General features: G+C 31.1%; 11 protein-coding genes and 1 long non-coding RNA gene across 26 annotated transcripts; all 12 read right to left on the reverse strand.

Moving 5' to 3' along the window:
* Positions 1–7,489: 7,489 nt before the first annotated feature.
* On the reverse strand, positions 7,490–11,963 carry ARF10A (auxin response factor 10A). 2 transcript variants are annotated; one of them, XM_010314885.4, is made up of 5 exons: positions 11,550–11,963; positions 9,714–10,859; positions 8,053–8,939; positions 7,852–7,914; positions 7,490–7,731 (listed from the first exon to the last, which is right to left on the reverse strand). In XM_010314885.4, the coding sequence occupies exons 2-5, from the start codon at positions 10,779–10,781 to the stop codon at positions 7,650–7,652; spliced, it is 2,100 nt and encodes a 699-aa protein (XP_010313187.2). In that variant the 5' UTR covers positions 10,782–10,859; positions 11,550–11,963; the 3' UTR covers positions 7,490–7,649.
* A 14,024-nt stretch (positions 11,964–25,987) lies between these two features.
* On the reverse strand, positions 25,988–31,097 carry LOC101260792 (GATA transcription factor 11). Of its 2 annotated transcripts, none has more exons than XM_004251093.5 (3): positions 30,805–31,097; positions 29,503–29,775; positions 25,988–26,999 (listed from the first exon to the last, which is right to left on the reverse strand). In XM_004251093.5, exons 2-3 carry the CDS (start codon positions 29,767–29,769, stop codon positions 26,256–26,258), a joined length of 1,011 nt encoding a protein of 336 aa, XP_004251141.2. In that variant the 5' UTR covers positions 29,770–29,775; positions 30,805–31,097; the 3' UTR covers positions 25,988–26,255. The 2 variants fall into 2 exon arrangements, with proteins under 2 accessions (XP_004251141.2, XP_069147707.1); XM_069291606.1 differs by having other exon boundaries at positions 29,503–29,772; positions 30,805–30,963.
* Positions 31,098–32,817: 1,720 nt separating this feature from the next.
* LOC101261094 (protein-tyrosine sulfotransferase) lies at positions 32,818–43,749 on the reverse strand. 2 transcript variants are annotated; one of them, XM_069291607.1, is made up of 14 exons: positions 43,714–43,749; positions 40,916–41,200; positions 39,721–39,808; positions 39,074–39,251; positions 38,877–38,948; positions 37,926–38,211; positions 36,861–37,001; positions 35,342–35,446; positions 35,088–35,235; positions 34,603–34,652; positions 34,420–34,488; positions 34,204–34,323; positions 33,933–34,067; positions 32,818–33,180 (listed from the first exon to the last, which is right to left on the reverse strand). In XM_069291607.1, the coding sequence occupies exons 3-14, from the start codon at positions 39,785–39,787 to the stop codon at positions 33,037–33,039; spliced, it is 1,515 nt and encodes a 504-aa protein (XP_069147708.1). In that variant the 5' UTR covers positions 39,788–39,808; positions 40,916–41,200; positions 43,714–43,749; the 3' UTR covers positions 32,818–33,036. The 2 variants fall into 2 exon arrangements, with proteins under 2 accessions (XP_069147708.1, XP_004251143.1); XM_004251095.5 differs by lacking the exon at positions 43,714–43,749 and having other exon boundaries at positions 40,916–41,279.
* On the reverse strand, positions 42,752–53,438 carry LOC101261581 (protein ENHANCED DISEASE RESISTANCE 2-like). Its single transcript, XM_004251096.5, has 21 exons — positions 52,953–53,438; positions 51,550–51,624; positions 51,369–51,422; positions 51,225–51,290; positions 51,097–51,155; positions 50,533–50,663; positions 50,102–50,148; positions 49,928–50,025; positions 47,661–47,756; positions 47,518–47,582; positions 47,365–47,436; positions 46,908–47,054; positions 46,494–46,792; positions 45,757–45,820; positions 45,490–45,665; positions 44,867–44,968; positions 44,733–44,783; positions 44,498–44,641; positions 43,539–43,634; positions 43,178–43,279; positions 42,752–43,043 (listed from the first exon to the last, which is right to left on the reverse strand). The coding sequence occupies exons 1-21, from the start codon at positions 53,106–53,108 to the stop codon at positions 42,951–42,953; spliced, it is 2,193 nt and encodes a 730-aa protein (XP_004251144.2). The 5' UTR covers positions 53,109–53,438; the 3' UTR covers positions 42,752–42,950.
* A 7,286-nt stretch (positions 53,439–60,724) lies between these two features.
* LOC101262177 (UDP-xylose transporter 1) lies at positions 60,725–65,711 on the reverse strand. Its single transcript, XM_004251098.5, has 8 exons — positions 65,623–65,711; positions 64,704–64,824; positions 63,232–63,416; positions 62,976–63,043; positions 62,738–62,870; positions 61,868–62,029; positions 61,028–61,300; positions 60,725–60,918 (listed from the first exon to the last, which is right to left on the reverse strand). The coding sequence occupies exons 2-8, from the start codon at positions 64,822–64,824 to the stop codon at positions 60,841–60,843; spliced, it is 1,020 nt and encodes a 339-aa protein (XP_004251146.1). The 5' UTR covers positions 65,623–65,711; the 3' UTR covers positions 60,725–60,840.
* Positions 65,712–68,559: 2,848 nt separating this feature from the next.
* LOC101261883 (uncharacterized) lies at positions 68,560–75,557 on the reverse strand. Its single transcript, XM_004251097.5, has 15 exons — positions 75,382–75,557; positions 74,283–74,393; positions 74,065–74,176; positions 73,857–73,979; positions 72,756–72,860; positions 72,172–72,255; positions 71,927–72,042; positions 71,406–71,507; positions 71,138–71,251; positions 70,928–70,984; positions 70,328–70,394; positions 70,180–70,233; positions 69,932–70,006; positions 68,990–69,025; positions 68,560–68,902 (listed from the first exon to the last, which is right to left on the reverse strand). Exons 2-15 carry the CDS (start codon positions 74,300–74,302, stop codon positions 68,804–68,806), a joined length of 1,164 nt encoding a protein of 387 aa, XP_004251145.2. The 5' UTR covers positions 74,303–74,393; positions 75,382–75,557; the 3' UTR covers positions 68,560–68,803.
* A 1,342-nt stretch (positions 75,558–76,899) lies between these two features.
* Positions 76,900–83,329, reverse strand: LOC101262484 (uncharacterized). 2 transcript variants are annotated; one of them, XM_026028335.2, is made up of 4 exons: positions 83,223–83,329; positions 79,229–80,339; positions 78,294–78,964; positions 76,900–78,083 (listed from the first exon to the last, which is right to left on the reverse strand). In XM_026028335.2, the coding sequence occupies exons 2-4, from the start codon at positions 80,314–80,316 to the stop codon at positions 77,065–77,067; spliced, it is 2,778 nt and encodes a 925-aa protein (XP_025884120.1). In that variant the 5' UTR covers positions 80,317–80,339; positions 83,223–83,329; the 3' UTR covers positions 76,900–77,064. The 2 variants fall into 2 exon arrangements, with proteins under 2 accessions (XP_025884120.1, XP_004251147.1); XM_004251099.4 differs by lacking the exon at positions 83,223–83,329 and adding an exon at positions 81,035–81,267.
* A 7,456-nt stretch (positions 83,330–90,785) lies between these two features.
* LOC101262778 (cytokinin riboside 5'-monophosphate phosphoribohydrolase LOG3) lies at positions 90,786–95,082 on the reverse strand. The gene is made up of 6 exons (XM_004251100.5): positions 94,572–95,082; positions 93,769–93,866; positions 93,571–93,601; positions 91,996–92,095; positions 91,285–91,499; positions 90,786–91,130 (listed from the first exon to the last, which is right to left on the reverse strand). Exons 1-6 carry the CDS (start codon positions 94,698–94,700, stop codon positions 90,999–91,001), a joined length of 705 nt encoding a protein of 234 aa, XP_004251148.1. The 5' UTR covers positions 94,701–95,082; the 3' UTR covers positions 90,786–90,998.
* An 8,054-nt stretch (positions 95,083–103,136) lies between these two features.
* LOC138339718 (uncharacterized) lies at positions 103,137–103,590 on the reverse strand. Its single transcript, XR_011212582.1, has 2 exons — positions 103,507–103,590; positions 103,137–103,407 (listed from the first exon to the last, which is right to left on the reverse strand). It is a non-coding gene; the product is annotated as an uncharacterized lncRNA (long non-coding RNA).
* A 5,626-nt stretch (positions 103,591–109,216) lies between these two features.
* Positions 109,217–114,818, reverse strand: LOC101249432 (protein CNGC15b). Of its 3 annotated transcripts, none has more exons than XM_026028089.2 (8): positions 114,659–114,818; positions 113,505–113,678; positions 112,546–113,098; positions 112,254–112,466; positions 111,525–111,817; positions 110,984–111,095; positions 110,592–110,828; positions 109,217–110,075 (listed from the first exon to the last, which is right to left on the reverse strand). In XM_026028089.2, exons 2-8 carry the CDS (start codon positions 113,531–113,533, stop codon positions 109,389–109,391), a joined length of 2,124 nt encoding a protein of 707 aa, XP_025883874.2. In that variant the 5' UTR covers positions 113,534–113,678; positions 114,659–114,818; the 3' UTR covers positions 109,217–109,388. The 3 variants fall into 3 exon arrangements, with proteins under 3 accessions (XP_025883874.2, XP_010313416.2, XP_069147230.1); XM_010315114.4 differs by having other exon boundaries at positions 114,552–114,755; XM_069291129.1 differs by lacking the exon at positions 114,659–114,818 and adding an exon at positions 114,241–114,532.
* Positions 114,819–121,469: 6,651 nt separating this feature from the next.
* On the reverse strand, positions 121,470–128,485 carry LOC101263279 (receptor-like serine/threonine-protein kinase NCRK). 8 transcript variants are annotated; one of them, XM_026028090.2, is made up of 12 exons: positions 128,212–128,438; positions 126,812–126,973; positions 125,291–125,333; positions 125,090–125,176; positions 124,884–124,994; positions 124,508–124,618; positions 123,999–124,268; positions 123,629–123,870; positions 123,222–123,518; positions 122,850–123,086; positions 122,443–122,670; positions 121,470–121,998 (listed from the first exon to the last, which is right to left on the reverse strand). In XM_026028090.2, the coding sequence occupies exons 4-12, from the start codon at positions 125,157–125,159 to the stop codon at positions 121,702–121,704; spliced, it is 1,863 nt and encodes a 620-aa protein (XP_025883875.2). In that variant the 5' UTR covers positions 125,160–125,176; positions 125,291–125,333; positions 126,812–126,973; positions 128,212–128,438; the 3' UTR covers positions 121,470–121,701. The 8 variants fall into 8 exon arrangements, with proteins under 8 accessions (XP_025883875.2, XP_010313419.2, XP_010313421.2 ...); XM_010315117.4 differs by lacking the exon at positions 126,812–126,973 and having other exon boundaries at positions 128,212–128,485; XM_010315119.4 differs by lacking the exons at positions 126,812–126,973; positions 128,212–128,438 and adding an exon at positions 125,878–126,788.
* A 2,738-nt stretch (positions 128,486–131,223) lies between these two features.
* LOC101263576 (E3 ubiquitin-protein ligase WAV3) lies at positions 131,224–137,155 on the reverse strand. 2 transcript variants are annotated; one of them, XM_004251103.5, is made up of 2 exons: positions 136,675–137,155; positions 131,224–133,675 (listed from the first exon to the last, which is right to left on the reverse strand). In XM_004251103.5, exons 1-2 carry the CDS (start codon positions 136,927–136,929, stop codon positions 131,735–131,737), a joined length of 2,196 nt encoding a protein of 731 aa, XP_004251151.2. In that variant the 5' UTR covers positions 136,930–137,155; the 3' UTR covers positions 131,224–131,734. The 2 variants fall into 2 exon arrangements, with proteins under 2 accessions (XP_004251151.2, XP_025883861.1); XM_026028076.2 differs by lacking the exon at positions 136,675–137,155 and adding an exon at positions 135,533–135,764.
* Between the last annotated feature and the right edge of the window lie 7,024 nt (positions 137,156–144,179).

Consider the following 144,179-nt stretch of genomic DNA (forward strand, 5'->3'; position numbering starts at 1 on the left):
ATCACGTCGAATGCCGGATCACCAAAAATCCTATGGACTATAGCACACGAATATTGGCACGATGGAAGTTTACCTACTCTAGGCTCGTTTGACTTTGAAAATGGGTTGTTTTTGTCGTGGTGACTAACTGACTCCATAGATAAAGTCTTATGGAACGTGCATGTAAATTTTCGACAAAAATCATATTGAAATTCTGGATCACCAAAATCAACAAGTACTATAGCACAAGAAAATTGGCAAAATGGGGTTTACCTGCTCTGGGCTCCTTTTACCTCTAAAATGGGTCGTTTTGACCATGGTGACCAACTGACTCCATAACTAAGGTCTTAATGGACGTTCATATAAGTTTTTGGCAAAAATGACGCTGAAATTTTGAATCACCAAAAAAGATAAACTATAGCACACGAAAATTGACAATATAGAGGGTTTACATGCTCTAGGTTCGTTTGACTTTGAAAATGGGTTATTTTTGTCGTGGTGACTAACTGACTCCTAGATAAGGTCTTAACAAACTTTCATGTAAATTTTCGACAAAAATCACGTCGAATGTCGGATCACCAAAAATCATATGGACTATATAGCACACGAAAATTGGCAAGATGGGGATTTACCTGCTTTGGATTTGTTTAATCTTGAAAATGAATTGTTTTTGCCGTGGTGACTAACTTACTCCATAGATAAAGTCTTAGCCAATGTGCATGTAAATTTTCGGCAAAAATCAAACTAGAATTCTGGATCACCAAAATTCTCATGTACTATAGCACAAGAAAATTGGCAAAATGGGGGTTTACTTGCTCTGGGCTCGTTTGACCTCTAAAATGAATCGTTTTGACCGTCTTGACCAACTGACTACGTAACTAAGGTCTTAATGGACGTTCATATAAATTTTTAGCAAAAATAACGTCGAAATTTTGAATCACCAAAAAAGATGTTGGACTATAGCACACTAAATTTGACAATAGAGAGTGTTTACATTCTCTGGGTTCGTTTGACCTTGAAAATTGATTGTTTTTACCGTGGTGACTAACTGACTCCATAGATAAGGTCATAACAAACTTCCATGTAAATTTTTGACAAAAATCACGTCGAATGTCGGATCACCGAAAATTCCTTGGACTATAGCACACAAAAATTGGCAAGATGGGGGTTTACCTGCTTTGGTCTCATTTTAACCTTGAAATGGATTGTTTTTGTCGTGGTGACTAACTGGCTCCATAGATAAAGTCTTAACCAACGTGTATGTAAATTTTCGGCAAAAATCATATTGGAATTCTGAATCACCAAAATTCTCATGTACTATAGCATACGAAAAATTGGCAAAATGGGGGTTTACCAACTCAGAGCTCGTTTGACCTCTAAAATGGATCATTTTGACCGTCGTGACCAACTGATTACATAACTAAGGTCTTAATGGACGTTCATATAAATTTTTAACTAAAATGACATCGAAATTTCGAATTACCAAAAAAGATGTTGGAATATAGCATACGAAATTTGACAATATAGAGCGTTTATATTTTCTGGACTCGTTTGACCTTGAAAATAGGTTAATTTTTGCCGTGATGTCTAAATGGATCCATAGATATGGTCATAACAAACTTGCATGTAAATTTTTGACAAAAATTACGTCGAATGTCGGATCACCAAAAATTCCATGGACTATAGCACACGAAAATTAGCAAGATGGGGGTTTACCTGCTCTAGGCTCCTTTGAACTTGAAAATGAATTGTTTTTGCCGTGGTGACTAACTAGCTCCATAGATAAAGTCTTAACGAACGTGCATGTAAATATTCGGCAAAAATCATATTGGAATTTTAGATCACTAAAATCAACATTTACTATATAGCACACGATGGAGCTTACCAACTCTATGCTAGTTTGACCTCTAAATTGGATCGTTTTGGCCGTGGTGACCAACTAACTCCATAACTAAGGTCTTAATGAACGTTCATATAAATTTTTGGCAAAAATGACTTTGAAATTTTGAATCACCAAAAAAGATGGTGAACTATAACACACGAAAATTGACAATATATAGGGTTTATATGCTTTAGGCTCGTTTGACCTTGAAAATAGGTTGTTTTTGCCTTGGTGACTAACTAGCTACACAGATAAGGTCTTAAAAACTTCCATGTTAATTTTCGACAAAATTACGTTGAATGCCGGATCAACAAAAATTCTATGTACTATAGCACATGAAAATTGCAAGATGGAGGTTTAACTACTCTGGGCTCGTTTGACCTTGAAAATGGATTGTTTTTGCCGTGGTGACTAACTGGCTTTATAAATAAAGTCTTAACCAACATGCGTGTAAATTTTTACGGCAAAAATCATATTGTAATTCTGAATCACCAAAATCGACATTTACTATGGCACACGAAAATCGGCAAAATGGGGACTTACCACCTTTGGGCTCGTTTGACCTCTAAATTGGGTCGTTTTGACCGTGGTGACCAATTGACTCCATAACTAAGGTCTTAATGAACGTTCATATAATTTTTTGGCAAAAATGACATTGAAATTTTGAATCACCAAAAAAGATGGTGGACTATAACACATGAAAATTGAGGTTTACATGCTCTGGGATCGTTTGACCTTGAAAATAGGTTAATTTTGCCGTGGTGACTAACTGTCTCCATAGATAAGGTCATAATAAACTTCCATATAAATTTTCGACAAAAATCACGTTGAATGCCGGATCACCAAAAATCCCATGGACTATAGCACATGAAAATTGGCAAGATATGGGTTTACCTGCTCTCGACTCGTTTGACCTTAAAAATGAATTTTTTTTGCCATGATGACTAACTGGATCCATAGATAAAGTCTTAATGAACGTGCATGTATATTTTCGGCAAAAATCATATTGGAATTCTGGATAACCAAAATTCTCATGTATAGCACACGATAATCAGAGAAATGGGGATTTACCTGCTCTAAGCTCGTTTGACCTTTAAATAGGTCGTTTTGGTAGTGTTGACCAACTAAATCCATAACTAAGATCGTAATGGACGTTCATATAAATTTTTAGCAAAAATGACATCAAAATTTGAGTCACCAAAAAAAATGGTAGACTATAGCATCCGAAAATTTACAAGATAGAGGGTTTACATACTCTGGATTCGTTTGACCTTGAAAATAAATTGTTTTTGCCGTGGTGACTAACTGACTCAATAGATAAGGTCTTAACAAACTTCCATGTAAATTTTTGATAAAAATCACGTCGAATGTCAGATCACCAAAAATCCCATGGACTATATAGTACACGAAAATTGACAAGATGGGAATTTACCTGCTCTAGGCTCGTTTGATCTTAAAAATGGATTGTTTTTGCCGTGGTGACTAACTGGCATCATAGATAAAGTCTTAAAGAACGTGCATGTAAATTTTTGGCAAAAATCATATTGAAATTCTGGATCACCAAAAACAATATTTACTATAGCACACGAAAATTGGCAAAATGTGGTTTACCAACTCTGGGCTCGTTTGACCTCTAAAATGGATCGTTTGGGCTGTGGTGACCAACTGACTCCATAACTAAGGTCTGAACGGATGTTCATCTAAATTTTTAACTAAAATAACGTCGAAATTTCGAATCACCAAAAAAATGGTAGACTATAGCATACGAAAATTGACAATATAGAGGGTTTACATGCTCTGGGCTCGTTTGACCTTGAAAATGGGTTGTTTTTGTCGTGGTGACTAACGAGCTCCATAGATAAGCTCTTAACAAACTTCCATGCAAATTTTTGACAAAAAATTACGTCGAATGTCGGATCACCAAAAATTCTATGGGCACACGAAAATTGGCAAAATGGGTATTTACTTGCTCTGGGCTCGTTTGAACTTGAAAATGGATTATTTTTGTCCATGTGACTAACTATCTCAATAGATAAAGTCTTAACGAATGTGTATGTAAATTTTCGGCAAAAATCATATTGGAACCGGATCACCAAAATCAACATTTACTATAGCACAAGAAAATTGGTAAAATGGAGGTTTATCTGCTCTGGGCTCGTTTAACCTCTAAAATGGATCATTTTGATCGTGGTGACCAACTGACTCCATAACTAAGGTCTTAATGGACGTTCATATAAATTTTTCGCAAAATGACGTTGAAATGTCGAATCACCAATAAAGATGGTGGACTATAGAATACGAAAATTGACAATATAGAGGGTTTACATGCTCTGGACTCGTTTGACCTTGAAAATGGGTTGTTTTTGTCGTGGTTACTAATTGGCCCCATAGATAAGGTCTTCACAAACTTCTATGTAAATTTTTGACAAAAATCACGTCGAATGTTGGATTACCAAAAATCCCATAGGCTATAGCACACGAAAATTGGTAAGATGAGGTTTACCTACTCTAGGCTCGTTTGACCTTGAAAATGGATTGTTTTTGTCGTGGTGATTAACTGACTGCATAGATAAAGTCTTAACGAAAGCGCATGTAAATTTTGGGCAAAAATCATATTGGAATTCTGGATCAGCAAAATTCTCATTTATTATAGTACACGAAAATCGGCAAAATGGGGGTTTACCTGCTCTAAGCTCGTTTGACCTCTAAAATGGATCGTTTTGGCTGTGGTGACCAACTAACTCCATAACTAAGGTCTTAATGGATGTTCATATAAATTTTTGGCAAAAATAACGTTGAAATTTCGAATCACCAAAAAAGACGGTGGACTATAGCACATGAAAATTGACAATATAGAGGATTTACATACTCCGGGCTCGTTTAACCTTGAAAATACGTTTTTGTCGTGGTGACTAACTGACTCCATAGATAAGGTCTTAAAAAACTTTCATGTAAATTTCGACAAAAATCCCGTCGAATGTCGGATCACCAAAAATTCCATGGACTATAGCGCACGAAAATTGGCAAGATGGGGGTTTACTTGCTCTGGGCTTGTTTTACCTTGAAAATGGATTATTTTTTGTAGTTGTGATTAACTGACTGCATAGATAAAGTCTTAACAAAAGTGCATGTAAATTTTGGGCAAAAATCATATTGGAATTTTGGATCACCAAAATTCTCATGTACTATAGTACACGAAAATTGGTAAAATAGGGATTTACCTGCTCTAAGCTCATTTGACCTCTAAAATGGATCATTTTGGTTGTGATGACCAACTAACTCCATATATAAGGTCTTAAGGGACGTCCATATAAATTTTCGACAAATTTTACGTCGAAATTCTGATTACCAAAATTCTCAAGTACAATAAACTCCAACACATGTAATCATGAGTATGTGCTTCATGATCTTGAAACTCCAAAAAAATGGAGGTCAAAATAGAAATTCCTCAAACATATTCGGAAAAAATTAACATATATATCTATAGAGACAACTATCAAAATTTTGAATTCATGACTCATAACCTCTAAATTTCAAAAAAAATTAACATACATTATAATTGTATATCGAAAATACTTATTAAGAAGAAATTATGATTCTTCTAATTATTTATCTATCATGATGAACTTTAAAATATTCAATACATCTAGTAAACATGAACAAATAATGTTATTTATTACTTGTAGTACTAGGCTAAAGTTGTTTGATTTCTTTTAGAATAAGTTATCTATGTATTTGTGCTAAAGCATTAATGACCCATTATATTCAATGTTCCACTTATTGGGATTAGTAATAAAATTGTTCAAAATTATTATAATTATAGTAGTATTAATTAACGTGATGCATTAATTTCATCACAAAGAATTATTTTAATCCACATTTCAATGGGATTAATGAATACTTTTACCAAAGTGTTTGTAGTCAAATAAAGCCATTAATGAAAGTTTAGACATAAATGAAACTCACCCATCAATACGGCGATGTCAATGGAAACCCCACGTGAAAACTTCAATGAATACTTTTACCAAAGTGCTTCTAGTCAAATGAATACTTTATTATTCTCTCGGTTTTAATTTATTCGTTTTATTTTAACTTGATATAATTTTAAGAAGAAAAAAAGTTTTCGAATATTTTGGATTGATAATAACATATTCCATGAAATTTCACTAGTTGTGGTCTTGAGAGAGTAGACTAAATGCGAACCTTATTACTATCTCGTGAAAGTAGAGAGATTATTTTTAAAAGACCTTAAACTCAAAAGTCTATTGATTTTAGTTGATAATATGTCGAATATATCAAGATACTATTTAATAGGGGGTCTTAAACATTTCAAATATAAGTTAAAATTAAAAATTGCTTTAAATAAATTGAAAATTAATATATTTCTTAATTATGATTAAGTGATAAATATACTTATGAAAGGCACAATAGCAAGTTAATTAAAACTCAACATATTGCTTATGTCGAATATAATATATGTATAAAATACGAATTATAAAAATAAAATAAAATCAATATTTTTTTTTAAATCAACTGTCGTAAAGTTCTAATACTGAATCTGTGTAGCAAAGACACATATGTTGCTTGATTATTATGATGTTAAAAGGGGTTTTATTCATGTCATCATCTCACTCTAAATTAGAAATCACATTTGATTTGATGAAAACCTAACCATAATTGGGTTGGCAAGCAATGCTTCAATTGTTGTTTTGTTGTTTGGTAAATTAGTTGATGAGGTTATTTGATAGATCTTATAAGAATAATATTGAATTAAGTTTTATGAGTAATACTGAAATTAATTACGTTAGATATTATTTCTTATGCATTATTTAATTTGGTTACAGATAGTTATATCTTAACCAATGCTTATCCATGTACTAATAGGACATCTATTACTAATACCATCATTTGTTAGTTACACATTTTATAGATATAAAGTGTAAATCTCACAAGTGAAATTTGAAGAAAATAGGATATTTATAAATATTATGTCTATTTTTATGAAATAAAAAAATTATTTTTGATAGTTCCTCGAAGTTAGATTAATTTGTTCCTTTTGATTTAAAAAAAAAAGTTAAAAAGGAACAAAGTTCACATTAATATAAGTATTTAAAGGAGACAAAAGTAGGTGAGAAATGAATGTCTTTACTCTATTTGCTTCTAGACCATTCATTTATTTCCACACATAGTTCCTGGTCATTTTTCCAATATGTGATTGATCATTAAAATAGAGAATTAAATATTGACATGCCAAGTACTATGGACAATAAGATATTAGAATGTTAATACTAAGATGCAAACATGTCACATATAAATGAAAACATATGACCAAAACATAGTTGCTCTTAGTTTCCTAATTGAAACATTTAACATTTTAAATGAAGTTACACCTTGCTAAATAAAAATCACAAAATATAACATAGTATGAATGTAAATGTAGTTGATTCATGAAAAAGAATCAAACTCAATCACAAGGATCGACTCTTATCTGATGAGAAGATCATACAATTCAACAATAAAGCATGCAACGATAGGGCATCGTGGTTGTGTGGGGGGGGGGGGGGGGGGGGAGGCTCACATATTCATGTCCTTTCAGAGTAAAAACACCAACAACAGCACCACAGACTGTTAAAGAAAGCACATTGAATGTTTTCAACACAAAGAGCAACTCAAAATATCCATACAGAAACAAACATAATATTTTCACTGATAGTGTTCCTTAGTACTAGCAGTGAAGCAGTCGTTACGAAAAACAAAAGAACGAGAAAAGTACTTATACACACAGAGGCTATGCAAAGATGCTAAGAGGTCCTGCCTGGTTTGATGAATCTAGACCACGTTCAGCAGTTGCGAGACCAGTTAACCATTTCCTGATATACAAGGTTAAAAGAAATCAAAAGGTGGCAAATACGGAACATTTATTTTGAAAATTATCATACTTTCCGGTTTTAAGGACTTAGCTATCAAGGAAGAGTATGGTTGACAATTACCTTTTAATATTGCTGCTTGAGTTCATCAGAATTGTCAATCTTTTTGCACTCTTAACAAAGTCACTGCAAAATTAAACAAGTCCGAGAGAAAGGTTCATTAAACTTTAAATAAACAATGTGTGCTTCACACACGCACGTATACACGACCATTTTCACTGGAAAAATAATCAAAAGCAGAAGGTACTGGAAAAAACAAGGCACCTGAATGGTTCATCTCCGGTGTGTTTAACAGCACCTGTTGCATCATGATAGAGCACACGGGTCAGCATATCTGGTCTTTCAAGTCCAAACATGTTTGCAAGTCTTTTGTACAGTTCTTCATATGATCCCATAACTGACAGATCAAGTGTACGGCCAACATCTTCTGACTCGAGGAATACTTTGCAGTGACCAGTATTGAGTACACCAAGTTCAGCTGCATGATAACCTCGATTCCAGAAAAATGTTGCACTTGATAGATTGTCTTGAATGCTGCCTTTCTGCTCAGAAGGATGTTTTTCGTTGATCGGTTGTATCCTGCCTAAGTCTTTCCCTGTTTGGACTACTTGTGGAGCACTGACAGAACATCCGTTAGAGATTTGTTGCTCAGTCAGAATTGGCTGACCGAAGAGTAAGAACCGAGGTGTATTCACACTATCATTTTTGTCCAATGTCTTACTTGAAGTACCCATTGTAAGCAAACAAGAGATGTTATCATTTCTGTCATTTTGGCACTTATTGATGACATTAGGAAGTTGTGAGTTGGCTGCAACGCGCTGGAAACTTGGTGGTAACAGTCCTGACGGTAATTTGTTGCTAAGGTGAAGATCCAATAAAGGTACTCCAAATTGAGCATGCCTGGCTCCCTGTATGCCTGCAGTGATGTTGTCAGATAAACAACAGAAAGGACTGCTGGACCTGAGGGGGTTGCCTGAAAAAGATGGTAACTGAAACTGGCTGTCAAGTGAGAAATCTGGTGGTAGACGCAGCTTTTTTCTTGGCGGTGAGAAGGGCGAGAGGTGAATGACTGGCATATTTGAGACCAATTCGACAAGCCATGGGCTGACATGTTTTACGTTTTGCAATAAATCAGGTTCATCCCATGCCACCTGCAGTACATGGAGAAAAGTTTTACCACCCTAAACTTAGACTAAAAGGTGAGCAGAGCCGCAACTGCATATTGCATTTTTATATCTTGAGGGCATCAAAGTAGTTGTATGAAAGAAAAAATGTAACATCTATTTTATGCCATAGTTTGCCAATGAAATACCGAGTCATTTCTTCTGAAGTTCCCAATATGACACAAGATGAAGAGTACATCTCTTGGACAGATCCCAAAAACTTATAACCCTTATTCCCAAGAAAACAATGATGGACAGAGAAAGAAAGTAAACCCTTGAAAATTATAGAGAAACAAGAAAAAGGTGGACTATTTATCGAATGACCTTGCAATAGAAGGAAATGTGTTTATCTACACTTCATAATCATGAAAAAGGAAACATCAGATTTTTCCTGTTAGTGGGCTGGTTACGAGTAATATGAGCATAACCGGAACATGACATAAATCCTAAACATACTCAGACATTGAAATGGTCAAACAATCAACCTACATACTGTGACTTGCTTTAAACCTTGGAAAAGCCCTTAGAAAGTTGAACAGTGTCCCTGCAGTTTAGCAATGCAACAATGAAATCTCACTACACCTTAGAAATATGGAAAGTAGGTCAAAATAATATTGGAGGACTATTAACTCGCTATAAGATATTCACCAATCAACTAAAGAGCTGATACAAAGAATATCAGAACAATGGCCAGGTAATTGACACATTAATAGACAACACAAACTTTGGCCCCAAATAAAAAGCTGAAAATAGCTGCATTACCTGAAGAAGCCTCCATGGCGAATTGGGCCAGCGGATGGGATCAGCAAGTTGAATGGAGGATATAGTTCCCATGAACCAACTGATTCGAGAAGAATCCTCGGTTTCAAAAGCCATTTTGAACCTCATTCCTGAGCACCATTGAATCCTCATTGCAGCATTCACTGAAGATGCCCTAACACAAAATTCTGGTGTGTTTGCACGGGGATAATAAACAACTTCAAAAGGCTGCCCACTAGAAGCAAGATATGCAGCTTCAACAACTGATTCAGGCCTCACCCTTCCCTTTCCCCTTAAGCTCCTAGTAGGAGAAGTCAAATTTCCATTTTTGCTCATCTCTTCCCTCAAAAACGCAGAAAATCCACCATAATTTCCAGCACCAGAGTTCCATCCAGATGGGGCTTCAGGCCCACCAATACCACCTCTTTTCGCCCTACGAATTCCAACACAAAGTTCACCATTTTCTGCCCTCAAAAACACAATGGAATCTCCAGCAACAAGTTTCTTCTGATTCACAAAACTACTCCAACCAGTCGTTAACAAATGCCTCCTGGGAGTACCTCTATAAATGTGCCTAAACTTCCAAGTTTCACCATGAACATCTTTGGCTGTCACGGTCTGCACAGGCGGGTCAGCCGTGTAATCCAACCTAGGAAATATTGTCTCTGCACAGTATCTAGGCACAGAGAATCCACCACCATTATTTGCATCTGATTGAGTCAATGTCTTGGCAAATGAATTGGGTTTTTCAGCTGTTCCTGACTCATTACTACCCAAAATGTCATCATCATCATCAAAGTCATTCCCCTTGTTCCCAACTGGGACAACCCTAATCTTAGCATAAACCTCATCTGTTTCAGGGTCCGCTAAGAACTTCACAGCAGCTACTCTGCATAGAATCAGAGCAGGACTTCTTGGTAGAGCTGAGAAATCCACATTCATAAGAGTATGCTCAGCATGCCCTTGTGGAAAATAGTAGACTTTGGAGTTAACCGGAGGGATTTGCACCATTCCTCCTGCACAGGCGTGCCATAGCTGTGAATCCACACACTTCTCCAAAACCTCCTTCATTTCGCTAATCCAATAGTTTTTCCCCTTCTCCTTAGTTGAAAACAATTACAGAACAGCAATTCCAGAAAAGCTTAAAAGCTGTGTACCACAAATGAAACAAATTTCAGTAATAAATTCAAAGTAAAAAGATCCAATAATGAGAAAACACGTACAGAAACCAATAAATTTAGACAAGACATACAAGTAGAAGGTACAAAAAAAATTAGAAAATAACTACAAAAAGTCAAAAACCAGTAAATTTCAACAACAATTACAAGCAGCAGAGCAAATCCATCTTGCTCAGACTCTCCGAAATCGTTGACCGATTCACCAAATATACACTATTTTTGAAGCTGAACAACAATGGAGAAAACTACGCTCAACAAGTTCAATCAAAAGGTCCAGAAATGAGGATAAAAAGCACAGAAACTAGAAATTTCAACCAAAAAAATCCTATTAATAGGTTCAGAGAACAGAAAAACTAATAGTGAAACACATTTACAGGCAAGCAAAATATGGATCTGATGAAGATTAGTACCGATTTTCAAAATGAAACTGAAAATTTCCGATTATGAAAACAGATATTAAACCTCAAAAATTGAAAAAAAAAACTAATCATCAATACTCTCCTCTTCAATCAAATCCTAAAACGGAAAGCAGTAGCTTCTGACTTCCTTCTTTCTACTTATATCAATCAATCAATATCCGCAAAAAGAAAAAAGTCGAAAGAAAAACTTCCGATTACAGGCTTTTCAGCTTCAAAAAACACATTTACAGAGCGAGTACTACCTATATATATTTAACATAAATGCATTAAAGTGAATGTCAATATCCGTACAGTTTCTTCTCCGATCGAAGCCAAAACGAGACGATTCACACAAAACAACACCGGAAACTTGGATCGTTGCAAGTTAATGACGTTAGCAACATCCTCTACAAGTACGAGATCAGTAAATGAATCGCCGGTCGGCCGGCGTTATTAGTTGACGGAATATACACTAGTTAGTTCTCACAATCCGGCAGTACAATCTCACTCCTTTAACTCATCAGTCACCGTTACCGTCGCCGTCTCCGTCGCCGGTGCCGTTTTGCTTGGCGACAAAATAAAAAAAATGTGAACTTCACTACTAGAAGACGTAGTACTTATTATACTGCCAAGTATAGCAAGTTAATTTTAAGATGAGACATCAGAAGAAACGACATGGTTTTCGGCATAACCAATTTTCGATACATATATATATTAATGTCGTTATCTTCGTGTGATATATAGATTATAAATTTGGATCGTAAAATTTAAAATAATCAGATTATAGTAAAACTTTTGTAAATTAATACTCGATAAATTAATAATCTTTTTAAAATAATATTTTTTTTCGATCCCAACTTTGATCAATGGAAAAAATCATCAATTTTGATAAGATAATAAGATAATATATTTTCAGAAGACCCTTATATAAATATATGGTCCTGCTAATATGATAAATTAATAATTCTTTAAAAGTACAAACTATATTTAAGACAATTTAGTGAAATGCGATTTTATAGTGTTCTGTTTTCTCTTAAAATTTAAATGTAGTTGAAGCTCATCTCTGACTGTTTTTATTGCATCCAAGAGCTGTAGTGTTGTCTTTTCGAATTGCACCATAAAACGTGAAGAGTTTTAAATGCGATAAGTGTTTCCTTATGCGTAATTGGTTCCCAAGATATAGTATCATCTCCAACTTCATCATTAATATTGATTTTTCCGATGATATTCGCAATTTCTTTTAAGCTCTGGACCTCTGAACATGTATCACTTTCACCCGGATAATTGACATCCATTTTATTTTAGTATTCGATATTATTCGTCAATAACCTCAAGTTCATGAATAACATTTTCACAAGTAAATCTCTCTCACCCTGGTTGGGCTCTGGCTTAGTGTGATTAAACTGTGAATCGAGTCAGGAAAAAGAAGTCCAGCTCCAGGCTTTAAAGAAGAGAAGAAAGACCTGGCTTCAAGGGAAATGCTTTAGGAAAGAAAGATCCCAAGCTTATGCTGAATTGAGAGATTCATTTAAATTCTTTGAGATTTCATCCCAAATGAATTATATAATATCGAAAATAACTTCCTATCGTCTTTAGATATATTTGTTATACAAACAGGGATTGCAAAATCAATAGCAACCAAACCAATAATCTTTCTAGGATTAGTTTCTCCCACTTCATAATCTTCTAATATCCTAAATAAAATATGTTCGATAATACATCTTGAAAGTTCTTATTATCCCAACATCACGAGGTTGGAGTTAGTAAGATACAATGATTTTGATGTATTCGTTGTACTTTATGTACACTTTTAAAAAAATGTGAAATCAATAAATATGATACATAAATTAATAAGATATAATGATTTTGATATATCTAAAACTAACCTTCACTAAATTTCAAATCATTTTTTAAATTAATAAATACTAAATTATCAATTAAATAATATCTCTATAAAATAATAAAATTTCATGATCCGACCTTTATTAATTTATAGAGATTTTATTGTATATCATACTTTTTTTTCCTAATACGGAATATTTGTTTAATTGAGAAAAAAATAATAAATTTTAAATTAGACGTGAATTAGTTTGAGTTTTTTCTTTAACTCTATAAATGAGGCATGTGTTGTATATGTAAATTGTAATGTCATTAATTTAATTGGTAAGATAAAAAGGACAATAATTTTGGAATAAAATTAGTTATTTCACCTTTGAATTTATACATATTATTTGTCATTTTTTGAGGAATGTACCAAGTTAACAGTAGATAATTATTATTGAATAAAGTGAATATATGAGATAATAATGTCACATTTTTAGTATAAATATTTGAATAAGTTAGTCTCAAAATTAATAATTAATCGCTTAAATCAAATATAAAAAAATATTTTGGAACAATTATTCCTATAACACGTACTAATAGTTGAATTAGATATTTCGATGATATAGTCTAGTTTATCCTATCTAGTTCATTTAACGATCTCTTAATACGATTTAATTTTAGTAGTATTTTTTCAATTTCATATTAATTGATCATTATTTTGCATGATGCTTAAGAGATCACAGATAAAGAGATAACATTATTAACTCATCCTTAAAAAACTTCTTTAGAAATTTCACAGAAAAATGTAAACACTTTTAAAAAAAATTGCGAAGTAATAAATAAAAAATCAATAAATTATTTTCTGACGATGTAGAAGTGATCACCTAATATAAAAAAAAAAATTATTTTTAATATAATAATCAACTAATATGACAAGTAAAAAATACTTCCTCCGTCTAATAATAGTTATCTATAAAATTAATAAGATAATTTTACACTTAGTTTTTAATTTATCCTATCATTAATTATAATTATTTTTCGATCACAATTTTTCGTGACGTTTTATTTATTATATAGAAAAGTGATAAAATAAAATTACTCTTCCTATTTACAATGTTAAAGAAATGTGTTTAATTACTCCTTCCATCTTGATTTTATATGATACATTTTCTTTTAAACTCAATTGCTAATAAAGAAATAAATTTTCTTGTTTAGCAAATATCTATGTAACTTTTAATAATAATTTTTAAATATTTAAAAAATAAATATATATTTTATAAAATCATGTCTGATTAAATTATATCACGTAAATTTAAATGGAAAAAATAATAATTTTGTTTGATTGATAAAATATCGTATAAAAACGCGAGAAACAAGGGACACAGTCTTTTTACTGAAAGTGTACTTCTCGTGAGAACAGTTATACTGACTTTTGGACAAAATTAACCCTGGTTAAAAAAAATGTAAAGTACAGTAAAAAGTTAATGACATAAAATTAACAGTTTTCACTTTGTCAGTATATTTATTCAGTACAAATTGCATCATGTTAGTGATTAAAAATCTTTTTACCCTCGTAAAAATCATATGATTTTTCGGCTTTAATTTACGTGACATGTTATAAAATTTAATATACAAAATTTTTTTTATCGTATTTCTTTTATACATATCTTAAATTATGAATTATTGTAATATATCAAGACTTCATGCTTAAATTCATGATTGAAATAAAAATTATTAATTCTTAAAATCTGCATTACGTTACATAAATTGAAACAAAAGAACTAAAACATATGCGTCTTTGATAGTTCACATAAAAGAAAAGAACCTTTAATAGAGATGTATTCAGAATATAAATATTATAATTTGAGGTTCAGATATATTCGTAATCCGTTCAATCTTTTGGATTTAAATTTAATATCTCTAAAAGAGGAATGAGTCGAGTTCAAAAACAGAGATCAACAAACTTATAATTTTAGAACTTTGTTAACTAGAGACGCGAATCTTTTGTAATCTATTCAATTTGTCTGATTCAAATATGATATCTCTCAAACTCGAGTAAAATAATTCGGACTCCAAAGTGAATATCGATGTATCGGTAGCCTCGGGATGAGACAAGTGCGATGCACACGCTCTAAAGACGCGTGATGCAATTGAGTATTTTTTGATAGGCTAAAACGTAATGCTTACATAAAAGTATTTGTCTCTTTATATGATCTGTCCTTTCAAATCAACAGTTAACATTTTATTTGTTTTCTTCATTAAAATTTAATATTTTTTTAATGTTTTTAACATGTAAGTTGAAAAAATAAATATTTTCTTTGTCTTATTATTTTATGTTGCATTTTTTAATTTAACAAGGTATTTAAAAGAAAAAAGGCAGACTTTTAAAATTCATTATTTAAATTAACTCTTAGATATCTATGTGTCTGAAAATTATTTTATCAAAGATATAAAGTGACATCTTATTTCGGACGAACTAAAAAGTAAAAGGATGTCACGTAAAATATGACAAAGAAAATAAAGTTTTTAAATATTATTATCTTAAATATAACACGTGAAAAGTTAATATTAAAAAATTATTAAATTAAAGAAAATAAGAATCTTTTAGAATAAAATTGAAAAAAGTAAGATAAATAAATTGAAACAGAAAATTAATTATATGACATTCACAAAGCACTATTCAATCAAACAAATAAAATACAAAGAGAGTAATATATATATATATATATATATATAAATTAATAATAAAATTATTTTCGATAAAATCTTGATTAATATCCAAAGCTCATAAACTTAGAAAGGAGATAAAGGAGAAGTCATTTGAATAAAGTCATGGAAAATAGAAAAAAGACATTGATTTTAGATTGCACATGAATACAAGTTACCCCACTTGTTGCAAAATGACACAAAACTCTTTGTTTGAGTTCATAAATTTTGTTAGAATTTAAAAGTTGTATTTTAGCACATATGCTTTTTTTTCTCTAAAAATAAAAAGTATTATAAAATTTTAATTGAAAATAATTTGAATAAAACTAAAAATTTAAACTTGAAATTCATCAATTTATTCTCTTGAAAATGATCAATTTATATAAATGTTACTCCTATTTGAAAGAGGAGAGTGTTTGCTTTGAGTAATGGATCCGTGAATATATATTTAATCAAATTTTAATATGATTTATCTAATATCAATGAAAAAGACGGAAGATTTATTTTTAAAAATGAAAAGGCTACAATGAAGTGCAATTATATTTTGTGAAGTAAAAAACTATAATTATTTTACTTTGTACAATAACAACTTTGAAAATGTTAAAAGGTACAAAATGAACACATTTATAAGAAAAGTGTATTTTTTGCAAGTGTAATTTACTATTCCCCTCGTCCGAAATTATTTATCATGATTTTTATTTTTAGAGTTACATTATAAAATTTTGACTAACATTTTAAGATGTATTTTTTCATCATATTAATATGCAAAAAAATATAATTTATAGTACTTTTTATGTAGTTTTAGAATATCTATTTTTTTTGTTTAAAATATCGAATTAATGTGATCTAATTTACCTTTAAAAATTAGTCAAATTGACGTTCGATAAGCACAATATGACAAACAATTCTGGATTAGTCAAACTAACTTTCGATAAATGCAACATGACAAACAATTCTGTATAAAAAGAGTATACAACAAATGAAAATGAATTTATTATTTTACACGCCTAAATAATAATGAAAAGATTTTAATTTATCTCTTCATGATAAGACTATTTAAGAAGTTAATTCTTAAGCTCATACACTTACTCATTCATCCCTTAATGGTAAAACACACCTTCTTCAAATTATTATTTTGTTTTTTATTCGATTCAGGACCTATATCAAACCTCCAAAAATTTAAACTTACATCACGTAAAACCTCATTATACAAGAAATACTTTTTATCATAAATTATTTTCACACTCAAACTCAGAAACGTTTAATAAATACATATATTCATCCCGATACAATTCTCGACGGTGACTTGTCAAAATATACAAAATGACAAGTGGTTGAGAGGGGAAGAAAGTAACATTGTAACAGACATACCACATCAAGCCAACAGCAAAAAGAACTTTAAGAAGCATTAAATGTGATCACCCCCCCATTAATCCTTTTTCACATTTCACTAATTTTAACAATTTTTTTCTAAGTACTTTTTATATTTCTCATTTGTTTTTATTATAATATATATATATATATATATCTTGTCACAAACAAAACCAACTAAAGTACTACTATTCAATATTATAGGGTTGAGCAATTATTCCAGCCATTTCTTTTAAAGTGGTCCTTCTCCATAAATAAATGACATTTTCATGGTGGAACATATATATATGTACTATAGTTTTATGACACAACACCAACCATGTTAATTATTGTTACGATCCAAATCGGGCCGCGACTGGCACCCACACTTACCCTCCTATGTGAGCGAACCAACCAATCTAAACCTTAACATTTCAATATAATATCAACAGAAAGTAATGCGGAAGACTTAAACTCATTAATAAAATCAATAACTATTATTATCCCCAAAATCTGGAAGTCATCACCACAAGAACATCTATGATCAAAGTACTAAACTAAGAGTATTCTAAAAAGCTAAAGATACATGAAAGCTAGTCCTTGCCGGAACTTCAAGGCATCAAGACATGAAGAGGAAGATCCAGTCCAAGCTAGAAGCATTAGCTCACCCTGAAGATCCGATGTAGTGAAGACTGGCTAGAGTTACTGTTGAGTCGAAGATGACGGCACGTTTGCTGCACTCCACAATTAAACAAGAAGAAAACATAAAAGTAGGGGTCAGTACAAAACACGGGTACTGAGTAGGTATCATCGGTCAACTCAAAATAGAAATCAATATATATCAAGTAATATCATAAATCAACTATAATACTCAACATGTAGCAACAGCAAGTACTATATCATTAACAATTACCGTCAAGTTCACACATGAGGACTCAAGCCTCAATGCCATACTCATTTGGGAATTATGTTCATTAGATTGAGTATATTAACATCTTTCAAGATTCATTATCTTTATTTCTCTTGTGTCGGTACGTGACACTCCGCTCCCTCATATTCATTAATCCTCTTGTGTCAGTACGTGACACTCCGATCCCCTAAATCTACGTGTCGGTTCGTGACACCCGATCCCCTAATACTACGTGTCGGTTCGTGACACCCGATCCCCTAATACTACGTGTCGGTTCGTGACACCCGATCCCCTAATTCTACGTGTCGGTTCGTGACACCCGATCCCCTAATGCTACGTGTCGGTTCGTGACACCCGATCCCCTAATTCTACGTGTCGGTTCGTGACACCCGATCCCTTAATTCTACGTGTCGGTTCGTGACACCTGATCCCCTAATTCTACGTGTCGGTTCGTGACACCCGATCCACTAATTCTCCTTCTATCAATTCATCAAGCCTTCTTTCTTACCAAGGCATCATCAATCCCATTATTTTAGTTCATCACGCCTTCTTTTATACCAAGGCCTCATTATTAACAAAGAGATTAGGATTTTGCAAGATTTGGGATTCAATAACTTCATCATGCTTATATAATCACAATTATATAATTACATTCATGCAAACATACAATTAAGCACATAGCAGGGTTTACAATATTATTAATACATATCATTCGCTATTAAGAGTTTACTACGAATATCGTAAGAGAAACCATAACCTACCTCCACCGAAGACTAGTGATCAAGCTAGCAAATTCCCAAAGCTTTGTTCTTCTTCTCTCCCTGTTCGTTCGTTTCCTCCCTCTCTTGTGCTTTCAAATTTTCTTATTCAAACCCTCTTTCTTTTACCCTAATTAGCATATAATTAAGAATAAAAGGTAACAATAATAACCCACTAATTAACTTAAGGTTACCTCTTTTAACCCCCAAGAAATTGAGTTATTAATATAAACCCACGAAATATATAATTATAGCAGGAATAGTCCAAAACGCCCCTTTAAAACTTAACCAGAAATCCGACTCCGACTGGGATTACGCAACCTGTGACGGCCCGTCGCGCCCGCGACGGTCCGTCATGCAGGTTCGTCAGATACTCGATTTCCTTAAGGAGTCTGTGACGGCCCGTCGTACCTACGACGGTCCGTCCTGCACTTCCGTCACGACGTTCAGAGAATCGTTCCCTGTACCAAATTCTCAAGAGTTGAAGTGTTTTGAAACGGTGGATCACGACGGTTAGTCGTGCCTGTGACGGTCCGTCCTGCAGGTCCGTCACAGAGTTCAGAGAGTCGATTTCAGCACCCAAATTTCAGAATTTCTAAGTGTTTTGGGACGAGACACCCTCGACGGTCCGTCGTGCCCATGACGTTCCGTCGTGGGTTCCGTCGTCTCAGCCTGTTTTTCCAGAAATAAAATCTGCTGCTCAAAACGACTAAACAGGTCGTTACAATTATTAGAGGTACATTCAAAAGTTTATATAAAAAGACATAAAATCTCATGGTCAATTATAAATCGGATAATAAAAAGAGATTTCAGTTTTTTTTAACGTGTTAATAAAGATTCCTTTATCATGTTTATAGTAATTCAATTGGTGAAGTCCGAAAAAAATAGGGCTATTGAAAATAAAATGATATCAAAGGTGTATATGGATAACATCTTGCTTTCAACGTACGAGTTACTGAGGGTTAAATTCAAGAAAAAGAGCTATGTCCAATAGTGAATGACTGCGGTAAAAGAGTGTGAATCTTAATTTTTAGCTCTATCTCGTAAAGATATAGAAGTTATTGTCGTTTTATGTATGTAACTCTAATTTCTTTTTAAGTTTAGGGGGAAAAAAAGGAAAAGTTCTAAATTTATCTTTGTAATTTATGAAAATGTATAATTTTGCCATTTATTTAGAAGTTTGGTTCATTTATATCGTTCTAGTTATAATTCCAATTCAAAATTACCCTTAATCACTATGTATAATTTTGGAGACCATGAGTTTGTTGTTTTTACAAGAGAACATTATATTTGGCGGATACACATATATTTAATTGAATATTTTGAGTTTAAATTCTTCTTAGTATAAAGTTACCTTTTACCTTTATTAGAATGTATTTAATTTTTAATTTAAAATTTTTCGATATAAATTTAAATATTCTACCAAATGTTTGACAGACACATTGATTTTTTTTTTCTTTTTAGTATTATGGTGACATAAAGTATAATTTAATATATAGATAAATTTCTTGTTGAGTGTTTGATTTGATGTTTCTTATCATTAATTTTCAATTCTTATTGTAGGTTGTTTCTTTAGCCTCAATTTTTTATTTATTTTTATTTGTTAGAGTTATTTTTTTAATATTCGCTGTCATTTTAAAATAAATAAGATTCGTACATATTCTATTTTTTTTATAAACTATTTTTAAATTACACTCAATTTATTATTATTTAATTTTATATATTAAAAAAATAATATATACATTATACTCTCTAAATAATGTATATTTTTAAATGTTGCCCTTAAAAATATATAAATTTATATATCTACTTTTAAATAGATGTATTGAATTTAAAATGCTAAATAAAAAAATATTAAAGATAATGCCTTTAAAAAATTAATTATATTATATATAAATTTAAATTTAATCAGAATTTAATATTAATATTCGATTATATTTGCATACATTATTGAATAGTAAAAGACAAAAAGAAGAAGAGAAAAAAAGATAAAGCCAACTGATAGTTTATAGAAAGTAAAGGATAAAGCTATGTAAAAGCATCATTGTCATCTTTCTGACAAAAGTTTTAGTATCTATCACTTTATTTTTGTTTTGATATTTAATTTAAAGCTCGATTAATCTATTTTTTAATAAGAATAAAGAAATAATTATCGCTTCGTATTTGTAACGCAACCTTTGTTGATATTGTGCTATTATCATCTAGGTCATTGTTTAATCCTCATTTCATTAGCCAACGTGCTACTTACCCCTTATTTTTTTTTAGGTACTTTTAACTGTTAATTTTGATTTGATATAAAATTTATAATTTATAATTTATGATTTTATATTATAATTATGTCTTTGATATGATGTTTTAAATAAACATGTGAAAAATTAGAATTAGGAGTTTTGCAAAAATGAAAGAAGATATTTTTCTAAATGAATTAATAAAAATAGTAAGATAAATAATATAAATTGAAAAAGAAAAAAAAAACTAAAGAATTTCTCCATTTTTTTTAAAAAAATAAGTTATTATTATTTTCTTCATCCTAAAATAAGTATCGATGTAGTAAAAAACATTTTCCCGAAACAAAACGTCAATTCGATAATTCAAAACAAAAATTAGTATATTTTCTAAAACTACACTCTTAAGATAAATGTTCTACCACCAAAAGATAGGGTGCAATGGACAATGCTCCTCCTCTCTTAACTAGACGTCTCAATTTCGAGTATTGAATATGAAAAAATCATTTGCAAGGAATACTTTTCCTATATGAAATTCTACACGCAGATATTTGAAACAGTCTTGATTGTAAAGCCAAAAAATATATAAAAATAACCATCTTTTTAACAATGGAAAAAGTACAAATACATCCTCAAATTATCGTAAATGGTATATAGATACCCTTCGTCATACTTTGAGACATTGTTGCCTCTGTCGTTCGAAAACTATAACATATATACCGTTTATACTAACGGGACATACACGTGGCATAATCTTATCCGTTGATCCGACGGATAAGATCACACCACGTATTCCTATTTAGTGTTTATAGTAAAGAGTATATATGCTCTAGTTTTGGACGGCATGAACACTAATGTTCCAAAAGTATGCTGGATGGTATCTGCATATCATTTACGATAGTTCAGAAGGTATATTTGTCTTCTATCCCTTTTAACAATGTTCAATTTTTTTAATAAACTATACATTGTATTTATTAATTTCTTAACATTTATTTTGAAACGGAGAAAATAGTTTAAAAATTTAAATTTGGATGTGTGTTTTTTGAACAGTAGGTATGACAGAAAGTTGAAACAAAAGATGTGAGTTATTAGAGTATGGACCAGGTGGTGTATTGGATTAGGCCCATTTGCAGAGGACTCAAAATGGTGCCAATAATTTTGTAGACTTTTCTGTGAAAAAAGATCACATGGCATTTACAGAGCAAATAGTAGTAGTAATAAACAAAAGGGGACCAAACAACATTTAATAAATGCACAACTAGCCAAAGTGTACCAATGCCCCTTGTTCTTCGAGTCAGCTTTCACGCACCTAAGCTGATTTTATGAGGCACGTATTGCCCTTTTTCGAATATCGAGTAGTTTTGATTACTAAGACTTTTTGACGAATGATAACATCGTTTCATATCCAAAATGTTAGGTTTGATGATAATTTGACGCCTTGTTCTTTATGTCTATAGTATCGTGTCTGCGATTTATGTTGTTGGTTTGTTTTTTTTTTATCATATGTACTTGTTATATCTCTTTTCATATTTTGATATGCGTTATCTGAATTGGAAGTAAACAACCTTTTATCTCCTTGAGATGAGATAAAACCGATATATATTTCGTCTTTCTGCAAATTCAAGATGTAAGGACGTAAAATTATTTAGTATTTTCGCTTTAATTAAAAAATTAGACATGATATCCTATTATTTACAATCCCCTTCATTGATCATTGAAGACACCATGCACATTATTAATGATTTATTTAGTCATTACAACATGGCTTAGTAGGTAATGGACACACCATGTGTCAAGTGTATTCAAATAATATTTATCAATTATTTAGATTAATTAATAACTAGTTGTATCAAAAAAATTCATCAACACGTTTGAATTTATATATTAAAATCAACAAGTACATAATTATTATTATTACTAAATCATGATCATCTATCAATATGTATTATTAATATTAAATTATCAGCTAACATAAAAACTTGGTTTGGTGGTCCAAAGAACATAATAATTGTATATAAGAGAAAGAAAAAATAATTATTAGTCCTAACATTTTAGGTCTTTTGCAATATTTTGGATTGGTCCCGGTCTTTAATTCGTGCCCCTCGTAACAAATATCTAATGTTTTCGTTGTACATAAATTTATATTTTAATATCATAATATTCTAAAAATTATATCTGAACACGACTCAACTTGTATGGAATTTACGTCCAATTAGAACATACTTGTTAAAAGAGCAAAAATTAAAGAATCGATTTATTGAAGGATAAAACGCGCGATTTTTATGTTGGGACTTCTCATTGTTGTTTTGGACTTCCCTAGTGGGCCTCAAAGGAGGAAAAGCCCATTAAAGGGTTCTTATTGGGCTGAAATCCTCCTATCTCTGATGGGCTGTTATAATTTGTGGTTGTGGCCCTTCCTTTGGCCCACTAACATTAAGATATGGGCCTAAAGAGAACACCTCCAAAAGTAATAAATTTTTGCGATTTCTATTTGGTTGTCACCATTTTTTCTTCTTATCCTCACGAGTTTTTAAAGAAAAACCTTTCGGGCGCCAAAATGAGCCAATATCCATGAGCTAATACGCATTAAAAATTAAGAAAGTCGTGAATTCCTAAAGTTGGCTTCTAAATGTGAAAACATGTCTTAAAAATGATTAGACAATACCTAATTCCCTCCCCCCACCCCACCCCAAAACTCATTACAGAGGTTTTCATGAAGTATTTTAGGAAAATCTTTCGGGCGCCAAAATGCGGCAATATTTATGGACTAATATAGATGAAAAATAAAGAAAGTCGCGTAATTCCTAAAAGTTACCTCCTAAGCGTGGAAATGTCTTGAAAATTGTAAGACTATATATAATGCTCCCCCAACTCACTACGAGGGTCCTCATAAAGTCTTTTAAAAAAACTTTACGAGCGCCAATACCTATGAGCTAATATATATAAAAAACAAGAAAGTCGTGTAATTCTTAAAAGCTGGTTTCTAAATGCAAAAACATGCTTAAAAATTGTGCAATTATATGTGTGGTCCCCCAACTCATTACGGAGGTCCTCATAAAGTTTATTCAGAAAAAGCTTTCAGGCACCAATATCTATGAGTTAATACATACAAAAATCAAGAAAATCGAATAATTCTAAAAGTTGCTCCTAAATGCAAAAATAGGCCTTAAAATTTTTGTGAGACTACGTAATGCTCCCACAAGTAATTACGGAGGTCCTTATCAAGTTATTACAAAAAAATTTTCAGGCGTCATAAGATCCAATATCCATGGGTTAATGCACATAGAAAATAAAAAAAAGTCTCGTAATTCTTAAAAGTTGGCTCCTACGTTCAGAAATATGCCTTAAAAAATGGCTAGACTATATATAATACTCCCCCAACTCATTACAAATGTTCTCATAAATTTTTTTAGAAAACCTTTCGAGCGCTAAAGGACGCTAACATTCATGGGCTAATACACACGAAAATCAAGAAAATCGCATAATTTCTAAAAGTTGGCCCCTAAATGAGAACATATGTTCTAAAAGATTGTGAGACAACGTAATGCTCTCTCAATTCATTACGGAAGTCCTCATAAAGTTTTTTTTTCTTCAGAAAAGCCTTCTGGGCACCATTATGCGTCAATATCCATGAGCTAATACGTATACAAAACCAAGAAAGTCGCCTATTTTCTAAATGTTGGCCCATAAATACAAAAATATGCCCTGAAAATTTGGTTATACTATACGTAATGCTCCCTCAACTTATTCCGGAGGTTCTCCTAAAGTTATTTCATAACACCTTCTCGGCACTAAAAGGCACCAATTTTTCATACACACGAAAAATAAAAAAAAAATGTGTAATTCCTAAAAGTTGGCCCCTAACTGCAAAAATACGTCTTAAAAAATGATGAAACTATATGTAATGCTCCTCCAATTCACTACAGAGGTCTTCATAAAGTTTATTTCAAAAAAATCTTTCAGGCGCCAAAAGGCGCAATATCCATGGATTAATGTACACGAAAGAATCAAGAAAGATATGTAATTTCTAAAAGTCTGCTCCTAAACGCAAAAATATGTCTTAAAAATAGTGAAAATATACGTAACGCGTCCCCAACTAATTATGAAGGCCTTCATAATGTTCTTTCCAGAAAAATCTTCTAGGCCCTAAAAAGTCAAAAAAGTCATACTAAAGTTAGCCTAAATGCAAAAAAATGCCTTAAAATTTTGACGAATCTATACGTAATGCTTCCCAAATTTATTAACGAGGCCCTCGTAAAGTTTTTTTGGGAAAACCCTCCTGACGCTATAAGGCTGCAATATACATGGGCTACCATCGATTTTTGCTTCAAATTGTGGCCTTTTAGGCTTCAAACTCGTTAAATCATGTGTTTGATTGCTTAAATTTGAAGAAATGTCATTGTTTACATATTTTTTTTTGAATTGTGGTGAATATTAGAAGTAAAGTAAATATAATAATATAATAACTAAGAGACATAATCTCATCTAAATTGGTATTGCCAGTATAAAAGGGAGTTTTCTCCATATCTTTTTACATCTATGTCGAACTACAATAAGCTTAAATGGAACGACATAAACAATAAAAATTCAATATAACGACCTCAACTTGTTATGGATAGGTACGAGTACTTAATAAAACTTGAACTTTCCAACATTTGAACCGTAGTAACGGAGAAATCCTTGATAGGTAGTTCTACCCCTAAACAGGTTCTATCTGACGCGACTCTAACATCAATCCTGAATGGGCTCTATCTGACGCGATTCTAACATCAGTCAAGTCAAGTTCCAATGTAAGTATCAGACACGGACGGAGAAACCCAAAAAGATAATGAGGAAGCATTGGGCTGCAAATTCATGAATCCAAAAGCTACAACTCCATTGACATCAAGACTCATAAAAATATATTGAAGGAGAAATAATCAAAGGGCTAAAATGAAACCTAACCATCTTACTATATCTAGTTCAGTTTTTACATCAGAGAAACTTTGCTTTTTCATCAAACATTTGACTCAAAGCTTTTTTCCTTCTAAACCTCCAATCAAATATCTAGTCTAGAGACACCCTAAAGATTCAACAATTTGTACAACCTCTTAAAGCAGGAGTAGCAACCATACACCACCATAACCATCTGTGCCCCCCGTCGAAAATTTAGCAATAAACTAGATTAACCTCCTAACTAAAAGTATAATCATCTCTTCAGTATACATCAAACAAATAACTACTCATAGGAACAAACTCTGGCGCGGGTGACATCGCAGGGTCAGCAGCAATGGTTGGTTCTGGCAAAGCTTCACTACTTCTTCCCATGATCACCTTGGGAGGTTCCTCAACTTCACCTGCTCCTCCATACAGAGTCTTTTTCCTCATCTCTACGACTTTCCTGTGAGAGTTCGAGTGCACAGATGGAACGAATGTAGGACTAGCAGCTGGTCGATACTCTGGAAAGAGACGCCCTGAACGATAGCGAACTCCACAAGCGTTGCATAGTGTCTTAGGCCCTAGTGGTCCTTCTCTCCACTGAGGTGTCTTTGTGACTTCACAATGTGTGCATTTTTTGAAAAAACTGGACTGTTGTGTGGAGGTTATCTTCTTCTTGGAAACATCTGATACCGGTGGCGCTGCATCACTGATCTGTTGAACGTAGTTTTTCATTGGCTCCTTGGCACCAGATAGCAGTGACAATCTCCTCCTCCTCTCTTTCGTCTTTCTGGCATCAGAAATCTTCTTGGATGCAACTCTAGTAGAAGATATCGGAGCCATCAAAACCCATGGATTAACAGCTGAAGGTCGCGCACGCTTGGAGCGAGGACGTACAGGAATGACAGGGTCATGTTTGATGGGTACACTCTTTCCACCAGAGCAGGAATTGCTGCCTTCAAGAACTGAAACTGGACTCTGTGTCTGGAATGTACCAGTACCTTGGACCTCGGTAAATTTGATCTGATAGAATAGCACTTAATTAGGAATTCATGAGATATAAGCGAAAATCAGTTTCTGCACTCTACCATTCTTTAAGAGTTACAACAACATAACCCTACCTCAGAGTACTCCCACAAACGGGGGTCTGAGGAGGGTAGAGTGTACTTGGAACTTACCCCCACCTCAAAGATAGAGAAAGTCTGTTTCCTATAGGCCTTCAGCCTCAAGAAAATACCGTTCAAAGCATTCCAGTAAAAGAAGTAACGGAAGTACAAGAAACAACAGATAGTAACAAAAAGAAACTACAAGAAGATAATACGATAATCGAGGTACAAGGAACAACAAATAGTACTCGGGTGAAATAATGAGTTAAGAAAAAATTCATAACCCTTTGGTTTTCATGAGTTCTTTTATTAGGTGGATTTTTTCCTGCGAATTGTTTGGCCATACTTACCAACACAACCATTAGTGTTTTTTTTTTACTTCACAGAAGCAGGACTGATGTGCTTAAGAATAATCCTCTTTTCTTAATCTTTATGGTCCGCGACTCAAGTGCCTTCACAAAGGTTCATGTCCTCTTATGTGAAACATACAATTTACTCTATCATTGAAATATACAATTTCAAGAGAGATGAAGCAAGCACTTCAACTTTACTGACTCAGTCCATCCCAATCTTTCCAGAAACTTATCAACAACAACATAATTCCACAAGTGGGGTCTAACGAGGGTAGAGAGTACGCAGATCTTACCGCTACCTCCTGGAGGTAGAGAGGCTGTTTCCAAACAGCCCTCGGTTCAAATACAGCATATGAAAGTAGTTATAAAAAGGAAATATGGGAGTGGACAGGTCAATGCAGAAAGCAATACAGGGATTCCAGAAAAGAAAAACAGTAACACCAATGGAACAAGTAACAACAACGAAATAATGCAGGAATTAGAACATAAAGGACAACAAATGGTAACAGATATAAAAGCAAGAAACTACATATATAAAGCTAATATTACAACAGACAAGATGCTTCCAGACTCCCACCAAGCATACTGCCTACGAAAAATGAGACAAAACTCAACTACCTATCAACCTTAAGGTTCATCAATCTTTAAGAACTTTAAAAAGGAATATAGATTATCGAGTTCTTAATAAGTCAGCTCCAATGCAGAGACTGTGACTTAACGTCACTAGTTGCAACCAATCATTGTAACTTATATAAGCCCCATTACACAAACTCCATACTTAAAAACAAGCAAAATACTCACTACACCTGGCCAATCCCTACAGTACATCATAGCACTACACGTCCAGCATATACTATAGCACATGAAGAACGATTGTGATTAGAGCAAGCTATTTCCAGCAACGAACTTTCATTGGCAGAACAGATGAAAAAGGAACAGCTACTGCACCCCAATCTTCTATTGTAGATTCTACATTGGAACAATTACACTTTTTTGATAAGTACACCGTATCGTTTTTCTTTAATGACGCCAATTGAAGCAAAAATTAAATATATATTTCATCCTTCCCTTTCAGTCCCGTAACATTATGCAAGCTGGTACGGTATTTGATTTATCTTTCAGGCAGACCTCCACGTAATAGGTCCTGGCCTTGACTCATAAAGCTCTTAGAAATGAGAAACTTGGAGGAATAGAAAAACACAAATAAAGACCAGGTGTAACAAGGAAACAAATAGAAAATTCTTTTTTCTGTTTGGGGAGTGCAAAGGACTACATTTGCAGAAAAAAGAAAAAGGCTAGATTAGAAAGGAAAAGAAAAGCAATGCCAACACAATCACCTTAAGACAGTTACATTTTTAATTAGCAATCAAGCATGGTCATACAATACGACTACATAGGCTGTTTTATGTTTCTCAAACCATCGATTCGCAAACAAGAATATCACAGCTTTCATATGTGAATGCATAACTAAAAACTGTAGAGGCTTAGCAGGAACAACAAGATAAATGGTATGTCCAAGTAAAGCCGAATACACTCCATGCTACTGCTTTTATACATGAATTCACTATTGAAAACTGTAAAGGCAACAAAGGAACATAAAGATAAAGGGTACATGCCAGTAGAGCCAAATTCACTCCATGCCATTTCTTTCATATATCAATTCATAATTGAAAATCATTGAGGCATGGCAGGAACATGAAGATACATGACATGTGCAAGTAAAGCCAAATTTGCTTTTCAGGAGGCAGGGACCATTAACAGAAAAAAACACAATTTTCAAGTTTTCACACTGACCCTGGTTTATAGACTTCCAAATCAAAAACAAAGATTACCCCAGACCCCAGTGTTTCGAGTCTCACTTTAAGGCTTATACGCGCTTTGACAACACTTGATTCATCCTTATTATCAACAACACTACTAAAATCCTGAAACCATATGTTTGAACCAACTACATTTATTTAAACACAAAAGACATCCAAACACACACATGGCTACACAGAACATTTATACATTCACAAACATCAACATTCATACATTCACAAACATAGAAAACTTAAAAGCACTAACCGGAGGATGTGAATTTGCCACTGCATTCACCCGACGATTGCCAATGTTGCTTTGAGGCAAGGGCGGAAAATCCATTAGAGCTTCGGTCGGGATTGGTCCAAAACCTTTGGACTCACTAACATCCCACTCAACACCACCTAGCACGTCTCCTTCCAAACTTTCCATTGGCATATCCAAGAAATTGAGTATGTCATCAAAGTCATCATCAACAATAGGACCAGTAGGAATTTCATCCATATAACCACCACCATGTTCAACCATAGTCATCTTCTTCTGATATACAAACAAAAAAGATTGCAACTTTATAACACCAAAAAGTTGTAACAAGACATTAACCACTAAAAACCATTCAAAAAAAAAATTATACATGTAACACACCATATAGATTATATTCTTTTCCAAAATTATCTGTCACTAATTTAAGCAAAGTTTTTACTAATATTTAAAAAACAATAAGAGTAACGCTTATCTATAATGTTGGGATTTACATTACCTATTCAAATTACACGTTTTTTTTTTACTTAAGCAAAAACTTAATAATTAAGAAAGAAATTTAATAGACATATTAGGTTAAATGTACTAAACATAATACCAAATAAAAAATATTCTAATAAAAATTCAAATATGAACTAAATCTATAATTATGCTAAATAACTTACTAATTAAACAATTAAAAAAAAACACCACATTACAATAATTAATTTAAAATATATATCAGAATAATTGCAAATATATGGAAAATCCTAATACATTAAATCAAGGGGATTGCTACTTAAAAAGAAATCTTTTTATCAAAATAGTAATAATTCTTAACAAAATTAGCAGAAAAAAAATAAATAATTTTGCTCCTAATTAAAAAAACGACAGCGTTTTATCAGTCACTTTCCTAAACAGTATCATCAATCCTCATCATTCCAGAAAAAAAAAAACTTTTTGCCCTAGAAAACATGTCGGCTAAACAAAAATTTGACAAAATTAATCCCAAATAAACAAAAAAAATTCAAGAAGTATACATTTTCAGTGACCCAATAGCCCCAATTAGCCATTTTCACCCAAAAAATTAGCTTAAAAACTCAATTTTTTTGTACCCATTTGCTCTAAAAAGCTGAAATAACATGGGTTTGGGGGTGAGGGTGGGGGTGGGGGTGGAGTTACTCAAAAAAGATGAATTTTTTGCTAAAATGGTGAAATGGGTATAAGAAAAAAGTACAAATTTTTAAGAAAAATGGTGAAATGGATATGAGGAAGAAGTACTAAAATTGTAATTTTTTTTGCATGTAGAGAAGAAAGGTATATACTTACATTTGCAACAAAAAAAAAAGCCCTTAAACCCTTGAAAATGCCATTGAAGTAAAAAGAAGTGGTTTTTGTAGAGAAGAGAGGAATAATAAAGATAGGGTAAGAAAGTGAGGATATAGATAGAGGAAAACAAACAAATAGATTTTTTTATTTTATTTTATTAAAAAATGGGGGAAAATAAAAAAAAATATATATTTTTTTTTGAAATTTGAATGGTGTTTATTTGGAGTTTTGGAATTTCAATTTTTGAGAATTTAGGTTTTTGTGCAACCAAAAAAAAGAGTTGCTTAGGGTGTGTTTGGTAGAGATATGGAAGAGTTTTTTCATGTTTGGTTAGACGGTGAGTCAATTAAAATATTAGAAAAATATAATTAATCGTTGACCGTAGATTTTATATTAGATTTTTAAAATTTATCTTAAATATTTATTTGACCACATTAAAATTAAGGATAATCGCTTTAATTATTTATACTCATTTCTTTTATATGATTTATTTGAATTGACAATCTATTTATTATTATTTTATTATGTAAAATTACATTAAATATATTATTATTATTATCGAAAGACAAATAAGTTTTTCAATTATTTTGATGGTATGGGACCTAAGATTGGTGTAAATGTTAGTATATGATAATTGATGAGCTGTTGAGTAGGGTCAAAAATTGGTGATGGTCCCTCTTATCAAAGGGTAGAACAGTAAATATTCCATTTCTTAAAAATGATTTTATTTTTTTTGATCTTATATAAAAAAAATTTTTGAATATAATAATTTTATCAATAATGCACATGGTTTAATGTTACTATGTGCTGATTGGACAGTTTTCTTTGTTGAAATGATCTTTATTATTTATTATTTTTTGTATTTTTGAACCATTATTTGAATAAATTTTGAAAAATAATTTTAATTGAATTTGTTTGCATTACACATTATGTTTGTCCATCTCTAAAAAAAATATTGTATAATATCGCGAAAGATTGCTGAAAATATTAGTAATTCATAACAAATATAAATGTAACAAAAAATATGTATTAAAAAAAGTCATCACAAATCATTTTATATATAATGAAGTCAAAAAAAACATGTTATTTGTGGCTGATATTGTTACAATTGATAGAAATTAAAGATATTGATTAAAAATAAATTGTAAATTTTATTATCTTGGCCAAACAAAAAAAGATTTTGATAAAAAAAATATTTTGAAAATTTAAAATATATTTTTATACCAAATATCTTGCCCTAGGTTTTACCAAAATTTAGAATAATGATTGGTTTAGTCAACTTTATTAAAAAGGAGAAGTAGAAACTAAGGGATGAGATAATTCCCTTTTCTTTTATTCCAAGACATATTATATAAATTTTCTTGTACTTTTAACCTTTTGATTTTTAACATACTTAATATTTTATTTCGAAAAAAAATATATAAAGAGAAAAAGAAAAGATTTTTAAAATCAAGTTAAGCTGCTCGATTAATTATACAAAATATCTTAACCTTGTGATTTTTAACATTCTTAATTGACTACTGAACCTAGGTGCTTAAATTGTACTATTACTATAAGCTGGCCTCTTTTATTTTATTTTTTTTCACTATTCTATTCTTTGTAAAAAAAATAAAGTATACGTAAATCTTATCCTACCTTTCGATTTTTTCAATTCGTTTTGTATTAAACTATTCTATACCCCGTAAAAGGACAAAAAGTATGTAAACCTTACCCTACTTTGGACAGGAAGGAGATTGTCTCCGATAAACCCTCAAGCGTTGGCGCTGCTAGCAAGTATAGTAGTTTGATTTTCAATTAAACATATCTGCAAAATATAAAATATTATTTGCTTCTCTTTGGGACTCTTCATTGAGCCTTTGCTTGGAACAAACCGCATATCCAATATAATTTTACAAATGGGGTATAGAAAGAGTAACCTTAACCTATACTTTTGAAGGTAGAGAGACGGTTTTTGATATACCATCGACTCGACTCGCTATTAAAAAAAGGATATATATACTACTAGGAACCAGCTGAACAAAAGAAGAGAACTGAAACTGATATAAAAAAAAAAAAAACATAAAATTTTACATTAAGCTTTTGCTTTTACCCACAAAATTGCATGTGAGTGTAGTTTACCTCCACTAATGAGGCTTGAGCAATCTTACATGCTACCTGAGTTAATTTTTTTCATTTTCAATCTTTCTATTCAATTTCTCTATCTTTTTATGGGTCATTTATGTTGGTGAGATATCATAACTTAAGTTTTGATGTTCTTCTTTTTGCAGTTACAAACAGGACAGCAAATAGAGCCACAAACACCACAGAAACAGCAATACAAATGGCTTCCCAAGAAAACGCACGATATGAATCGTCAAAGTCACTGTCCAACTGGTTCTGCAAAAGTAACAAAAACCAGTTGTCAAATAGAATGTTCTCATTGAAAACTATGTCTTAGGTATTATTACTTAGGATGAGATGTTAACAAGCACTAGGGCTATGTAGTGAACGTGTATGAATGCATATGTTTGAAATACATGAGAGCACAGAGGACCTTCATTGATGGATAAGCGTTCACAAAAAATTTCTCTATCAAGATTCATGATTAAGTCGAAATGATTATTGCCAATTGGAGGAATGAATAATTATTCTGTGAAACACCACAGCAACTGATAATGAGACACATTAATGAAGTCCTTGGACCATCTCTATCTCATCAGGATATTTGCAGCGTGAATAATAATTGTCAAAAAAAGAAGGGATGCACGGTGCTGCGTTCACTCTGGCCTGGGGAAGGGCCATACTCTGAGGGGGTGTGATGTAAGCAGCCTACGCAGACACAAGCAACCCTGGCTGATTCCACTGCTCACCCACCACTTATTGGTCACAAGGAGATAATTTTTCTGTTGCAACTGCCCTTCGTGAATTATACTTGTATTATAACAAGCTAATGCACATTATCAAAAAAAAAAAAAAACAAGCTAATGCAATGAAATCTGAGTAACATGCAAAACAGATTACTAATATAACAAGCACATGATATTAATTATAAGCAGAACTTCTAGGTCCTCCTTAGTTATTTATTTATTCCATTCAGAATCAAGGGCATGGACTATAGTAAAAACTAACTGGGTATCGTGGGCACTTACCTTGACAGCCTTATACAGTAACATGCGTTTGTGTTGATTTGCAAAGATCGTCTGGGCATATTTATAAAGCTCCACGTCGAGGTGGTTTAATGATGTGATCTCCTGAAGAAGGGCTTCAGACACCTGACGGCGTCCCTATCAAATTTGAAACTAAGATGATAAGTGGCCAAAAACAATATACTTGAATTCATTCTTAAAGTTCACCAATGCTTGTCCAGGAAAATGAAAATTGCAAGAGATCGAAAAACAGAACACAGTTTGGCTACATTACCTCCTTTGTAAAATTTGCTGGATCAATTTTCTTTAGAGAATTTACACGCCTTTCAGACTGGGTCTTCCTTAAGTTCGAAATGCAGCTCTCGTATACATCCATGAGTTTTCCTGCAGTCATCTGTTGTGGTGGTAGAAAAGTTAAAATCAGGAAGTTCTCATATGTTGCAGTTAGAACAGAAACACATCGTCTTGGACTTCATAGCAATGGTCTTACATTTTTCTTTGTTGCTTCACCTTGCTCAGCTGATGAGATTTGATTGGGCTTTTGGTATGAGCTATTGCTCTGAAGTTTGGGCAAAATGAAGGATTAAGATGACAGCTTAATTGATTTCCGAACAGGCGCTTAAAGCAAAAAGAGCAAGTAATGATCACATATCAAGAGAGACAGACAGCTTACATGGTGATAAGTTGTATCAAAATCAGATTCTAGCAGTGAAGAGCCCTGTTCTGTGCAAAACCAGATAATGTAACCGTCAAAACTACAACTATGTGTCCAAAACTCCAACTTGAACAACGCGAAATTCTAGCAGAAAATGTATCATTCGTGAAAAATCAATCATTGGAACATTTCTATGAACTCAGCTTTTGAAACATTCCTAAAACTCAACTTCTAGTTATGATTAATACTGGATTTTCGATGAAGAACAATTATTTTTTAAAAAGTGGGACCACCAAGATCGGCCTCTCGTAAGGTGGAAGCTTCAGTACCCCGCCACCTAAAGAAGAAACAAATATAGAAAAAAAGTGCATAGCAGAGTCACTGCTTGACTTGTTCAAATTGATACTCATCCATCGGCTTTTATATGCTGCCGTTAGAAGAGAAAGGGGTATATTTCTAGCCAAGGCATCAATTCAGTTAAATTACATAGCTTCTAAACTAACCAGAGCTGTTCTTAGCAGTATGATCTTCATGTGAGGTTGATCCAGTGAACTGTGAAATTGCCTGAGTACCGACTACATTTGCAAACATGGTGGCTGATTCTTTGTGGTTCTCTGTGAGTCCAACATACAACATATTGTCCAACCTCTTCTGCAAAAATTTATAGATATCTACCATAATTCCGACCATCATCAAGAAGTGGATATAGCAGAGTATATTACTCAGTCTCAAACTTAATTTAGAGTGGGTTAATTACCTTTGCAACCTTAAGCACATAATCTCCAAGAGACTGGTACTTCAGTACACAGTGACGGACGTCATGTGCCTCTGTCAGATAAGAGTTGTTCGTAAGTCCTGCGACCTATAAATTAGACACTATCAGCAAGATAAAACAACTTCAAGAGTATTTCCTTTGGTTAGGGAGAAGGGACCCCCAGTGTGGTGGGAGGGGTTGTTATTAGGGGTGTCAATGGTATGGTTTAGGTAGTTATTTCGTAAAATTTACACCATACCAGTTTCAGTTATTTTATTTTACATAACCAAGATTAGGCCTTTTGAAACCACCCCATCATCTCAGTTTATCTTCGACATTGGTACGGTTCGGTTAATTTTTGGTATTTGCTTATAAAAAATGTCATGTAAAAGTTATGCGGTAGAAGTTAGAACACGATACCATGCCTACTTCTATCTGACTTTGACAAAAACTCTTTAGATATTTTGGAGTTTAGAAGGAGGTGAATCAAGAAATCATGAAAGACGACAAGAATAAGAGATTTATCCCAAAATTTACAGTAATGGAAAATAAAGTTAAGCAAAGACAATATTTTGAGCACATGAGCAAGAAGAAATCAAACAAGATGTGATTCAAGAACTGAGTCTACAAAAATTAAGCATTCAGTAAGAGAAATTTAAATCATATGAGAGGCAATATATCTAATACCTTGTAGCCTACTAGTTACTACTCGAGATGCTAAAACTAATTTTAGCTTCAATATGAGTAGCATAACAGGTTTCAGAGTTGAACTTTGGATGTTAATTACCTGTTGGCTTGTTTCCGTTCCCATACCCAAGCTCAAGGCGAAATATATTTTTCATGTATAAATTTATTCATACAGACATACAATTAAAAATTTATATAAGAACCTATGAATTTAGTATAAGAAGCCTAATAATCGGTTTGGTTAGGTCGTTAAGTCATTCTCATAAAAAAAGATAGTTTTAACTCAATCTGATAGTAGATAGTTTTAACTCAATCTGATAGTGTGGGGTTGACCTTGAAGAAAGTTGACACATATGCCAGAGTAGCTGAAAAGCTTAAAATGTCGATGTCTAATGGTAGGCGATGCTATTTGAGTTGGAGGATGGATAAGAGGAGGCCAGAGGCTTCCTCCAAAATATTAAATTTTTACAGCAAGAGACTGTTTCATGATACAGCATCTAGCCCACAATGCAGTACCTGAGACTGGTCAAGATATTCAAAGTTGAAATCAATTTGCGATTTCATTTCAGTTTGCCAATGTCTTCTGAAAAAATGAAATGAAAAAGAATCCAACCACAGTTCCAGTAACCAGTTAACAACAATTAACCAATTAAGCAGAAGAACAACCAGAAATTTAGAGTAAAATACCAACATAAGCATGTCGTTCGGCGTTCACGACCTTCCCCATAAGTTCCGTGTTGGATCCCTAATTTAAGCTCTTGTACAACTCTAAAAAATATATGCAGAAGAAGGAGGATGAAAGGTTTCATATTGTAAATTTAAAACCAGGCAATACCTGAAATGTGGCTCCGTTGTGAATGATATCCCGAGCAATGGGATTGTTGATATACTCGTGTAGAGGCATCACCATCTCCTTCGTATCATATGGATTAGTGCTTATAACAACAGAATGACCATTTTTTTCTCTTGCTTCCCTCTACAGTTCAGAGGATATGCAACATATTAATGATTATGCAAGATAAATTCACAATGCTACAGAAATATGCATGACAAAAGTTCCCTCCACCTTGCTGCCCCTGCCTCCCCTCCTCCACATAAAAATGGGCAAACCCACTAAAAGATTAGTGATCATTTCTATTTGTATTTTGTAAATAAAAAAAAGGTTCTGCATCCTGATATTTCGTTGAGATATAGTTCCTATTGTGCTAATTGATTTTATTATAAATTCTCTAAAGCTAACACTCTTTTTGGTTATTTTAATACAAATTCTCTAAAGTTGATACCTTTGACAGTGCTAGCAGGATAACTGGATAAGAATACTTCCACTAATCATCTCAATTCCTCTACTGATTAGACACCATTATCAATCACAAATAGATAGACAAGGTTATGTGTTTTGGACCAGTTGGTGTACCCTAGGAAGAGGAATTATCTACAATTACTAGCACAAGCATATGGTACTTCATTTAGCAACAAATAAATGCAACTAAGAAGCATCTAAATAAACCGCCAAGGCGAAGTATGATAAAATGTCTGAGAAACAGGACATCCGCAAATATTACTGCCTCATGAATGGCTGATACAAAGTACAGACTACACTGTGGAACAAGCTTGAAAACAAAACAATGATAATTTATTCTTCCGATGGTAAAGAAGCAACGAAATGATCAGTAAAGGAACCTCCTCGACAATGTGGGCTAGCAAGGCACCATCTGATACGCATTGCCATTGACAGCATCTAAATACATTTGGAGGAAGAGGAAGCGAAACTAGATAAGACAATTATGCTTTTCAAATTGTTATATTTAGTTGAATAAGGTTTTTACTATAGAGGTAAACATAGATAGTAAAGCTCACAGGACAAGATGATGAATTGACAAATGCTTTTCAAGAGACATACTCGAGCGAATAGATCTTCTCTCATCCAAGGGACCAAATACTTCCACGGCCAGATATCTAGAGTGCTTATTGTATTTTTTGAACGCAGCCGTCCAGACATTTTGGTGGCAGATGTCAAGTTAGGGTGCACCAGGAACCTGGCTGCTACCTCCACGGAAAACTCGTAGGCACTAAAAACACGGTCAATTGGATTCCTAAGTATTGTCACCACAGAAGTTTCATCCTTGTGAAGTTTGTTCATCATGCTGTAGTCGTCATGAGTAACCAACAAGCGGCATTTTGGTTTTCTGCACCACCAAACAGTAGTAGAATTGATAACAACAATTAATAAAATTCCTGAAATAATAAAGGTAAAAGGATAAGAGGAAGCAGAGAAATAGATGGAATAAATTGTGCTAATCAGAATTGTTTCTCTGTTACAATATTTTACCATAGGAAAACTAGGTGAAGTAAAAGCAGAGCGATTTAGTGCTCCTGCACAATACAAAATGATTGATATAATAGCTTCTAGCTTGGATTTTTTTAAACAAAAAGACCTTATAAAATCTGTATTAAAATTTGGCATACCATTTATTTCCTCTCAGTAAAGCTAAGCACTTCGATTTTTCTAATCCACCCACCGACTCTATTTCCAAAATACACAAACAGGAGTACAACAATAATCAAATGGATAGAAGCGACCTTATCATCAGAGGAGTTTACTTTTTTTTTCTAAGATAGCAACATCAATATTCGTTATCAAAGGATCCACTGGAATACCAATGCATTTTCTCATTTCAGCATAAGCTATAAGTTTGCTTTGGTGATGCTCCATCACTATTAAACGTTCGTTTCCAGAAAGAGCCTACTTATAGCTTTTAAAAGAACATCTAACAACTTTGAAAATGGTAATGTCCAATATTTCCAAATTTCCAAAACAATTTAATGCATAAAGTATGAAGAAATATATTACCTTGGATCAATCCTTAACTTATCATACGAACGTGGACACTCCAAAGAACTGGCATAAAGCTTTTTCAGAAAACTGCACAAACACGACAATATAACCATTAGCTAATATACAAATTATATTACAATTTGATTCATAGAAACGGTTTTTCCTTAACTCAGTCAAAGGGAAAGGAATTTATAGAGGGAAACCATTTTTACCAATGAAAATATGTTCGCCCTCCAGTCCTGGGGACATGAAGAAAAAAGAGCAAGTTCTGCAAGACATGTTTGTCATTTTTGACTTCCAAATCGAGTGAAGAAGACGCCCACTGCTTGACAATGCGTTCACACCACTTGAAGCCATCTTTTCCCTCAGTAGCCTTTGTTATGGTAGAAACTGGACATCAAATAGCATTATCAATTTGCAGATAAATTTAAATTGGCATTCCCCTAAAATGAGATCCAAGACAAGCTTATGAGCAAATTTGTATGAACTTAATATGAATTGTATGCATAATGCTTCACTAGCAAAATTTCACAAACAAAAAACACAAGCAAAGATTTTTTTTTAATATCCTCATAGCGACAACATTTAAAACATCTACATCATGAAATATACAACTTTTTTATCAGAAGAAAAAAAAATTGGCATCACAGAAAGGCCTTAAGAACTTAACTTTACCCTACTCCAAGGTCAAAATAACATTTCTTCAGGACGTAAAAGGTACATGCTATACTACTAGAAATAAACATATAGGTATAATGTTAAACAAGTAGATAGTGAAAAAAACATACATTTCTTCATGACATAAAACCAAAATCATAAGGTTAAGCGCAAAAAGTAATCAATCAATTAAGAGACATACCTGAGAGCAGAAACACCAGGATCACAAAAACATCAAAAATATGAACTTTTTGCCTCATTCCCACCATCAATCTATCCCAGAAATCAAACTGAAACGGATAAGAAAAACTTTTACAATCAGAATCCTCCAATGAAGTGCACACACATAATATTCACAATAAAGTGAAAGGTTCAAACTTCAGCACTTTTAACCATGACAAATGGACATCAATCCAAATGTTAACCCCAAATACAAAAATCCACTAGCTAGTTGAATTCAAAGGGCATATACAGTTATACACAACATATATTACACACACACTCAGAATTTTTTTATTTTTATTTTTTGAAACTATACACACACTCAGAATTGTTCAAAAATCAAAGTAAAAGATTCAAACTTCATCACTTTGAACCATGATAAACACACATTACTCTAAATTTAACACCCACCAAGTACAAATTCCATGGCGTGCTCTTCCTTAACATTCAGCTAGCTGAATTCAAAGGGCATATGCATAACACACACTCATAATATTCAGGAACCAAAGTAAAAGATTCAAACTTCAGCACTTTTCACCATGATAAGTGAGCACTAGTCCAAATTTTAACACCACCCAAGTGCAAAATCAACAATAAAAGGAGGGTAGGCGAGTTCTTTAACATTCAGCTAGCTGAATTCAAAGGACATATACATAATATATATATATATACACACAAAAAAAAAAAAAAACTCAACAATCCAAGATTTAGCATTTCTAACCATAATATCATCAAAATTTGACACCCACTCAGCTATGTAAACACCAATCCAGAACTTACAAATTCAAAATTTTGTATTTGTTAACCATAAAATTATCAAAATTTAACACCCACCCAGCTATGGAAACATCAGTCCAAAACACAAAGTCAAACGTAGCATTTGTAACCTTGAAAAATCATCAAAATTTAGCACCCACCCAGCTATAAAAACATCAACCCAAAACTTAAAACTAGCATTTCTCACCAACCCAAAACTTTGAACATTCACAATTTAGCATTTCTAACTTAAAAATCATCAAAACTTAACACCCACTCACCCACCTATGAAAACACCAACCCAAAAACTTGAAAAAAAAATTTCGGATGTTAATTACTTTTAAAATCCAACAAGCTGAATCCACTCACACACAAAAAAATGCATGAAAGAAAACGAATTGAGGAAAATTGGTGCTAACCTGTTATGAGAATTTCGAGATCTCGTGCTCATAAATTTGCACAAAAAACTGTGTCGAGAATCGACAAAGACAAAACTTCCTCCACTTATCGGGCAAATGGTGGGGTCCACTTCACCACCGCCGGCAAACCTCTCCGATCGGAGAAGTATCCGGAATCCAATCACTCGAGAGATTTTTTTTGCCCGGAAAATTCGAAACACTGTTTCGCCGATAATCAGTGTGAAGCTATTCTTTATTTAAAAAGGAAAAAAATTAAAGTCTAAAAAGAAAACATTTATTATGTAACTGAAGTTTTATTTTTATTTTTTTCAAAAAAAAAAAGAAGTAATTTTAGTACAATTAGAAAATTCTTATACTATAACGTAAAAGCCCATTTATTTCCAATACGGCTTTAAAGAGAAATTCAATTAATGACACTTTTTTCCTTTTAAATCACGTATTGAAGTTTCTATTAAAATTAAATTTCGTATCATAGAGATTATTCGAAAATAAAATTCGTGCTTATGTTATTATTTGTCTTTAATATGGTAGTATAATTTTTTTTATTGTTATTGTTTTCTCTAATTATTTATTTTAATTGCATTTCTATGTCTTTCAGAAATAATTTCTTTAACTTAACAATAGATATAACGATCGCATACACATCATCTTTCCCAATTTATTCGTAACATTATACTTTATAATTTTTGTTTGTACTTTATCGTACATACGAGTTAAATTTTTCCATTATATAATAACCTACAAAACGCTCAACAAACTCAAACAAAGAAGGTATTGAGGAATCAATCAACTTCTCAAATTTATATACAGAAATTAACCATTTTTTTTAAGTTTAGTATTCAAATAATTAATGTAGTATTTTTTAAATTACATTTTCATCAATTACTCCTATTTTATTTTATTTTTTCAGTTCAATGAATAATGGGTTGGTCCACCGCTTGTGCTTTTAGAATTATTTATTATTTTCCATTAAATAAAGCTTACTAATATTTGAAAAAAAATCGAAAAGTAATACTACTACTTCACTTACAAGCTGGATGTATAAAAACTTTAATTTGTTCTTTTCTTTTTCTTTTCTCATTTATAAAACTTTAACTTTTACATATTCATTAACAAATACTATAAATTATAATTCTTTTTCATGTTAATATGATTAACGATATATTTGAAATTTTAAAAAGCAACAAATAATTGAAAGTAATTTAAATATCTACAAACTAGTCGGACAGTATAGTAATCTAAAAATAGTCAAGAATTTGAAATTTCACAAGTAAAACTATAGCACAAGTTTCACATGTGCATTGAAATTTCATGATACTCTTACCCCGTAATCCCACAGATGAGATCTGAAAATGATAGATGCACTAAATTCCGATAGAGATAGAGAAACTGTTTCCGACAAATCCTCGGTTATTAAAGGGCCAACATCCCCACATGAACAGTTTCCCTAGGGTCAGAGTCATCATCCTTTACCAATTTAATAGTTAACTGCTCTTGAACCTTTCTCCTTTGAGATCACATGCATGCATCTCATTTCCCCAACACCCCCATTTGTTTCCTTTCAAAAGAGAAAACATTGCATTTGAAAAAGAAAAGCATGATTCCACACAATAACTACAAACATCACACTTTTTTTTTACTATATCAAAAAGGAAGCTCGGAAGCTCGGTGCACTAAGCTCCAGGTATGCACGGGGTTCGAGGAAGGACCAGAGCACAAGTGTTTATTGTATGTAGTTTTACTGTGTATTCCTGCAAGAGGTCGAACCTGTGACCTTCAGGACGTACGCCAGCAACTTTCCAGTTACTCAAGGTATAGTTTTGTTGACTGTAAAGATAAACACTGAATGCAGCACTCTACTGGTGTTGGCTTTTGATTGAATCAAAGAATTGGACATTCACTAGTCACTTTACAAAAGTTTTTGCAGTTTAATGTTTCATGTTTCCTGTGCAAATAACCCTACATTCCTGTAAGCATATGGACTAACCTAAAATACACTAGAATGTTTAGAAAATAAACTGAGATTATACAAAGATCAAGGCTTCACTTGTACGGCTTTAGAAACGTCCAGGTGGTTAAGACGGCAGGTACCTAGAAGATATTCAGGGAGTTCTTCGGGTGTGTTGGCCTGTGGAGAAAGATAGTCACTGTGCTTTAGTAAAATTCATATTGACAAAATGATCATCACAAAGTTCATACATAGAATGCAGATTGCGAGTTAAACTGTCCATCTAGATGGAGAATAAGGATATGGAGTTTTACCTGGACAAGAAAGGCCATCTCAATGACTAGATTGTTTAGGTAACCAACAACAAGGCTGACAACACCCCTTGCCACAGTAGATGAGCCAATATCGATACCAAGCTGAAATTAGAGCATAACTCTTCAGGATCACATAGTGATTTATATCAATATTAGATTCAGGTTACACTTATACTTCTCAAGATAGTTAACAAGATATAAGATACTGTTTTCTACCAAGAGACAAACTATTCAACATTACCAAAGTGGTAATTTTCAGAAATCCTTAAAACTGTTGAATGTTTAACTGCAGTAAGCATCAGTTACTAAAATTAGAACAACGCTATGCATCGATTAGTGCCAAAATACTCATGTATTATACCTCTATGTAGTTCTTTCCACGAAAATAATTAATTTCTAGCGCTTGACCAATAAGACAAGCTTTCTTCCCAACACTCTGCTTGACTATCCATGATCCCTGAAAAGTGAATCTCAAGTAAATACAACCACTACACTTTAAATGATCTAATATTTCAAAGTATCCCAACAGCTGAGACAGAAATGGATGACATGTTCAAAGCACCAACAGAAATGCTAACAAAAGAACACCGTACAACCAAAATGTGAATAACTACCATAACACGTTACAATCTTCTGCATGTGGTATGGAAAGCAAGACCCAAAGATACATGGGTTTCTGAATAATAACCTAAGCATGCAGCATCCTTGTGTCTATCTAGACAACCTTTCTGCATTTCTCTAGGCTCGAAAAGGATTTCTTTGACCATAATCCTTTGTTATATAGATATACCCTTGAAATTAAAAGATTTACCATTGTTAATATTCTTTACTGTTGTTTCTAGGTATAGTTACATTCGCAGAAAACAAATTAATCAATTGGGGATCTAGTCGTAAATTTGCTCAATTTGAGCCCCTTGAGAAACTGAAAGTGTAGCTTTTTAGAGGAGTAGAGGGGCTTTTAAATTTGCTTGCTTAAAGAGTTCCCTCGATAAATAAGAACCCTTTAAACGGGTTTCTGTTTCTTTCAAAGTTGCCTATCATTTTCTTAAAACAAAGACTTAGTGGGTAACATAATGTTGGTTTATTTTTTAACGTCTTTCTGAAAACCTGTCTGCTAAGAAACCCAAAAAAAGACTTAAGCTTTTGCTAAAATATGAGAAGGAACAGAAGAGAAGTGCAATAATATGGACCAGTGCACATGCTACATGAATATTGATGTGTCATAACATTTTGCTAAATGGACTAATCAACTCACAGAAAAAATATGCTAAACCTTATATGGCAAGTAATTTTGTCCACTTCCAATTAGCAAAACCGAACCTTGGATATGTATGGTATGAGCTTGAACCTTGAGTTTCTATAAGCATCATCTCCTTTGACAAAACTCTCCAGCAAAGGTGAATCCTCTAAAGGGGTATCCATCATATAGTAGAGAGCGAGAGTATATGTTGTTAAACCTGGGACCTGAATACAAGTGACAAACCATCAAAATGAAGCATTTTGGTGGCAGCTTTACAGGAAATCAAAGTATATTAAGGAAACAGAGATTGCATACCTGAATGTTCACAATGAAGAAGAATTCCGGACCCCCCTTTGCTGCATATTTCTGCAGAGAAAAGATAGTGAGCAGCAGGCTCATAGGCATTAAACAATATGAGCACTGTATTTTCATTGAATAACAAAAGAAACCTGAACAATTCCCCCAGGTCGACCACCAAGATCATCTTCTCGTTTGTCAGACTTCAACCAATCCGCGCCCACCATTTGCATCAAGGTGCCTTTAGCCTTGATCTGCATAAGAGAGACATAATGATTAAATGGCATAATAACACAAGAAAGTATCAAAGATTCTGAAGTACAGAAGCATACTTAAAAATCTTTTGATTAATAAGACGAGAACATCAGTAATCCCACATGCTATCCAGAATAGCAGACAGACACCTAGCCAAGAAACATACAGGATTTTCAAGATCTCTACCTAGAGTTTCTCTACCGTTAATCCAATTTGCACGTGATTCAAGAGCAAGAAAATGATTACAAGTAATGATGTTTCCTTTAATGCAGATTGACTAACTTTTGGCTGTGACTTGTGGTATAGAATTGTTTTGCATGAAGTTACCATGTGATGATTAGAAAGTAAAACTCAGATCTTAATCTTTAATCAGCAGGAAAACCAAACAGTAGATGTCAATAGAAAAAGGGAACCATTCCAAAATTCCAAGATCAATCAATTATGTGACACCTCAAAAATTGAATTCGAACATGTTTATAATAAGCGAAGCATGAAAGCTGAACCAACGACGAGAGTTCACCTTCTTACGATCATCTAGGTAGGTCTCTCCACGAATAAGAAAAGTAGAAGGATCTGTTTCAGTCCAACTGCAAGGCAAATTACAAGTTGAATCTTTTGGTAGAGTGGATCCGTAGTGGCAAAATGATGCATCTTCCTTTACCATTTCATGCAGATCTACATAACCCTTCTTCTGAACTGCAGCATTAAGACAAATCTTATGTCCTTAGAACTTTAACATGCAGATTTTAGTCAAGTTCTCTAACATAGCAACAAACATCAAACATGCCTGCAAGATCATGCAGTCTCTTCACGATAACTGCAGCAGTTGACAATTTGGGATGACGTGCATCCTGTATAGTCAAAAACCAGCATACGCATAAGGAAATAGAAAGAAACATATCCATAAAGTAAGGATCTGCAACCAGACGATGGAAAGAAAAAAAATCAGAGGATTTAGGTTTTGATGAAAATATACTCCCTCTGTCCTATTTTATTTGACAAACTTCCCTTTTTAGTTTGTCCCAAAAAGAATGACATCTTTAGATATTTGGAAACAAGTTCAACTTTAAACTTCCAGACTCCAGTGACCCTTAATGACATGATTCTATAGCCACATAAATGTTCATATTTCTTTCTTAAACTCCATGTCTGGTCAAACAGACACAAACCACAGAGAGAGTACGGTAGAAAAATATAACTCTTTTGGGTAGGTGTTTAAAAAGTGAAGATGTATTAGCATCATTAGGAACTAAGATCTGGAACTTCCTGAGATATTTTATATATTCTAAGTTCAGTCTATATACTCCAGACCAGGTTAAAGACTCTTATTGTTAGAACACAGAAACAAACATGAAGCTCTAAGTTAGGTAGAGAATCACTAAAACTGTATTCATTCAATACTAGAAGGCAATCGACAAACATGACTTCAAAATGGAAGTCATGTCCCGTGCAGACTCCTGATTTTGTAGGATGCTGCCTGTTTATACAGCAATACCCTAAGCTTATGGTTTAGACAGGTAATACCTGAGAGTATGTCTCTAGTCCAAAATCAGAAGACCAGTCATTTTCTGTTTGGTCATAATCCAGTGGCTCAGAGACATCAAAGAACTCATCTGCCGCATCATTTAAACCCATCAAGCTTGAAGGTGTTTTAACTACTTCTTCCTCCAGATCCGCCACACTCTGTCCATTTTCCAACCGGGTTTGCACCTCAAGTTTAATTTCTTCTTCAACTTGACACAATCTTTTGCTTTTGATCAGCTCCCCTGAGACATCAGAGGGCAAGTAATTTCCTATTTTTGCACTGAAAAGCTCCCGCAAAGCTGCAAATGCAGTAGAAGATAGTCTAATTGTGTCCGATAAATGGTCATGAAATGCAAATTTAGGATGAATCAACTGATGAATTTGACAGAACAAGAAATCACACAGAAAGCACACCAGCAAGTCTCCCAAGCATGCGTATTGTTATAGATCTGGCTGCAGATGTTCGTACATATGATTTCCAGAATTTCCAGTCGATAGCAAGCATATGCTTGACTACTGACCCCTTCCCTTGATTAACTGGTGATATAACATATCCTCCACCTGCAAGGATTTAGGAAATGTCAATTTGTAATAGTTCCCAATTGAAAGGCAGGGAATATCCAAAATATGAAGAACTGTTACAGTAGTCTTGGGAATAAAATGGCAGTAGAAGCATATGGCTGGTTCAGTGTAACGACAAATCTATGTCAACAATTCGACATGCATAATATGCAAGGAAGTCTGGCATCTAAGCATATAGGTAATTTCTAATTTGTAGTTCATTCCTGATCCAAATAAACATTGGGTTCATAACAGTGATAACAAAAAAACCCTGTGCTTATAATAACTCTATTTTGTAGGCGTACATTACTTTTAAGGCAAGCACGAACGTAGCCCTTTTGAGGTGCACACTTCTGGTGAAACACTGAATGGTACAGAATAACTGCAAGAAAGAAACAATTGGTTATAGTTGATCAAGCTTCCTAAGAAGTAGCTATAGACCAATCCTCAAAAGAGTTGGTACCGTAAGTCCCGTCATCCTCCCTTCTCCAATAACGCTGCAAAAGAAGATCTCTTCTTGTCATACCCCTGCAAAGTCTTATGTCAGTTATAACTCTAGCGCAGGAACAACAAACTTTTCCAGAGTTGAAATATGACCATACATACCAAGGTAGCCAGTCCTGATTTAGAAGCTTATGAACTATATCAGTGTGACCATCAAGATGTTCAATCACACTGCCCTTGTAGAAACAGAAATCCCATCTGTGAACAAAGTACTTTATCTTTTACTCCTAATATAAGAGGAATCAACAAGATGAAAAGTACATCACTGCAGTTTAAAGAACTTGTAGATTATACATTTTTAAAAGGCTATTTCTAGTGAAGTTCTCTGTATAAAGGCCATCTAAACTGGCTATAAGATTTTCTTTTTGGGATAGTATACGTTGTGCAATCTACTTGACCTCTAAGCTTATATGATCCATATTAAGTAGAGAGCAGAATGGAAAGCTTTATAATTTAAGGTGCCCATGCAAAAAGTCACACAATGATTATATATTTCTCTGATCTTAATATTTAAAGAATATCTCCAGTCCACTAGTTCTACAAACGATAATACTACTAAAAGATCTCGTGGTTAACACCTTACTTTGCCTTGGAGGCCCTGATCTTACACAAGCCCATAATATAAGCATCAACACGCGATTGGATCTATGAAAAAGCAAAAAAATTAATTAAAGGCCATGAGTTCTTTTGCACCCAAGGCTTTAGCCTAGTAGCCAATGAAGTAGGCTGAGCACCATGAGGTCTCAGGTTCAAATCCAGCAAAGACAATGCCCTAGGTGATCCCTTCCTATTTGTTCTAGCCTTGGTGGACCTGGTGGGAGGTGGAATTAGTCGAGGTGCGCGTGAGTTGGCCCAAACACCACGGTTATCAAAAAAAAAAAAAGTTGAAGGTAAAAGAAAAAAGGGACTTTCGTGTTTACCTAGCTTATATGTGGCGGTTTCATAATCAAGTTCATAATTCCAAAACTAAATCCCTTTTCCTCATACTTCAATCTCTTAGCATAAAATGGAATCTCGAAATGAAATGAAAGCTCCATATGTGTGTGATATTGAATTAAGGAATTTTCAATAAACTTCTGAGAAGATTAACTGCAAACTATAGACATAATGTGGGGAGTAATTAGGATATAGAAAACAAACAAAGTGGAAAAGGGAGGGAGAAACTACAAGAAAAAGAAGTTCATATACCGAGTAGGCCGAAAATTAATTTGAAAAGAATAATTCATTTATTTGTTCTATGTGTAGAGTCGTTTAAGATGGATCTTTCAGGTACTTGAAATTATCTTATCTTCTACTATATTCCTTTATTCAATTACTCAAAAGTAAGACAGAGTCGCGATAAATAAATGGCTATAGAAAAAAATATTATATACTAAAATACACACAGATCTCTCGTGCATGATCTTTTACCTTTTATTTCTAACTTATCGTATAATTAGTTTTAATTGTTTACACTCCTACGGTTTAGCTATTCAACCATGTGGCTCACAGTTAAGAAAACTTAATGGATTACAACAAAATTGGCGGAAGTGGAGAGAAAATGTGAAAGGTTTGAAAAGAAACCCATGGTTTCAAAGCTACTAAAGGAACATCCAAGATTAAAAAAATAACATACAGCTTCTGCATTTTTACCAAAATAATCCAAACATTCTTGCATGGGACACATGTGTCCATAAACTAGCCACTGAAATATCAAAAAGGGAAGGGAAAGTACCTCCCGTTCCAGGAGAATAACGAGGTACACCATTAGATATTCTAAAGAAGTGTAGTTATATACAGAATAGGAGAGATGTTTCACTAGTATTGCTTATAAAGAAAGCATGTTCACTTCAAGGCTTATACCAGTTAAGGTGAAGCGGAAAACTTCTATTTCTTGATTCACTTTCTTGTTTACTTGGTGTTAAATTTATATTTGTATCAATACAAACAACAAATTTTAAATTTTGACAGTCAATAAATTGCTTCAGATAACTTGAATCATCCGAAGTTTGGTATTCATTCTTAAGAATTTTACCCGAGTGCACTTTATACTTTGGGCAAACATTATTGCCATGCTGCCATGCAATTCTTAATTTGTATGATCACAAAACTCAGATTACAGTTCTAAAGTTGGATCCTGGATGAACACACTATGGAAAACAATTCATTTTTCTACTCAAATTGAATCCTGACTTAACAGCCATGGGGAAGAACCATTCAAAGTGCAGAACGACATGGTAACTGGTTAAAAATGTGTCTATTTTCTTAAACACACGTTTTCTGAGATTGCTTTGGTCAAGTTTTAATTATATTTCTGCCAACAGATTAAAAAAACCTACTAGCAATGAAGTCTTCATTATAGAAAAACTGACATGGACTTTGTAACTTACTCTGATCTTGAAGAACCAAGTGACATGAGTGTCTGGAAAATGGCCTCAGAAGTTCCATCAACTACGCCAACAGCCATTATCGCAGGGTGATCATCCCACTGCAAAACATAGAACAAGTTCTGCAGCATTAGATGCATATATTTACTGCCATAGGAGCTGGAGAACATCACTTACCTTTCCAAGAGATTCCCTATCTTTAGCTTCCTTGAAGAGCCTAAGACCTGCATGCACAAGCGATTCAAGACAATTGGCACAAAGAATTATAGAAGGAGAGGAAATAGACCACTTGACTATCAAAGAAACAACATAATATAAAATACAAACAAACCATTCAAGGATGCCAATACAAAGACAATTATGTTTTTATTCGCCAAAAACTAAAATTGAATTAAGGCTAATAGAGCATGACTTGAACATATAGTTAAAAGAAACTATAAACTGAGACCCTCAAGAAGAAAACTAAATTGCAGAATATACCTCATCAATCCACAATCCACATTAAATAGTTCCAAAATTTCCTAAGCAGATGTGAATTGGTCTATGAAGTAGGAATTACAAATGTAATTGCAGCCGTCTCAAAACACAACTATAAAATCAAAACATACCATTCTCACAACCAAAGATTGTCCAAGGTGAGGGTGCAACAACATCAGATGTCATAGCATCTGTAACTGAGGATGAACAGACAGTCCAATCAATTGAATTCAGACGATTAGACTTGTTGGAACAATTTAACCTGTGTGCAAAACAAAATTGGAAAATTTAATAATGGTAATCAAGTCTTGTCATGGAGCTTAATTGGAAACATTTTTTAGAAAGGTAATAATTAATTGGAACCATTTGGCACAGTGAGAAAAGAAACTGACACTGTACTCGAAGTAACTCAATACTCGTATGTTCCATGATATTAAACTCTTCCCTTTTTTGTTTGTTCCAAGAAAAATGACACCTTTCTATTTATAGAAACTATTTAGCTTTAAAAATTCCAATGATTTATAGCCATAAATATGTCGTGTCATGTTTAAGGTACTTTTCTTATGTGCCGAAAGTCTTTCTTTCTTTCTTGAACTTCATGTTCGGTCAAACACCGCCACATAAAATGAAAAGCACCGAATTACTTATATGTTATATCCTGAGCAAAGAAAAAGGGTAATACCAACTAAATGTACCTCAAAGACTGCGAACCACTGCTTGAAAAATCAACTTCCTTTCCTCTGTTCACGTCTACCTAAATTTACTCATTATTGTGAGTTACCAACGAGGAACAACAAAACAGCTGATATTGACCAGTATGTACCTTTAAAGCTGCTTCCTGAACTGCCTGGATCCACCTTGCAGCTTCCTCGGGACTGCTTGCTCCTAACTGTCATTCATAGATTTCATTTATTCACCTGTTGCCCAGAAAAAACAAAAACTAAATGGAGGGGGATGATTTCCGTACCTTCAGCTGATCATTATGATTTGAGGTGTTATAAAGTGTGAAAATGAAAAAGACCTGGAAAATTATAGGAGCAAGTTTCAGCAGAAAGTCTCAGTAAAGAGACAAGTGCATTTAATCAGAATAATACAGCGAGAGCAAACATAGTCTCCGCCATGAAGTGAAACTGGGACTAAGATCATACTTTTCTTTGAATGCTCTCTCTGCCATTGTCTGTTACACGAATGCAGGAATCAACAACTGCACTTCTAATAGGATCCTAACAAAAGAGTCACACAACACATTGCAATTACTACAGGTAACATGGCAAATGTGTAATTCCAAGAAGTGAAAGGCAGAAGAACTTCATAAACAGACATATCTCCCACTTAAGGACCTCAAAACCCTTTAATATCCAATAAAATGCACATGAATCAGAACCTACCACTTATGATACAACTAGTTACAGAGACACAACAAATTACTGAATATTAGTTTAATACTCAACCAATTCACACAAACTTCCAGATATCTTCCAATCAATAACCAGTCAGGTGCTGATCAACTTGTGAAGTGCAAAACACTTGACTCCCCCAAGAGTACACTGATGACTAGTAAAGGGATACACTTCCTGATCAAGATCTATGTGCACAGTTGAGACTTGAGTCCTAAATATCTTTTTTTTGGATAAGTAGTGAGTCCGAGGTATCTTCAGCACATGGGTTAAGCAATCCAGGATTATTCTCTAGAGAATCAAACATAGTAACCAGACATTTGGGCTCCAAACATGAGAGATAAGTTGCTCGGACTCTTCACCTTCAGTGACGCATTTGTATCAACACGACGTGGGTGTGGGCATGGACAACAGATTTTGGGTACTTTGACCAAAATCGACAGAAAATTAGGGACAGATACAATGATATGATTTTTGTAATCAAAATAAAAACTAAGGTGAAATTGAAGATAATGAAATATCATGTATATTAAAATTTCTATATACATGTGGAATGAGGATATAGAGGCCAAAATCTCAAGTCACAAGAAATAGTGCAGAGGCAATGAGAACTTAGCATCAGGATGTTTTGAGTTAGTTTGCAAACATCCTTTACTATACAAACCTCATCCAACTTCTAGCAAATCCTTTGAGAATAAAAACAAATAAAGTAATAAACTATATCTTTTGGGTTCAGACAGCAAGGGAAGCCCGTGCACAAAGCATCCCGTTTTGGCATAGTCCAAGGTGTGATATAGACAGCCTATCCCAACACAAACATTAATGGCTGCTTCTACTGCTCAAACTTGTGACTAATAGATCACCATAGAGACGACTTCACCGTTTCTAAATAACTGAAATATAATCTCCAATTTTCCACAACATGCAACTCATATAAACTGCAAATCTCGTCAGTATAAGCTTAAGAAACAACACAATCAACTAAAAATGGAAAATCAAAGTGCAAATATGGATCAGAAGTTGTTCTTAATCAAATCATTCAACAAACAAATTACCATCAAACACTTAACAAAATAGTTTAACCAATTTCACTGATCCAACACCACCATTTAACAAAATACTCAAATATATGAACACCCATATAACAATTATACCTCATTTTCAGGAACTGGTACAGATTTATAGCTCTTAAGAAACTGATCCTGAAGAATAAAGTACCGCTTTCGTGAATACTGAAGTCCAAACCTATTTGAACGAATAAGATATAACCACCCTTCCATTCTACTATGATCAGCCTGTGAAACACCCATTTTCAGTCAAAAATACCGATGACCCACCTCTCCAAATCCCTTAAAAACCCAAGTTCCGCTATCACTTCCCAGTTGCCACACAACAAATTCCTGCAAATTTAAACACACCGTTTACAGAAACAGAACCAAAAAAGGTCCAAAAAAAGAAAAATAACTCTGACCCCCAAAGAAATTACTTCAATGGGGTATCAGAGATGAACTGTTACTTCGTTTCTGTGAGTAAAAAGAGGATTTTTTTTCTGGTTTTTTTCAATTTTGTCTGTGGAGAAGAAGAAGAAAAGGTGAAGAAAAAAATGGAAACCGTATTTTTTTGTGTATTATACGTGAGACAAAAGTTGGGCTGGCGAATGATGTATATATATGTTATTTGACGATTTTACCCTTTTGTGTTTTTTTTTCAAAAAAAAATGTGATTGGTAATTAAAAGAATCTACAAAGTTAACAAATTAAAGTATGAACATATATTGGAAATCGTGTATGACAATAATCGCAAAAGGGAAAAAAGTCTGATATATCGTTAATATATATTCTTTGTTATAGATGAAAGATATATGTGAGCTTTTTTTGTTACGATAAAGATATGTGTAGGTTATTTGTATAATTGTAAGGGTATAGGTAAGTTTCTTTTATAATAAGGGATATATTAACTCTAAATGATAAAGTTGAGGGGTATATATATCGCCTACTAGCTGCATGCGTTATATACCTACTGTTTCTATCGATGAAAAGACCGAATTAGACGATCAACTTTATTTATTGTTATTGCGTTATGACGAAGAGATACACGGATGATTCAGTGTGGAGGTGTAATAGGGAAAATTAGTGAAAGAAAGATTATTTAAAAGGATATTGTTTTAACTTATTGACGAAATGTTCTTTGATAAGAAATTGTGAAAGATATGAATTATTAAGATAGAATCTTGGTTAGTAGATAGAAATACATTGTTTTGTTGTTTGTCGAGACGAGTAGTCGTATTTGTTAAATTATTATATCCTTCTTTTGTAGTATTGTCTAGTTGTTATATGTTAATTTTATTATTATCTGTTATTTCGTATGTTGTGGACCATTGTTCCTTGAGTAGAGAACCCTTTGCGTATTTCATTTTATGAGATTATGTTGAATATGTTATTGATGTTGTTATATTATTTTTTTATTAATTTTTTCTTTATTTTACTCTTTTGGTATTGAAATTTATTGATCCGACTAATTTATATTTTTGTAACGTAAGAATCAAAATGAAATACCATAGTGTATTTAAAATAAAACCCGACGTAATAACGCTGAAGAGAAATTGTACACTATTATAAATACAAAGTAGTATACAAAAAACCCGAAACGTCGTTCTAGTTTCACAATTGTTTTATGAAATCGCAGCCCGCTTATCAACAAACCATATAAAGTTGATTTACGAAATACGAAACTTCATCAATAATAAATTCGAAATTTTCCAAACAAAATCTAAAGTTCTCACACCGAGCAAAACTAAAACATAATACATGAAATGCAAATTTAACATGTATTTTAATAAAATAACAGAAATAAATAAATTTCTCGACTTCTAATTCGAAATCTTAAATTTAAATCTTTGAAGATTAACAATTCAATCTAAAATAAGGTATGGTACTAAGTCACATTATGCTCTACACGTGGGGTTGAAATCCTATATTGATTTTTCAAAGAAGAGAAAAATAAAATTAATAAACTTTTAAGTTTAATATTCAAGGAATATATGTTGGATTAGTCAACTCAAAGTCCAAATTATTTAGACTAACTCAATAATATAGAATAACTAATATGCATTACTCAAGTCCAAATTATTTATTAAAAAAAATTGTTGTAAAACTAAAATAAAATATAGGCCAAAAGGAGAAGACTTTATTTGATAAATATCTTCTTTTTTTTAATTTTAATTTATCAATTTTAATTTAAGTGGTACGATCGTTTAATTAGACACAAAATTTAAAACAAAATATAATTTGAAAAAATCTGAAATATTTGTAGAGTTAAAGTTATGTCATTTAAATTAAAGTTAGATTCTAAAATCAAAATATAAAACATCCAAATTAATTAATTAAAGCTAGTGGTGCAAAGATGACCATGCAAAACTCACTATGTCAAGTCTCTAATTAAGAATTTATTGGAAAAAGTCATAAATTATATTTTTTTTTTAAAAAAAAAAAAAAGTTTACCTAATGCCACCATAAAAAGAAAGACATCAAAGGCCCCATTTAAATTCAAAGTTTTGGAGTTGTTATTTGAAATAAGTGTTTATTAAGTTGATTTCATTATATTAATGTTAAATTTACGATATACTATTTCAAATTTGATAAATAATGTTAACAAGTTTAAAAAAAGAATCGAGCTATTTATAAAATTTTAGCTTTATTTTCATATTTTAAGTCAAAAATTCAAATATCATTTATCAATTTGAATTTTGAGTTTTTCTTTTCAAATATCAATCATATTGTTCAAACACTTAGAGGAGCTTGGGATCGACTTGAAAGTTGGTCATTCTATTTTTAAGTCAGTTCTTCACTTTCAAAAGTATTTAACAAGTGTTAAAAATAACTTAAAATAAGTAAAAACTTGATATAAGTTAGGAAGTGTTTGTCAAAATAAAAAAAAATAACATAAAATAAATCAAAAACCAAGAATAAATATTCTCTCAATTTTTATCTTTTTGACTAAAAACTATTTAAGTTTAACTTTTTAATTTTAATTTTAACTTTTTTTAAGCTAATTCAAACGGACTCTATATTGTTACCCATTGTTTCATAATGTATTGTATTCTATGGTAGATACAATGTTTAGCTTGATTGTATTGTTTGTTGTTGTTTAATAATATTTTAATAAATTGGTTTGATTGTACCATACTGTATTGTAATTCATAAATTTATTAAAATATCCTTAATCATTTTAGGATAGGAGGTTTGACTAGAATTAGATTATATAAGGTAAAGGGTAAAATAGTATTTTGAAATATTATATAAAGATATAATTAAAAAAAATTAAGCAACAATGAGAACACACTTAATCGATCATTTCATAAAATAAAAGATTTCATTGTTATTTAACAATGAAATTTAACAATAAAATATAATACATTTTAAGTAACAATCAAAATAAATATTATAAATATAATAATAATACGATACAAATAATGAATAACAATGATCCATACAATATGTTAGTATTCTATCTTAATGGATTGGTTAAGTGGGTTATGCCAATATAAAATTTGGATTAAATATGTACTAGGTCAAGAATATTAGGTAAATCTAAAATAAAGTTGTATATAGTATAATTATGGAATCGTCTCTCATATAAAAGGTGGATTGAAAACTATTATTTCAGAATAATTTGGATTTTTTATATTTAAATCAAATTATTTATGTTGGATTCTTAAATCTTTAAATTAAATTAATAAAATTTTTTATTTCAGAGTTTTTCAGGTTTTTTTGGGGGTTTTAGGTTATTTTTCAGATTTTTTGGATAAAGTATTTATACAAATATATAATTAAGTTGTAGTATAAATATTTCTTTAGTTTTATCGAGATATAATTATCTAAGATGTTTCTTAAGAAAATAACACAAATTATGATATGAGTGATGACATAAAGTATTCAATCAAAATAATAATGAAATCACATAAAATAAATATCACAAATAAATAACTCAAAATGAAAATGATCATAATTTTAAAGTACTAAATCATGCCAAAAAAAGCCTAATAAGTATTAATTATATTACTAAATATTTTTGTAAAAAAAATTAAGTTATATATTTTAATCATCTAAACAAATATATAACTAAAAAAAAATCAACATTATTGTCATGCTTAATATTTGAGTTGATTTTTTTACTAGCAATAGTATTGAATTTGCAGTTGAGCTTTGTTAGAGCTACTAATATCTATGGAATATATTATCGAACTATTCAAAATTTTAAGTCAAAATTGAAATGATATGTCGAAAGACAAAAATTATGAAAAAGTGTAAGAGATATTTATAAATTATATCAAAATAAATACTTTTAAAAATTATATATATGATGTTGGATTGGTTTGGTCTCGAGTACACTTTTTAAAATTAAAATCAAATTAACCTAATACGATTGGATTTTTTCCTCAATATTAACCAAGTTAAACCAAATCACTAATTAATTTTTTTTTTCTTCAATTTGTGATCTGATGTAATTTTTGGTTCAATTTTGTTCATTCCTATTATTCACCATACCAGACATTAACACTTTGTTTGGATTATTATTACCATTGTTTTATAATTTATTGTATTGTATTATACTTTATTGCACTGTATTGTATGGTTAGATACAATGTTAGGATAGACTGTATTGTTTGTTGTTGTTGAATAACTTTTTAATTGTTTGGTTTGATCGTATCCTATTGTATTGCAATTTATAAATTTACTAAAATATCCTTAATTATTCTAGGATAGGAGGTTTGACTAGATTTAAATAATTAAGGTGAAGGGTAAAATAGTATTTTGAAATATTATGTAAAGATATAATTGGAAAAAGAAATTAAGTAACAATGGGAACACACCAAATTGGTTGTTCCATAAAAGAGGGGTTTTTCATTGTTTCGTAACAAAGAAATTTAACAATAAACATTGTAGGTATAATAACGATTCATTACAATACAATAGATAACAATGATCCAAACACAGTATAAAAAAGAAATATGTATCATAAATATAATAGAATCTTTCTATAATAATATTTTAGTAAAATAATCATTCTTTTGTGGAATTGTATTTTTATACTATGTTATATATTTTTATAACAATAAAAAGATATTTAGAAATAAACGATGTTGTTAAAAAAAAAAAAGATTGTTCACATTAAATAACTTTATTCAAGAACATTGATATGCCACTTTCAAATGTCAATATAATTATAAATTATCCTACTTGCTCAAAGTTGACAAATATAATTTGGAGTTTGCAAGTAAGCAAAAATTTGTATTTGTAACAATGGAGTACTTATTATAATACTCCGAGTCAGATAAAATTCAAATTTAATATCTTTATTTATTTTGATATTATATTGAAATGAATAATTATTTTATGTAAAAGCTTATATAAATATTTGATATTTATATTTTTTATTAAGATAAATTTTTACTTTGAATATTTAAATAAAATAATCAATAAATATAAAAATTATTTATTGAACAAAGTAGGTGGGACCATCACTTAAATTCAAAGTCTATAAAGCACTTTTTTCTTTTTGCAACTTTTCCTCTTTTGAGTGATGCTTTTTCTTCACTAATCATGCTATTAATTATTATTTCCTTTATTTTAAAATAAATAATATTTTTAGTTGAATGTAAAATTATTTATTAAAGAAAAATACGAGAAAGATAAGTTAAATGAAATAATTTTTATATTTTTTTGGCGGGGTTGTTGTGATAATAGTGGTGATGACAATAGTGGTTAAACAGGAGGAACCTAATGATAGCGATGTTAATGATGGTGGCGGGGATTTGAATTAAATTTATTGATTGATTTTTTTTTAATTATCATATAGTCAATCATCTAAATCAATTATCATTGTCAGAATTGACTTCATTCTCAAAATACTATTTGAAGATAACACCACTTCATTCCGACAATAATTATATATATATATATATATATATATATATATATATATATATATATATATCAAAAAAACTTACAAAAAATCATCTAACTCAAGAGTTGATTTTTGTCACACCGTCGTCTTTTATCACTCACGATATTATCTTTCATCAATAATTATAACCACATTGTGCAATAATAGCGTTCAACTAGGTTTATTTTCACCATTAAAATATTTATATTGAGAGCATGTAATCACTATACTATTTCAGAGATTTAATAATAGTTGTCCAATTTATAAAATTTATAAATAATTTATTATTTTATGTCTATTCTATCCTTATAATGAAATACTGTTTATTTCTTAATATTTAGATAACTTATAATTAATAAAAGTGGTAAAGAAATTATTCTTCCATTTATTATTTTTTGAAAGTATGTTAAATCAAATGAAAAACAAATATTATTAGATACTTTATGATTCATGTCGTAATCAACAAATGCTTATGCTTTGTCTACAATTTAAACAATAAATTAATCTAGATAACTATATTTTAATTTTGTCTATTAGTGGTTCAACTAACGTATACAAAAGTAGTTGAAAATTAAAGAAATTAAATGAACGCAATTTATAACTATTTATTTATTTGGGAGCACTATATTAATGGAATAAAGTGTTATTTTTTTTTATTATTATACGTGTTAAATGATCGCATTAAAATGAATAAATTAAGAATGTGTAATTATTGATTTAGTTTGATTTTATGTATTATTAATTTGATTTATTGGTTTTTAATTTTTAAATACGTTAAATGAATAATTAAATTAATAAGATAATTTTTTTTATCAATTTCTAATTTTTAAATACGCTAAATCAATAGAATATTTTTTTTACCAATTTAGATCCTTAATGATTTGATTTTCGGTTTAATTAATAAAAAAATATTTATAAAATAAATATATAACTTTTTAAATAAATTTGACATGACAAGACAATAGCGTAACTTTACAAATACTCATAAAATAAAAATAATAATAACAAACATGAAAAGAACTGCACAAGTGTAACACTACAAGAATCTAAGAGGAACATAGTTCTTATTTAAGGTTTTTACGTTTTGTATGACGTAAAGTTATAAAACTCCAAATTGATGTAAAGCGTAAATTGAAGGCGAAAGAACAAACATAGTAACTGATACGGTATTGTAATTGATATTTAGTATTTATGTACATGTAAAAACAGTAAATTACAACACTCTTCATAAGCCATCGATTTACCTAATAATTCAATATTAAAAATCATACTAAATCAACAATTCATTTATTTTCTTATAAAATCATTAAAAATCTATTATTTTGATAACAATAAACAAATATATATTTTTATAATTTTATCTATCGATCGATTCAATTTTTTACCACCGCTAATTTGGATGAGTCAGGAATCTACGTGCTGACAAATTTGTTGTATTCTTTATTAGACGTCAGCAGCCATTTAAATGCTTTGAAAATTGAAAAGTTAGACTCAACCGTTAATTTCGTAAAAAATATTTAAAATAATATTTATATCAAATTATATATAAATATAATTTTTTTATATATAACTTTTTAAATTTACTTAACGTAACTTGAATTAATCATTTCTTTGTTACGTTGGAACTTTGAATTGGCAACCAACATAAAAATAATATTATTGACTAAAGCTTTTAACAAGTCTTGCACGTTTGAGATTAATTGATTAAGATTTTGTGTACCTATATTCGATTTTGATATTGTCATTTAATTTCTTTGTATTTATTTTAAAAACATTTCCGTCATGTATACGTTTCAGTATAACTTTAGATATTAAAATTTGGAATTAGTCTTGATATAGTATGATTTGTGTATAAAGTTTCAAATGGTTGAAACTTATATATATATATATATATATATATATATATGCATGTGATTTTAGTTATTTTATGTTTAAACATTAACGAGCATGATTAAAGTTAAAATAAAAATGCTCAAAAAAATCGTACAAAATTAATTGAATCTCACTGATATATAACTGAAATTTAAACAAAAATAATCGAAATGAATGAACTGTACTTAGATCATCAAAAAAACATCTTTATTTTAACCCTAAAATTTAAACAAGGGAGTTATTTTCTTTAACTTGTCCATTTTTCCCAGCTAGAAGTGGTGCAGTAGTGTCTTTCTCTTTAACCTGACATGATAACAAAAACGTAACTTTAGCGATAAAAAAACACTACATGATATTGACTATAAAAAAGTGATCGATAAACGTTATTTCTGCGGAGAAAAAAAGAAGTTACTTGGGCCATGGAAGAGTGGTCTCCAACTTGTTTTCTTTTTGTTTCATGTACACAAAAATAGGAATATAATCCCATTCCAATAATTGCCACAAGAATTCCAATAATATTTCTTGAAGTGAAAGGATCATGCAATAATGTATAGCCAAATCCAAGAACCAAACATGTCTTAAGGTGACCTAACACTTGATAGGTAACTGGTGATGTCTTTCCAATAACTAAAAATGTGCTGAAATTTACTGATACAGCAATCAAACATGATAACACAATAAATCCCTACATTTGAGAACACAAAATAATGATTAGTGTACGAACGAGATATTCAGCAATAAGAAAACAAGAGAATTATTGAATATATAAACTCTCGAAGATGATCTCAGATTTGTCGAATTTTTAGAATTAGTAAGTCTAATAATAGTTGTTATTCAGTATTTTTGAACAATCCAAAAGTGTCCTATTTTTTAAAAAAACACTAATAAATTTAGCTAGTATAATCAATGAATAACCACAACTAATTATACAGTTATTTGTATTTGATATACACTTGTTATACATTAGGTATATACTTATGTCTGCTTCAAAAAGGTTTCGACTAATAGTTTTACTAGGCGCTTGGACATGAATTGAATGATATATGGAAAAAAAAGAGTAGTATTTCAAATTGAATATGAAAAATTTTGTTTAAAGATTGAAGCTGCGTTTAGACATGCATTTCGAATTTGAATTACTCATCTTCAACAAATAACCAAAAAAAAAAAAAAAACTCATTTTCTAATGTATGACCAAATAATGTATTTTAATAAAAAAAAAAGGATTAAGAAAATGTGAGTAGTGTTTTCTTACCACAACAATAGGAGAATATTTGTAGGCAAAAACACTTTGTTTGGTGAGAAATTGATCCACCACAGGCCCACTAACAAATAGTATAGCTGCTTGAAATGGGGCTGATTGATACAATAATTGTGTAGATGAAATATTGAGTCTCTTTTGAATTGTGTTTGTAAGCTAAATTGGAGAGTTAAGGTCAAATTATGAGAAAAAAAAGCTACTTTTATTTATAATAAGAAAATCTATACCATATGATATAATTTCATGAGATTTATATCCTGAAAATAAGATACATCGAAATAATATAACTTGCAGTAATATATACATACATAACAATTTTGTTACTTTTATATATAATGTAACTGAGGTTCAGGTGAATTCCTTTGCACTCTTAACTCCCTTTTAGCTACACTATAAGCTAGGATGGGTTCCACTAGAGCGAGGGTTTAGACAACTCGTCAACTAAGCTACACCCCGTTATATATATATACGTAGCTTTATTGTAATATGTGTAAATAATATCCTATTCGGAACTCAGTAAGCAAAAAAAGTTATGATTCAATCATTTTTCATGCTTTTTTGTTAAGTAACATGAGCACCTGGGGAGACGCTGTTGGCGGCGCAGAAGCCCTCTTAACTGGGGGAATACTTTCTATTCGGCCTTCGATTCGATGATACCTGTCTCGTTGTGGAAGAATAGTACTCCAATATACTAAAAGCTTTATTAATACGTAGAAATAATCTATTTAGAACTCAGTTAAGCAAAGAAGTCATGATTCAGGATTCATACACTAAAAATCCTGAATCCGCGACTGTCAGTATATATATATGTCAAATCGAAATAAATATTCGAGGCAAAGTAGAGATATATGATGAAAAGGATACAATTTGTCCAACACAAGTTGTAACAATGGCCAAAAGGGAGAGAATTGTTCCAACAAAATTGAGTTGAAGATCAGTAATAGAAGCAATGCCAACTCCAATAAGTAGAATGAATAATGCAAACTTAATATTTTGGCTGCAAATAAGTTTAAAAAAAATAATAAAACAATTATTAAATGAACCAAAAAAGAATAACTAATTTTTTATATTTTTAATAAATATTAAATAATAATAAATTTACCTAAATTGTTTTTTCAAGAAAAGGGTTTCTACTAATACTGTAAAAGGTATAATTGCTAGCTTTGTCATCTGCAACCACAACATAATAATCATACAAAGAAATGTTAGGAGCCTTAATTTTATTTTTTCTTTGCAAACTTAATCATCGATTATCGATTAATTTTTTTTTTTGAACAAACTGAAAAGATATTTGACTAATGTAACTATATATATATAGTCTGATCGATTATATTATATCATATTATATTATATTATACCTGGTAGAAGCCAATGGAATTAAATCCAAGGCTAAGATTGAGAAAGCCAATAGATACACCATTTAATATGCCAAAGAGCATCACAGTCTTCATATCAATGGGCTTATTCTCAAAAAAATTGAATTTGAGTGCCACATGAAGTGTGCAATAAGTAACCATTAGATGCCAACTTGTTAATGTTGTGGCTAAAATAATAACAAAAAAAAAAAAACATTACTAATCAATGAAAAATAAATAAATAAATAAATAAATAAATGATAATGAATATGTATATATATTAGCATTTTGAGTCCCACAAATATCAACAAAATATATTCTTAGGTTGTGAAAATTACCGGTATAATAAATCAAGCTATGTTGTTTGAACTTTTCAAAAATATTAACGTACACGTGTCAGATCGATAGGCAGCGCCATTGTCAGTTTTGAAAAGATCGAGCAACATAACATTTTAAGATTCTGTTAGTTGACGAGATCAAATGACTAATTTAAAAAAATTATTACGTTTTAAATCATTTAATTAAAATTTTATGAAGAGATCAAAACACATTTCGGTTGATCGAAGGTTAATCAGATATGTTTACTGAAATATTAGAAGGATCAAAATTAAAATTTATCGATAAATAAAAAAAAAGGTGTAATTATCCCATTTTAAATAACACAACTAACTTTTTTTAGGTATGCCAACTAATATTTCTTTTATAATATTTGCATGTTATATAATCTTATTGAAAATTTGGTGAGTACTATCATAAGATTATACCTATTTAATTTTTTATTGATAAAAAATTTCTACCAAATGCTTGAAGTGCAAGTGAGAGGAAAATGAAATATTACCAAAGGGAAAACTAAGATTAATCATCTAATAACAAATTATTAAAAGTCTAAATCAATCAATTATCGGTGTATTATATTAAATTTATATTGATAATTCATATTTAAAGATGATATAATTTTATAAAATATCATGTATTTCCTATATTTTTTTTATATATATTTCGATTGATTGAAGGTTAATTAACTATATGTATTTAACAATATTATTAGAATTAAAAGCAGAATTTATTAATAACCGCGAAACAAAAAGTGGAATTACCCCATATAAGAGAATCCAACTATATGAAACAACTAAGATATGTTTTTATATTATGCATGTTATTTATTAAAAGTTTGGTAAGTACTATGATAAAATTATACCTTTTTAATTAAATAAAATATTCATTAAATTTCATAATATAATGACCTTGTATACTAATCTTATTCTTATATGAAGGAGATAGTCATACTGTTCTCGATAAACTCTTTGATATAAGTAAAGCATTTTCGAAACGGAAAATGACTGAAAGTTTTACTTATATCAAGGAAAATAACAATTAAATAATGCGATAACAAAAGCATAAAAAAACAACTCATAATAATAAATATCGATAAATTATTTTAAAAAAATTTATTAAAAATGAAAATGAAATATTACCAAAAGGAAAACCAAGATTACTCATCAAGGCTTTATTGCAAATAACAATGGAAACTGATGATGCCACTGATAGAAACAATGCTCCCACCACACCCAACTGAAAACTTGTCATTTCTCCCATCTTCATCAACCATAAAATAAAAAATTAATAAAAAATTAGAAGAATATTTTTTTTTGGGGTAAGATATAATTTATCATAGTCTAAAACTATATATATATATATGATAATATAATCTAAGTAATAAAACGTCGACGGACATCGAAGGTCATGGTGGGATATATATGAGATCGCTCTATTCTAAGCCAGTGGTTTAGGGTTCTTGACGTTTTTAAAAATGAAAAAAATCTGTATAGGGAGGTTTTCCCTTTATAATCGTACATGACGTGAATCTGAATTAATCAAATGAGTTTCAAATACTCGATGATCAAATGTTTTTGTACTAACTATAAATATTCTTTTTGGGAAAAGGTGAATGAACCTAAATGATCTAATGGAGTCAACATAAAAACAAAGAACATGAACTTGTGAAATTTATATAAGCTAATAACTTAATGTCTGCAAAAATAAAACAAAAAAAATTAAAAAAATTGTATATCGATGTATACAATGACTAATTACTATAAGAACTCGATTTTCTTTTTCAATGAAATTTTTTATCTGACTTTACACATTTTCAATTTCCGTCTAAACAAATATAATCACTCAATAGAAAGACCATAGAAAAAAAGAACATCCATCGGACATTCATATTCTTTTAATATTGTATATTTCAACAATATCGAAGAACCAAACTCATTATCATAAAAAAAAGACATTTATAAATTTTCACTGTCTGTTTTAACTAACATAATTCATGTAAAACACGAATCGAAAGACAAACACAACATGGAATTGATTAAAAAAAATGTAATTCATTACCTCTTCAAAATTGTGATGATGTTTGATTATACAACAAAAAATTGAAGAAATAAAATGATATATTTTTTTTCTTTTGTTGGGTGTGGAATTGAATGAAAATATATAGGTGCTATATATATATATATATATATATATATATATATATATATATATATATATATATATATTCGTTAATTTTAGTTGTGTGTTTGGTTTTCAAAGGCCTAACGGTTTTTATAAGCAAAGCAATTATTATTTGTCTTACTTTAGGTTAACAAATTAATATTTTACTACTATGGTTGAAGGTATCTTAATATTTTTTATAACAATGATTTTCAGGTCAGTTTGTACGTATTTCAAGATTAATGTACATAAATAACCACTTTTATGGCTCATTATTTAGAAATTGACCATTTTTTAAAATTAGAACAGTCGTCACGTAGTTTGAAGTTTAAAATAAAAAGTTGATTAGATTTCAGATCATGTGTCTAGTTTTGAAAAAATTATTCAAACATAATATACGAAAAGTGATATATTAAATGGTATAAATACGTCTGTACTTTGATTATTTTATCATATATTTAGACATTAACAAAAAAATTCCTTTTATATTAATCCTAAGATATTGGACAAAATAATATTTTTTAAAAAATATTTTTATAATAAAGGTTGTGCATGTATTAGTACTTTTTTTTTCTTTTTCCAATTTTAAATTTTTTAAAAACTAATACATGTATTAGTCTTTACTTAACCTCTAAATAGATCTCCTAACAAGAAACTTTATACAATTAACATGTCAATGACATGGTTTTATTTTTAATACATTTAAACCTAACAATGAATTAGTTAAATATGAAGTTTAATTAGTCCAAAATTAAATAATTCTTAATTATTTTTCCTTTTTTTAAAAAAAAAAAATTACACTGAGTGAGTGAGTTATATTTTATTTTAAAAAAAATTGTTGGCTCACCTAATTAGGAAATAAATAATTATGTCTTAATACAGAAGCCAGAAAGGTGAAATGAACATTTCAATAATATTTGACAATGTACCTTCCAATACAATGTGTTTGGTGAGAATATAAAACTTTAATTTTACTCCAAATATGAGAAATAATTCAACCATGGGTGGTTCGGATATTTTATCTGTTTTTATTTAACTCGTTTTCGATCCACTTGAATTCAATCTGACTTGTTCGTTAATTATTTCTATCTAAAACTAACGCTCATAGCGAAAAAAGAAGAAGAAAAAGTTATTTTTACGCTACCTGTTAAGGCAAAAGGTCTGTCGTACGAATCATACTGCGTATATACTACTCTCCCGACTTATAAAATCCTACTTACAAAATTACACTCGATTTGTTGTTATTGTTATTACTCCCACTCATTAAATTATTGAAAAATACTACGACATGATAATAATAAAACAAGACAAAGTTATACATACATGTTTATGCAATATACATTGATTATACACTTATCAGTTATTATATATATTTTTATATATCGACGATAACTACATATGGTTACGAAAGGTGTGTGAATTATTATTTTTATTCCGTCCAACTAAAAATATTAAGATTTTAATATAAAAAAAGTACACCTTGTATACTTTATTGATGTGATTGATTTGCATCCATATATATATATAATTATTGTGTTAATAATTTTAATCATGCTTTCTAACTTCTAGAATTAGTATAGTAAGTTGTCAATTTCTTTAATTAATGAATATTTATTACTTAACCATTTCTTTAATTTTTCATAATTTTAGACTAATTATAACTTAAACATATTTTGTTCTGAGGTCCAACATAATGCAAAGATTAGTGTATGATTTAGTCATGTGTTAGGTATACATCCGTAAATTAGCTTTTGAGGTTGAGCTGTCGTAATTTTACCATAAAATTTACGAGATAATGCTGGTTGGGCCATACGTTGATTATTCTAATCGAAAAACGATTTCAAATTTTTATGGATTTTTTCTTTGTAACTAATGTCGATCCTTAAGCCATAATGTCTCAATACGAGAAGGCCATAAAGAAACATCTTTTAATTTCTTTATTTCAACTTTTGTGATGATTATGATGTGTCGATAATAGTGGCGAACTAGGAAATTAGAATATATTTGTCAATAAGGAGCCAACTTTCGTATACCTCAACTAATTCTATAAAATAATTTTTCATAATTTAGACTAATATAACTAGTGTATGATTTGGTCATGTGTTAGGTAGACATCCATAAGCACTATCTCGTTGAAAGGTTCTATACGTCTGCCCTTTCTCAACGCATTTCTTTAGACAAAGACTCCATTTTTTTGTGGGGGTGCTCCCGGGAACAGATCCAGTGGAGACAGGGTGGGGCCTGTAGCTCAGAGGATTATGAATTAGCTTCTGAGGTTGATCCGTCTCAATTTTACTATAGAATTTACGAGTGAATGTTGGTTGGACTACCTCGAATGATGTGTCCATATGTTGATTGTTTTAATCGAAAAACGAACTCATTTTTTCATGAATTCTTTCTTTGTAACTACTGTCGATCCCTAAGCCATAATGTCTCAAAATGAAAAGGCCACAAGGAACATCTTTTAATTTCTTTGTTTCCAACTTTGTTAAGAACCCTATTCTATCTCTCCCTCATTACGATATGTTGATAATAGTGACAAACTTGGAAATTACAAAATATTTGTTAACAAGGGGTCAATTTTCGTATACCTCAACTAATTCCACGAACTACCTGATATCTTCCACCAAGTGCTAACTAAACATAAAGAATTCTTTAACGATGGTGATTGATCAAAGTAGAAGCTAGAATTTAAAAGGGCCAATGAAATTGCCACAAAAGCCTCGTGTTTAAGTGGAAAAGGATAAATAAACGTGCTTATTATCCATCGAGTTTTAAACCGTGCCTCACTGGCCCTCGGAGAATTCTCGATTATACCAAAAAAACAAGAATAAATTGCAGAGAGAACATTGACTATAAATCTTGTGTATCATCTATATGCACTAGAAACCTACCAATATCTAATGATTTTAGCATTCACTGGCTACATAGAATTTCACTACACTAATATTGAAATGTAAAGGTCATAAAAAGAACAGATACTGAGAAAAAAAGAATAGGCAACACCACAACCTAAAACCCGAAAAAAGGAGAGAAAATAGGCGAAAAGAAGCAATGTACAAGACGTTTTGGAGGCGTGTTATACTCGAGTTTTTCCATGCTGGGCAAAATATGCTTTATCTGCATTCGATAAACGATCTTGGAACATTGCCCATTCGTTTCTACATCTCTCTCTTACCTATAGATAGAAAGCCACTCATAAACCGGAGGCAAATGACTTGTCATATTTAAAATAAAACTGGAGTGAAGGAATGGATATGCTTACCCCTTCCCAGGGAGCTTTACCGTTCACGGGCTGACCCTGTGATCCAAGAAGTCGAGAACAGTGTCAAAAAATGAAGCAGGTACAACAAATACAAATGACTATGTGCCAGTCGCATTACCAAAGAAACAAGAACTATATGTAATCATAACCAAAAAAAAAGAGCAAATATAAGTATGTAACTCGAAAAATAACCTAGCAGGAGCTTCAAGCTCTAGTTACACATAGGATTAAACTCCTACCAAAAGCAGCATTCTTTCTCTCAGTTAGCCACTAAGTCATCTTCCGCCAGAAAGACAAGAAGCAATATTTATCAAATTTAAAGCAGAAGTAAAGATGATATATCTTTTAACCTAAGTCTAGGACTAACAAGTAGTAAGGGATCAAAATGAAATGTTCTTCAAATTTTACTTGTCAAAAGGAAAAAGAAGTGGGATAAGGTTTTAGGCTTTATTCGTTTGAATTCTTAGGATGTTTATTCCTATTAGAGAGCGCGGCAGGTGATTGAAGCCTCAGTAATCAGAGAAGGGGACTGGTAAGAAAGATATATGCAGTCATACAGATATCATCCTTTGAAAGAGCCAGCGAAAATTTGAATTCACATAGGATGTTATTATTCAGTTCATAATCAACTTGGATAGGATGATACTAGTTGCTGCAATTATGGAAATGTAATTTTTTTTTGGGTTTCCCATCCGGTGTCCGGTACCCACATTGGAGCCCGACTAAATCCGGATTTGCGCCGGGAAGACCCACATTGGGGGGTAAAACGTCCTAACAAAGGCGATTCCGTACCAAGGGACTCGAACCCGAGACCTTTGGTTAAGGATGCCGCAGTACTTGCCACTGCACCACAACCTTTGTTGGTTATGAAAATGTAATTGACAAACTATTAATCTGTATTCTATTAACTGCATAGGTTCCTTGAAGTTTCAATTGACTAACCTGATTCCCAAGAGAAGGAATGACTTGATGCACAATCCACTGTGAATCTACCACACCGATTTTTTCATGAGCAGGCTGCACAAACCAAGAGATTAACATTAAGAATAAAGGGTTCACCACACTTTGGATCACTAAAAAACCCGTAAAAGAGTGAAGACTATTTATTTCCGTGTCTCCGGTGTTATCAATGTTCTCCAGGTGCAGCTCCCCCTCTTTTACAATTTTACCATGGGAGGAGAACTACTAACCTCTACACATCTTCTTAGTGCAAAATCCAATCCCCATCCATGCACCAAATCATTCTATAACCAAAGATCAAGTCAAAGTACAAGCATCAGTGTAACGTTATAGAAATGGACACTGTGAGGAGATGGAAGTGATAAGTGTAAGAACTACCTGAATCAAATGCCAAACACATCGCCAAGCTTCTCGAGAGAATACAGGAGCCATTATTTCAACAAAACTGTATATAAAAAGATAGACCAAGATAATAACTATAAGTTGCACAATAATGATAGAAGGCGTCGGAATACTCTGTTGCTGATGAGTCTTGTTTAATCAATTTTCAAAAAGGAAAACTTCTACATGCTTAGTAATACTAATGGTGTTCCACGAAACAAGTTACACTTCAATGATGTTGCTAAGAGAAGCTGGATTAGAAAGGAGCTCAGAAATACATGCTTAGTAATACTAATGGTGGAAGTGAAACTCATTAAAGCACATGTTTAGTCTTAAGTTACATACAATCTCAAAAGAAAGATAATATTGGTATATTACTTGAGTTCTGATTTAGATCAATATTGCTGAACAATAACCTATTTTAGTATGTGCATGTTTTCAGAGAAGAGCAAAACCAAGCTATAATGTTATGAGCTCACAGTAGAGGGGGGACAGGTGAAATTGTACCCAGCGGTTTGTATACATTATATATATATATATATATATAGAGAGAGAGAGAGAGAGAGAGAGAGAGAGAAAGAGGAAGGGAGGGAATACGCTGCACAAGGAGGCAGATGTGGATCACTGCACCAGCCTGGTTTCTCTTCTGTATCCCTGTTTACCACCAATACATGTTAACTTTCAGAGTCGTTCCATCCAAATTAGGGACGAATATTATTAAAGATGAAGAGAAGCTCCCGCTGTGTATGTAATGTATTTTTTGGTGGTGGTGATTGGGGGGGGAGGGGGTAAACACAATGAACTTACTTGTGAACTTCTCTATCACCCCTTCTCTTAGTCATCTGCCATGTCAATCCATTGTTGGGTTCAAGACCAGGCTGAGAGATGTCTAGACCATGTTTCTTAACTAGTTGCATATATCTGCCATATTCAGGTAACAATATTCACATGAGAGAAGATAACAAAGACACCAAATACTTCTTTTCTTGAGAATTCAAAGACACCAAATACTTCTTTTTTTCCTGATTTGAAAAGAATGAGAAATCATGTGACAGAACAATGGAAAGGCACCTACTTCTCTGCATTGAAGTGCTCAACTCCAAGATCTTCATCCCATATAAATATGTAATCATAGGCAGCTACAACATCTGGATGCAGAAACCTCTTTGCATACCACCTGTCATAGAGAGTAATAACAAATTATGGATGCAAAGGGATTGAATTTAATTTGTATACACTTCAAAAAAAATTTAAAACTTCTACACTGTCAATATATTTTAACCTGTTCTAACATGTAGCTTCTCTTACTTTGTAGTCCACTTTTTATGGACAATTACATGTATTTATTCATTGTGGCCTGATAGTGAAAATGGTTTCACACTATCAGTGTATATAAAGAATCAAGAGGATTAGTTATCGTATGCAAACAACAACATTCTCATCATTTTACATGTTCCTATACATGGAGTCAAACACGCTAATAAAAGGGACTTCCTGAATTGATAGGAATTCACTCTCGCACATTATTCTTGAAATCTTGAATAAAAACAGAAAGAGATGGAATTCAGAAGGTAATAACTAAACTCAAAGTCTTACCATTTTGTCTGCTTCTTAACACTGATGTGAACTGCGCGCTTGGACCATTCAAATTGATCCCACTCAGTTGTTCGACCGTCATAATGGAAAAGCAAAATTTGGAAATCCTCTGAAAACTAATCCATGTATATATAAAATATAAGACTCAGTATATGGAATACAACGTCAACTGTCAAGAGAAAAGAGAAATAAACACTAAGGCCTAAGATCTATAATAGCAATATAAATTGCTTTATTGCTGTCACCTTTTTAACTGCTGCGTCAATGTTGTACTTTTGATCCAAACCAACCGTAAATGTAACCAAGTACTTGGGCTTTTTTGTCAGATCCTGGAAATACCAAAATTTATCAACAAAACGATAGCCAGAAGAACCAACTAAAAACACAGTCCCTTTCTCACCCTACATTCTAGTTCAATCTGATCATTATTGGCCAGAAACTGACAGAAGTTCAACTAATGTATGTCAAAAAGTTCACACTAAGACACTTCAGGACAGGCCATAATGCATTAAGTTGAACACCAGTTCTAAAATGCACTTTATACTCCTCATGTTCAGTATCCAACTGCTCGTTTTTTAAGGAGCACAAATAAGAAACCAAAACTGACTAAGAAGCACCATTACAAACATTGAAGTATCTAACATAAAGTTTGTGCCACGAAGGGCAATGATATGATTACTAGAGCAGCTCATGAAGAGCAATACAGTTGAAGATTCTTTCTCTTAAGCAGACACATTCAAAGGTTTCATCATCTATTCAACTACCACATATTCTTTTCTTTTTTGTTACATCCGGTTAAACAATATCATAAGAGATATTGGATCCATACCTCACTTGGTTCACCCCACAATCTTCGCAAATAAAAATCTGATTCTGAGACCACAATCCCTGGTGGCAATGACTCCGCGCCACGAGGATTTGATGGGACATATATCTGCAAAAAGGAAAGCAACCCATCAATATTTCAGATCAAATGTCTAGGTGATCCTAAATCAACCTGGCAGTAACAATAAATATCCTACACCATCTCCCAATGCAAAATAATCATGTATTATGTATTTATGTCTCCAAACTTCTCTTTATTCTACAGGGAATTAGAAAAGCTTGTCACAAAGCAAACAAAAAAGTTTGGCGGTTTTAGATATGAACCACGCATACTACCATAACAATGCAGCATTGACCCAGTAATACACAGTGTTTCTAGCTAATTTTACGCTACTAACTCCTCAATTCAAATTTCCGTGACATAATTCAGTTTTAAAAACTAGGCTGACATATGATAAGACAAAATGTCACCTAATGAAAAGCATTTTCCTTTGAGAATGTTTTACAAAAGTACCACCTTAATTCATTCTGTTATAATGGTAGATATGACTGTATGTGGGGAGAGATTACTGGTATTTAGTTCTATTCAGTTCTGGCTCAGACTAGATCAGATCTCTTAAACCCAAAAGCAGTTCTTTGCTCAACTTTGTGTGGACCAAGAATATGTGTATTTCATCTTTGAATATTCAAAATGAACCTAGCAAATAACAGGACTGGAATGAAAAAAGCAGAAGAACACACTAGATTGTCTTTATATGAGAGATATATTACAAATACAGGAAACTACATGCAACAGGGACAAAGGGCCTTTAATTTCATAGTAACTGTTTCTCCAACATAATGCTACCAGTACACTAAAAAAATAATGAAATTGGTCAGGGCATTTGTTCTTATAACTTTTATTGGTCGGTAGCTAAAACAACTGTATATGCCACAACACAACTCAGAAATAGCTAAAATTACCCCCACCCCCACCCTCCAACCACAAATGGAGTTAAATGTTCTTTCCTCCCACATAGAGTCCCTAAAGCTATTTCACCATACAAAATATGTTCATTATAACTTATAAATGATATATTCCATCAATCAGCAATGAAATAAATACCTTTGGTGTTAAAGGAGTACTACCAGAACCAAGATTCTCCGGGAAAGTACGCTCTATAGCACGTCTATGTTCATCATTGAAAGCATAATCGAGAGTTGATATTAGGCTTGAAGGTAAATTAATCTGCAAATGACTCGAAGATTGTAATGAATGATAAAATTAAATTGGTTTATACCACAAGAACCACGCAGGCATTGAGCTAACATACCTTTGTTAGAGAAACAGATGGAAAAGAAATCCCAACAAAGTATCCAAACACCATTCCCATGATAGTGGTTATAACAAGTCTAGTACTATCATTCGATCTTTTGTAAGCCCCACTGTTACAATAAAAATAACAGAAAGAAGCTGATTTAAGCTATATGTGTCAAAGATAAGCTCAACTTTGAAATTCATTACAGAGACATGCAAATAATGCCTACGAACCTGCGGTAAGGGGTTCCCATTTTCACAAAAGTTGCTCAACTCAAAGGTCACGCACTAGGCAGAAACCAATTCCTTGAGCATCCTCCAGTTTCAGAAAGCAAATTCACATACCTGAAAGTTTAAATCCTATTAGTCATGGGGCAATAAGTCACACATCACAATCACTCAAAAGAAAAAAGTCACACCCAACACCTAAATGATGTCAACTAATCTTTTAACCTGACAGTGTGATCAATTGCTAGAAATATCTCGGCAAAAGTTCTATTCCAATGAACCATAACTATACAACAAAGCGAGGAAAAATAATTGAACAACCATTCTCCCAAAAACTCAATCTCTCAATTCAAATTACTAACTAAAGACTCCAACACAAAACCAGCTAACATTTCTTATACTCTGTCCAGATAATAATTTTACAATAAAGACATATTTCCTTTCATAAGCAAGTTAAGTTTCTCCTATAACTTCAACAACGTGAAAACAGAAACCTTTATGAATGTAGCTTTAAGGTTACAATTTTTACACAACAACAAGCCTAGTGTAATTATATGTGTACACGGCCTTACCCCTTGTGAAGGTACAAAGACTATTTCTGAAAGACCGTCAACTCAAGTAACAAACATAAAAATAAACAAGGTGTAAACCAACCACAAAGCTTCAATTTTTACAATTTCCTTAAAAGTGGGGTTAACAAATCTTGCTTACTGATCTCAACCATAAACCTCCAACATCAAAATTAGAACAAATTACAAATATTTTTTAAAAAACACAAAAACCCTTTACTCTCCTACACATATTACAATAAAATGAATCAAATTAAGACTAAACTATCAACAATGCTGCTAACATTCAATATAAAAACTGAAAAAAATCCATTCTTGACATATAAAAAAACTCAAAAAATGTAAATAAAATTCTTATTAAACCCTTTTCGTTACCAATAACACCTTAATTTCCATTTCTACGATCAGCCATTTGATTATTATTTTTTTTTTCAAAAAATCTTCAAATTTAACTGTTAAAACCCCAAAAAAATCAATAAATGGGCATTCAAAGAATCGTAAATGAGAAAAATAAAACTAGGGTTTGAGAGATTTACAGGTTCCGCCGATGGGTTTTCACGAAGAAGAAAGATAGATCTTCCTAAGAGATCGGGTTCAAGGTTTTTCGATTTATTGGAGAAGAAATGTTACAAAAATTTTGAAAAAAAATAATAATACAAAATATGCGTTTTGCTTTGAAATTATGAAACAGGAAGAAAAAAAATGTAAACATGTCTTTCTCTAATTTACTATATTATCCTTTTGTGAAATATTTTCTCCGTCTCAAAATAAATCATTCTTTTTAGCCTATTTTACGTTTATTAAAAAAAATATGTATAATAGTGCCTTCGTTTAAATGTGGATTTTGTGAAATATAATTAAATGTATGCTATTTAAAAAAATATATTTTTTAACATAAAGTTATATCAAATAAATACTATAGTTAGTCTTAAATTTATAAAACATTATTTATTTTAAGATAACACAACATTATTTATTTTAAGATAACACACATATATATATATATATATATTTGTTTGGATAGTTTAATAAAATTTGCTAGTGAATTGTTAATGAAATTATATAGTGCTTAATTGGTAAACATGGGAGAAACTATCAAAAATATTGATTAGTTTGCATGACAATATTAGTATATTATTCCCTTTAAAAAAATGTATACGTGAGATTAGGCGTTGAACTAATTATTTGACTTTTTCATATTATTTATGATGAACCCAATATTATATTTCATAAATAATAATTTTTTAATGAATACATATCGAATTTTCTATAATATATTTTTTAGAAATTTAATAATATAATAATACTTTTAAAATGTTCGAACAATATAGTTTTATGAACAAGAAAGAAATGTGTCATCATGCTTCTTTCATGTTTTATCTTCCATAACAAATAATGCATTTAATTAACTTAGGTTAGGTAAACCATCTAAAAAAATTTTTTGAAAGCAAAAGCTAAGTTTTTTTCTGAATTATCTTTTGAATAATAAAATAAAATTTTGTCCTTAACATTCTACTTTTCATGAGATGTTGAGACTTAAACCACCCAGTTTCCATGTTGGTGTTAGTTGGTAGGACTCTTTCACTCACTAGATCCCCGCGTATTAATTTAACTTTTATGTATTGACAGTATATGTTGTATTTCAATAGTCCTTCGTTCATTGAAAAGAAAAAAAAAACAAAGAGTGTATGTACCAAAAATAAAATAAAATAATCACCGAATACGAGTTACAATGTAGAATACGCACAACAAAACAATCACACGCCAAAACTTTGATATTTCTAACTCCCAGTTCAAAAAATGGTACTTGAGTCTGGATTCGAAATAATACTTTCTAATATTTTGCTCCGCCCAAAATAATTATAACGTAATCAGTCTCATTCACCGTATTAAGGCCATAGGCCCCTACGGATTCAGCTTGGTTCGCAACATTGATGAGTGAGCTCTTCCACCTAATAGACTAGTCGTTTTGGTTTTGGACGGTCAAGCATGTTTATTTTATATAGCAATTGGTATCAGAGTAAAGCAGGTTAATCGATACTCGTGTGGAGTGCTTTTGAGTGAATTTTTTGTTTCATTTCTTTGATTGATAACAAGATTTAGGCATAACAAAGAGAATACAGATTAGCCACTTTTGGCTGCAACATTAAAGCCTCATTTTTTTCTCTTAACACATAATAATGTAACATAAACACAAACAAAAAAATTGTAATTTGTAATCAGAATCTTGCACAATGTGATGGTAAACCTGTATCGTGGTGAACGGAGACTATCTCCGTTGGACTGCATTGAAGTACGTCTGTACCTAGTTTGGCTCCTGCTGTCTTCAAGCCTTTCAATGAAACAGGTTGATTGAAGAGGTTTAACGAAGGTAGCTTCGAAGCTTGAGGCATTTTCCCATAAGGCAATAGGTTCTTGAAGTCTTCTTTTAGTAGTGGTACCTCAAAATCCGCTTTGTTATGTTTAACTACATTGTTCTTAGCTGCAATGTGAGCTCCTGGTTCCATATGGTTTGTTGAAAAGCTCATTTGATTTGGGAAGTTCGGATAAAGGCTAACGTAACCTCTTAAGTACATCATGTCTATCAAGAACTTCTTCCAAGAAGCTTGCCATCCATTAGTTCTTGATTTTGGTATCTGTACTGGATTTTGCTTTGGATCTTCCGTGAATCTCATGTTCATGTAGACGTAGAATTCCTTCCATTGCTTAGGGAAAAACACCGCGCCCCAACTGCAAGGCAACTGATGGAGATATGGTGTGTTTGGATGTATGTGTTTGAAGAAGTCAGTTGCATTCCATTTAGGCCTTTCTTTAACAACTTCCACCAAACGTGGCGTGTAAAGAGAGATGGAGGAGAGCTCGGGGAGTGATATTAGAGGGTCATAGTGGTAGGCTAAGAGAGCATATTTGATCCATAGGTAATAGTAAGGGGAGACTTCGATGTCATCTTCGAGTAAGAGACCAAAATCATCATCCGATGAGGGGTACCAACTCTCACTAACAGCGCGAATTAGGCCTCCTTGAATGATCCTTCTTCGAAGAGTTTTGGTTCCGTGAGGCCAATTGAATGAGTTAACAAGCTTTATAGTTGCCTCATCTACCTTACTATCCATGTTGAAAGTTATAGGAACTTCATCACCTATATAGTACGCGTCACTCAGCGCCTTGAGAAGCCTTGCTAGTGAATTAGCTCTGTTCTGTGTGATGATGTTTATAGAAAGCGTCATACGGTTCCAATCTGCAAGTACAAATTGCATTGTTCAGACTATAGATCAAATATAACAACAGCAACATACCTAGTCTAGTCCCGGAACGTGAAGTTTGGAGAGGATAGAATGTACGCTGACCTTACTCCTACCTCAGAGGTAACGGAAGTACTAGAAACAACAGATAATAACAAAAAAACAGCAGTTACTAACAGATAATGTAAGGTTCATCGATATCTTACTTGGCAAAGCTGTGGAACGAAGATCAGCCATCCAAAGAACCTTAGTGACCGATGATCTAGGTAGAAGAACCAATTTTGAACTGTTTGTGTTAGCTTCGGTAGCCATCTTGAGTGCTTTCATCACATTAGAATCTGCATCAGCTACTGTGATCACGAGGCTCGGGTTATGAATCTTGATTAGTCCTTTCATGCTGGCATAGACTGCTTGAACGACGGGGACTTCTGAATTTGATATCCCGGATACAGCACCAACGCCTAAATCCATAATCTTGAACCTCCTTTCTGTGCATACTATTTTAGGCCATTTCAAAGCTGCAGCAGCATCTTCACAAGGGCAGAAACTGCCTCCTGAGACAACAATGTAGGCCTTTTTTCCAACTGTTGATCTGAACTTTTCAAGAAGAGGTGCGAGAGCTTTAACTTCATCGACAGAATGGGCATAGAAAAGTACATCAATCTTCTGAGGATTCATCGCTGCCCATTGCGTTATGTAACCAGTGGAGAGTGCTTTCCACCACTGATCATCTCGGACTTGAACCGTGTCCTTGAATATAACAGTGGTTTCGGATACATAAGCAAGTCTGTGCTCACTGTCACCCCATGTTTCTTTGTCATTTGAATCAACTGGTAGCACAAATGAACCAGCATTTCTATACTTCTGAAGCTGATAGCTGCATTTTTTTCCCCACGAAAGTAAAATTGTTAGAAACTTAAAATGCGTAACTGCTTATTTATAAGTCATAATACACAAACAAACAGTCGACAAGTAAACACTCCCAACTTTGAGTATGTACATCTATACGCCTCTAACTCGTCTTCACTGTATGTGTCACGTCAAAATGAGGACGAGTTGGAGTGTTATAGATTATATCACTCTGATCATACTATATCTATCTATAAGCAAATTATATTATAACTGAAGTAGAAAGCATTACCTTAAGTGTAAGTCTTCTCCTGTCATGAAAGTGAAGGGCGTCTCGATGAAGAGTGTCTTGACAAGTTCAGCAGAAAGAAACCAAGAACTCGATAGGAAATCCGCTTGAACAATTCTATCCACAGTGATATTATAAGCAGGATCAGGCAAATAAAGCCCTGCCTCCTTGGATCGAAACTTCCTATAGCTCGGAAAAATGAAATCTTTCTGTCTAAAAGGCAAAATCCTACCAATACTTCCCAAAACAGAATTCATATACTTTTCTGTCCCTGCAACATGTGCTAAAATCTGCAACATTTTCTTCCCTGGGATCATGTCATCGTCTACGATATACACAAGATCAGCTTCTGTTTGCAAAGCCATTTGAAACCTTCCATAGTACTTGAAATCATAAGACGAACTGATAAAACTTATACGCGAGTCATTGTAACTATCTACGATCCTCTTGAGTGATTCCTCATTAGGACTTCCAAACGCGACAACCCAAACATGATGAAACTGAAGTGTTTGTCCAAGTAAAGAATCAATCTGAGCACACAAAGTTTTCCTCTTGAAATGATTCAAGATCACAGTGATTTTCGGCTTGTTTGGACCTCGTAAATCCCATTTCGACTTCATCAACATCAACTCAGAAAGTGTCTCAGTACCACCAAGATTCTTGTTCTGAAAGTCCCTCAATTCTTGATACAACTCTGTCTTCAACTTGATCATAAGTGCATCATTAGACTTCTTTTGTTCAAAATCAATCTTCTCATGTTCACAAACATCAGAAGGACTAACAACTGACTTTTGCTGCACAACATGACTAACAACATGTGGAGGTATAATGAAGTGTTTCCACGACCGAGCTATTCGCGTAGCCCAAGTAAAATCTGGTTTAGAACTTAAATCTATTGATGGACTCATGTAATACAGAAGAAATGTTGCATAAACAGCAAAAGAAAACTGTAAACAAGTTAATATTGTCACAACTTTAGTTGAAGAACCTTTTTGTGATCTCATTTTTGCTGCTTTTCCTCCCATATAATCACTCAACATACCCTCTAAAGAATCACCACTTCTTATATTACCATTTCTAGCTAACCCCATCTCATATATGGACCCAAATCCACCTACAAAAATGTTTAAAAAAAACTATAAATACAACGACAAAACCAGAATTTTCACTAAAGGGGTTCAACGTCTGCTATATATATACATACATAAAAGATAACTTTAACTTATATCAGTATAATTTTCTGTCTAAGGGATACGTATAACAATCAAGTAAAGATCAAATCTTGAAAGAACACATTATTTTCAGCATATGTACTGTAAAAAGTACTATACATATAAGCTCTACACCAATATTTTTGACTGACTCAAAATCTTGAAACTCGTTAAAATTAAAATTCTGAAACTGTCTTTGTTGATACTTAACCAAAAACTATACAAATTTCAATCTATGATTCTAAGAACACATTATTTTTCAACATAAACTATAAATATTTACGTGAAAAACTTTGAAAAATAGTATTAATATAAGTTCTACACCAATATTTTCGTAAAAGAAAAAAAACAAAATCTCGAACTCGTTATATTAAAATTCTAGAACTCCTCTATTAATACTTAACCAAAACTTAACACACAATATATCAATAGCTCAAACAAAAGTTCTATGATTGAAAAAAAAAAATACATTATTTTCAATATAGACTATACGTGAAAAACTCTGAAAACAATTAGTTCTACATCAATATTTTCAAAGAACTCAGTTAAAATTCTGAAACTGTCTCGATCGATATTTAGACCAAAATTACAAACTTACCTCACAATATATGTCAATAGTTGATCAAACAAGGTTGAAAATGAACTTGTCCAAAACAACTAATAAAAAGTGTTATGACTTTTTTTTTCTTTTTTTTTTTGTGTATTGGAATTTGTAGAACAATGGATCTTGTGCAAAATATATATATAGGACATTTTAATTTAAAAGTATGTGTGAAAAGTAATTAATAAAGTTGGAATTGAAGGAAGCCATGAGAAATGAGGCAAGATCACATGGGGTTAACGGTTTAAAGTTAATATATAATTATACTATATGCTTTTCTTACACATACAATCACTTAATTCATTTCATTTCATTAATTAAAAAGTCCGGTTTTTTAGCCTTATAAAATGGCCTCCTACTGCCTTTTCAACACTCCAAATCTAAATCTTTCGAGTCTTATAATATCAGTTTTCTCGTGAGTTTTATATTTTAACTATATATCATCATTGTTAAAGTATATATCTCAAATATTGATTAGGTTAACTATTGATCGATGGTTATATTTTTCTAACTGAATTCTCACCATTTATGTATTATTAAAACATACTTCGAAGCCGATTAGTACTGTGATCGATCAACTATTTTCTAATTTTTCTACCTGAATTGTCACCATTTTATGTATCAAAATACACCTCAAGGCTGATTAGCCCTATGATCGATCAACTATTTTCTAATTCTTCTACCTGAATTGTCATCATTTATGTATCAAAATACACCTCAAGGCTGATTAGTCCTGTGATCGATCAACTATTTTCTAATTTTTCTATCTGAATTGTCATCATTTATGTATTAAAATACACCTCAAGGCTGATTAGTCCTATGATCGATCAACTATTTTCTAATTTTCTACCTAAATTGTCATCAATTATGTATTAAAATACACCTCAAGGGTGATTAGTCGAACTATTAGTTATTTTCCTAGTTTTTCTATCTAAACTATCACCATTTATGTATTTGAACATAATACGAAGTTCATTAGTCTAACTATCTGTTGTATACTTTTCCTACCTAGTTTGTCACCATCTAAGTATTAGTAATAAAATAACTAAAACACACCTCAAAACTTATTAGTCCAACTATTTGTTGTGTGATTATCTATTCAACTAGATCTGTTTAATTTAATACATAAATTTAATACATAGATGGTGATAATTTAGATAGAAAAAAAAATTGATAATTAAAATGTGAATAAACTCGCGAAAAAGTAAAAGTTAATGTTTTTTATCAATATTTTAAGTACTATAGTACTTGTAGTAATCTATTTTTATTTATCAATTACTTATTATTACAATCTTAAACGGATTCCTTTAGGAAGGAAAAATATTTAAATTTTATAAAAATTTAATTAGAACGGAAAAAAACGTTGAAATTAGGATATTACTCAAAGTTATTGATCCCATGAATCTTTTAAAGAGTAAATTATAGTATATCATTATCAGGTACATACATAATATATTTTCACTTGCAAATAACTCAAAGAATCATACAATTTTCAAAATGTTAAAACTCTCAAATTGTCAAACCCAACTTCCAAGAATTCAATAAAAAAAAAAAGAAGAGGATAAAAACGTGACAATTTGATGTATAGAACATTTTTATATTATATTATTCATGTAAGGTTGAAAAAAAGTTGTAATATAGTGTAATGTAGATAAGTAAAATACTCTAATACAAATATCAGTAACTTCTTCCATAGCCCGAACTCATCATGCCTTATATATATCACAAGAAAATAATTTTACTGTTATTCTAAAAATTCTTTACAAGAAAGATAACTTTACTGTTATTCTAAAAGTCCTTTAACTCAAAAATCACTATATAAATAAAAGAAAAAATATAAAGTGATGTATTATAGATTTTAATAAAAAAATTGATGCTAATCCTTTTTTGACAATGAGTTATCAAAGAATCATGTTAGATATTAATTATTCACCAACATGTTAACCTATTTGACTATGCAAGTTGTCTTTTTTTTTTAAAAAAAAAGAAACACATTGGAAATTTGTAATGTTAAATATAAGCATGCATGTCATTTTATTTTATTTCGATATTATAATATTTTTATCATTTTAATTCTGAAGCATTTTTTTTAATCAATCGATTTACTAAAAACTTAAAATGAGACGAAGAAAATAGTAAAAAACATTAAAAAATAGTAATAAATACTAAGATACGTGTATATTACCTTGGGAATGAAGAAAAATGAAATAATTAAGAACACAATATTTGAGAGCCTTTTCTTCTTGAGCAATTTAAGCTTAAACCAAAAAATATCAAAGAAAAATTGTGATTGGATAAAAATAGTTTGAGTATGAAGAATTTATAGTGAAATATAAAAAAGTTGGCCTAAGTTGACTTTTTTAAGAATTAGTATGAACAAACATATTATATGTATATAATATATAGTAGTACATTTTAATTTTTGAGTGGATGAAAATTGCAACAATACTTCATGTTATTGCTTTTTTGCCAAACTTTTGGAACAAGTTGAATACTAGATTGATTTGCTTACATTTGTGACATATTTCTATAAAGTTCATCTTCGAGGAAATTGTATGTATGCAGCCAATATAATGGTTCTAAAAATTTGTAATCTAGAAAAATCGATTTCTAAGCTTTGGATATCAATTTTTTCGAGTGTTTAAAATTATTAAAAATGAAAATTAACTTCTAAAGTTCAACGAAACATATTTGAAGATGACAGAGTGATGGTGTACGTGATGCCTAAAATATAGAGCCTTTGCTTGTCTATCTAAGTCACGATCAGCAGTCGATTTGTAGTTGTGCTTTAAGTTGAAGTCGAAGCCGAATTTGGAAAGAATTGTTGTTTTAACGAGTGAGTCCTTTGTATTAGTTTCAGATTGTTAATATAAAGGTTGGGTTTGTTCGTATGTTTATGTGTTAAGTGGGATTTGACTGCATCACATTGCGCTAACCTCACCTAGTTAAATTCTAACGTTAGTAAATTAGGATTTTCTTAGTAGTGATTGGTTTAATTAATTAATTAATTAATAACTTATACGTGACGATAATTTTACGTATAAAACGTTGCATGACAAAAAGACAAACGCATATTAAGTGAAACTTTAATCAAGGATTTGTTTTTGTCGTTAATTCATTTTAAAAGTTTAGGTGAACATTTACATGAAAATAAGGTTTATGTCTCTTTTTTTCTCTCGAAATTATTAGCATATACTAAAGCAAAAAAAATGAACTTTTAATTTAATTGCAATAATAAACAAAAGGAATAAAACAGTGAAAATTGTTTGTGAAATTATTAATTAATGCCTATATACAAGTCAACGTAAATTAGATCTATATACACATTTTTTAAAGTTAAATATTCTCTATTATTTGTCATGGTTTCTATTTTTAGAGTCAAATTATAAAAACATTGACTAACATTTTAAGACGTACTTTTTCATCATATTAATATTTTAAAAAATATAATTTATCGTATTTTTTTATATAGTTTTAGAATATCTAATTTTTTTTGTTTAAAATATCGAATTAATGTAATTTAAAAATTAATCAAATTGACTTTCGATAAGCGCAACATGACAACTGGATGAACTTTAAAATTGATTTTCAAACATATTATTAGTCATTTTTAATTTAATCTGCTAATTCAAACGAACTCTTTATATTTGAATCATTTCTTCAAAAAAGTTATTATTGACTTTCAAAAATATTTTATTTGGTGTTCATGATCTACTATAGTGCTTTATTTGGTATTTTTTGTTTGTATAGTATAGAAGTACATGATTGACTCTTGAGAATTTTTTTTAGGGTTTTGACCCTACATAAAATATAGAAAAAAAGAAATAAAAATATTATTTATTTTTTAGTGTAGAGATTTAGTTTTATTTAAAAAAGGATGTCATAATTCTCTAATCATAAATTAAGTGGGCGGTAGGTACATGTGAAGAGATCCATTCTCTACGTATAATTTCATGATCAATATATATATGTGAAACTCTAATTATTATCAAATGGATTTGACTTATATACTTGATAGATTAATAGTGTAAAAAAAAATTACTAATTAACATGTTATAATATGAAATTTTGTTTATTATTGGATTAATAAGAAATTATCTTATAAATAATCTAATAGTTATATGAGAAAATAACAAATATATCATCTTTATTCAAAGTGTTCCGTTAAATATTATACTAATAAAATACAAGTATTGTTAGTATTTATCGAATATTTAATAAACTTTAGTTATTAGATTTTATAAACACTGTGAAAATAAAAAGAGAAGAAGATTTAACATGAATTTATATTGAAATTGGATTGGATATTTCATTGGTTTTTCAGAAGGCTTTTAATGACGATCAAACTCTTCTTCTCTGAAAATCTAAATATATATCTATAACATATAATATATACAAATTTTACCTACATTTTCATGAAAAGTGAAAGAGATTATTTTCGATGTTTGAAAAGATTTAAAGTTTGAAAAAATTTATGGATAACTACACAAAAATCAAATTTATGTTAGGGTTTGTCTAGTTGCATAATGCATATGGCCTAACAATATATATATACACACCAATTAATAATGTGTTTGAAATCAAAGTCTAAACTTCGTCTTTTTTTTTTTTATCCTATGTCCAAAATTTCAGAGACACACTTATACTATACTAAGGTCCTATTACTAACCTGAACAGATTTTATTAATAATTTTCTATTCCTTTTCGGCCATGTGGCACTATCTTGTGTGTCTAACGCTGATTGACTTTTTTTTCAAGCTAGTGCTACGTCGATCGAAACGAAATAAAAAATTACTTATATAATAAGTTCAGAAGGATAACATGACCTTAATATAGCATAAGTGTGTCTCGAATATTTTCACTTTTTTCAATTTGAGATAGACATAAACCTATTGGTCAATATGAAGAACTTGGTCCTCAAGTGGATGTTAGATATAGATTCTTTTGATGATATATATAAGTGGAGTTATTCCTAATTTAAATGTATTATCTCGAGGCATTTCACATGCTATAAGGAAACTTCTATGTCCTTCTAATTTTCAAAGGAAATAATTTAATACTATATATTATAAGTCCTAAATAATATAGTAAATATATGTATAGGGTGATTTGAGCCTAATGTTCCCTATATTAAGGTCAAAAACACTTGTCTTTATTGGTATATAAATTAGTGTAAAAATCATATAATGTGGACTTTGCTTCTTTCTAATTTGTCTTTATACTTTTTTTAAAAGAATATTTTCAATAATAATAGATCCATATTGAAGAAAGGAGATGGGAAAATAGAGACATATAATTAGATTTGAGTTTACTATTATAATATTGAGCTAACTTTCTCCTCGAATTACTCCAGTACGATGAATTAATAGGAGGTATTAGATAAAATAGGATGTGATAGAAGAGTTCATTTTTCGTATAACAAATACTTAATACTTTATATCTACGGTCTATTTTCATTCTTTTCTCTATCAACAAGAGGGATCGAAGAAAGATACTTATTTGCCTTTTTCTTGAACGGAGGAGGACTATATTTATTAACCTTTTTATCAAAATATTTTCTTGGTCGAAGAGTCCCTTTTTAAGTGAAACGTGTTTAAATAAAACAATATAAATAATGAAAAATATCATAATCGATTTCATCTTATTTGAAACTGAACCGTATTTATTACAGTAAACAACAAAATTGTATTGTACTCCAATTATTGATAGCTAGGGGCACTTAGTCATGGTACTATATGAATTACATTGGGACTTGGGGAAAATAGTTATTATTTTGAAATAATAAGAAGATTAATATTAATACTATTATATAAAAAAGAAATTATATATATTAAATAAAGTTTGGGTATTAATTGGACTAGGACATTGCATTATCACGCTATCTATATGTTAAAATAATTAAATCAAGTTGAAGATTTGATAATTGTCTTATTATTTTTATTTATAATTATTAAGAAACTTTGTATTTTTTTTTAATTTTGTATAAATGGGAATTGAAATTATTGACTTTTCTATTTAACACACAAAAGTGACTCAAAATACCACTGTCTCATCAGTAGTGCGGTAGGTAGGTGAATTAACTATAATATAATAATAAATCTTTGATTATTTTTTTCAAATATATTTCGTACACTTCAAATACTTCTTAGTTATTTGTATGTTGATAATAATAATAATAAACTTATTGGCTCTATTAAAAATATTTTTTTATATTTTACAAAGTAGGAACAAGGTTATACGTATATATATATACCACATTTCTTAGATCCTACTTGTGAAATAAACGTATCTTATTGTTATTGTAATTTAAATTCCACGCACTACCTTTAAGTATGATTAGAGTTGTCAATATAGGTTAGCTCATCCCATTCGAGTTAACTCATATAGACTTTGACATTTTACGGGTCAGGTCGTGCTAACCCTTTTTTTGTGTGGGCCAAAAAATGGTCGGCCTAGCCCACAAATAAGTGGGCTACAGGCTTGCCGTGCCAGCCCACTTTTTTAAAAATTATATTTTTTATATAATTATTAATTTAAATTATAAATTATAATTTAAAAATATTATCATAAATATAGACAAAACAATATTACATGATGTTAATGTTACTACTCATAATCAGATTCACAAATAAAATTGTCTTTATAAAATATTTATTAAGTTAAGTTACCATTTTCAAAAAAAAAAAAAAATTATTAAGTTTTTTTAAAGTAAAAGTATAAATATTTAAATAGAAATATTAACCTAACATTTTTGAGTTTTGACTCTCTTTACTTTTAAATTTTAATATTATATTATATTTTTTAATTAAATTTTAGTGGCTCACGGGCCGGCCTTGCCGATATTTCTCAAGCCCCTCAAATCATCTGGCTTATTCAGGTCGGACTTAAAAGTTCTTTTCTTAAATGAGCTCCAAAAATCTTAGCCAAATCCTATTAAATCCCGGGTTAGGCTAGGCCGACCCAGCAGGCCTAGCCCATATTGACGGCTCTAAGAATGACAATTAGGTTTAGAGTAGGGGGGATAGAAAAATTAAGTAGATATTTGCACGTAATTCTAATTTTTTACAACGTTATTTTAAATTTATGAAATTGGAGTGAGTTGAAGATAGAGTATGTTTAATTATACTTTTTGCAAAAGAAAGAAGAGAATACATTATTTGGAAATTATGAAGATGGAGATAGAAAAATAAATTTCGTATCCAGTCCAACTCCAAATTAAATTTCAAAATTTTTATGATCAAACATTAATTTTGAAAAATGAAGATATATATATATATATATATATGGGCTTATTTTTGGGTGTAGCCCCAGTATGGGCTTGTTTTTCTGTAATGGCCATTGGGCCTTATGACCCTTACACTGTTAAAAATAATAATTTATTTTCATTTTTTACATGTTAAATGTTAAAAAAATCATGGAGTGTCCTATTTGGACACACTATTTATTATGTATTTAGTTTTTAAAAATGTTTGCACATCTACCTATTTCAAAATAACTTATATTTGGTGTCTAAATGTTACATACTGATTGAAGTTTCTATTTGGTGTCTCAAGTTAATATAAAATAGTTAAAATATAATGTTCATGTAATTAATTCTGTTGTTATCTTATTTCATCTTTTTCTTATAAATTCTTCGTGATTTGAGAGCTTAAACAATGTTTCTTGAATTTAAGATGATATGGAACTCCTTCTGATGTTTCTAAGAATTGAGCATTGATCACTTCGTTGAAAAAACTATATAGTTGATATTGAATCTTTCTGCATGTGGATATGTCATCAGTGACTTTAATATTCTTTCTCGAATAATGCTTTAAATGTTCAAAAAAAGTTACTTAGCCTCTCTGTTTATAGTCGTAGAAACTCTATCGTTCAAGTGTAAATGATTTCTCTTGCTTTATTCTGATTAATTAGTACTTCTGAGTCATCAAACCTATCACTAATATTATATGATAATTAGGTTGGTTGCGATTAGTTAAGTCATATCATTTATACACTCGACAACTTTTAATTGATTTTTGTTTAGATTAAATATTGCCACATCATTTGCACACATTTGCACACATGTCACTAAACACAATATTTATTTTACTTTTTTTTTTCACCTTATGATGTTTGTGGCTTTTAACTTATCATAAAGTTTAGGATTAGGTAATCATAATTCATAATCCTTTGACTAACATGCCAAATGATAATTGTAATTAATTAACACACTCATCATCATTAAGATAAATACTTTTGATTGAAAATGTTGTACTTGATCATATTTGTTTTTAGTTGAATATTCTTCACTTTTTACAAACCCCCCCCCCCCCCCTCCCACCCCATTATTTTTTTTCATAAATAAAATTTTAAAAGTTTTGCTAAGTTCAATCATTATAAATCATGCCTAGTGTCCAATTATTATTGTTCATTTTAACTCTTTTGCATACCAAAACTTAATGCAGAATTTTCAAGTATATATTTGAGTACCCCATGACCAATTTAGTCAAATTATCATTACAATACTATATATATATTTGATCGAGTTATATTTTCATGAGTTAAATTTAATTACTGCATAATAGCTAATATCTTTTTGATTAATTCCACCCCCCCGGCTCCCCCCCCCCCCACACCACATGAACAAACAATGCATATAGTTTTTCGTCCATTTTAATTTATGTAATAATTTTCGAATTTCGAGAGCTAAATAAATAATTTTTTGGGGTTTTTCAAAAATGTAGATTTTATTTTGAAATAATTAAAGTTTTTGTGTCCAAATTTTCTATCAAATTTTAAAAAAAATTGAAAGAATATACAAATATCCCTCATTTTATAAATAAATCTTATAATGTGCGACTTCAAATTTAATTGAATCCTAACACACGTACAAAATCTCAGACCATATAACCAATAAAAAATAAAAAAAGGGAATAGTGGACTATATGGTATACAAACAAATGGATCAAGATTAATACAAGTGGTATTATTGGTTTGAGTCAGAGTTCCATAAGGACCAAAAAAAAAAAAAAAAAAAAAAGGGAGCCTTTGTTTTCCATTATTTTTGAGGTTTGTGCAAATCTATCATGATTTCAATATTATTATATCATATAAATATTTACTTTATCTCACTATAAATTAATATAAATAGATGCAAATTATGACAATTAATTTTAATTATTAACAGAAAAAAAAGAAAGAAAAGAAAGCTTGAGTCTTATATAACTCACTCAAAGAGGTTTTCAAAATTTTGAATTTGTAATTTTAATCTTTAATGAAATTAAATGCCTTTGCATTATTTATTTATGTTATGTATCGAAAATATTAAAATTCAATCAAATTTATAGCACGAACAATAATCTCCGTTTCCTTTATTTTCTTGTCTTGCCAATTTGAAACATGAGTGCTTGCCTTTCTAGTCACTAGTCACTAATCTCGTATATTTTTGCTCTTTTGTTTTATTTATAGTATACTATTCGTCTCGAAAGCATTTTTTGAAGCAAAGATTTTGATAAATCAAACGAAATTTGTTAGGATATCTTATAAAAAAGTGTTTGTTAGGATATCTTGTCCCTTGAGTTATTCGTTATTCGTCTACATGATTTTTGTGAGTTTTATCGGTATATAGCAGTGGTTTTAAATTTATGAGTTCTGAATTCAGGAAAATGCAATTTTTTTGTAGGTACTTGATAAATACTTATACCGATTTAAAATAGAAACACAAAATTTGAGTCAAAACTATTGAATTCATCGACAAATAAGAGAAATGTAGAAGTACTAACACAATTTGCATATATATATAAATAAATAAAAGAGAATTGACACTATCCCTATTCCATGATACAATGTCAACTGAAAAATCCTCAAACATGAGAAATAATATTGTTTGAGCACTTGTTTTCTGCAGTCTAAATTATACTTATATATTATAAACTGCTAATTTTAATTTCTCCCCTAAAAAATTTAACCTTTTCTTCAAATTTTATGTTGGAGGATTATAGTTAGTTAAACTAGCTTGATGGTATCTTCCATTTGGTGTAGGGATATACTCTTCTAGCTCCTCTTTTTCCCAATTTAGTTTTGAAGCAACATTTTCTTGGCTTGGAGAGTACTCCTACAAAATAAAATACGAGCTCGTTTGAGTTACGTGTTTGGATAAAAGCTTTTAAACTGATACAGAGTAACGAGTATGTTGGGTGAAAATGTGTTGATAACCACTTAAAAAAAACATATAGATACGTTAAAAAAGTGCTTATAAGCTAGTTTACCTCGAGTTTATTCATGAGTTCGTTGGCTGTAGGGGCAGATACAAAGATTTGACGCGCGTTAGGACAGATGAAGCCTTCCTCTACTGCTTTGTCAATGAATGCTAAAAGGGAATTATAGTAACCATCAACGTTCAATAGCCCTACCGGTTTGTCATGAATTCCGAGTTGAGACCACGCTATAACTTCAAGAAGTTCTTCTAGAGTTCCATATCCACCTATAAACATTATCATACGTTCAATTGTGTGATCATCTAATCTAACAGTTTGCGTAACAAATAGGTATTTTGTTAACCTATTTTACCATAAGTTAGTCCTTGGAAATTAACAACATTTAGTTGATAGTATACTTCAAAGTGAAATTCCCACTAGTACTTTTGGTTCAACTTGTGTGTTCATGAATATAAAATTCATAAACCAAATCGGGAGTCTTGGAGCAATGGTAAAGTTAACTCTACCTAACTAATAGATTACATGTTCGAGCGTGTGGAACCAACCACAAATGTTTACATTAGGATAAGTACTTGTATACCGAACTTGAATGAACGTGAGACGATGCGACTATGCCCCCTAACCAATTAGTAAAACTCTAGTATTAGAGCATAACAACTACAACAACAACATATTCAGTGTAATCTGACAAGTGGGGTCCGTAAAAAAACAATGTGGTGAGAAATGGGGCAAGAATCTTGGAAAAGGATAATGAAAACAAACCAGGTAAAGCTATAAAAGCATCAGAATGTTTGGCCATCTCTGCTTTCCTCTGGTGCATATCTGCAACTGCTTTAACCTCTCCCACTGTTTCACCAGTTATCTGCAAATAGACACACCACATACCAAGTCAATCCAAAAGGATTGGTGAGGGTCTTTTTGTATAATTGTGGTGTCTAATCACCTAATCAAGCATATCACAACTAATTCTACGGGATATCTGTTAGTTCACGCTAAAAAAAAAAGGTATAGTCATACCATAACTGTATATCATGCTATTTTCAGACCCCATTTGTGGGATTACACTAGATATGTTGTACTGCATTTGAGCTAACTTGAGTGCATATCGACTAATTTCATGAGATATCTGTTACCTTCCACTAACAACAGATACTGATAGTTTTGTCCACTAAAACTTGAACAATATGAAAACAATCACCTAATAATTCTCAACTTTACTTATTGGATCCTTAGGTGCTTATAGGAAATTGTATATATATGACAAGAATAGTACTAAATTGGAAGAATATGAATGGGAAGTACATGACAAAGGAAAGGAGAACAAAAATGCTTTTAAGTACCAGTATTTCGTGTTCACGTAGGGTTTCAGAAAAGACGTGCACTCAAAAGGACATTGTTAGACAGTCTATCATAATGCAGACATCACTGGCTAAGCACACTATTCGAACATGTGACCTATATAAGAACACAGTAAAGACAGTCTAGTGCACAAAATATCTCGCATTCACAAAGGATCAATAGAAGTGACACACCTAATAAGGTGTGATATAGACAAACCTACCTCACAACTCGAACCTATACCCTATAGACCAGACGTAACAACGTTACGATTGCTCCAAGATTTTCTTTTCTTTTTTGATGTCTAAAGTAGCAATGAGGACCCATCTACTTACCATAAAGGGGACCAGGAGAAAGGAAAAAGAAGGGGACAAGGAAAAGGATGGATTTTAAAGAAGAAAAGATAGAAAGCAAATTTAAACACAAATAACCAAACTAAATACTAACAAAAATTCTGTTTTTTCACTTTAGGGTATGTCCCATACAGACAAGTGCAAGAACCATGTCCCAAGATAATAAAGATGAGGTTGAAATTCCACTAATAGACTACCACAAGATCAACAAAGAATAAGAACCAAAAAAAAAAAAAGAAGATGAATGCTAAATATCTTATGTTTCTCCTTCCTTTCCACTAACGTACGTTGTTCGGAATCTTCAAAAATATCGTCAAATACATACAGATTGGATCTTTCAAAAATAATACTCCTTTCGTTTTAATTAGTTTGTCTAGCTGTCTTAACATAAAGTTTAAGAGAAAAAAACAAACTTTTGAATCTTGTAATCTTAAACTAAAAAGATATGTAGAATGTAATAAATGTATTTTAGTCTTGTGATTTCAGATTTGCTACGTGGAAAGTTAAAACTAAAGAGTAAGAGGCATTCTTCTTAAAACAGACAAATAATTGACACGAAGAAAGTATATTTTTGAGAATTTCACGCGAATGCAACAATATTTTAAAGAATTCGAACGACACAAATGCAAGAAGAAAAAAAGCATACCTCTCTAGGCATGAGTGTCCTTGGAATGACTCTGAAATACAACAACATGATAAAATTTAAATCAGTGTGTGATCATAACAAATTTGTTGTAGCAAATAATTTATCTTATTTTTATACTACAAATTCGAATTTTTATAAAATATTACTATACGTTATGAATCTTGTAAGTGATCTGATAACGTAGACGTAGAAACTCACCCAAGGACATGTCGACCCCCACTGTAGACTGCTTGAGAAACCAATCCCATCAAGCCAATACTTCCTCCTCCATAAACTAAGTCTATATTTCTTGATACCTTGTATACAATCAAGAATAATAATGTCATAAAACTGAAGTAGACGATGATATAATAATAATATATTCAATATAATCTATCGATTTTTATCCTACCTCGTAAAGATAAATAAGTTGTTTATGCTATTCCATAAACTTAAACAAATAGTGGACAATCATAGTTCTTTAGAAACTTAATCAAGAAACTAGGGGTGGGGTGGGGCTAGGGTGAAAAAAATATTATAAAATTGACCCTTAATGTTTGAAAAACAACTTAAATGACACATTTGTTATAAAATATCAATTAGAAAAGTTTCAAGAATGTTCTTTCAAAGTATAGAGCCTTGACACATAAATTTATAAAAGAGTGAACCAATACTCAAATAACTTAACTATTTTTAATAATCACAGTGTTCGAATCAATTTGTTCATGTGATAGGATGAATCAAGACTCAAAACACTCTTTTTTTATTATTATTATTATTATGTTCAGATTCTTCAAAAATATCAATAGATGCGTGTTGAATTCTTCAAAGATAGTATATTTTTAGAGAATTCAACGTGAATACAATATCGAAAGTGAAGAGTTCATACAATCTACACATAATTTCACAGGGTACAACGTAACTCTATCTATCAAAACTTTGACAAATACAAAGAAACATGATATGTCCTAAGTTCTCCTAGTTATAATTATTGGAAACAAAATCATATAATTTTTACTCACAAGTTCTTCTCCAAGCTCAACTGCAGCCTCTTTATAGCTACTCTTCTTGCCAGGACTACTCCCACAAAACACACAAATTTTCTTGAACTTTGATTGCTTCATTTCCTTCTCCAAATTCTCAATCTCCATTTATCTAATATGTGTGTTGAGTAGTTGCTTTGTTTGTGTATATATTGATGTTATTGGATAGTGGCCTTTTTGTAGTAAACCTCCAACACTACACCCCACACACTTGGAGGTGGGGGTGGGTGGTGTAGGACCCAATGTTGTAGTATGCAAATATGGAAAAATATCCATTAAGACAACTAGTATCACACGCTCAGAACTGGACATCTGAAGTATGGACAATATACTACAGTGACTAAACAAGAACCGGAATGACTCGTGCTTTGATATCTTGAGATTGTTCGAGTCATATAACGAGATCATCTGCCGCCTCTTCAACTATTTTATTAAAGGATTCTTGATTTTTTTTTTATGGTCACGTGCTTCTACAAATTGCATTGTTGACAAAACCAAGCTTATTTCCACATCCACTCACATTGCTATCAGGTATCTTATTCCTCCTCTCTACCCTTTTCTTAAGTGCATTACCCAATTTGCCCCTTCGCTTTTTCTTTGAGCGGAGGATCTATCGGAAACAATTGTAACATCTACATACACTTTATTATCGATGATTATCAAACACTAAAAGCACTTGTTTGGTACGTGGGATGGGATAAGCATATTTGACACCAGGTTGCATGCACTTTGACTAATTTCACGGATACATGTCATTTCCCGCCAGCAACATGTACCGGGTAATTCTGAACATTAATATTAGAATAAATGGGAAGAAATCAGCTAGTGTTTTATCTAAGGTTAGACGTTTTGTATGAGATAGTAATTTCACCACTATAGTATAAATGGTGAGATAAAATGATCAACTACTAACTCAAACCAAACCAAACATGGATATGCAAAGTTAATCTCAAATTATATTTCGAGATTACTATCCTTTTATCACATGTTTCAAACGACTCTTACTTGTGAAATTACATCTAAAATAATGAAAAAAAGTTCGAGACGATTCAGAATATGAACTTCATGCTAAGATTGATGAATATAATTAGAAAGATCTCGTAAATAAGATATGAGACAGTAGAATGTACATAAATTTTAATATATTATAGCGAAATTTGAGAAGGATATCATATATTTGTTTACCACACAACCTTAAAGTATGATTGTTTTTTCCTTAAATTCTGCGTAAACGTGATATGTTTAATACTCAAATTCTTTTTTCTTAAAGTTCCAAATACCAAGTGGCCAAATTAAATCTTTACTTACCCATCTCATAAATAACCAAAAAGTATGATTGATAATACATTGGAGGAACATAAGTGATCACATGGGAAATTGAATATTATTAGGATATAATCAATTTATTTAAACACTAAAATGACCCTACAACTTAAGTTTATCCCCTTTAACAATTGAAACAAATGCATAAATGAGTCAACCTCCATTGAATCATATGCTCATACAAGTAAATGGTATAACAAATCATCTTGCAAAGTACGTAGCAAGTAACAATATTAGTGTCATCGATGCGGCTGTTTCGAGTTCTGAATATAAAAAAATCATTGATAAAAAGTGTTTCTTCCAAATGAGCCCCATGTAATAATAATCTGAACTAATTAAACTCCGATGCAGACAGCAGACATAAATTAATTAAATTAATAACACATGTAGTAATAAGTATGAATATTATAGAGAACTTAATGTTTAATTTATTCTATTTCCTATAGTTGAGGGCATTCTTTTAGCCCTTTTCTTTTTTCTATTAATATAATTTTGTGTTTATTTGACTATTAATATATGGACCTACTCTTTGTGAGGATCATGATTTGATATAGTGAATGGGGCATTGTCTTCTCATTATCAAACAAGTGAAGCACACTAATTAATAATGGCATCATCACTACTCTATATATCCCATGCTTTAAATTTTATCTACATTTTTTTTTTGTAATAATTGAAAGAGGATTAATTGATGACTATGGAAGTGGCAATCCTAACAAATTCCACTATAAAAAAAAAAAACTAGTAGTACAAATTAAGGCCGCCACTAATTTGGCTTCTTTCACTTACCAACAATGTTAGGTTGGGATCGAAATAACGAAGCGCGTTAAATAAAAGTTATAACTGGACTTAAACGTCTTTGAATTCTGCTAACAGATATTGAACGATGATTTATTAGATGATAAAAAGAAGTATTTTGAAAGAGGTACGACTTTTAATATTATTTAGTCAATTGACCTATAAATATGATAATAAAATAGTGAAGCGTTATACATAAGTTAATAAAACAAATATTGAATGATGATTTATTAGATCCATCACAAAAAGAAGTGTTCTAAAAGATGTATGGGTTTTAATATGATTTTGTCAATTGACTTATAAATATGATAGAATTTATATTAGAATAATATAAAACTACGAACAGACAGAATCATGATTTGAAGTTTATTATAACTTTATAAGTATTCAAGAGGAGTCGAACCCTCATTAAGGAGTGTAATCAAGTTTATACAGCAAATCTCATTTCTTCGTTGGATCAAGAGATTACTTTGTTATTGGATTTTAACTATTAATAGATTTTATAATATAAATATAAAATCTACGAAAAATCAAAGTTTCCAAAAATTCACACTCCATGCCTTAGATTTATCCTTGCGGACGGCTAAACAAACTTTTAGTGACTAATGAATACTATTATGTTATTATACGAAGGAAATATCTTCAATTTGCAAAATTTAATTTTTTTTTCTTTTTTAAAAAATAATTTTCTTTTAAAATTAAAACACAAATATAATAAAAACAAGCAAACTCTTATCGTTCTGATTAATTTAAATTTATGTCATATAAGTTATTTTATATCAGAGATTTTAAAACTCTAAAGATTAAAATATGAGACCTCTAATTAGCACTACAATAAAAATAACTTTTAGCGGCAATAAATAGACACATAAATAAAGAGTGTTAAAGTCTTTACCAACATTAATTAAGTGTCATTAGATTCAATGTCGCTAAAGTCTCTAAGGACATATACAAAGAATATTAGTTGCCGCTAAAAGTATATATTTAATGACAATTAATAATTAATACCGCTAAAGCTTATTTTTGACGTAGCATAAAGTGCTAAAAAGTATAATGAATTCATTTAAAAAAAGTGTATACATATACTGTGTATTAATCTACGTATGACAAGTGTGTATAAGATAAAAGATGACTACACCATGAAGAAGAGGTAGATATTGAGAGTAGCTTTTTAATTAAAAACAACACGTTTATATAGTTAAAAAAAATATTTTTATTATAGTGATTACAATTTTTGGTCATACCAAACTTTTAAATAAAGTACTTGAATTTTGAAAATAATTGTAAATATTATTTTAAGAGACTTATAAAAATAATTTTTTTAACGAAATTGCCACGGCTGATGCGTGTAGGCCTTGACAGATATTGCCTGCTGTTGGCCGATGTCGCCTGGCCGATCCATGCATGCCACGATCGATGTCAGCTGATCAGGTCATGACCGATGTCGCCTGACTGATGCGCGCAGACTACGACTGATATCGCTAAGCAGATGAGCACACACCAAGGCTGATGCGTGTAGGCCTTGACTGATGTTGCATGCCTTTGGCTCACGTCAAATCTGTAGTAATTACGATTTGTATTACTGATTATCAAAAGTTTGTACGAAGTGAATAAACTTCGACATCTTTCTCCACAACTTAAATATTCCTCTAGTTTATATAAAGAATTAGCCCTAACCCTAGTTCTCTTCCAAAAGCTTAGGATGTGTCTTCCAACGTCCATAATGGTGTTTATATATCATCGTTAGGGTTTAGAATTGGAGTAACTAATATTCCGTCGTAGACTTTTTGGAATTATCAAGAACTTAGAGTCAGAGACGGATCAAAAATTTAAAATTTATGAATAATTTTTTTAAAAAAAATATTAAAGTTTAAATTAATATATGTTAAATAGATTTTAAAATAAAACAGAGGGTGTAAAATAAAAATACTAAACCCTGTTGAATTCATACTAATATTATAAGTTTCAACTTCTTTTTATAGTCTAGTAATAAGTTTCTACTAATGTAAAAGAATTTCAAAAAATAAAGAAATTGATTTGGGAATTTACTTAAAAAAAAGGTTTATTGCTTGTTATACTTCGACACGTGTCCTTTACGATAAAGAAAATAATAATTTTTTAAAAAACACTAATAAGGTATAGAAAATATCATTATCAAAAATGCATTATATCACTTAAACATTTTATATTTATTTAAATGTAAGTGTATAGTTGAATTGGCCATTCAAGCAAATCATTCCTAAGTGTATCATAGAATATCATGATATTCTATTATCTTTTTTTTAGCCAATTTTAACCATACTTCTTTTTAATTTACTTTCATCGTTATTTAAGTATCGATTGAAATTTTAAGGGATAATGCCCAAGTACCCCTCAACCTATGCCCGAAATCTCAGAGACACACTTATACTATACTAAGGTCCTATTACCCCCTGAACTTATTTATTAATAATTTTTTACCCCTTTTTAGCTTACGTGGCACTATCTTGTGGGCCCAACGATGGTTGACTTTTTTTTCGAACTAGTGCCACGTAGGCTAAAAAGGGGTAGAAAATTACATATAAAATAAGTTCAGGGGGGTAATAGGACCTTAGTATAGTATAAGTGTGTCTCTGGGATTTCGGGCATAGGTTGAGGGGTACTTGGGTATTTTCCCAAATTTTAAATTGGTAATGTCATATTTATGCTTACTATTTTTTCAGTTTGAAAGACAATTTAGTGATGATGTGATTATATTGGAGTATTTTGATGATTAAGTGAATTTCAAGTTATTTAGAATTAAATCGAAATTAAACGAAGAAGGAAACCATAAAAAACGAGTTGGCGTCATGGCTACGCATCATTATGGGATCACATTCGACACTTAGCCATATAATTGAGAAGTTTGATCGAGTCGTGCCGCATTATTAAAATCTTGATTCGATATATATCGTGCTGAATCGGTCCACGATTAAATTATACATTAATACCCACACTTTACCCTTTATTGACAACATAAAGTTTTGAAGAAATAAGGAATCAATAGAGGTTGCTTCACAAGATTAACTTAGAATATTCGACTTGTTGATTGTTACTTTTTTTTTTAAAAAAAAAAAAAAAACTTTTTCTTTTAGACTTGATAAAGAAATAAGATAAAAAATTGTACCTTAGTTATTGATAGAGAAATAAGATATAAAGTTGAAATTGGAAAACCCCAATATATGTTTCTAAGAGTCTTTTTGTGTGGTTCACATTGAAATAAAAAAATCAGTTTAGAGACTTATGATATTTTTTACTGATACGTAGAAACGAAATGTTTGTGATAACCTAATTTGGCTTACTAACACAAATGATGAAACTCTAATTGGTCACGATTCAAACATTATAATAGACTCGTGATTCTTTTAACGACTCTTTATTATGATTGGACCAAACTTGATAATATTTTTCGACACTCATCTAATTAAAAAAAATAATGTCCATATTCAACCATTCATTTTTTAATGCCTAGGACCACTATGGAAAATTCTAACAAAGGTATTTTGTTTTAGCTTCTCTCTTTTTCATTGTTGCCTTCTTAAAATGGGAACTTTAATTTTCACTTGTGTTGTCTAATGGGGAAAGGAAAATATCACTTTCATTATACTTCTTTGTTTTTCTTCTTTAAGACTTCAAATTTATTTGTGGTGTGTAAACATTTTGGTACAAATTCAGGAAAAAAAAACGGATCGTTAAAGGTTGTGATAGAATAAATAAAAACTTTTTGTTTTTAATTATTATCTTGGATATGAGCTTTAAAAATAAAGTATAATAACCTTACGCATAAAGATGAAGTCAAGATTTGATTTTTATGAATTTCTATAACAACTTCAAGTTTATATACTATGATAAGTATCATTTCGAGTTAATGAATTTCTTAATAGAAATACTGAACTCGTACACTATAATCTGTTAATATATTATGAAAAATATATTACTAAACACCGAGTGAAAAATGGAGAAATATATGTAACATATGCCAATAATGTATATGTCATATATATGTCAACATTACAACAATTCAACCAGAGAATTTTGGAACCTACTAAGAAAAATCAACAATTAATATTTTAAAAAAGTCAATGTTCAATTTAAGACAATTCATTAGTACTTTTACATAGTGGGCTGCAAGATTAAATAGATTATGATATTTTATGTTGATTGTGAATTAATATTAATTTGTACTTTAGAATTTATTCCATAATACATGTATTATTATATCAAATCAAATAATGTAGCTATAATTTTATATTCCAAATTAATGTAGTAGATATGTGATAAAAAAAACAAAAATGACATAATTAGCACATGTCATAATCCAAATTAAATGCAAAAGCAATAGAAACCAAAAGGTATATAAAAATACTTCAAAGTAGAGAGAGAAAAAAAGTTACAAGCTAAAGTATCTTTGGTATAGTTCCTAATATTTAAATTTTAATTATGAAATATTGTGTAGATCATATTCAATTTTAGTATCTAAAATCAATTAAATTTATTTTTGAGAACCAAAGCATATGAAGGTCGAAGATTAAAATAGAAGATTAGTAGGTAATTGCGTGTTATCTTACCATTATTAGTAATACTATTATTTCTTTAGTCTCCTATTTTCTTAGATTTCGATTTTATCATTATCGATTGATTTTCTTTTTTTGTTATTTTCATGTGTCGTTACAGATATTTGTTACTGTAATTTTTTTATACTTGTTTAATATGTTTTTTTTTAAATCAAAAACAATCTGTTTATCCTTATAGGTTGAGGTAAGATTATACACTCTTTATCATCGTTAGACTTTACGCATAGAATTTTACTGAATATTTTGTTATTAAAATATGACAATTAATAAGAAATAAGGATTGGTCAACTTTTTGAAAATTATGTTATAGGTGTCATCCAATAATAAATGAACATAAGGACTATTTATTACTTATGATTAAAGTAAACAAACCGACTTTATTTTTGTCCATAGTGTGTGTGTTATGTTGTTTTCTTGATAAATTTAAAGTGGTTAATTTTATGGGGTTCAAAATTAATGTAAAAGATGATTTGTGTAGACAAAAAGTGAACAAATTAAAGTAAAAAAAAAAAAAATTAGATAAAAAAAGGAAAGGATAGATAACCACGTAAATGCAACAATTTTTGATATGTTATTTTCACCAAAAAAGATGATTTGACAATGTTGATGTATATATGTCTTTTTCAAAATTTATTAATAATTTAAAATGAATTATTAATTAAAAGAATATTATTAATCACTTTTTTCTAAAAAGAAATATGAGTATTACTTTTTCTAACAAAGACTTGGTAATTTTAAGTCAATTTAATCATAGTATAATGTATACATTTTATATAGAGGAAATTAAGCGAATAAGTATATATATATATATATATATATATATATATATATATATATATAAAATAGTTAATTAGTTAACAATTAGTTTGAATTAATCATCATTTGCCACTAATTTCTAGGGAAAATTACGCGGTCGAGTTTGAGTTGTATAAACGTGTAGTTTTAAGAATTTGTATAACTGTTTAAAGGTTAGATGTTTCTATTTGTATAAATTCATTATTTCGAGGTTTAGCATATTTGTGTAATTTGTATGACAGTTGTTACTACTCCGTTTATATGACAATGAAAGTAAAGAGTTCATTTATACAAACACTTATTCCACTGAAAACTACAATTATCAATCGATCCAATCAATAAAAAATAATTTATATAAATCAATTGACACTAACCAATTATAATTAAGCGGGTGAAAATTCTATTAGACGTCGAGCTAAAATCGTTAAGTTCTCTCTAAAATTGCCATAACTGGATTGAAAAACTTGAGCCCAATACTGCTATGCAGCCCAACACTGAAAATCAAAGAGTGATACTGGTGTTTCTGGCCCATAATTCATTTCTAACAAAACAAGATTTTCTAGAGAACTTACGTAAAGTCGTAAATCTCATTAGTTTAGATGTTAATTACTTAGATACTTTCATATCTTACTAGATTTTAGTGTGCTCAGATACGTCTATATGTATCTCGGATACATGAGGTCAAAAAATTAGGTGTAATTTGTTCTAGACACATTGTATCTCATGCATATATTCGGATACATGACAAATTTCACTTGCCTCACTCACTTCTCTCCCATATCACTCACCACTCTCCTATGTATCTAATATCTCAGATAAATGCGAATCTCACCACATACATGAAGATACATGTCTAGTGTGCATATATATCTGAGATACATAACGAATCTCGCTCGCTTCCCTTCCCGTCTCACTCGCCTCTCACCGTGCATTTCGTAAAAAAAATACATGTATCTAAATATATTTTCTTCAGTATATAGTCAAAAACTCTTAATTAGTGATAGAAAACGCTTATCAACAAAAACACTTAGCAATATTAAGGACCCAAAACAAAAATCTACAACTAGATATTATTTAAGTGATTAAAATAAAAATAAAAATAACCACTATATTATTACTCTCATGAATAATACAATGAAATAATTAAATTAATGAATATTCAATATAATTATTTTCCTTCAATTTTTTTTGTGTGTGGACACAAACACATACATGATTAAGACAAGCAGGCAACAACCCTGTACCACAAGTGTTGACACAATCTGAAGCTTGATTACATGATTTGCTTTTTGCTTGCACCATTAAATCTGAAATATTATAGAAAAAAATAATTAATTTTGTAATTTTACTGTTACGATCGATAAAACTTAGGTAGCGATGATATATATAAGAAAATAAAAGAATACCTGATGAAATAAGAAATAAAGCAAAAACAAAAAGCATCTTTGAGAATTGTCTCTCCATTTTTTTCTTTTTTGATATTTGATAATAGCTCTAATTAGTTTATAATATATATATATTTATATATATATACATAAAATTGGATGTTGATTGATAGAATCTATTATTTGTGAAGTGAACTATTATATTGATTTTGGTAAGTAAATAGAAGTAAAAGGAAATAAATTTATTTTTTTAATGTTTAATGGAATATTAACTATTGATTTGGTAAGAAAAAGGATATTAAAGGAAAAATATTAACTTTTGAATGATTTATGAACTATTGATTTGGTAAGTAAAAGGAAAAATATTAATATTGCAATGTTTTATGGAAAATGGATATAGATGGAAAAATTTTAATTTTCCAATGATTTATGGGATATGATTATATGAACTATTTATTTTGTAAGAAAATGAATGTAAAAGAAAATTTTTTTCAATGATTTATGAAATATGATAATATGAACTATTGATTTGGTAAGAAAATGGATATAAAAGGAAAAATATTGATTTTTTTTTAATGATTTATGGAATATGATTATGTGAACTACATTGATTTGGTAAGCAAATAGATGTAAAAGGAAAAAAAGATATATATTTTTTAGTGTTTTATGGAATATTGTTTTATTAGTTTTTATTAGGTAAACATGTTTGATTTTAAACAAATGTATTCATAGGTCAATTATTGGTTAAAATAAAAAATTAAATTAATTTTTAAATCATCAAAATCAAATCAAATTAAATTAATTTAATCAATTTTAAAATCATCAAAATCAAACCAAATTATATATACTATACATTTATCGATTTGGTTGTTATCAGTTTAATTTAATTATTGGATTAATCAATTATTAACGATACATAAAAATAAAAGAAATAATTTATTCAAAACAAGAAAAAAGTGACACCCAATCCATTCAAAAAGAAATTTAGTTAGAACAACTAACATTAGTAAACTTTTGATCTTTTAATTTACTATATATAAAACTTCAAAATTTAATATTTTTGTCTAAAATAAAGAGATAGTGACATTTTCAGTCCTACAAAAAATTGTCATAAACACTTTTATACCTGAAACCAATAATATAAATGTTCTCCACATTAAGCATTTTTGCATTCATAGGTAAATTATTAAATTTTGAAGAAAACATAAATAAGATTTTTAAAATTGTTTATAAAAATAATATTATATATAATAATAATATATTTGTCTTATTTATCAGTTCGATTTTGTCCGATTAATTCTTTGATTTTTTTGGAACAAAATCATAATCAAACCAAATTATTGGTTGATAGAAAATGATTAAACGACCCTAGCCTAGCCTATTACCGAATTGTCAACTACACGACTATACTCCATAAGAGTTTTATTACCCATAAACTACTTTAAAATGGAATAAAAAATCAAACTATTGCTAAATAGCCTAATTAAATTTATCATAGTGATTATTTACAAATTCTCTCTTATATCGATAATGGCTATACATAGTTATAATTAAGCATATGAAAATTCTTTTAGACGTCCGGTAAAAATCGTTAAGAAATACTGCTATAGCTAAAAGTGTAGCCCAACACTAAAGATCCAAGAGTGATAGTGATTTTCTCAAGCCCATAACCCAATTTTAACAAAATAAAACCTTTTTGTACGTCACTTTATGTTACGTATCAGTATATTCAATTTTTAGATGAGTTATATCGAGTCAACAAATGAATGGTCCATTAACTCATTCAAACTCGAGCGAATTGAGTGGGTTATTGTCACGACCCAAAACGGGTCGCGAGTGGCACCCACACTTATCCTACTATGTGAGCGAACCAACCAATCTGAATCCCAACATTTCAAACATAATAAATAGAAAGCAATGCGGAAGACTTAAAAACTCATTACGAAATCAATTGATAACTTCTAAAATTCAATACTTATCATCCCCAAAATCTGGAAGTCATTATCACAAGAACATCTATCCTCAAATTACTAAATCTAAGAATGTCTAGGAAACTAAAACAAATACAAGAGATAGTCCATGTCCGAACTTCAAGGACATCAAGAGATGAATGAGAGAGAATCCAGTCCGAGCTAGGAACAATAGCTCACCCTGAAATCTGACGCGATGAAGACTGGCTAGAGTTGCTGTTGAGTTGAAGACGACGGCACGTTTGCTGCACTCCACAAATAACAAGAGAAAAACATACAAGTAGGGGTCAGTACAAAACACAGGTACTGAGTAGATATCATCGGTCAACTCAAAATAGAAAACAGTATATATCAGATAATATCATAAAATCAACTACAATACTCAACATGCGGCATTTACAATTACCATAACCCCTTGGTCACAACACCAAGCACATCAATGAGGACTCACGCCTCTCCATCATACTCATTTGGGAATTAGGTTCATTAAATTTGAGTATATTAAGATAATTCAAGATTCATTCTCTTTATTCCTCTTGTGTCGGAACGTGACACTCCGATTCCCTAATACTACGTGTCGGTTCGTGACACCCGATCCCCTAATACTACGTGTCGGTTCGTGACACCCGATCCCCTAATACTACGTGTCGGTTCGTGACACCCGATCCATTAATACTACGTGTCGGTTCGTGACACCCGATCCCCTAACCTCATTCTTTTAGTTCATCAAGCCTTCTTTTATACCAAGACATCATCATTAACAAAGAGGTTTTTTTTTAAGATTCAAGATTCAACAGCCTCATCATGCTTACTTTATCACAATTATATAATCACATTCATGCAAGCATACAATTAAGCATATAGAAGGGTTTACAACACTACCCAATACATATCATTCGCTATTAAGAGTTTACTACGAATAGCATAAACCATAACCTACCTCCACCGAAGAATTGCGATCAAACAAGCTAATTCCCCAAAGCTCTGTTGTCCTCTTCGTTCCTCTCTCGAACGATCGATCGTTTCTCCCCTTTCTCTCTCTGTTCTTTCTATTTTTCTTATTCCAAACCCTTTTTCTTTTACCCTAATTACCATATAATTAAGTATAAAAGATGACCAAAGTAACCCACTAATTAATTCAAGGTTATCTCCTTTAACCCCTAAGTAATTGAATTATCAACATTCACCCACTAACTTTATAATTATAAGCAGGAATAGTCCAAAACGCCCCTTAAAATATTTAACAGAAATCCGACCCAGTCAGGGTTACGCAGTCTGTGACGGGCAGTCGTGCCTGCGACGGTCCGTCCTGCTGAGTCGTCACAGAGTTCAGAGACTGAATTTTACTAAAGGGCCTGTAACGGTCCGTCGTGCCCACGACGGTACGTCCTGTCATGTCGTCGCGAAGTTTAGAGAGTTGTTCTCAGTACCCAATTTTTCAGAATTCTAAGTGTTTTGGAATGAGACACCCTTGACGGTCCGTCGTGGGATTCGTCGACCCAGACAGTGATTTTCAGAATTTAACTCTGCTGCTCCAAACGACTAACAGGTCGTTACAGTTATATTTTCATCGACTAATTTTATTGCCCCTCCACACATAATAGGAAACTTATCAAGAAATCAAAACACATGCAATATTAAGGACCCAAACAAAATGCTACAAATTGATATTATTATAATAAAAATCAAAATAACCACTATATTATTACTCTACGAGCAGAACACCAAAGATACACATCACGTGGGCCTTGTCTAACAAACGACGACTTTCGATTCTTAATCGACATAGGTTTTTCTTTTTGTGTAATTGAATTGGATGGGCTTGCAACCCTTAGGCCTGCCTCTGTCACTAATGTTTTCATAAGGAAGCCATCGAAGGCTTTCCACAAATTGAGATTTGGTCGTAGAAGGATCGAATTGTATCCGAAGAACAGGGGGATACAAAAAAGTAATAAGAGAGACGCACAGACCAATTAATCGTATCGGTCGTAAATAATAATACAATGAAATAATTACATTCATGATTATTTTTTATTCATCATAGTTCTTGCAAATTTGTTTGGTGCATTAACACAAACACATACATAGTCAAGACATGTAGGTAACAACTTTGGACCACAAAAGCTAATACAATCTGAAGCTTGAGTACATGGTTTGTCTGCTGCTTGCACCATTAAATCTGCGGAAAAAATAATTTTATGACTTTACTGTTATCGGCAGATAAAATTTAACGATTATAGATAAGAAAATATAAAAAAAAAGATGAGTTAAAAAGTAAGAATTCATACTTTGATGAAATAAAAAATAAAGCAAAAACAAAAAGCATATTTGAGAATTGTTTCTCCATTTTTTATTTTTTATTTTTGATATTTGACAATAGTAACATTAATTTAGTTGTTATCAAGAATATATATAGTGGAAAAAAATTGGATGTATGAAGTCAACTATTGGTTTGGTAAGAAATGAATTTAAAAGGGGAAAAAAATTCAATGATTTATGGAATGTGAAGAATTAATTTGGTAAAAAAATGAACATAAAAGGAAAAATATTATTTTTTTTCAAAGATTTATGGAATATGATTAAATGAACTATGGATATAAAGGAAAAAGATTAATTTTTATGTAGTGTTTTATGGAATATGGTTTCATTTTATTTTGTTTTAGAATGACCATGTTTGATTTTAAAATGCATATACGTCCTTAATAAGCAACATGATAATTCATTAGTGTTTTATTACCTATTATCTGACCTATTTTGACTCGATCCATTTTGTCCCAAATAAATTTAGAATGAATTAGTTTTTAACCTTTTATCATCTTGATTCATTATAATCCGCTCAAATTTAATTTAATCAACTCGTACTAAATTATCGTTACCTCCTAAAATTTTCCGACTTCAATTTCACAACACTTGTAATTTAACATTTAACTCTATATCTTAATAGGAAAACTACGTAATTCGACATATATATTTTACTATTGTATATTATTATTATTTATAGTTTCAAAATATTACATATTTGTCATTAAATTAAGAGTTTTTTACATCTATATTGAAAAAAATACACTTAAATACATGTATTTTTTTATCAGATACAGTAAAATAGAGAAAGAAGCGAGCGAAATGAGAAGAGATGTAAGCGACATGGGGGAAATTCGTTATGTATCCAAATACATGTGAATCACACTAAATACATATATATGTATGTATGTTATAGCAATAAATATAATTAAATTCATTGTAACAATATCTATCCATTTCTTTTTTCTAGATAATGCTAATTGTAACACTGCAATTTAAAAATATATTTTAATGTTACTATCAAGAATATATAGTGACATATACAAAAAATATATAGTGACATAGAATTGAATGTACATTGATACAAATCTATGAGAAGTGGATTATTGGTGTCCTAATAATATAAAAGAATTGTAAAAGAGGAAATAATAATAAATATTCATTAATTTATGGAATATGATTTTCATTAGTTTTATTACTTGGTCAAACAGTATTTAAATGTCAAATAATACAAATCTATAAAGTGAATTACGAAGATAGTCGTAGACAGTAAAGTTTTATTGATAAACATGAAAAAACTTATAACATTTTTTACCTACACGATAAATCTCATATATATAATTAGAAAAATCTTTCTAATTAAAATTTGAATTATTAAATGTGCGCTTTGGAGTTGTATGATCTATTTTCTTAGTTCACTAATTCTTTAATTTTATATATGGATATTAAGTCCAATAAAATTCCCTCTGGCCTGTTACTATAATTTACACAGAAGCAATAAGAGTTTTCTACTTTTAACTGAAGTTTAAACATTAAACAATTACTATTATGAAAATGCCAATGTACATAGTATAACACCTCTCACATTTGTATACATGTGTATATTCATATGATATATTTGCTCTTTTTAAGCTACTCTTCATCAACTGAGAAATCAGGTTCTGCAGGCTTCTGTAGTGAGCTAACTGCATTGGAATCCGAACTCGAGTGTTTGTGATGACCTCTTCTACTTGTTGTCAATCTTGCTGCAAAGCCTGAGCCTGGAGCTGATGCATTTTTATCCAATTGTCCGTTAACGGATTCAGTTTCATCCATAAGATTCTCCAGAGCTTTAAGCTCAGCTATACCCTTTCGTTTTTTATGTCTACGCCATGCTGCTTGGATGAAACATGCAGCCCAAGTACGCCACTGGTGTGAGTAGAATCTGAACTTGTGTCTTAGTTGTTTGCTATGTAGCCTTCGGAATTGTGCTGCAACAAACTTTAAGTCCTCTGCTACTAGCGCGAAAGACTCTACTTCAGATACTGCTTTTACTGTCCTAGTGGAGGATGGAAGGATCACACCTGGACGTGGGTCGAGTGCCCATGTTAACAGTTCCTCACCACAGAAGTCACCTGGACCAATACGGCAAGAATTGAAGAAACCAGTACGACCACCATTCGTGGTGTAAGAATCAAGATTTCCTCGAATTATGAAGAGCATCTCGTTGACAGGATCACCCTCGCGCACAAGACAAGTGCCTTGTGTGCATAATGCGGGTTTGAGCCTCTCACATATTGCATCCAGCATCCTTTCATCCATTTGATCAAACAGAGGAACCTATCAAAGTTTGAACGATGGTTAGTCAGATAGGTATTGTACTAACATTGACATAAACAGACACTCAAACTTGGCCTCAGCTGGCAAGGTAAGCCTTCCAACTTTTAGAGTGCACATCTAGACAGATACCTCAACTTGGTCTCAATCGACAACTGAACACTCCAACTCTCCCCGCTGTGTCTCGTGGACGCTAGACGTTAACGTGATACATAAATTTAAGGAGGTGTATAGTAGATCATTTTGTAAGTTGGTGTATTCAACTGACACAATGGAGACAGTTTGAGGTGCCTAGATGTGCTTACGTGCCGGATGAGTCCGAGTTTGAGTGTGTTATGTACTATGCCGAAATGACTCTATTTTTCCTTCTCACGCTACTTTCTAGTCTATTATAGCATGAATCATGTCTAGTTACCTCGACTATTTTCTAGTATTGCTTCGAGCACTCCGAGAACAAATTCTTTTAACTTACATGCATACTAATACTATACTATAAGATGAAACAACTCTAGAACTCACCCTTCGGACTAAATCATAGCACAAATGGCGCTTGATATCTCTACGGAGATCTAAAGGAAGTCCTTTCAGAAGAGCTTCCTCATCCACTCCTCTTGTAGCCACCCATTTGTATTGATCATACTTCCGTACAGACTGCCTTAGTTCTTGAGGTAACTGCCTATGATGCATCCATTGTTCTGTATCAGTTCTCCTGATTCTCCATTCCTCTAATCTGACAGTTGTTGATTGGAGATACGTCTGCCAATAAAGTGCGTGAGTATATATGTATTACCAACAAACAAATTGAAGTCGCGTTACAACCCTAAAGGCTTTGAAAAATGTGACAATATTTTCATGTTCGGTGGTGGACAACAAGCCTAAAATGCAGTTAAAGGGTACATGAGCGGACTTACTTGCATATTTCCAATCAGCAATGCAAACAGAACTAGGCCGAGAGTTGCAATTATGATGGCAAAACCAATTTCTCCAATGTAAGTGCTTGTCGCGAGATTTTGGCCCAGAGAACTGTGTAGCAGACAACATAAAACTGAAGTCAAGATTCAACAACATATCTAGTATAACCGGTGTCTGGAAGTGCAAGTGCACGCAGACCTTACACCTCTATACCTTTGGGGGGAGAGAAGTTATATTTTTGAAAAAGTTCTAACGATAAAACTGGAGCCAAAATCTCCTATGTATAATCATCAGCTATCCTCCAGTACAACGAATAGTTGCTCATACAAATAATAGACTATGTAAAACTGTATAGGCAAATTTTCATTTCTTATTTTCTCGAACATAAAAGCCTTATCATGTAAAGGACTACAGAAATATGCTTCCATCTAAAAATAAAGCCATTTCGATGGAATGCAAGTTCCAAATCCACGATCACATACAGTAATAGAAGAATTTCAAATTCTGTTTCACTTCCCTAAGCATTTTAAAGTACCTTACCTTAGGTTCTTCAAGCCCCACCATAGGCAGTAGAAGTATTTGTTGAAAAACGAAGCAGTTGTAACATTAGCTGTCACAGCATCACTGTAAATGCCAAAAGGGTAATCACTAGTATTAGGAGCACATTGCTTTGTAATATTGCTAGACTGGAACCAGGCACTTCTTTGTGGTTCATTGACCCTCCGACAATCAAAATATCCAAAATCACAAGATCGCTCCTCAAAACTGCAGGCGTGTCTCCAACAAGCTTCTTGCCTCTCAATTGATAGAAGATACCAGCAAGCTCCTCCTACCTGAATTCGCAAATAAGAAAATATCATTGACTTGTATACCACAAACTATTATCACTACTTGTAACTACAAGTGGCTTATAAGAAAAAGCTTGAAATAAAAAATGTATAAATTTTGTATAATGAACTAGGACTTTACTCGGTCTAAAACAGTTCAAATAGTCCCATATTTTAGATTTGAACCCCCCTCTCGACATTCCAGTTCTTTTGAGATATCATTTACTCAAAATGAAGTTTGTTTACAGCAAAATCGATTTTTAGAACTTGAACTTTGAGCTTCTTTAATGACTGACAATAGAGTTACACTCGTTTTAAGTTTCTTTTTCTTCCTCGAGATCTGCTTGCTCTTTTCTAAGCAAATTACTCAATAGTGTAACTTTAATGCTACGTGATACACAACCAAAGTAAATTCTTAAAATTGCTATTCAAATCCACTTACATGGCTGGCTAACATGTAAAGCATCAAATTGTAAGCAGCTCCAGCCCATGCTGTTTCAGTGACAACACCAGTAGTCTTTACTATTTGTGATGAGAGCGGAAATATGAGGTAAAATCTGGGAAGGTACTGAAAAATGATAATGAATCGAAGGACATTCTTCGTATTTGCCATCGTTGAGCCACTTAAATTAGGGATAATGCCCCAAATTAATACCTGAAACAGAATAGATTCATCAAGATTTTCAACTTTAGTCCACTAAGAAATGTAATTACGCGAATTTCAGTTGACAAACCTGTGGTAAAGGCAGGGCAGCAATGAGATCAATCCAGAAACCTTTTTTATAGTATCTTTGAGCTATTTTTGAAGAATCTATAACAAGCTCTCCTCTCCCAAATACTCGAGAAGATGGAGCAACATAAGCAGTTCTAAACCGAATATATATCTGAATCATATAAAATACATCAGCTATTGATCTAATAACTGTAAGGGCAATTTCAAGATTAGTTCCTATATCTATGCAGACTTCATCTTGGACCACCGGCAAGTAAAAGAATAAAGGGTCCACGAATAAACCAATTAAACAAGCTACTAAGAGAATCTTGTTCCATCTACGAACTGTAGGTCCACGAGGATCAAGTATCTTTTTCTTCACTCTTTCATAATCTTCTGAGAAAACCCGCGATAATACTTTAGCCTTCAAGGATTTTCCAGTCCTGTGAGGTTCCATTTCGCTCATTCTACTAGCTGGCTCAGGTAATCGCGATCCATCAATATTGTACTTAACTTTAATCACATTATCTCCATTCATCGCTGCATATTTTGATGATTCAAGATCATCTTGGAATCTGAAACAAGAAATAAACCTTATAACATAATCGATGATGATCAACAACAACAAGAAGCCCAGTATAATCCCACAAGTGGGGTCCGGGAAGGGTAAACTGCACGCAAATCTTTTAAAACAACAACAAGATAATCCATATATCAACAAACAATGAAAACGAGGCGATAGCAACAAACAGAACAACAACAAGATAATCAGATATCGAGGCGAAACAACAAGTAGTCATAGAAAATTATCTAAAATTAAGGGAAAGAAACGAATAATACTAAACTCGGGGAATCAAATGACAATGTCATAACAGATGCTCTATACAAAAAGATAAGCATAACAGCTAGCAAATGAAAGATTAAACAGAACAAGAATCCCATACTTAATAACATAATGGAATATCTCAAAAATGGACTAACCTTACAGATCTTGAATTACCATAAGCCATTACCACCGACTTAATAACCCGTCCCAATAACAGGACTTCAGTTAATCAACAGCATACAAGCGAAGCAACACAACGCTAACTCAAGAGTTTGAACACACTATGCTCAACCTTGAAGTCTCAAGAGCTTCAATTATAGGTTTTTAATCTGTGGAACATAACAAAAAAGAGAAGGTCTGTGACTATCACGGACAAATAACAAGAAAATGATTCAGGATGAATTATAAGCCAAACAATACAAAGAGAACTAGCTGTTCTTTTTTCTCTTTTAGTAGAAATCATGTGAAGAACTCAAAAAGTTGAATACATACACACATTACACATAAAGTAGCTAAGACTCTACAATTAATACTCCTAACTTCTACAAGTCTAAAATATAGACTAAAAATTCAAGTCAAACTTGTGACCAAGTCTTCAAATCTCATTGTCAAGTTAAATAGTCTATCAAAAACTCCACATCTTTCAGAGAAAAAAAAAATACATCTTTGATTTCTCAGTCTATTAGCGGAAGAAACAGTCAACACCTAGAACCAACCTTAAATACATTAAATTTGTATTATAACAAACAATAACCAAAGAATGCATCAACCCTTTAGAGTATATACTATAACAAAACAAAAAAAATTAGTCATACATTCTATAGTGAACAGATATGGATAGAAAACAAATTATACTACTGGACAAAAAGGGGTTGCTCGAATGGTAGGCACCTCTACTTGCACCACCTCCAAACATGAAACTATGAGTTCGAGTCACTAACGGAGCAAAAAGATACTTAATACCCTTTAATAAAACAACTAACCATCAAACTTTGAGGAACAAAATCAAATCTTTTTATTTTCTTTTCAAAAATCCCTTCTTTTTTTTGGGTTTGTTGATTTCTGTTTGTTTCTTTATAAATTTCAGAGAAAAATCAGAAACACAATACACTAACTTGTTTTTTTTATAAATAACTATAATCTTTGTTTGAACAAAAATACATACAACATCAATACAAAGCTTAAAAAAATAAAAATCAAACCTTTTATTTTCTTTTCAAGAACTCCTTTTTTTTTTTGTTGCTAAATTTCAGAGAACAATCAGAAATCCAACACACTAAGTTAAATCAAGAAAAGGAAAGACACACACTTTTTTTTATAAATAGACAATATTCCCCCTTCTCCACTTTGCTATTTGTAGCAACCCCAGTTGCAGAAATTTGGGAGAGAAGGATTTTCAGTTACAAAAAATTGGAATATATATATATATATATCACATAATTACAATCTTGTCTTTTTCTTGCTGATACTGTACTACACTTGCTAAAAATCAAAATAATATTATATATATATATATATATATATATATATATATATATGCAGATATCCAGGCTAGAAAAAAGTTCACAACTGGCATAACTGTGGATTTTTTTGTTTTTGTTTTTGGATTTTTTGATTTTCTAAAAATCCAAGGAGTTGACTAAAATGGATAGTGTCATGTGGCAGTGTAAACATATTGCCACTATTTTTTCATTTTAAATTTGAAATGAAAAATTGGTGCTTGACGTAAAGAGATTATTAGTACCATGTGAAAGAATTTTAATCTGCGTTATTTAGATGATTGTTATTTGTTGTATTGGATTGGATTGTACTGTTAGTTTAATACAATATTTGTTTTGATTGTTATTTAAATTTTAGTGCATTGTTTTAAATTTATTGATAGGTACTAATGAAAATTGGTGCTTGACGTAAAGAGATTATTATAATTTTTATTTTCGTAATAGCTTTATCGCGTATCTTACTTTTCTTTTATGTATGTTTTTTGACTACGAATGTGTCACATTATGTGACGAGGGAGAAGGATATCATCTATCAAAACTATGTATTCTTTAAAATAATATTTTAAAAAATACGATACATTTGCAATACAATAACACATCATGAAACAATATATAACAATTATCCAAATATAGTGTTAAAGAATAACTAGTTATTGTTATTGTTGACTAGTGAATTGTTGTAAAATTATGTGTATTCGAAAGATCGTTAGAATAATATGTAATCGCAAATATTATCTATAAAAAGGACATGGAGATTTGCATTTATTAACGTAGAAATTTAGAATATTCTGATATTTTGTTTATGAACTATAATTTACTCATTTGATAAGACTATATAAAATAAAGTTGAACAACTTTTTAATAGTTTTCACAAATTGTGGCTCTTTTATGTCCATGATAAAAGGCACAACTTAAGAAATTAAAAATTACAAGTAAAAATAAAATATAAACTTCAAATCATGTCTGAACGGGGTGTGTTTGACGATGAATATAAATTAGAGTTGTTCATGTAATTTAGAGGGGCGAAAGTGAAAAACATCTTTTTATTGTATTCCAAATTCTTGAAAATTTGAAATTCTAACTTCAAGTTAAATCCCAAAATTTTATGATTAAACATATTTTTTGAAGTTTAAATTTAAAAAAAAAAAAGAACATATTTCATAATCAAAACGCTTTTTAAATATCTAATACTTTGTCTACAAAAGTAAAAGTATATAAAAAAAATTATTGAAAATTATTCGTTACTACAATTCAAGCTACGACTTTATTCCATACAAAGAAAAATATATTCTAGAAAATGTTTTTAAAAAATACTACTTCAATATTCACTGCTCTCTAAAACCTTTTTTTAAAAAAATAAAAATAAGATGGACTAATTTCTGAAGTAATTGTTTTATTTTTCTTAAAATATTTTTTTCTCCTAATTTAATTTGTTTTGACCTTTCATTAAACTGTACGGACAATTGAGGCTTGTACTTTTTGAAAATGTAGTCTAGAAAAAAAATTATGTTCCTTAATTAGCAACAAATGGAATCTAAACCCCCACTATTTTTGGTTAGTCAATTAAATTTTAATCTTTTTTTACTCCCAAATTGGATTAAGAAAGAAACATTTAAAATTGTTTACCTAAGAGTGAAGTTAGATTAGTGGATCACTAATCCGAGTTGTCTTGCAATAGTGAGATAGTTTTATCCTTAATCGGAGGTTTTGGGTTCAAGCTTTGAATATTAAGATTATTTATTGAAGGTGACGAATCCTGTTGTAATTCACGATTCAAATTTAATCAGAGCTTCCATGTGGGCTCTAGACATAGGATGAGAAACTTAAAAATATAAATAATATTTAGTGGATCATCATGAGTTGAGATTAAATTGATTTAAAATTAAAATTTTATCTGAATACGTAATTTGACGGCTAAATACTTTCAAATATTTTATTAGTTGTTGATATTTTATGTATGTAAAATAATATTTATCATCACGATCAAAGTTTAAAATATGTATTGTTCGCTTTAGGCCAATAAGTTTCACATATTTATTTCATTTGCTACGCCATTATTATGCCTAAAAGCATGCACATCATGTGAACTTGTGTTATATCTTATGAAAGTTTCACTTTTTTTTTTTCATTTTCAATTCGCCTAAAGTATCATTCAGCTCTCTCCTTTTTCAGAAGTTTGCTTTTATTTCGACTCACGTGTTGTTAGTTTTGGCCCAACAAATCTCATAGATTTAATGCATGTATTTTGTGAACTTGTGCTATACAATATAAAGATTTTCATTTTCCTTCACATCCCGATATGAAAATTATTCAAGTGATCATATGCACCTTCTCTTCAGAAATTTTATAATCTATTTTTGTGAGTGCCATCTATTTTGACGATCAAGTTTATAATATTATGCTTTAAAGTATTTATCCACAAAATTCTTCAAAATTATTATGAAATGAATAATCCAACATGCCAAAATCATTAATTGAAGAATAATTAAAGAAAAACAGGAAAGAATTAGAACTGATTCACTATAAAAGAAGATTATATTCTTCACTATTTTTTTTTCTACTTTATCATGATTCATTAAACACATTGTGTTATTATTAGAAAGAATTTTTTTTTTTTTAAAAAAAATGAATTTTCAACTTTAATTGAGTACCAATAACATTAGTAGATAAATTAGTGTTTATATTCACCACCTTTATGCTTAAAATTTTGACTAATTAGTGCTAACAACAATAGTTGCATTATTCCCCTTGTCCATCAATTGCATGAATAGTAAAACTTCTAGAAGAATGAAAACTCCACTACTTATACAACTTATACTACACGCTCGATAAAATTCAGTATAAACTAAATTTCTGAACTCATAAAATCTTAATTGTGAATCTATATATTTTACACGTTTTTTAAGCATAAACTAAAAAATGAATATAATCTAATTTTTTTTTTATAAAGAGGAAAAGCATATATCCAACTAAATAGTTTGACAATAGGGTGTTAAAGGGAGTTCAATCATTGTCATAAATTTATTTTGTCTTGTGTCACAATTGTCAAAGGGATGTTTAGGTAAGATTGAAGTTTGTTAAATGTTAGCTAAGAATGAGTAGAATTGAATTATAACTATGACTTTTGGAAAATTCACATGTGACTCATACATTATATCGTAGAATAATCAGGATAAAGCTAGAAGTCTAGATATAAATTCGATTTAGTTTAGTATTTTTCATTTGACTAATTTATTGATATTAAAAAGAATTACTATTTAAAATACGAATGTTAATATTTTAAATTATTGTTTTAAAATTCAAAATCATAAAATTGAAATACTATATTCCCAACATGGACAACCTTTCCATCCATACCTAAACACTTGTCATAGCATATGTTTCCAAGTCATTATTTTTCATACTTTCACATACACATGTTTGATTTTATATGTGTATATAATACACATATAATCTTCATAATTAATAATTAAAAGAGGATATAATATGTGGAGCCATACTATATATTATAAATTATATATAAAAGATGGAGACAGATTAGTCAGCATGTATAGCAGATAATTAAATAAATCACTAGCTTACTTATATTTGTTTTGATGTCTTAATAATAATTAGATTTGCTTTTACACTTTCTAATATTATTATTGCACACTTTAATTATGATAATAAGGCTTTTGATAGCACTTTATTTCGTTCTTACTGCTTTTACTTTTGTTTTTATTTTTTTACTGCTTTGAAGATGCTTTACTTGAATCGAGAAGATTTACTGGAAACTATCTCTTTGTTTTTATGAAGTAAAGATAAGATATATCTGATAAACTTATATACTTATAATCACCCTTCTCGAATCCTATTAATTATTAGTAGGCGTTTGACCATGTAATTTGAAGCTCAAATTTAAATTATATGATATGTCTATTATTTTCTAATTACGTAAGAAAGTAATCACCTATTAATTATGTAGGGTTTATCTTAGCTAGCAATTCAATGCACAAACACTACTTAATGAAATATATGCTTATTTAAAGCACTATAGTTAATGCAATTTTTTATTTTTTACAAATAAATAAAATGTAGCTTCAATGAAGTGTTTGTATAATTCATTGAAGAAACAAGAATGTATATGTTATAGCCTTGAATAAAAGTGATGGCCAACAATCAATTCCTAGGAGACCATGACTATCTATCTTAGCTAGATCAAGGTCCACATCAAGTCAATTTGGTTTTTATAATTTTTTAACAAATTTATTTGTAATTATCGGGTAATGTCAACATCTTATCCTATAACAAAACTCACAAGGGGATTGGGTGGTTCGAGTCGTAGACACGATCGAGCATGACACCTACTTAGTGGGATTAGCTGATAGAATGAAATTGTGTCGTTACTATTTTTAATCACAACTTTTGATATGAACATAAGCGTTTTGAGTTCGATTTTCAAGAGCAACATTAGGGTTGTGTATCGGCCGGTTCGGTTCGGTTTTTTAAAGTCTATCGGGTTGACTTATTGGTTATTGGTTTGTAGAGATGCTAAATCATTATAGAACCATTAAGATATTGGGTTATCAGTTATTGGTTTATCGGTTTTTTATCGTTATCGGTTCGGTTATCGGTTTAACCGTTAAGATTCGACACAAAAGAAAAAATATTGAAAATCACTTAGAAACAAGGTGACAAACCAAATAAACCATGAACTTAAGTTCAAAAGTTACATCTTGCTCAAAAGCAAGCACTTTTACATCGTAGAATAATCAAGTGTTTGAGACAATCAAAAATAAAAGTAGTAAATTAAACTCTAAGTCGAGGACTTTATATATAAAATGGTATAAATATAATTATTTAATTTACTATCGGGTTATCGGTTAACCCGTTAAGAAAAAACTTTAAACCGTTAAGAACCGATAACCCGATAACAAAAAAAATCAAAACCATTATCAAAACCACTAAACCAATAACCCAATACTATAAACCAATAACTTTTTTATCGATTCGGCTTATCAATTTCGATTCGGTTTTGAACAGCCCTAAGCAACATACTGCATAGAGCAATTATGTTGGGTAACACCAATATATTGTTCGTGGCAAGGCCAACGAGAGGCTTAGGATGACGCGAGTCAGAGTCATTATGAAATACGATGATGTTTTCTTGGTGAATTTAGTTAAGAAGTAAAGTTACACCTTTGTTACTAGCTATAATTTTTGACATGATGAATTAATAAACACTTGAACCTAAGTAATGCGTTATGGTTGGTACCCCACTCGATTTCGTTTTTTTTTTTAAATTCATATGAATTCAAATGATATATTATATAAATTGAAACAGAAGGAGTATATAATTATATGACAGTGGGAGGGTTTATTTGTAAATTCACAAAGTTAGAACTGCCGGCAGAGAAATTAATTTAAGGTGTTGGATTGGGCCCCCGACATTGACAGCGAGATCTCGTGGCCCAAAGCCCAGCTATATTATATGGCCCACATGAAAATGTAGATGTTGGGAGTGGGCCCATTTTGACGTTAGCTTAAAGGAAAAAAAAACTTTATAATAAACAATTTCATAAAATAAAATTAAATAAAAAGAAGAATTCTAATCTTGTTTTTTTCTCTAGTGGAAAAGATAAAAAATTGTACTTGTGTACTATTTTGTTGTACTTTAAAAATAATTTGTGTTACGGTTTTTTCTTGGGTCAGGGTCTATTGAAAATTGATTGTTTATTTAACTGATAAGGGTATGATCTGTATATACTATGTTTTTTCAAGATCAAATTTTGTATTCAGACCTTGTTTTTTTTCTCGAGTGAAAAAGAACTAATGAAAATTGTTACTACACGTTGGTTCTCGTGTTTTGATTATCTATTGTTTAGAAAAATTTGTTAAACTTTCACTTTGATTTATTCTTTTTGTGTTAGACGACTTTGAACTGTTTTTCCTTTAGTTGAAATAACTTCTCTACCTCTATGATAGAGACAAGGTTTACCTATATTTTATTTTCTATAAATCTCATTTTGTGAAGCTATACGAAATATATTATTATGGTTGGAAAAAAGATCAAAAAACATGAAATTTTGAATTCAGACCTTATTTGCAGGATAGTTATTGTGTGGGCCATGCTTTTAACTCGCAAAAATTTCAACCGGCACCATTGCCCCACGTGGCAATATTATCTATTTCTACTTGCCACGTGGAACATAGTAATTTTTTTTTTATTTCTTTTTGAGAAAATACACAAGTACCCCCTAGACTATGACCGAAATCTCAAAGACACACCTTAACTAAACTAAGGTCCTATTACCCCTCTATACTTTTTTTTTTTTGCAATTTTGTACACCTTTTGTCTTACGTAGCACATTTCGTGACTCTACACAATTGAGACGTGTGATAGATATTTGAATTTCACGTAAGCCAAAAAGGTGCACCAAAATTGCAAAAGAAATAAGTTTAGGGGTAATAGGATCTTAGTTTAGCTAAGCTGTGTCTCTTATATTTCAGTCATAGTCTAAGGGTACTCGCGCATTTTCCTTTTTTTTTTTTCTTGAAATATATACTCTTAGTTTGTACTGTATGATATTTATCATACTTAGACCTGCTTAGAAAAATAGAATACAACTAAAAAGAGCAAGCTCGGTGCATAAAGCATCACGTCTTAGCATAATTCAAGAAAGGGTCGCACCCCAAAAAGTGTGATGTATACAGACTAACGTGGGATCATTTCCAAAAGAAAGATGACTATCGTAAACTTGTTTATATCAAATCAAAAAAATGCCCTTTTAGCGCGTAATCATTTAACCAAACTTTTGTAATTCTCTAATACATGAACAATACACTTGTTCATGTGTACTGTTTTCTGGTGATCTCACACTCTCACAGTTGGCATATGAAATTTCTCAAATCGCGGTTCAGTTAAATCAACTGATTCATCATCATGTAAACTCCAACTTTTGGAATTTGAACTCTGGAGCAGCAGATTTTCGACATATGCTGCTGGAATAACGTCTTCTTTTGGATCATTAGATACTCTACAATGAATGAAAGCACAATTTGGCAACAAACAGTGAGCTGCGCGATTCTCTGATGTGATTTGCTTGATCTCCTCGGCTTCAACAAAGCCCGAACTTTCTCCATTACTCTTGTTGTCATAACTGAATGAGCCCTGCATAATGTGCAAACAGTGTAGCAGGTTTATCAGCATGGGATCTACTTGTTATGTTTCATCATAACGTTTCGTATTAGATTACAACAAAAACTGGACTTGAAATGTCATTCCAGGGGACAATAATGTCCTCGAGGGCTAGTGGCATACTGTTTGAAACTTGGAAGATAGTAAGCCTTCCCCTTTATCTAAGACAGGTTCCGAACCTAACATTTCAGCTAGATGAAGTTTCTTCTAAACCGAAATGTATATGTACATTGGCAAATAAGCATATCTAGTCTTTTTACAGGTTTTAGAAATCTATGTTGTAGTCGTATAGAATAGTTGGTTAATGTTTATCTGTTTTGTGAAATCGACAGATGACAGATGAATTAAACAACTGTTCAAACATAAAATGGCAAGTAAAAAGCATGTCAACAGAAAACCAAAGTTTAGCTTGTATACCTTGAAGTCATCTCTCGAGAAGTGTTTCCGGTTAGATGTTTCAGGTGCAATAGTTGACAAAATTTGAACAACCTCACTCATAGTTGGCCGAGAATCAGGGTCCAGTAGAAGACACTCCTTAGCCAAGTAAGCCATGACCTGCAATTCTTCCTCTTCAAATTCTCCATTCAGATTTGGATCAGGCAATTCTGAGACCACACGTTTACTGTCTAGTAGACGAGGCGTGGCCTGCATTTAGATGAAAAATAGTAAAATCACCATGATCTTTTTCGTGAGAGAGAACGGAGGTTTTGCAAAGGAGTTTGATAACGTAAATGCAATGTTCCTCCTCTTCCTAGAAAAAGTAAGTAGAAATGCTATGCGATAAATGAAGAAAGGAGAGAAAACATGTTATTAACTTTCCGTACCCATATCACGAGGCTCTCTTCTGCTTTGTTGGCTGACTTATGGATTGGTTGTCGTCCAGTTATCAGTTCAAGTAGCACAACTCCAAAGCTAAAAACATCCGATTTCAGAGAAGCTCTTCCGATAATTGCATATTCAGGTGCAAAATAGCCAAATGTCCCCTGCATCCGCGCAGGAGAGCTGGAACAGCTAGGAATACCATCATTTTGGAGGTGCTTTGCCATACCAAGATCAGTAATCTGAACACATTATGTTCAAGTAGTCAGAAAAAGTGCGATACTACACGAGGAAAGTAATAATGGAAAATGAGACGATTTACAACTTGTAGGTATTAACTCTGGCAATCATACAAAGACAGTAAGTTTCTAACTTACCTTAGCTCTGTAGTTATCATCCAGTAGGACGTTAGTAGATTTAACATCGCGGTGTAAGATTCTTGGTGCAGCTGCTTCATGAAGATACTCCAAGCCACGCGCAGCTCCAAAAGCAACTGCAACCCGTGTGCTCCAATCCAGATGTCTCCCAGAAGCCCCATCCAGACAATCTCTCAGATTGCCATTTTCCATGAATTCGAAAACAAGCAGCCTCTCTGCATGTTTACCGTGATGCTCGGAGCAGTAGCCAAGCAACGGAACCACATGACGATGATGAAGTCTTGAAATGAGTTCAATCTAGGAAATTAAAAAAATAAATTTAAATAAGCTTCTCATTATGTATTCACATGTGTTAAGGCTCCCAAACATGTTTAACTCATAATGTGTATGATCATGATAGGTATTACCTCCGTCAAGAAAGCAAAGTCACCGTCCTGTCCTGCCTGAGTTTTAATTCGTTTAATTGCCAGAGTTTTTCCATCTTTGAAATAACCACGGTAGACGCGGCTGCTTCCTCCCACCCCAATCAAATTGGAATCAGAGAACTTATTAGTTGCACTCTCTAAGTCAGCATATGAAAATTGAATAATCGTTCCATAAAACACTTCTGGTTTTCTTTTGAAAAGATTGGATGCTTTGGGAACACAACCTACACGATAACACAATTCGTGACATCATGAAACTCATACTACATAGTGAAATCACTCTTAAGGATCGAAAGAGCAAGTCCCTTGAAAACTAATAATAAGAATAAAGTCATATAAATACATAAAGAACCTGTAATACAATTGGAGGAACCCGTGTATCCTCCATGTTCTCCAATTGAAGTTGCTTGGCTTAGTATTAAGTTGGTAGCACTGTTGCAACTTGTATCTTTGTCGGACGAAAATAGAGATCGTTGAATAGAATATTTATCCCTTCTATAGGCATAGCACAACATCGAAGCAACAAAACCAAGAGTGATGACCGCCGCACATAGTAAGAGAATGACCAAAATAACTTTGCTGGATATCTTCTTCTTTGCAGACTGCATTTCAAGTTGAGTTCCTATCAGAACCAAAGACGTAATTAATCAACTGTCTGAACCTGTTAGCTAAACCTAAATCCAACAGACGTTTTTAAACAGTTTCACAATCAAGGAAAACGAATAAGCAATAAGTGTGTAGAGAACATAGAAGTAAAGTAGATAATTAGTTTGCAGTTTCTATAGCAACAAACGGTTGATGCAATGAATCACTCATTTGATTGACGTGTGTGTATCAACGATCAGACATGAAGAAAATTACCGTAACGACAATCACAGGCTGTAAAACAACTGCTGTGATTATGATCAGCAGCCACTTTAGGAAATCCATCAACTGCACATATACATATCCATTTGTTCTTGCTTGATTCGTCTGCAAAAATACATAGAACAAAATTAGTGCAGAGTGAGCTTTTCTACATTGTATGGTCCTCATATGACAAGATCAACATGTGAAAAGGAAAGAGTCATCTCAAGTTTTCAAAAAGAAACAATTCCGTCCATGTCAGTTCATGAAAATGACATCACGTGAAACTTTTACTTGCTTCGAATAAGTATTAGCAGTTCAAACACCTACAGCAACTGTTACACAGTACTGCAGCAAACGGCTTTCTAAAACAAGGTAAAGAAAATCATACCAATAGTGCAATCACAGGATGATGAACAGTTTTCGGGAACAGAAAAACTTGGGTTGGCGAGACAGCTGCAGGTCCAATTACTTGTTACAGATGCATTATGCACTTGTTCATCTGATAAAGAGACAGACGATGTTACAATTTACTGCATGTACAAAGGAATTTACATGGAAGTAGGCGTCCGTAATGCTCTCAACAACAATACTCACCGCCAACAATTTTCTGTATCCACACCAAGCTAATGACGAGAGCAATTGCAGCTTCCTTTCGACCCCTCATTTCTTGTTGTCAAATCACTGAATTGAATTAAAAATGAACACTCGTGAGCAGATTCTAAGCCTCGAAAACACTGTAAAAGCTTTTGGTAACAATACAAATATTTCAAAATAATGTATAAAGAGATATCTTACCAAAGAGTAGTTCATTCACGAAATCTTCATCTCAAGAACCATTCTGCAAGACGGCAATGCCAAATTATTACATTGTATAACATCGTAAATCCAACGAAAATTATCATAAGGTCATCCATAAATCATTAATCTGGTACAAAGAGAAAAGACAAAGACAACAGCCTGGAAACAATTTTCAGATTCTTGCCCTCTCAGTTTGAATAGAAAGGTTATCCTATTAGTCTAACATGATGATCAAACTCGAAAGCTGGAATTTTAATAAACATAAATAATCGAGCAGGAAGAGTGTGAGTAATAATCTGTAGTACACGATAGTTAGGACTTAATAGACAGTAGGCCAACAAATGTAAGTAGGTTTGAACTTCTCTGGATGTACATTATCATCAATGATATCCGGGTAGTTAGTTAGTCTCCTGATAGAAAGTGATGCTCAACTAACAGTTGTAAATGCAAAGATCGAAGAATTGAGATGACATAGTGTTCGTAACATTTGGAAGGAAAGAAACAATTCCACACGCATAAGCCTAGACAATATCAATCAAGCATCTACTTGAAGGCAACAGTCAGCACATGTATATATATCCTACCACATTTCTTGAATTGTACGAGCCACATGCTCCTCTCGTATCAACTAAGTCAAATTTTTGTGATCAAACGCGGAAATTGTTAAATATAGAGAGCAAGAAAATCTTATCCTCACTACTTAACTATGCTTATTTCACCATACAAGATAGACCCATCAAAAATTAAGAACAAAAAGGCCAAAAATAGTATATTGACAACACACACCTAAGAAAAAGACATTTGATTTTCTAACACTATCCATCAAGAAGAAGAAAAAAACCACATTTTTCAAGAAAAAAGATACTCACTTTTAAAGATAATAGGTCCGTTAGATGGAAAAATATTCAATTACAAAGTTGAAACCAAACTCCATGAAAGCAACCCAATTTTCAAATCAGAAAAAGACTTGTCAACAATTATTAAAGCAGTATACACTAACCAGTAACAAATACATAGTCAAAATACAGTAACAAACTAATCATTGTTAGGTACTCCTTACACAAGAGTCAAAATTTTCACTAAAGCCGTTGAGAATATGAAAAAATAAACACAGGTTCAACATCTAATATATCTACACATAAAAACTTTTTTAACCATATATAAATGGTACAATTTTCAACTCGGTAACAAAACACATCAAGTAATCAAATAAGTTCATCATCTATTACATATACACATAAAAAAAAAAAAAAAAACCTTTTTAACTATAGTATAATTTTCAAACTCAATGACGTTACACATCAAGAAACCAAATGGGGTTGATCATCTACCGTATATATACATACATTAAAAAAAAGAACAACTTTTTAAACCATAATACAATTTTCGACTCAGTGACAAAACACATCAAGAGATCAAATGGGGTTTATCATCTAACGTATACATATATAAAAAAAAGCTATTCTTTTAATCATGTATAAACAATATAATTTTCTGTAGATACAGTAAAGTGTTTACCAACGGTTATAAAAGACTTTGCTTCCAAGACATTTTTGATAGAATCTAAAAAGCTGTTGTGACCTGGTGGCCTGCAACATCAACTACAAGTAGCTAAGCAGAGTTTGTTTTTTTCTTGTATCACTAACTCCATTTTTGTGGACTTTCTTGAAAATGATGTTTCTATAAAAAAAAATAAAAAATTAAAAAGACGTGCATATAGTATATGATATGATATTAACAATTTATTTTTTTAATTTAAAAGGAGACCCACAAAATTAGTGTCGGCTGTCGAGTAAAGATTAATAAAGTAGAAATTAACAAAAAGGGACATTATATATATTTGATGCTTTTCTTGTATAATTTATCAATATTTTGATTCTCAGAAGAGGGAAAAAATACAAATTTTCAAAAAATATTCCTTTTTTTCTTTTTGGTATTTTGTGCTGATTTGGCTTCGAATTTGTTCGTATACTAAATTTAATCGAAAAAAATTTAGAAGCATACTCTTTAACAATAACATATTCAATATAATTTTATTAAATTATATAATTTACTTAATCAAATAAAATTAAGAAGAATTGAGCATGCTTTTGCTTTCTAACAACAATAATAACACATATTTTATAATTATACGAGATTTATTATTTACTTAATCAAATAAAGTTAAAAAGAAACAAGCATAAATTATGCACTTTAACCACAATAACAACATATCGAACGTAGTTTTTACGAAATTCATGCTTTACTTAATCAAATAAAATTAAGAAAGAAATGAGTGTATATATGTATACGCGCTCTATAACAACAACAACAACATATTCAGTTACGTACTTAATTAAACAAAAGTAACAAGAAATAAACATACATACACTATTTAACAACAACAATAGTAAATAACATACTTGATGTAATTCCATCCGACGAGATTTATGCTTTTTAATAACAATCTATCCAGCGTAATTTCAAAAGATTTGCTCTTTAACTATAATAACAATATAGTCAGCGTAATTCTACGAGATTTACGCTCATTTAACGTAAACGTGAATATTGGCTCCAACAGTAAATGAAGAACTGAATATTTTCAACAACAAAATAATTATTTTACCTCTGAATTTTCATACAAAAACACAGTTCACGTAATATGTCAAATTAGCATTTAATTTGAGTAATTTTGTGCTATTATTTTCAATATAGGACCACAATATGAACAATCCAATTACTTTATTTTTCAAGTACTCATTAAAAATAATTGTACCATTAATTTAATAATATCCAATTATCCATTATTATTAAATCTAAACACCAATAATAATACAAAAAATCAAAATCGTCATTATTATTTCTACTTTTTTTTTTTATATGCCGACACTGAAAATTAATTAAAATCACAAAAAAATTCAAGTTCGTCGACGGCGTACCTATTTAAATCCTCCGGCGACGGCGACGGCGATTTTGAACTGTTCGTTTGTTTGTTTTTTCGTATTTCTCCGTCGCGATGTGAATCGGAGAAATTGCCGGAAATGCCACGTGTACAAGTGAAAAATAAAACAACGAGAATTTAGCTGATGAGAATTTCACGTCACTCACCAGAGAATCTGCCGGAAAAAAAAAATTAAAAATTCCGATGCCGAGAAGAAGAAAAAAATGGCAGTGCACCGAGCATTAGTAGAGTATTAGTAAAAGCTTTGCAGAGGTGCACGGATTTCGAGGTAGCCACGTGTATACTGGTGGGGCCAGGGCGCCATGTGGAAATTTGAATTTCCCGATATGGCAGAGCCATAAAAAATAAATTGAAACTGTGGTAGCAGTTGCCACGTGGCATTATAGTTGACTAGTAAAAAAAATATTTTGGTTTAATAATATTGATTAAAAATAGATAAATTATATTTGGCATTATAGTTGCAAGTACATTTTTTAAAATTATAAAAATAGATAAATTATTTTTGATAGATAAATTAGTATAAGTAAAGCATATAAAATAATGTAAAGTAAAAAATAATGAAAAAGAGCAATGATAATAACAACAAGTAATAGAATTAAGGGCAACTTTCACATATAGCAAACAAAAATTTTATATTTGTATGTTATAGTAAAGTTTGCTTAATTACGCTTCATAGCAAACATAAGAATGTATAATTTGGTGGCCAAAATTGTATAATTCGCTGGCCTAAATTGTATAATTCGCTGGCCTATTTCGCTGCAATTGTATAATTCGCTATCCTATTTCACTGCCATTGTATAATGCACAATTGTATAATTCGCTGCCTATTTCGCTGCAATATTTTTATAAAATTTGCTTTGCATACAGTTGAATCGAATTAAAATGTATGTATATTGCATAATTATAAGTGTATAGTAAGAAGATATATGTTTTTCTCTCGCTTTATACAAAAACAGAAACACAATATATACACTTTTATTGTATAAAGCTAGAGAAAATTGTATTTCACTGCAATTGTATAATTCACAATTGTATAATTCGTTGGCCTTTTTCTCTGCAATATTTGAAGTAAAATGTTTGTAAATTGTATAATTAAGTGTATAACACGAAGAAATATATTTTTGCATGTGTATATACAATTTTCTCTCGCTTTATACAAAACAGAAACAAAATTATACACTTCTGTGTGCGAGAGAGGTGAGCGAGAATGGAGAGTGGCGAGCGAGATATCTGGAAGAGAGACGCTGACAAATTTTAGCTAACGTTTGCTATGGAGCATAATTAAATCAAACCTTAGCTATTCAATTTATTTTAGGTTATTAGATTGCTCTTATATACAATTTTCCCTAGAATTAATAGAGAAAAAAACATGTGAAATTAAAATCTAATATGTTTGATTATTTGTTAATATATTATTATTATTATTATTTTCGATCTTCATATTTTTTTATTTAGAATCATATTTTTGCTAAGATTCGTGCGAGAGTTTCATGTTTTATTTAATTATTTCTCTTTGTGACTATTTTGATTAGCCTCGTACCTCTCCTTGGGCACCTTCTCTTCCGTTGTATATCTTGTCTATCGTGAAAGTCATTTTTCTCTTGTCTCAAATAATTTCATTTTTCGATCTTATCTTTTCTAGTATTTCCATTTCTTATATATTCATTTTAACAATTTTTAATTATTTGTATCTTATAATCCGTGTGATTTTGATCTATCAACACTGTTATTCAATATATTTTAATTGATTCGACTATCATTTTGTAAAATTTAGTTTCAAGTCACGGTGACACATTCTTATCATATAAGATATTGAATTCAAAATTATATTTGATCCGTTTTTTATATGTGATAACACATCATCAATCTATTATTTCTATCAGTTAATAAAATTTTTTTGTTGTTGAGCGATCTTTTGAATGCTACAAATATAATTAACTAAATATTTTATTATAAACAAAATAAATAAAAATCATCTTGTAAATAATTCTAATATTATCACCATTTCACATATATGTTGTGACTTGAGCATGTAATATATTTTATTTCTAAGATATTAAATTTCTCATTTGAACAAGAATTATTTGTAAATATCATTAAAGGGACCTGACAAAATAACAAAATTTATATCAATGGCGTATATAATATGTTTCAAAAAAAGTAAAAATAGAATGCATGGAATAGTTTAATAAAGATGTGCTTTTTAAAATTAAAAATAGATGTTTTTTTTATTTTATTTATTATTTTAGTAAATATTTGTCAAATTAAAAATTTCAGTACTATTAATGTCATTAATTAGCACATATTTCAATCACTGACATAAGTAATATTATTATTAATGTGATGCCATGGGATCCCTTATCATTAATTACGTTATTGGAACTTTTTTTTTATGTTGTATCGGGATCATATGATCATTAAAAATGAATACAAAATTTTATATATCATAGATTTCGAACTCAGATATAACATTAGATAAAAAAAATGAAAATCGATAATTAAATAAATGATTAGTTGGTAATGTACCACCTTTAAGTTGGTGCAATGGCAATGTCTTGCTAGATTAGGTGAGTGGGGTTTATTAACCATTGCACTCATGAAGCTTTTAATGGTCGAGTTTAAGTTTCGTAGGCAGTTTAGTGTATAAAGTATTTTAAGATCGAGAGTAGAATATAGTCAATTTATTTAATACAAACATCGATAGTTGATTTCACAATTTGAATCTTTGACCTATATGTCATATCAAAACAACTTTGTTGTTGCCCTAAGACTCTTTATGAATCAATTTACGTACTACCATCTACCAACATATGTGTAGTGCAATAAAGAGATTACTTCACCCTTGACCAGATATTCTGGGTTCAAACGCTGGGGATGGAGAAAATCTCACTCTTGAAACGACCTTGTAATGCGTGATCCGAATTTAATCGAGGTTCTAATGTTGACTCCGAACACAAAAACCGAAAAATAAATAGATTGATGCACTAAATTTGAGCTTCACATAGGATAGTGAAGGAAATTTTTTATATATAAATTCAAGAAACACCCCCCCTGTATACCAACAATTACAATGGACTATACCCCAAAACTCACCAAAAGAGAACACAGAATTTCTCCTTTATACACCCATAATAGTCAACAATACAGTTCCACGAGTGGAGTCTGAAGAGGATAGAGTGTATGCAGACCTTACCTCTACCTCGGGAGATAGAGAGACTGTTTCCGATAGAGCCTCAGCTCTAGGATTTTCAATGCTAACCCTCACTCAATTCCTCTTGAAGCCAATTTACTGGCTATTTTTCTTTTGTCTTTGCCCTCAATTCTTGCCAAAATCTTCTTTATTAATGTACATTTTTACTAGAAATATACCTCCCTTTAGCCCATGATTACCCAAAACCCGAAAAGATTGAAACAGGAGGAAAAAACAAAAGAAAAAATCAGTCTAGAGTCTTGACATAACCAATTCTTGAAAGTAGAGGGAAGAAAAGGTGTGTTGAGGATCACCTAGGCTGTTGTCGAGCAGGAAATGATCGTAGAGGCCTTAGAGGTGGCCGAGGAGCTGGACTACCGAGGTACATTGTTTGTGATCGGCTAACCATGTCAATCATGGATGGTGTCTGGTAAGCTTGAATCAGGCTTGTACTATCAGTAGAATCACCGCGAGCTGTTGCTCTCTGCCATGAATGTGAACTCAGTCCTGACAAGACGTAAGCTCTACCAGATGTTTCATAAACACGACGATTTGCCATCCTCTCTTGCATTTCCTTCAGCTCAGCATCCAGTGCAAGACATAGCCTGTCTCCAGCTTTAGCAGACACTGTTTCTGACAGTTTTTTCCGACAGCGCTCAAGAACAGATACAGCAGCTGCTAAATCACCATTTTCAGCTGCAGATCTTGCTTCAGCCATAGCTTCTGCTGATTGAAGCCGGTTACGCTGCTTGTCAACTTCCATTGACACAATAAGTTGTCCGATTGTGTCAGGCCTCTCAATTTTGACATCACCAATATGATCCAAGGTTACTAAATCCAAGTTGTTCGATTGTGTCGGGTCTTTATATGTACACTTAACTTTTACAAGGGTCATCATATCGTTGCTCGAACTATCAGCAGGAATATCTAACATAACCAAGAAATCTCTTTCTTCATCTGCATATAAGTCTCCAACTTCAATATTGCCACTTCTGTTATCAGATGCTAAACTGGCGTTATAACTTCCAGCTTTTATTGAATTGAGACGCAAAACAGGGTGAACGCTTTCAACTTCCACACACAATTCCTGGACCACCACGCTTAAAAGGCCACCTATGCACTGAGCAAACGCATCTTGAATAACATTCTCAGCTTCTATGAAGGAAAATGTTCCGCCTGAAGTTTCAGAGATCGAGTGCATTGAGACTGCATCGTGGTCAGCACCAAAACCAAATGCGTGCACTGGAATATGGAGACCTGAAGAAGCTGCATTACGCTGCATGCAAGCAGGAAGTAATGATCGATAATTAGTCTGTGTAGCAGCTACACTAGGACTGTTAATGGTATACGTGTCTTGTCCATCAGACAACAGTATTATGCTGCTAACTGGATTTTTCCACTTCCGATCAGTCATGATCTTGGCACTCTTCTTTAGGGCCTCAGCGATGTTTGTCCCACCATTGGAACTGAGTGAATTCACAGCTTGTAGTGCTTCTTGCTTACCAGTATCACTCATCCTACGAAGAGGAAAGAGACGACGAGCAGTTGACGAGAAGGCAATGACAGAAAGCCTGTCAGCAGGGCCTAAGTTTTGAATCACAAACCCCATCGCTCTCTTTAACAAAGCAAGTTTGGTACCAGCCATGCTGCCACTAACATCAAGAACAGTCACAAGATCAACCGGAGCTCGGGAATTCTGACCTGTAACTGGCATCCCACTCTGGTTTAGAAGGCCAACAGCACGAGGGGCTTTGAGATGCACCAAAACAGCAAAATTGCTGTGAGATGCTGATTTTGTAACTGCAGAGATCTCCGGCCATGTTTTAACTTCTATTGCCCCCATCGAATGATGATTAGTCACATCAGTTGACGAGTTTTTCTGGCTTCCCATGGGTCGGTGATCAACAACTTCATCATCATCAAACACACTTGGTTCCACAGTTTGAAAAAGATTAGAAATGTTGCGATTGGTATCCAATCGTGCAGGAGGGATCTGTCTTACAACTGTCATCCAGGCATCATGTTGAGGCCAATGTACTTGTCCATTCCGAGACCTTGGCTGTGATATATCTGTAAGAGGACTCTGAAAGGGTATTTCTTTCCATTTTGCTCTGCAAACTGGACAAATTTGGTTACCATGCTTTACATTTGAAGTGATACAGTTGAAATGGAATGAATGTGAGCATTCTGCTGTAAAGATTGCATGACCTTGGCCTGGTTTCATAGACATCAAACATATCGCACAAGTATTCTGCATTGCATATAAGTAAGTATTAAAAGCCATGAATATTCTGAAAGAATAAGCTAACGAGAACGTATCTCAAAAACTTCTAGAAAACAGATGTCTGAAATCCCTTCGAAAAGCACACATTCAGTCAATTCAATCATTAATCCAAACTTTAGCTTTCAAGTTCAAGTTTTATAAGTCCAGGTTTTGTTCAACAGAGGTTATCATTCATTTCTTTATACCAACAACAACAACACTCCCCGTGTAATCCAAAAGTGAGGCTCGAGAGTTCACAGATCTTTACCAAGGGATTAACTTACAAAAAGTTAACATCTTTGGATTTATAGCTGACAAGTAAATTCCATTTATTCGTAATTCCCAGTACTCCAACATCATTTTAAATTCTAGATTATGTTTTGCACATATAGAGCCCCAGGAACTGTTGTGTCGCCATGAGTTGGATAATAGTCATCTTTTTTGCTTTTTCCAGGTTCAAACCCTAGCGAAGGCAAAAACATTAATCAAATTCTTCTCATTTGTCAAATTCTTAGTCAATAGAGTTACTCGGCAACTGTGTTGGTGTTGGTGAGAGGTATCAAATACCCATGAAACTAGTCAAAGTGAGCGCAAGCTGCTGCGGACACAACAGTTACAAAAGATAGGGTAGTGTTCAGCTCACCTTCCACCCCCCCGCCATTTACCGTCAAACCTCATTATAACAGTAATTTGTTGTAATAGCATTTCACTATAACTGCCTGATTTTCTCCAGAATCGATTTTTCATGTAATATTTTACTTCTCTAAAACAATGATATTCATTATAGTAGTACCCTCTATAACAATCATACTCAAATATTGTGTAATAATAACTTTTACAAAATATATAATGCATAAAAATAAAATACTAATTTCAGAATACATATATAAACTTTATTGATGATACAAATGTCATTTATAACAACACCTCACTATAACGCAGTCATGAAATTTTCAGACAAACACTGTCACTATAACGAGGTTCGACTGTACATATCAGAAGAAGAAAAGCTCATTTGTTTATGACAATCAAAGGAAAAATAAATAAAGTGTCATGTACAGTAATATTGCCATCATATAGCAAAAATTTAGTGTCATTATATAAAGTGTGGCCCTCCTATGTCTGCATGTCAACTACATTATCAAGACAGCCGCATAAAAAGATGAAATTGATGATGTCTAGGCAATTAAGTAATGTCTATTTAAGAATAATAGTAATACTACATGTGCAAGACTGGTCTACCATTACAATAAAGTCAAATATTTTGAGTAGTCAAATATCAAAGCAAAGTAGTGCACATATACTTAAAAAAAAATAAACTTTTGAAAAGTAGATGCAAACCTCAGAAACTCTGAATAATGAAAGCAATATCAAGACAGCTAAATGCAGTGTTCTTAAAATAATCAAGAACCCCACGTTATCAAAAGATGTAGAAATCATTGTTTCAGCCATTAATTAAGAAAAAAAAATCCAATCTTTTTTGTTTGTTTGTTTTTTCAACTCTGAAATTGCTTTCTTGAAAGTACGTCGACTAATTTCACAAAATAGGTATTAAGTAACTCTGTTTATCAAGATTAGAACAGATGGGAAGAAATCACGTAGTTTTATGTTTTTTTTTTGTTTTTCAACTCACTTCCGAGTAATTCCACAAAAAAAAAAAGTCATATTACACCAACAACAGATATCAAGTAACTTTGTCCGACCGAGCTTAGAACATATGGGAAAAGATCTCCTAGTGTTATGCCTTTCTTTGTTTTTCAACTCTAAAATTGCTTTCTTTTCCTCTGATTCCACAAATATTAGGTAACTCTATCTATCGAGGCTAGATTAGTAGAAAGAAATCACCTAGTGTGTTGTCTCTGGCGGGATTTGGATGCTTTCTTGAAAGTACTTAATGGCAAGAAAGCTCTAAAATCAACAGATAAACAGGCTTTTTTTTTCTTGGACTAATGTCATGAAAAGGGGTGATTGAAAATGGCCAAATGAGTTAAAGTCATATGTGTAAAAAATAGTGCATTTGCTGACCAAGCAAAGCACTTTCCCCCTCTAAGAAAATTACTCTCTGGTGTTTCCTTTTTACAATGGACCACTAATATGGGTCCTCCCCCTTTCACAGATATCTATCTACTTTTTATCTCCACCCAACATGTAGAATCTCAAAAACTACATTAGAATACAAAGAGCCATCACCATCTTTACACTAACACTAGTACTTTCTTTGTTTCTATATAGCAATAAGAACCACTTGAAAGGTAAGGACAAATAGTGTCCTTCACTCTTCACATTTCACGAACCAGAATTTTCACTAAGAGGTTCAAAATACGAAAAAGTCAAGAAATATAACATCTACTATATACATTTCCCCTCGATCCTACTTGGCTCTGCTCTTGCCTCCACATCTATCCGAATCCCTTCGCTAGAAAAATTACACTGTATATACAAAAGATCAAATCTTTTTATATGTTTATACGTTATACTTCTATATTGAAAATTCTAGCTCCGACACAACATATTACAACCTATCTTCAATCAATAGAAAAAACAAAAGTAAATACTTACATGATCTTATTATAGACAAATAAGAAACTTAAAGAGTTGAAAACTAGTTCTATTTAAGATAAAGTTGAAAATTAGCTGAGAAAAATTCAGTTCACACTTGGTCATTTTTGTCAACTTGTAATACTCAAAAAATTATCGTCAAAATACTTTTACACTCAAACCAAAAATCATCAAAATAAACTAAAAGTAAAAATTCTTAAGAAAAAAAAATCAATTTTTACATTAAACAATTTTCACTATTGAGAATACACTAATGGAGATTCTTGTTAGATGAACTAAACATCAGCTACCTCAAACCAAAAAAAAAAGTGAAAAAAAATCAAAATTTAAACAAGAAATCACCAACCCATTTTGATTTTCAGTAAGATTAATCAAATTAACCCAAAAAAAATAATAAAAACTAATAAAAATTCAATCTTTTTGGTTACCTTGGAAGATTTTGAGGTATGATGTTTAGGCATACGAAGACCAGAGGATGAAGGGGTGGGAGTGGTGGGCATATCAACATGACAGTCGGAATTTCTATTTGGGGTTGTCGGAGACAATGAAACAGCATCGGAAAATCTTCCTCCGGCCACCGTCGACGCCGTCGCCGTCGCCGGTGAATCTTCAAGTGTTTTTGGTATATAAAGACATGTATTTAAACCCAATGCAAGCTTTGCTTTTCTCCATTTACTCCCCATTTTGAATCTTTTGATTTATGAAAATCTTAGCTTAAATTCATAAAAAAAAAAAAAAAAAACTCAACTTTTGATTTAATGGAGTTGATAAGAAAAATCAACAATCTTATTATTTGGGTTTTTTTTGGAGTAGTTTTTTTTTTTTATAACAATTTTGGACAAATTTGCTTTTATATGTAAACATTGTTTACGTATACGCATTACTATGACCCCCACCCCCCACCCCCACCCCACCTTGATTTTTACACATGCCTTGAAGTATTCTCCATTTTGACCTTTAAACCCCCTTTCGAAAACGGATCGAAGAAAACAATGAAGAAAGCATAGTCGTTATTGTAATAAGAAAAATAGTGTGAAGTTTATATGAAAGAAATAAATCTTTGCACGTTCTAATCCTGGCTACTAATCTTCTATCTGATCGTGTGGCTACTAATCTTCTATCTGATCGTGACTTTTGTTTCTTTTTATATACTTCAAGTCAGGCTTTCAATATTATGAAGTTGTGTTACGTCATGTCTAATCATCACTTTTAGTAAATTTTTTTATCTACTTATGCCCTTTTGAATACTCCCGACAACTCACCTCTCACACTTTTTTGATAGAGCGTTTCTTCACGTGCTTAAACCGTCTTCAAGAATAAAATTCTTTTGATAAGTAGGTTTGAGTGTGAATTTGAGTTCATATAATACATTCATGGAATTAGAAACGTATCGAAGATCTAATATTTATGAGTATTTATAAGAAAAAGGATTAAAATACGTACTTAAAGTATTTTTTTTCCTTAATTCTTATTGCAATAATCTCAAATTAATATGTAATATTCTCCTGCCTTATTTTAGTTTGAATAATTTCAAATTAATATTTTATTTTATTTGTCATATTTAATCATTTAATTAAGTAAAGTAAGAATTAGTGGTGTTATAATCGATACATTAATTGATTATGTAAATAATTATTTAGAATATTTTATTACTCTTGCCCTTGTTGATCTAAAAGTGACGTAGAGTTGGCAATTTTCGATGATAAAAATGTGAAAAAATTCACAAAAGTAGATGCATAATTGCTATTGTTTGAAATAATATAAGCTCTTACATGAATTTTGACCTCTATCATAATTGATATTTTTGACTTTTATTTACTAGAAAAAAATTATTTTGGGCTTTGAATGCACTTAACCATGATGATGTATTAGTGAGAATATAATTGATGACAAAAAAATGTTAAGTGTGTGATAATTAATCGAATCATATCTCTACATGTCTGTGATAATTTAATTGAATCTTAATATAAATAACAAATATCAATGTTAAGTGTGTGATAAGTAATCGAATCATATCTCTATATGTCTGTGATGATTTAATTAAATTTTAATATAAATAACAAATATCAATGTTAAGTGTGTGGTAAGTAATCGAATCATATCTCTATATGTCTGTGATGATTTAATTAAATTTTCATATAAATAACAAATATCAATATTAAGTGTGTGATAATTAATCGAATCATATCTCTATATGTCTGTGATAATTTAATTGAATCTTAATATAAATACCAAATAACGGAAAAAAACACAAAAGGGTAAAATTGGAAGAAAAAAAAGGTTGATGAGACCTTGGGATTGGTTAAGGGAGTGGGTCAAAGTTATGTATTGACCTTTCTCTTTGTTATATAAGATGTTTTTGGACTTTGTAGTATTAAAATAGTCATTGGTTTTACAAACTCCACTACTTTATGTCTCTCTCCAATATTTTGTATATGTCTACGTTTCGATTCAATTTATGTGAAGGTATTTAATTGTACATTTCGTATTATACGAGAGAAGTTTGGAACGAACATCTAAGGCTGATATTTGAAATGTGAATTATTATTTATATGAAGGTGTTTAATTGTACATTTCGTATTATACGAGAGAAGTTTGGAACGAACATCTAAGGCTGATATTTGAAATATGAATTATTATTTATGTGAAGAGGTGTTTAATTGTACATTTCGATTATACGAGAGAAGTTTGAAACGAACATCTAAGGCTGATATTGGAATATGAATAATTTAATATGGAGGTTCAACGATCAGAAAACAAAAATTAAGATGAGTCTTACTTTGGTACCATATAAATAGATGAATTTATGAAAAAATTGTTACGCAATATCAGATAAAAAATAATTGATTATTTTTTTTATTTGAAGTGAGACTTTTTCAATAGTTGTATACTAACGTATTTAATATTTATAATACAATTGCTATGTAAACTATCACAAAACAATAAAATTCCAAAGAATTATAAATAACCATGTATATCTATTCACTGGAAAATAGTTATTAATTATTGGTCAAAATTAAAATTGATTTTTTAATGGTTAGCTACAATTGTAAAAATATAAAAAGAAATTAGTCACACGTCATTAGTAGTAATGGCAAATATTATTTATAAGGTGAGTTAAAATAATAATTCATTTTTATCTTTGATTTGGCAACTCCCATAATCCACCAATGATATTTAATTTTGAGAATTGTCAAATCTTTTAGTAAGCAAATACGGCTATTAATTAATTAAGTAAATGAAAATGACAGTTTTTTTTTTAAAGTTTTTTTTCAGTTAATGTTGATTTTAATTTGAATATAATAATAGTAGAAAGAGACAATATTGTGTAATGTCAAGAAGATATTTCTTTTTAAAAAAATTCAATTGGGCAAATTTTATTTGCGAAATTACGTATTTTGATCAAATTTATATAATTTGACTTTTAAGAAAATTTCAATATTTTCAACTTTTATGATTTAAATAAATTTAAAAACAAAACTAAAACAATAGACTTCCAGAGAAGGAGTGGGGCGGATTGGATTTATCTCAAACTTTTTTTATCAAAAATTACGTAATATATATAAATTTAAATTATTTTATATATATATATATATATATATATATATATATATATATATAATAGATATTACATTCTTTTAACTTTTTCATATATTAAATTTTTTAATATTTTATATCTCCTTTATAAAATTTTTGACTCGATTTGGTTTCATCTTCAATATTTGGTGCACCAAATCAAAAAATAAAAATTAACCAAAAAGTTTAAGTTGGTTGAGACTTTAATTATGAGATAAAACAAACTTCCATCTTAATTAACTTATAATAGGGGAAAAACATATTTTGAAGCAATAAATATTATTGGTTTTATTCAAGCCATATATATAAAAATTAGGTAAGATTTCACATTTGTTGGTTTATATAATTTTCCAACCCTATCGAGAAATTATTATGTGGTATTGTGACCTTTTTTTTTCTTACGTAATATTTAGTGATAGAGCTATAAGTATAATTTCGATAATTTTTAATGATGAAGTTATAATTAAAATTATAAATTTTACAGAATTTACTAACTTTTATTTATATTAAAAAGTCGTTGGAATTTTTGAGCAATTGACAATTCTATTATGTTGCTTATACTATGAAAGATATAATATTTTAGTTGTGAGGCACGTGTTATCGGAGTAAATATTTAGTAATAATATTGGAGTTTTAACTAATTTGTATTTGCATTTGCTAAAGGAAAAACGCTTCTTATCAATTTTTATTACTACTAGAGTAGAACAAGAAATCTCTGATTGAAAATAAAAGAATCTTATTCATCTCATCACAATCTTCGAAGCAGAGAGAAAGAAATAATTACTTTCACTATCTTAATGAAGTATTTGTCAGATTCAAAGGGTATGAAATACACGATTCTAATTGTGAGACACGTGTTGTTGGAATATAAAATTCGATATCAATTTTGAAACTTCGGATAAATCAAAATTTGCATGGTATAACGCTCCTTATAGGCAACACCATTCCCTATCATTTTCTATCATCACGACTAATATTTTCAAAATCTCTAATTAATAATAAAAAGATTTCGTACATCGAATCACACCTATAACGAGGAATAAATAGTTACTTCCACTATCTTACTGAAGTAGTTGTGATTCACAACCCTATAATTGTAAGACGCATGTTGTTGGAGTATAAAGTGCGATGAATCTTCGATTAATTAAAATTCACATTGTATAATGTTTGTTACAGGGTGAATTATATCTTAATTCTTGCTATTTTTCTATCATCAAAGCTCGTATTCAAATATTTTGATCAATAATAACAAAAAAAAAAATCTTATACATCATATCACAATCCTCGATCTGATAAGGAAGGCATAGTTACTACCACTATCTTTGTTTGGTCTATTTAGCAATGAACTAGAAGCACTAAGAAAATTGACTAATTTTAGTTAAAGGGATTATCTTAAAGTCATTTTCATAAATACCTCAGCCAAAATATAAAAAAATAAAAATATGTCTTCTCTGAGTAATACTATATTATATATGCTAAGCAAATATGCCAATATTTAGTTTGACCTCTAATTGTATATGACAGCTGGCCATACATCATTTGACGGAAACTATTATTAGTAAATTCATTTTTATCGAACTTAAAACTTGTGATTAACAGTAAAATAATAAGTTATTCGTTAAAATATAATTTGATCTTTACAAAGTTTCTGAGATATAAGTTACAAAATTTTATCATAGCATTTATAACCGCTTTCAATTAAGGTGTGAAACATAGAACATGATGGATGATTAAGTATAAAATTTGTTAAAAATATTAATTGATAAGTAATCTATTATAATAGGTCAAACTTAGAGTCTGTTTGGCTCAGCTTAAAAGCTGGTCAAACTGACTTAAAAGCTGGTTTTTGACTTATTTAGCTGTTTGACAATACTCAAAATAACTTATTTTAAGTCAAAAGTTAAAAGCTGGGGTAGGAGTGCTTTTTTTTTCCAGCTTATAAGCTGTTTTAAGTTGACCACATTTTTACCTTTTTAACCTTAATATTTTTATACAATCTCCAAATTACCCACGTAATCCTAACATTTCTTTCTTTTATTTTTCCCTTTTCACGTGTGGATGATAGACAATTACTATTACTAATGAAATGAAAATAAAATAAATCTTAAATCTTTCAGGTGATCTATTCAAATTATATATTAATAAAATGTAAAATAAGTTGCACATGTAACTTAAATAAAAATTTATATTCCTCTTATAAATAACTTGTGATAATAAAGAAATATGTGAATGATAGACAATTATTATTACCTATGGATGAAACTAAAATAAAATCTTAAATCGTTCTTTAATCTATTCAAATTATATATCTTTAAAATCTATAATAAGTTTATATTCCTCTTATAAATAATTTGTGATGAGAAAGAAATATGTGAATGATAGCAAAATATAATTATTTATAGCTGTAAAATATAAATTAATTAACTTTTATTATGTTAACAACTTTTAAGGGTATTTCAGATATTTTGATTTAAAAAGCTGTTTATCAGCACTTATTTGCCAAACACATCAACAATTTTTTTTTTAACTTCAGCACTTTTATCCAAACGTATAACTGCTTATTTTAAAAATAAGTTTCAGCACTTTCAAAAGTACTTTTTTAAAGCTGCTTTTATTAAGCCCATCCAAACGGGCCTTTATATGTGTAAGATTATAGTTGAATAGAATTAACAATAAATATTACGATTTAACTATAAAATTTATGTGCTGCTAATAATTATTACTTTTTGGATACTTGTCGATGCAATAAATAAAAAGGGGGAATAACAAAACACAAGAGGCTTGTGATATTATTAAATGCCAAAAAAAAAAAAAAATTTGTTTAATTTGTAGGGGTCACAACATGCAATAGTATAGAGGTCAATTTATAATAAGTGAGGGCACAAGTTATATGCTTTTATTAAATCTTTCACCAACTTAGTTTTTTTCTTTAATTAAGTTTTTAGCTCGACGTTCGATATTCGTTTTTTAAAATTTAACTAAATATGATTCGTATCAAAATATGTCATTTTAGATGTAAATAATTTCTGTAAAAATAACTTTATTTATATTTGACGTTCAAATTTAAAACTTCTGATTAAAATTCGATAGATAAATATCGACCACGTTACAAGATATTTTCTGTTTTCACCAACTTGTTATTATATATATATACACGATTATGAATTTTGACTTTAGTGGGGGTCTATGGTTTCATCATGAAGGGACAATTTTTTGCTCAATAAATATTCATGGATTAATTCATAGTACCAAGTTGGTCATAATGTTATAGGTACTAGATTCTTAATTAATATTGATCATACCTCTATCGGTGTCACTCATTCCTATTTTTATATATTTTTATACCCTTTCGACTTGCGAAAAATATGATCATAAAAAAAATCGATGAGTGACTATCTTATCTAGTAGGGCAATCGACCAAAACTTAGATCCTTGTCTTATCTAGTAGGGCAACCCGACCAAGACTCAGGCTCTCATGAATCGATTGTGTAAAAATTCACAAGGCATTGAGCTCAGTGAGATGGGTTTGAACTTCGAAATATAGATAGAGAGTTGATAAAAAGGTTTTTCTAAAAAAAAACTGAATAATTATTTTAATTTGCACGGGAAAAAGTAGCTTCCACGTGTTGTAGATGATAATATGATGTATCATATTAGGTAAAAACTTATTATTGATTTGATGTAAACATCTTCTGCTTGTCTAAATTCTTATAGTAGTTAGATTATCGAAAATAGAAGAATTATAACACATATCCTTCTACTCTTAATGAGGTTATAGATTTGAGCTTCCAAAATGGAGTCATAGCAAATGCTTTTCCCACTAAAATTTTTAAACGTGAATTCAGATTAATCGAATTACACACAAATGAAACTGTTTTAGTCGCCGTCTCAAAATAAAGACATTTTTGAAATAAAACTTGGATTGACAAAATTTTATGAGTTATAATCCCTTCGTACACTATTGTTTGTCAGGATAATATCATGCACAATTCTTAAGAAAGATTTAATATAAGGTGCAATTTGACTAATATAACCCTACTATCTATTAATATTAAATGTGCAATTTGACTAAATATAACCCTACTATCTATTATTATTAACAAAGTTTATATTTTTTGAAAACGATAAAAACAACTTTTTTCGCATCAAAGTAGTCTTGTAACTTTAAAATAATTACTTTTTCAAATCAAATGTAATTATTAATGGCATAATTGAAAGAAAAAAAAAAAGCTAATTATTTCTTTAACTTTTTAAACTGACAATAAATTTTAAACAATTATTTTTAATATACATGACAAATAATAATAAATAGAAAAAATAATTATTAAAATTTTAAAAAATTATTAATATTATTATA

The sequence above is a fragment of the Solanum lycopersicum genome, chromosome 11 (assembly GCF_036512215.1).
Source record: "Solanum lycopersicum chromosome 11, SLM_r2.1".
Lineage (NCBI taxonomy): Eukaryota > Viridiplantae > Streptophyta > Magnoliopsida > Solanales > Solanaceae > Solanum > Solanum lycopersicum.

Excerpts from the sequence above, each read along its gene's own strand:
- LOC101262778 (XM_004251100.5), bottom strand. The coding sequence starts at position 94,700 with ATGGAGATTGAGAATTTGGAGAAGGAAATGAAGCAATCAAAGTTCAAG. Across the intron at positions 93,602-93,768 it reads GGGGGTCGACATGTCCTTGG|AGTCATTCCAAGGACACTCA; the intron begins GTGAGTTTCTAC and ends GTTGTATTTCAG. Across the intron at positions 91,131-91,284 it reads AACTCATGAATAAACTCGAG|GAGTACTCTCCAAGCCAAGA; the intron begins GTAAACTAGCTT and ends TTTATTTTGTAG.
- ARF10A (XM_010314885.4), bottom strand. The coding sequence starts at position 10,781 with ATGAAGGAGGTTTTGGAGAAGTGTGTGGATTCACAGCTATGGCACGCC. Across the intron at positions 8,940-9,713 it reads CGCCATGGAGGCTTCTTCAG|GTGGCATGGGATGAACCTGA; the intron begins GTAATGCAGCTA and ends CATGTACTGCAG. Across the intron at positions 7,915-8,052 it reads ACCGGAGATGAACCATTCAG|TGACTTTGTTAAGAGTGCAA; the intron begins GTGCCTTGTTTT and ends TTAATTTTGCAG.
- LOC101262484 (XM_026028335.2), bottom strand. The coding sequence starts at position 80,316 with ATGGGGTTAGCTAGAAATGGTAATATAAGAAGTGGTGATTCTTTAGAG. Across the intron at positions 78,965-79,228 it reads GGAGAAGACTTACACTTAAG|CTATCAGCTTCAGAAGTATA; the intron begins GTAATGCTTTCT and ends AAAAAAATGCAG. Across the intron at positions 78,084-78,293 it reads TCGTTCCACAGCTTTGCCAA|ATTGGAACCGTATGACGCTT; the intron begins GTAAGATATCGA and ends TTGTACTTGCAG.
- LOC101249432 (XM_026028089.2), bottom strand. The coding sequence starts at position 113,533 with ATGGCTTATGGTAATTCAAGATCTGTAAG. Across the intron at positions 111,818-112,253 it reads TTTACATGTTAGCCAGCCAT|GTAGGAGGAGCTTGCTGGTA; the intron begins GTAAGTGGATTT and ends TTGCGAATTCAG. Across the intron at positions 111,096-111,524 it reads TGGGGCTTGAAGAACCTAAG|TTCTCTGGGCCAAAATCTCG; the intron begins GTAAGGTACTTT and ends TCTGCTACACAG.
- LOC101263576 (XM_004251103.5), bottom strand. The coding sequence starts at position 136,929 with ATGGGGAGTAAATGGAGAAAAGCAAAGCTTGCATTGGGTTTAAATACA. Across the intron at positions 133,676-136,674 it reads ATACCTCAAAATCTTCCAAG|AATACTTGTGCGATATGTTT; the intron begins GTAACCAAAAAG and ends TATGCAATGCAG.
- LOC101261094 (XM_069291607.1), bottom strand. The coding sequence starts at position 39,787 with ATGGTGGGAATGAGGCAAAAAGTTCATATTTTTGATGTTTTTGTGATC. Across the intron at positions 39,252-39,720 it reads CCTGGTGTTTCTGCTCTCAG|TTTCTACCATAACAAAGGCT; the intron begins GTATGTCTCTTA and ends TTTGATGTCCAG. Across the intron at positions 38,212-38,876 it reads AAGTTAAGGATTGATCCAAG|AAAACCAAAATGCCGCTTGT; the intron begins GTAATATATTTC and ends TTGGTGGTGCAG.
- LOC101261883 (XM_004251097.5), bottom strand. The coding sequence starts at position 74,302 with ATGGGAACCCCTTACCGCAG. Across the intron at positions 73,980-74,064 it reads CATCTGTTTCTCTAACAAAG|ATTAATTTACCTTCAAGCCT; the intron begins GTATGTTAGCTC and ends AGTCATTTGCAG. Across the intron at positions 72,861-73,856 it reads GTACTCCTTTAACACCAAAG|ATATATGTCCCATCAAATCC; the intron begins GTATTTATTTCA and ends TCCTTTTTGCAG.
- LOC101262177 (XM_004251098.5), bottom strand. The coding sequence starts at position 64,824 with ATGGGAGAAATGACAAGTTTTCAGTTGGGTGTGGTGGGAGCATTGTTT. Across the intron at positions 62,030-62,737 it reads CAACTTGTGTTGGACAAATT|CTTACAAACACAATTCAAAA; the intron begins GTATCCTTTTCA and ends TCTCCAATTTAG. Across the intron at positions 61,301-61,867 it reads AATATTCTCCTATTGTTGTG|GGATTTATTGTGTTATCATG; the intron begins GTAAGAAAACAC and ends TCTCAAATGTAG.
- LOC101263279 (XM_010315117.4), bottom strand. The coding sequence starts at position 125,159 with ATGAGGGGTCGAAAGGAAGCTGCAATTGCTCTCGTCATTAGCTTGGTG. Across the intron at positions 124,269-124,507 it reads AGCCTGTGATTGTCGTTACG|GAACTCAACTTGAAATGCAG; the intron begins GTAATTTTCTTC and ends TGGTTCTGATAG. Across the intron at positions 123,519-123,628 it reads ACTTTGCTTTCTTGACGGAG|ATTGAACTCATTTCAAGACT; the intron begins GTAATACCTATC and ends TTAATTTCCTAG.
- LOC101261581 (XM_004251096.5), bottom strand. The coding sequence starts at position 53,108 with ATGGGTGTTTCACAGGCTGATCATAGTAGAATGGAAGGGTGGTTATAT. Across the intron at positions 51,625-52,952 it reads TACCAGTTCCTGAAAATGAG|GATCCTATTAGAAGTGCAGT; the intron begins GTATAATTGTTA and ends CTCTTTTGTTAG. Across the intron at positions 50,026-50,101 it reads ATAGGGAATCTCTTGGAAAG|TGGGATGATCACCCTGCGAT; the intron begins GTAAGTGATGTT and ends TATGTTTTGCAG.
- LOC101260792 (XM_004251093.5), bottom strand. The coding sequence starts at position 29,769 with ATGACTATGGTTGAACATGGTGGTGGTTATATGGATGAAATTCCTACT. Across the intron at positions 27,000-29,502 it reads TGGCAAATTCACATCCTCCG|ATCAAATTTACCGAGGTCCA; the intron begins GTTAGTGCTTTT and ends CTATTCTATCAG.